Below are 144,179 nucleotides of genomic sequence, written 5' to 3'. Positions count from 1 at the left end.
GTCAGATTAACTGAGGCAAATAGATTATTGAAAAAAATTTTCTGGGCATTTTCTCCCCCATGCTCCTTTTATATGTAGGACTCAAACTGTCAAAATTATGTTAGATATTTCCTTAGGAAGCCCATATGTCTTTTTCTTTCTAGACTTTTTACCAACATCCAAGTAGGTGGTAGGCTGAAATAATGTTACTTTCTTACTGGTAGAACTTGCTAATGTTTCATTTATGCTACTTGACTTAAAACAACTATGATTTTTTTATTTATGGTTTGTCTGAGTGGTTCTCTTCCATGAGTGCTGCCTAGGGTTCCTCATGTGGGTTTGTTCAATTGATAGATGTTCTAGCCTGCAGTGTCCAAGAAGGCTTCTGTCACATGTTTGGGGCCTCTGTGCTAACTATTGGTTGGGTATGACTATATCATCTGCCATATGCTTTTCTGTTCAAGTAGTGTCTGTTGAGTGCTAGGCTTCTAACTGGCACAGCATCATCTCTCTCATGTTCTGTTGGTCAAAGCACATCACTAAGTTTCAAGGTGACAGAAATATACCCTGTCTCTTGATGAGAAGTACAGCAAGTGGAGTTCTTGTATATTTCAGATACAAGTCCTTTGTTAGATCTATGATTTGCATTTTTTGGTCTGGGAAATGGTTTCTTAGATATGACAGCAAAAGCACAAGCATCAAAATAAAATAGATAAATTGGACTTATCAAGTTTAAAAACTTTTGTGCATCAACGGACATTATAAAGAAAGTGTAAAGTGAGAGAAAGTATTTGCAAATTGTGTATCTCATGGGATGTTCTTTATCTAGAATATATAGCAGATTCATCAATTATATGAGTCAACAACAAAAAGACAAAAAACTCAATTAAAAATGGGAAAAGGAATTGGATAGATATTCTCCAAAGAGGCTATACAAGTACCCAATAAGCACATGAGAAGATGTTCAATGTTATTAGTCATTAGGGAACTGCAAGTCAAAAGCACAGTGACATATCACTTCACACAAGTGTTGGCAAGGATATGTAGAAATTGGAACCATCATACATTCCTGGTGCAAATGTTAAATTGTGCAGCTGCATGGAAAACAGTTTGGCAGTCCCTCAAAAAGTTAAAAATAGAATGACTAGGTGATCCAGCAATTCTACTGCTAGATATATACCCAAAAGAATAAAAACAGATATTGAAACAAAAACATGTAAACAGTTTACATCATTCAAAAGGTAGAAACAACCCAATGTCCATCAGTTGATTAATGGATAAAATATGGTATATCAATACAATGGAATAATATTCAGTCGTAAATAATGGTACATGCTACATCATGGATGAATCTTGAAAACACTATGTTAAGTAAAAGAAGCCAGCTATAAAAGACATAGTGCCATTGATATGAAATAACCAGAATAGACAAAATATAGATGTAAAGCAGGTTAGAGATTTCCAGGGACCAGGGAAAAGGGAGAAATGGGGAGTGATTGCTGAATGGCTATGAGGTTTCCTTTTGTATTAATGAAAATATTTTGGAACTAGAAGTGGTATTGATTGTGAAACATTATGATATTACTAATTGTCACTAAGTTGCACACTGTGGAATATAAGTGGAATGGAATTGATTCACCTGTGTTCCCAGACAAAGTGATTTTAAATTACTGGACAATAAGCAAACTCAAACATGTGAAATGCTGTGCCACAATCAGCAGTACCATTTCACTTGCCCCTAGCTGACTCTCTATATGTCAGCAATAAGTGCTAATTATTTGAAGTTTTTAAATTTGTTTTCAGCATTATTGTAACAATTTGATATAATATTAAATACCATATATTAAAATAAGTGAGGAATTCTTGAGGAAACAGGCAAATTTAAAGACAGAGACTAAAAAGTAGGAGAACTGTAGACACATATCAGAAAGGCATCTTTCAAGGAATAATGAAGTCTTAAAAGGACATAAAGTCTTGGAGATAAATAGTGGTGGTGTTTGCACACCAATGTGAATATACTTAATCCCACTTAACCCTACATTTAAAAATGGTTAAAATGGTAAATTTTATGTGTATTGTACCAAAATTAATAAAAAGAACATAGAAGCCAGGGTGAAGGGACTCATACTAATTAAAGTTATATTAATATAAGCATTAAACTTAAGCTTCAAAAAATAATTATTTTAATACATGAAAACACATCAAATATGTTAAATTCTTGAGTTCATGATGATATTGGAAAAAAACAACAACACCAAAGTCAGGGAAACCTCATTTATCACTATCTGAGGTGACTATTTAACAGAAGAACTTAACTTTAAATATAACAGTGCAAGATTCTGCATTAGATCTTTGTTTAGGGAAACCAGCTATACATATATTTTTGAGGGCAATTGGGAAATTTCAGGAAAAAAATATCATGGTAGAGATTGTTATTTGCTTCCCAGTAGTCTCCCTTTGTTCTATTTGAAAATAGAACTACCTGAGTTTTAGTTGCAATTAAACTACTCAGCTAGAATACTTTTTCAAGTCTTCTTGTGGCTTAGAATGACATGATATCAAGTCCTGGCCAATGGGATATAAGCAAAAGTTATGTATGTGCTCTAAGTTAAGGCTCTGATCATTACAAAAGGTATATTTCTATCCTGTTTGAACTGCTTTTTTGGGAGTTTCTGTGAAACCTCAGTTTAACCTATTTCCCAACATAATGTAAACCTTGTTTGACATCCAAGTTATTTAAACATGCCATGCATACATATACCCAGACACAATAAAAATAACTAAGAAATAGTAAGAAGAAAAAGTAACACAGTAGAGGAGAACTAAAGGGAAATAATAATGAATTTTTATTTAAGACATTCAAGACTTTACAAAGGTGATAGAAATATGTATTAAACTGCTTTTTTTTAGGTGTTGAAAGGTATACCAGTTAATAAGAAAAAAATTTTTTTATGATCATGAACTCAGAAAAGAATTTATTATGAGGATCTGTTGGTAGTTGTTGAAATGTCTATATCAAAATTATATCTTTAATACTATAAATTTTATAAAAATAACTTTGCATATAACATTTCTTTTATCACCTCTTGATTTATTTGGAGAGTGGAAAGTTAAAATTTAGTTATGTAAATGTTATTCCACAGAATATATTTCTGGTAGATAGCTTTTTGATAAACTGGCTTAATACAGGATGACCCAAGTTAATGTTACCATGTAACCATGAGGAGAAGGTTATATACTTTAGACCAGTGTTTTAAATTGGGTTCTGTAGATGGCAAGATGGCATGGGGCCTCTACAAATGTTTTATTTGAATATGGTTTAAAGATTAAAAAATATTTAACACTATTAAAAAACAACTCAGAAAATATTTCCTTGCTATCTCTTTTAGTGAAGGGAATTTTGAGGGCACAGACTTAGCTATTACTAAAACTATCATTGAGATAAAATTACTATTTGATTTAGGATTGTCTCAATATTGTGCAACCAAAACAAAATACAAAACAAATTGGATGTTGAGGCTGTTGTAGCTACAATTAACAACTGTAACAATCATATAAAATCTTTGGGGTTCAACAGAACAAATTTACTTTTGTAAATATAAATTTAACTAAATTTATACAAATAAAATACTACTTTATATATTAGGATTGAGTGCAGAATTTTATTTGACAAAGGATTTTATTGCTAAAATAGTTGAAATAAACTTAGATTTTCCTTTTGAATATCAAAAGTCTCAGCTGGGCTTTGGACAGAAACCATTGGACAGATAGTTCTCCATTGAGATAGATAGTTATGACAGGAAGGCATTCTCTATTGTTGACTGACCCAAGATCAAAGTGTTCCAGAAGCCAGGAGCATAGACACTGAAGATGCTAAAAGCCTAATTTGTATCCCAGGGTTAGTTGAGGGCCACCCAACTTTGCCAGCACTTGGGCACTGGAGGCAAGATAAAACTTTTCCTGAACATAAACTTTCAATCTATTCAAATGTTTAAACAGAACCTTGGTTTAAGGCTGAGAGTTTTATGCCTTAAAAGTTGAAGAATAGCTGCCAGGACAAGATGGCGATGGAGTAGGTGGATGTACTAACTTCCACCTCCCAGAACCAAAGTGGATTACAACTTAATTTTAAGAACCATCATCTGGGAAAACCAACTTTGGACTAAACTAAGAGGACTCTTCAACCAAGGAACACCGAAGAAGCCACACTGAGACTGGTAGGAAAAGCGGAAATGCAGAGAGGGCTGCCCAGCTCCCCAGAGCAAACGGCAGTGGGGAGAGACTCGCATGATAGGAAGTGAGTTTAGCTGAGAGGGGAGGGTCTTGAGCCCCAGGAACAAAGACCCAGCCTGCAGCCCCAGAGCCTAGAAGAGACGAATGGGCAGTAATTAGCTGGAAACAAGTCAGGATACTGTTTGTGAGAAAGAGACTGATTTCTCAGACCCAGGATTATTCTTAAAGGGACCATGCAGAAAACCTCTCTCACAACCACTCACCTGGGGCTCCGGGGAACGGGGAGAGAGGAGAGGACTGGAGCAGCAGGAAGAGAGTGTAATTTAGGAGGCACAGGGAGAAACACTTTGAGAGACAGCCACCCTAACCCCTGGGATGAGTCACTCCCCAAATCTGAAGTGAATAAAATTTCCCCTGGAAACAGCAATACCAGCAAAGGGAAGCAGGTCACCAGCCAAACAATCTCTCCTGTGGTACTTAAAGCAGAGTCATTTAGAAAAGGGGAGCTTTTGAGACTACAGTAGTGAGTCTTAGGGTCTGAGCTGCAGCACCCCCACCCACATGGCTAAGGGCTCGCCCGAGGGCGGGTGGTGGTGAGACGTGGAAGCATGGTTCTCTTGGCAAGGGCAGAAGCCAGCTGGCCACAACTGAAGCACAGATGTGAGCTCAGTCTTCCCCGGCTAGGGAGGAGGGGACGTGCAAAAGTGGTCAAGCCCAGCTGTGAGCCACCTGCAATCAAGCCTGCAGGGGAACAGCATGAGCCCTGGAAGGAGTGGACATGCCCTTGTGCAGCCTCGCCCACCTGCATGTGGAACTGAGGCTTGTGTCCTGAGGCAGGAGCCAGCTCCTCCTGTGGGGGTGGAGCGAAAGCCCAGAACAGGCAAAGTCCCACAATTGAGAGTGGGCATGCCGCCCCGCCCAGTCTGTGGAGCCAAGGTTTGCAACTATCCCGGGAGTGGGCTCCTCCTGCAGGGGCAGAGCGAAAGCCCGGAATCAGGGAGAGACCCAGAGCAGAGCAAAGGTGCTCACCCCTGCCCTCAGGACCAAGCTTGTGGACCCACACGGTGCATAACCCTAGCCGCAGGGGCGGGGTGAAGGCTGAGGCCACAGAGACTTGTACACCTGAACATGTGATCACAGCCCCTCCTGTGAAGGTCAGGCAGAAACCACAGCAACCACCCCAGTGAGCTGACACTAGCAATGCCTATACTTGAATGCCCTAGGCAGCAGCAGCAGCAGAGGGGGTGGTGGGCCTGCAGACCACAACCAGGAAACACAGATGCCACACCCAGTGGACTCCAGTGGCCAAAAAATTCTTTTACACAGACAAAATGAGAAGGCAGAGAAATGTAACATGAAAATCAAGAGAAATCCCCAGAAAAAGACCTGAATGAGTCAGATATAACCAAATTACCAGATGCAGAGTTTAAAATAATAATTGTTAGGATGCTCAAAGATCTAAGAACAACAAAAGATGGTCATTACAAACACCTAAATAAAGAGATAGCAAATATAAAAATGGACATTGAAATAAAAAAAAGGCCCTGGCCAGTTGGCTCAGTGGTAGAGCGTCGGCCTGGCATGTGGAAGTCCTGGGTTTGGTTCCTGACCAGGACACACAGGAGAAGTGCCCATCTGCTTCTCCACCCCTCCTCCTCTCCTTCCTCTCTGTCTCTCTCTTCCCCTCCCACAGCCAAGGCTCCATTGGAGCAAAGATGGCCCGGGCACTGGGGATGGCTCCATGGCCTCGGCCTCAGGCGCTACACTGGCTCTGGTCGTGACAGAGTGATGCCCCGGATGGGCAGAGCATCGCCCCCTGGTGGGCATGCCGGGTGGATCCTGGTTGGGCGCATGTGGGAGTCTGTCTGACTGCCTCCTCGTTTCCAGCTTCAGAAGAATACCAAAAGAAAAAAAAGAGAACAAAAAGGAATAAAAAAGAATCATTCAGAAATTACAAATATAATATTAGAAATGAAGAACACAATGGAAGGATTTAAAAGCAGGATGGGTGAAGCTGAGATTCAAATCAGTGACTTAGAGGACAAGATAAATGAAGGCACAGAAGCAGAGTAGAAAAACAGAAAAGAGATTCAAAAAGTCTGAGGAAACTCTAAGAGGGCTCTGTGACAACATGAAGAGAAATAACATCCGCATCATAGGGGTTCCTGAAGAAGAAGAGAAAGAACAAGGGATAGAGAATTTGTTCAAAAATATCAGCTGAAAACTTCCCTAAATTAAGGCAGGAAAACATCTCACAAGTTCAAGAAGCACAGAGAACTCCATTAAAGAGAAGCCCAAAGAAATCTACACCAAGACACATCATAATTAAAATACCAAATCTAAGTGATAAAGAGAAAATATTAAAAGCTGCTAGAGAAAAAAAAGACTATCACCTACAAAGGAGGCCCCATAAGGATGACTTCCAACTTCTCAACAGAAACACTTGAGGCCAGAAGTGAGTGGCAAGAAATAGTCAAAGTAATGCAGAATAAGAGCCTACATCCAAGTCTACTTTATCCAGCAAGGCTATCATTTAAAATTGAAGGAAAAATAAAATGCTTTCCAGACAAAACAAAACAAACAAACAAAAAAACCCTCAAGGAATTCACTACAACCAAACCAATGCTTCAAGAAATGCTAAGGGGCCTGTTGTAAACAGATCAAAGAGGAAAAAGGATATAGCAAAAGAGGAATACAGTTTTAAAGGATGAAATGTCAATAAACAACTACATATAAATAACCTTAAATGTAAATGGTTTAAGTGATCCAATCAAAAGATATAGGCTAGCTGCATGGATGAGAAAACAGGACCCATACATATGCTCTTTACAAGAGACACATTAGAAACAAAAGATGCACATAGACTAAAGGTCTACGACAATCAAAACAGCATGGTATTGGCAGAAAAATAAACACTCAGACCAATGGAACAGAATAGAAAGCCCAGAAATAAAACCACATATATATATAGTCAAATAATTTTTGATAAAGGGGCCAAGAACACACAATGGAGAAAAGAAAGCCTCTTCAACAAATGGTGATGGGAAAACTGGAAAGCCACATGCAAAAGAATAAAACTGGACTACAGTTTGCCCCGTGTACTAAAATTAACTCAAAATGGATCAAAGATCTAAACATAAGACCTGAAATAATAAAGTACATAGAAGAAGACATAGGTACTAAACTCATGGACCTGGGTTCTAAAGAGCATTTTATGAATTTGACTCCAAAGGCAAGAGAAGTGAAGGCAAAAATTAATGAATGGGACTACATCAGACTAAGAAGTTTTTGCTCAGCAAGAGAAACTGATAACAAAATAAACAGACAGCCAACTAAATGGGAAATGATATTTTCAAACAACTGCTCAGATAAGGGCCTAATATCCAAAATATACAAAGAACTCATAAAACTCAACAACAAACAAACAAACAATCCAATAAAAAAATGGGAAGGGGATATGAACAGACACTTCTCCCAGGAAGAAATACAAATGGCCAACAGATATATGAAAAGATGCTCATCTTCTTTAGTTATTAGAGAAATGCAAATCAAAACTGCAATGAGATACCACCTCACACCTGTTAGATTAGCTATTATTAACAAGACAGGTAATAGCAAATGTTGGAGAGGCTGTGGAGAAAAAGGAACCCTCATTCACTGTTGGTGGGAATGTAAAGTAGTGCAATCATTATGGAAGAAAGTATGGTGGTTCCTCAAAAAACTGAAAATAGAACTACTTTATGACCCAGCAATCCCTCTACTGGGTATATACTCCAAAAACTCAGAAACATTGATACGTAAAGACACATGCAGCCCCATGTTTATTGCAGCTTGTTCACAGTGGCCAGGACATTGAAACAACCGAAAAGCCCATCAATAGATTACTGGATAAAGAAGATGTGGCACATATACACTATGGAATACTACTCAGCCATAAGAAATGATGACATCGGATCATTTACAGCAGAATGGTGGGATCTTGATGACATTATACAAAGTGAAATAAGTAAATCAGAAGAAACCAGGAACTGCCTTATTCCATACATAGGTGGGATATAAAAGCAAGACTAAGAGACATTGATAATAGTGTGGTGGTTAAGGGGGGTGGTGGGAGAGGGAGAGGGAAAGGGGGAGGGTGAGGGGCACAAAGAAAACTAGATAGAAGGTGACAGAGGACAATCTGACTTTGGGTGATGGGTATGCAACATAATTGAATGACAAGATAACCTGAACATGTTTTCTTTGAATATATTTACTCTGATTTATTGATGTCACCCCATTAAAAAAATAAAATTATAAAAAAACAGAAAAAAAAGATGCACATAGACTGAAGATAAAGGATGGATAAAAATATTTCACACAAATGGAAATAAAAAAAAGATGGGCTAACAATACTTATATCAGACAAAATTGACTTCAAAACGAAGACTATAGTAAGAGATAATAATAAAAGGAGCAATCCAACTGGAAGATATAACTGTTATAAATATCTACACACCTAATGTAGGAGCACCTAAATATATAAAGCAGACTTTGATGGATTTCAAGGGAGAGCAACAGCAATACTATAATAGTAGGGGATTTCAATACCCCACTAACATCACTAGGTAGATCCTCAAGAAAGAAAGTTAACAAAGAAACAGCATACTTAAAGGACACACTAGATCAACTCGATTTAATAGATATCTTCAGAACCTTTCACCCAAAGCAAAAAATATACATTTTTTTAAGTGCTCATGGTACATTCTCTAGGAAAGACCACATGTTAGGGCACAAAAATGGTCTCAGCAAATTTAAGAAGATTGAATTCATATTGAGCACTTTCTCTGATCACAATAGCATGAAACTAGAAATCATCCACAACAGAAAAACTGAAAAATACTCAAACACTTTGAAACTAAATAGCATGTTATTAAATAAGGAATGGGTTAACAATGAGATCAAAGAAGAAATAAAAAAAATTTTATTTTTTATTTTTATTTTATTTTATTATTATTTTTTATATTTTTCTGAAGCTGGAAACAGGGAGAGACAGTCAGACAGACTCCCGCATGCGCCCGACCGGGATCCACCCGGCACGCCCACCAGGGGCGATGCTCTGCCCACCAGGGGGCAATGCTCTGCCCTTCTGGGGTGTCACTCTGCCGCGACCAGAGCCACTCTAGTGCCTGGGGCAGAGGCCAAGGAGCCATCCCCAGCACCCGGGCCATCTTTGCTCCAATGGAGCCTTGGCTGCGGGAGGGGAAGAGAGAGACAGAGAGGAAGGAGGGGTGGGGGTGGAGAAGCAAATGGGTGCTTCTCCTATGTGCCCTGGCCAGGAATCGAACCCGGGTCCCCCGCACACCAGGCCGATGCTCTACCGCTGAGCCAACCGGCCAGGGCTAAAAAAATTTTTAGAAATGAACAATAATAAGCATACATCACCTCAAAATTTATGGGACACAGCAAAAGCAGTACTGAGAGGGAAGTTCATAGCATTACAGGCATACCTTAAGAACCTAGAAAAAGCTCAAATAAACAACTTGACCCTGCATCTAAAACAATTAGAAAAAGAACAGCAAGTAAAGCCCAGAGGTAGTAGAAGGAAGGAAATAATAAAGATTAGAAAGAAAATAATGACATAGAGGCTAAAGAAACAATACAGTGGATCAATGAAACAAGGAGCTGGTTCTTTGAAAAGGTAAACAAGATCAATGAACCTTTAACCAGATTCACCAAGAAAAAAGAGAAAGGACTCAAATAAATAAAATTAGAAATGAGAGTGGTGAAATAACAACTGACACAACAGAAATACAAAATATTGTAAGAAAGTACTATGAAGAACTGTATGCCAAAAAACTAGACAACCTAGATGAAATGGACAAATTTTTTGAAATTAGTATTATCTTAATTAATATAATCTTCCAAAAATTAATCTGGAAGAATCAGAAAACCTAATGGACTGATTACAACAAATGAGATCGAAACAGTTATCAAAAAAATCCCAGAAAAGTCCTGAGCCTGATGGCTTCACAAGTGAATTCTCCCAAATACTCAAAGAAGAACTAACTCCTATTCTTCTCAAGCTATTTCAAAAAATTCAAGTGGAAGGAAGACTTCCAAGCTTCTTGTATAAGGTGAGCATAATTCTGATTCCAAAACCAGGCAAAAACAACAGAGAAAGAAAATTATAGGTCAATATCCCTGATGAATTTAGATGCTAAAATCCTCAACAAAATATTAGCAAACCGGATCCAGCAATATGTGAAAAAGAAATCATACATCATGATCAAGTGGTATTTAGTTTTGGGAGGCAAGGCTGGTACAATATTCACAAATCAATCAATGTAATTCACCACATAAACAAAAGGAAGGAGAAAAACCACATGATAATTTCAATAGATGCAGAAAAAGCATTTGATAAAATCCAGCACCCATTCATGATCAAAATTCTCAGCAAAGTGGGAATACACGGAATATACCTCAACATGATAAAGGCCATCTATGAAAAACCCACAGCGAACATCATACTTAATGGACAAAAATTAAAAGCAATCCCCTTAAGGTCAGGAACAAGGCAGAGGTGCCTACTTTCACCACTTTTATTCAATATAGTTCTGGAAGTCCTAGCCACAGCAATCAGACAAGAAAAAAAAAAGGCATCCAAATTGGAAAAGAAGAAATAAAACTATCATTATTTGCAGATGATATGATATTGTATATAGAAAACCCTAAAGTCTCAGTCAAAAAACTACTGGACCTAATAAGTGAATTCAGCAAGGTGGCAGGACATAAAATTAATACTCAGAAATCAGAGGCATTTTTATACACTAACAACTGTCAGAAGTGAAATTAAGAAAGCAATTCCCTTCACCATTGCAATCAAAAAGTAAAGTACTTAGGAATAAATTTAACCAGGGAGATTAAAGACGTATTCATAAAATTATAAAACATTGATAAAAGAAATCAGAGAAGATACAAACAAGTGGAAGCATATACCGTGCTCACGGTTAGGAAGAATAAACATCATTTAAATGTCTATTTTACCCAAAGCAATTTATAAATTTATTGCAATACCGATTAAAATACCAATGACTTACTTCAAAGATATAGAACACATATTCCAGAAATTTATATGGAACCAAAAGAGAACATGAATAGCCTCAGCAATCTTGAAAAGGAAGAATAAAGTGGGAGGTATCACACTTTCGGATATCAAGTTATATACTACAGGGCTATTGTACTCAAAACAGCCTGGTACTAGCATAAGAACAGGCACATAGATCAATGGAACAGAACTGAAAACTCAGAAATAAACCCACACCTTTATGGACAACTGATATTTGACAAAGGAGGTAAGAGCATACAATGGAGTAAAGACAGCCTCTTCAACAAATGGTTTTGGGAAAATTGGACAGCTACCTGCAAAAAAATGAATCTAGACCACCATTATACCATTCACAAAAATAAACTCAAAATGGATAAAAGACTTAAATGTAAGCCATAAAACCATAAGCATCTTAGAAGAAAACATAGGCAGTAAGCTCTTTAACATCTCTCACAGCAGTATGTTTGCTGATTTATCTCCATGGGCAAGTGAAATAAAAGACAGGATAAACAAATAGAACTATATCAAACTAAAAAGCTTTTGCACAGCTAAAGACAATAAGAATAGAATAAAAAGGCAAACTATACAATGGGAGAACATACAGTGTGTCCGTAAAGTCATGGTGCACTTTTTTATTTATTTATTTATTTATTTATTTATTTATTTATTTTTATGTTTTTTTACAAATAAATTTTAATTTTAGTGGGGTGACATCAATAAATCAGGGTACATATATTCAAAGAAAACATTTCCAGGTTATCTTGTCATTTAGTTCTGTTGCATACCCATCACCCAAAGAGAGACCTTCGTTCATCACCCTCTATCCAGTTTTCTTTGTACCCCTATCAGAAGTATTGTCAAATACAGTGTGTCCGTAAAGTCCCCTCCCCCTCTTCCTCCTCTTCTCCCCACACCCCCTGTAACCACCCCATGCCTGTCCATGTCTCTTAGTCTCATTTTTATGTCCCACCAGTGTATGGAATCCTGCAGTTCTTGTTTTTTTCTGATTTCACTTATTTGTCACAGGAAAGCAATAAAAGATGATAGAAATGTGAAATCTGCACCAAATAAAAGGAAAACCCTCCCAGTTTCTGTAGGATGATGTGGCAGCATGTGCGCATGTGCAGATGATCACATAACACCGTGTATACAGCGAAGCAGCCCACGACCATGCCAGTTGAGATGTGGACGATACAGAGGAACGTTCAATGTGTTCTGTGGCTTGCTAAATTCGAATCCATGACCAAAGTGCAACGTGAATATTGGTGGGTTTATAACAAAGCACCACCACATAGGAATAACATTACTCGGTGGGATAAACAGTTGAAGGAGACTGGCAGTTTGGTTGAGAAACCCGATTCTGGTAGGCCGTAAGTCAGTGACGAGTCTGTAGAGGCTATAGGATAGCTACCTAAGGAGCCCTAAAAAAATCTGTATGTGAGCCCACATCAAACTGTACTGAGTTGGTGTGAAACTGGGAGAGTTTTCCTTTTATTTGGTGCAGATTTCACATTTCTATCATCTTTTCTTGCTTTCCTGTGACCAATGAAAAGTGCACCATGACTTTACGGACACACTGTATTTGACAATACTTCTGATAGGGGATTAGTAACCAAAATTTATAAAGAACTTGTAAAACTCAATACCGGGAAGACAAACAGTCCAATAAAAAATTGGGCGAAATAAATGAATAGGCACTTCTCCAAAGAGGACATACAGATGGCCAATAGGCATATGAAAAAATGGTCAACATCACTAATCATTAGAGAAATGCAAATTAAAACCACAATGACATATCACCTCATACCATTCAGAGTGGCATTCATCAACAAAACAACACAGAAGAAGTGCTGGTGAGGATGTGGAGAAAAGGGATCCCTCCTGTGCTGCTGGTGGGAATGCAGACTGGTGCAGCCACTGTGGTATGGAGATTCCTCAACAAATTAAAAATTGAACTGCCTTTTGACCCAGCTATCCCACTTTTAGGAATATACCCCAAGAACACTATAGCACTGTTTCAAAAGAAGAAATGCACCCCCATGTTCATGGCTGTATTGTTCACAATAGCAAAGATCTGGAAACAGCGCAACTGTCTGTCAGTGGACGAATGGATTAAAAAGCTTTTACTATGGAATACTACTCAGCCATAGGAAATGATGGCATCGGATCATTTACAACAACATGGATGAACCTTGATTAAATTATACTGAGTGAAATAAGTATCAATAAATCAGAAAAAACTAAGAACTATATGATTCCATACATAGGTAGGACATAACAATGAGACTCAGAGACATGAACAAGAGTGTGATGATTACGGGGTGGGAAGGAGGACAGGGAGGGTGTTGGGGGAGGGGAGAGGCACAAAGAAAACCGGTTAGAAGGTGACGGAAGACAATTGGACTTTGGTTGATGGCAATGCAGTATAATCAAATGTCAAAATAACCTGGATATGTTTTCTCTGAACATATGTTTTCTCTGATTTATCAATGTCACCTAATTAAAATTAGTTAAAAAATGTTATAGAATATTCTTGCTTGGATAAGTTTGAGGGCAGAGATGGCAAAACAACTACATTTATCACTTTAAAATTTAACATTGATGAATTGACAATTTTTTTGTTTGGTGAGATTGTATCTTGATGATTTTTCCCCTAAAAGTATGTGCAGATCACAGTTTTACCATTACATGGGAACTTGTTAGAAATGGAGAATTTCACGTATCAACTTAGACCTCTTGAACCTGAATTTGCATATAAAAAGATCCCCAGTTGTATATTAAACTTTGGGAACCACTGCATTCGAAGTTTTTAGCAAAAAGAGTCCTGAGGCTGTTCGTATGAATTAATCTGTTAAATAAATATTTGAAATATTATTTATCCTGATGACCCATATGTACCTCTACCAGGGGGCTACAGCAGAGAGAGTGACCTCTTGCCCAAGCCAGCAACCTTGGGCTCAAGTCAGCAACCTTGTGCTTCAAGCCAGTGATCTTTGGGCTCAAGCAGCAACATAGGGTCATGTTTATGATCCTACACTCAAGCCAGTGACTGTTGGGGCCTGACAGCCAACATGGTCTTTGCAGTTTAGATTTTTGGAGGACAGAGATGTGGGGAACTGGCAGTAAGCTGACAGTCTGCCCAACCTCCCACCTCACTTGTTCTGTGAAGTTGCTAAAGGCTGTTTAGCTGTGGTGCTGAATTGTTTATACTTATCCTACCCCCCATGTCCCCTGGAAAGACTGGAGGCAAGTTTCTTTTATCCTTTGTTTTGTGAAGTTAAGATTTTATGTATGGTGGGGGTTTTCTGCTCTTGGTAGAATTCTTGGGTTGCCTTGGAAATGTGATCAGAGATCTCTTTGATTTGCTAATGGATCACTTTGTCCTATAAATAAAGCAAGAAGTGGGTGTGGAGCATGCTCTGTTTTTGCCATCAGCATTGCGGAGGCCTCCTGAGCCCATTCTTTTACTTTAAGCCTATTTTCTTAATTCTGCGCTGTTCCCACTCAGAACCTGGAATTATTAACCATGCTGGTTTGCAGCAAGTGACCTCTAAGTTTTGAACCTGGGTCCTCTGCATCCCAGCTTGATGTTTTATCCACTGTACCACAGCCTGGTCAGGCACTGGTTTTACTATTAATGTTTACATATTTTCCTGTCAATAACTGCCTAATGGTATGATCTGGTTTTATAAAAGCACCACTACTACAAAACAAATATCTAACTGTAAAAAGAGACCACCTTTAATTTTCCCTGGATTCCATGAATCTCATTTGATGCTTACACATCACACTGCTCTGATTTTTAATTTGCTGTAAATGTTTTTAAATTTTTATTTTTATTCATGTGCTGACTTACTTACCAATTTGCTTCCACCTTTCTTCAATTTTTTTTCTTATCTAGTTGCTATCTTTTTCAAAAACTTGTGGACATGCACAAAGTCTTAGATGGATCTCCTTGTGATATAAAAAGAAAATAGAGGTATGAAATGGCTATGAAACATGCAGAAAACTCTAAAATTTTGACACCTTCTTTGGACAGTATGCCAGATCTACTTCAAAAGCTTCATTAATTATAGTCCAGGTTGACAAAGCTGAAGGAGGTGACAATTTTCAAAAAGCATACATTAAAAAAAATACCAACACTTTTTTTTGGCCTATAAATTATAATTTAAAGCATGAAGTTTTGTAAATCTTAGCTATTGATTTAGGCTGCTTTTTTTCCCCAGCTGATTTTAGAGGATGGCATTTTCAAATCTTTTTCTATATCCAAGAACATAATCTATTAGATAATTTGGTTATTAAAGATTTCAAAATTTCAGTTTTAGTGCACCATTTTCTGAATTATGTGTTGTATTGGAATGCCAGGCAACATTCTTGCCTGTTGTATTAACTATCATGGCACATCTTTTATTATGTTCAATTTGTCAGTAATTTTGAATGATTAATCACTTACATCTTATGTCATTAAAATGAAAAGTTTTCAAAATTATTTGGATTTTCTTATTTAATTTTCACTGTAACTCTGTGTGGTAGCTTTTATTATCTTCATCACATAAATTAATACTCTGAAGATGATTAATTATACTAATCAAATAGGGTAAAAAGCAGAGGCTTGAAACCAGGTTACTTGACTTCTAATTCAATGCTTTCTCCACATAATTGTTCTTTCCTTCTTGTTGATTTTACTTATTTCAGAACTAGCTGCACCCAGCCACGCATTGCTGTGGCTCAGTCTGGTTAAGTGGAAAAGAAAGAAAAGAGAAAGCACACATTTCTAATATGTTTAATTTCACAGTGCTTGTTGGTATACAATATTTTTTGTTGTTCCAAAGTCTGTGCAGATATAGAGATTGTCTGGTTTGCCGAGTCTAGAACATGCAACATATAGTTGTCCATGTGAGAAGCCATGGTAAATCTAAAGCGCACAATTCTAAAGATTGGCCCTGAGCTTTGTTGATGGTGATTGCAAATACCAATTGAATTGGGAATTGCAATCTCTTAAATTGAAATGGCATATCTGTTGTAATCATAGGAATGCGAGGAATGAGGACATCTTCACCTTTGAAAGTTTCTGTCAAGATTGTTGCTTCTACGATGTTGTTCATTTTTTTTTTTACAGTGCACAGACCCAAACACTTCATGTTTTACCATGAAATCCATCAACAATTTCAGCTTCTGTCTGAAAACCTGCTATAATGTCATGCCTGTCCACTGGCTATTGGCCAGAAAGTAAGAGCTGTTGTATATCGTCCAAAGCTGGATTGCATGTGAATGTAATGAATAGGTCTGGACGTCTGTAGTTACAAACATACACAATTTCATCTTGAGCATACTCATGCATATGATGTGGACTGCCTGTATATGAAGATGGCAAATCGTTAGTCTTCCGATGTTAATTGTATTACTGTCATTTACAACTGTATCTCGCAAATTAACATATTCTTCAGAGCAAAACTTTCTCTGATTCAAACAGATGAATATTAAACCTCTGTTTTGATTTTTGCATACATATCTACCATGTATTGGTGAAACAATTGACAACATTTCAAAATGTGATTGTCTTCATTCTCTCAAATCATTAATTGGTATGAATAATAGTTCATTGTGCTGCATTTCATATTTGTTTCTTCGCTACTGACTGGATTTATCATCTTAACGTTGAAGTGATATCCATCGGCACCATCCCAAAAAATGATTGGATATTGCAAGGCATCGTAGCATTGATGAGTTTCTGTAAGTTTTGTCAATTGATTGTTTCTCTGATGAAGAACAATATCTCTAGGTTGGTCTTGATCTCCGACTATAACAATTGCCACTTCTCTATAGTTGGAGCATTGAATCTTCGCACATGTTCTCCAGCAGCTGTTTTGTCAGCATGAATAACAATCTTGTGTGTACCGGATGGCATCATGTCAATTGCTGTTTTGAACAAATGCACTAAATTGTTTTTTTTAATGAAGAAGCTCTTGCAGCTGGGAAATGATGGACGTTTTTATGCCGGTAGAAATTCAGCTGCATGCACTCAATTCATCATTGCCATCACCGATGAAATACATTTGTAGGAATTTATGTTGACCATCTGGGAATGGAAGCAGGAAGCTGGCTTTATGATAAATTTGTCCTTTCACTTTGAAAGTTGGCATGAATTGAACTGTTACGATTTCTGTGCTGAATGACGTCATTTGGGAGCGTGAGTTCTATTTCCTGATGTTAGATAGGAAATGCTTTGCTTCAGTGGCATATCCGGCAAGCAAAGTTTTTTTTTTTTTTTTTTTGTATTTTTCTGAAGCTGGAAATGGGGAGAGACAGTCAGACAGACTCCCACATGCGCCCTACCGGGATCCACCCGGCATGCCCACCAGGGGGTGACACTCTGCCCACCAGGGAGTGATGCTCTGCCCCTCTGGGGTGTCGCTCTGTTGCGACCAGAGCCACTCTAGCGCCTGGAGCAGTGGCCAAGGAGCCATCCCCAGCGCCCAGGCCATCTTTGCTCCAATGGAGCCTCGGCTGCGGGAGGGGAAGAGAGAGACAGAGAGGAAGGAGAGGGGGAGGGGTGGAGAAGCAGATGGGTGCTTCTCCTGTGTGCCCTGGCTGGGAATCGAACCTGGGACTTCTGCACGCCAGGCCGACACTCTACCACTGAGCCAACCAGCAAGGGCCGCAAGCAAAATTTTAATGGCTCTGTCGGTTCTCCAAGTTGAGGCAGTTTAATTTTTCCTGTGGCGCAACACATTCCTTTCATCCTCCATTAAATTTCAGAGCCTTGCAATAAGGACACACTTTAGTCATGCCGATGAGAATATGCTGGCTCAAACTGGGTAATCATCAGCTGGGTTGTACTGGAATGCAAGGCGATTATAATCGCATGATTGCTGAGCACAGAGTCATGTTTGACACTGATTTGCTGTTTCTCATTGATGTCTTTCAGCCACTCTCTTTCAGCCTGTCACGTTCATTCTGTTGAGAATGAAGCAGATCTGAAGCTGTAGAACGTGATTGCATGCTTGCAACCTTGCATCCTCAATTCTGGCTGCATGTAAATGGATCGTAAATCAGAAGCATTGAATTGGAATTGTAAAATATTTAGTATAGCGTGTGTTGCTTTTACGTCCAACAGATGGCACTGTTTTTCAAAGAAAGCATATTTTTACCTGTCACAGGTGTGATATCTATCTCTATATGACAGTAGTATATAAAAAACACGTATTCGAATGCAATGTTGTATCAAAATTTCAAAGCAATCAGCGAAGAACTTTCAGAGATTTAAGATTTTGAACAAACATTTACATTTTTATTTATATAGATTTCTTTAAATACCATGTTATATAACATATAGGAGCCAATTGCATATAATTTAAAGAAATTGATCTTTTACTTTAAACTTTATCTATATTCTGCCCTAATGCTAACCAAGAAGAAAGCTTTCTGTGTTTAGAGTTTTCTCTTTCAATTATAATTTGTCCTTTAACTTAATAAATCTAAGATCTTAAAACACAGCAGAATATGTAACCCTTTATAATTTTTTTATATATTCCAATTTGAAGAAGAATTAAGTAGCACTCATTTCAGATTTATTACCATTTTAAATGAGAAATTTCTCCCTAGTTACAGGGAAATTCAGGAAAATAGGTAATAAATAATGCTTATTTGTAGCTATTGAAAAGCTCTATTAATAAGTCATGCCAAACCATCTAATACTTTTCCTCAGAGTGATCACTCAACAGCGCTATATGGATTTCTATTTGTTATGTGGCTTCTAAAATGTGGATCTAATTCTTTATTTTTTGATTGAGTTTATGTATCATTTTCATGTTAGCTTTGAAGTCTGTATGTATTATAAAATGTCTCTATGGGTTATAACTGTCTTTTTGTCTTCTTAGTATTCTTTCATTTCTTTTTATTGTAAATTTAATCTTATACTCCTCAGTATCTAGGCTAATTGTTTATAATAACTTGACTTTGGTTCTTCAACTATGATATTATTTATGTAGTTCTAGAAAATATATAGACAGTTTTCTAAAGGTCTAATACATTTTTCTACCTTTGGATGTTAATCAACTTTATAGCATTTATTAGTTTTAAAATAAATGATGTTCACATTTTAAACTAGACTTTTTATTCTCTTTATTTGATTTCAGGATATCTTTAATTAGTCCTAATCTCAACTGAGATTTTGTAGGTTGAAAATAGACTTTCTCTTCCTAAGTAGGTACCCCTTTCTAACTGCCCAGAATCACCATCTTTATAAGGTCTCAGAGTTCTACTTCGGTGAGTTTATGTGCTGCTTCTTTGCATTCATCGTTTAGTTGTCAACTCTTATAGACTGAGTGTTTGTGTTGTCCCAAAATTTATATGTTGAAGCCTCAATCCCCAGTGTGATGGTATTTGGAGGTAGGGACTTTGGGAGGTAAATAGATCATGAGGATAGAGCCCTCATGAATGGGATTAGTGCCTTTATAAGAAGAGATTCAGTATGCTTGAATTTTACTAAAATTTTAGCTTTGAAAGTATATTTTGCCATACTCAAACTGGATCTTAATGACCCATTAGAAGTGCATGGTTTTTGAGTTTATTAGTAGGTAACTGCTTTGTTATTTTAGTGTAAACCCTTTATAGGAAAGTCTCCTGTTTATGGTCTCGGATATATACTGATTTTTTTTGTCAAAATACAGCTTCTTGCAATGTAGGTGACTCTGATATTGATGAGCAGAGCAACTTGAACATATCCTTTTTAAGCAAGCCAGAGCAATGTGAATCCCAGTGAAAAAAGTCAATTCATTTAATTATTTACACATTTAAAATTGTGGTAAAAATTAACATAAAAATAGTCAAACCAAATGACTTTTTGGAAAAATATTTGCAACACATAAACATAGACAAAGGGTTTGCATAACCACTATTATACAGAGAGATCCCATAAACTGATGAGAAATATAGTCAATTAGAAAAATGGGCTGAGGATATGAATAGGCAGTTCAGACACACACACACACACACACACTCACACACACAGAGGGGCAATGAACATATGAAAAGATGCTAACTTTCAGTGCTGACAAGAGAGGTGGAAATGGGCATGCCTACGTACTGTTGGTGAAGTATAGATTGGTACACTCCTTCATGGGTAAAATACAATAGAAAGGTAATGGTACAATTCTTTTGACATATATTTTAAAAGTTTAAAATGTTCATATAGTATTTTAACCCAGCTACCCCAGGTCTTGAAGTCTATCTACTAAAAAGGATGGTGATACTCATTGCAGCACTGTTGCTAAAAGCAACAAATTAAAAGCAATTTAAATGTCTCTCAATAAGAAAAAAATATCCATAAAATAGAATAGTGTACCTATATTAGAAAAATGCAAAAATCATAAAACAATAGCTAAGATTTATTCCATACTTGCTTTGTTACAGATAAAATCAGAAGTGCTCTTTTTAAAGGTAGATTTATAAATATGAACAGGGTAATGTACATATGATATTTTAATGAAAAAATGTTTCAGACCAACCAATATGAAAATAAACATAAGTAAATAAATGCAAGTATAAATGTATTATTGTAAAGAGCCAGATAGTTACATTTCTATCTTACGTGTGTGTGTATGTGTGTGTGTGTGTGTGTGTGTGTATGTATGTGTGTGTGTGTGTGTGTGTGTGTGTGTGTCCACATCAACACAGGAAAAGTTAGGAAGGCTACACTCCAAAGTGTTAACAGTAGTTAACTCTAGAAACCGAATTAGTTGGGGATGCCTTTATTTATTTTATTTTATATTATTTATTTTATCTGTTCCTGTATGTGCCTGGACCAAGATCAAACTGGCAACCTCTGCACTTGGATAGGATGCTCTAGCCACCTGAGGTATCTGGCCAGGGTGATGCCTTATTTTTTAATATAATTATAAAAATATGGGATTGTGGGTAATTTTTACTTTTTTTCTGTTTTTCAAATAAACAGAACAAAAACATGGGGGTGGTGATGTGCAGAAATAGTTATGTTCCGCTTCATTATAGTAAGAATAGCTTGGTCTGTGAATATAGTTTTTGGTGAAAAACTGGGAGAAGAAGGACACTAGTTTTATGGTGGTATGCGTGGAGAACAAGATGTTTTTCTAAGAAAGGAGTCTTCATTCTATCAGTAATTTATAACCAAGAATGTACATAAAAATAGGTAAAAATAATTCCCCTCATTGAGATCAGAAGCCACCAGGGAAAGGACGGTTTTTGTGTTACAGTTAAGGAAGTGAATGAAGTATGGAGAGCTACATTTTGAGAAAATGGGTGTGAATGGGGTGGCTGGCGGTCTTGATTATTGTAGTGTCACTTGGGAGCTCTGAGTGCCCGGGGGTGGCACAAAGCAGGATAAGGTAACGTTTGTTTGATTACCTTTGTGTATTTTCCTTTGGATCTTCTATTTACTCTTTGCCACAAAAATAGCTTCCAAACTCTGGATTCACAGTGTCTGAGTCTGAGTATTTGGTCTGGTTTGGAGAGGGCAAATTTTCATTGTCAGGGGTTCTGCTGCCCTTCATCTAGTATCTCCTTAATGATTCTCAACTTTCCATTCTTTCCATGCCGTGGGAAAGAGAAGACAGATAGTGCATGGGAAAGAAGAACAGGACCAGGACTAATTTTGAAGCATTTACTAGAGAAGTAGTTCAAAAGAACTGGTTTCTCTGAGGCTCCCTGTGCCCACCACACCTCTGCTATAGATTTCAGAATATCTGTCCTGTGATTTTAGTTTTTTGGTGTGTTCACAAAAAAGCATTAATTTGCTGCTTGTCCAGCTTTCCTCTTGTTGCAAATATGACAGTTATAATTTGGAATTGAAACCACAAGTAAGTGATAAGATTTTAAGTAATTAAATTACTAAAGCAGTGCAGGTAAACTGAATAAAGATAAAAATTAAAGAAAACTTGACATATAAGTTTAGAAAGCAATATAATTAACAAAATAAGTATCTTAAAAATTTCCCATCAGCTTTTCAAATATGATTTCTAATTATCTATAAATTTTTGTGGAGCATTTGCTAAATGCAGTGCCTCTTCTTAAGTGCTTTGCCTAGGTTTTAAAATGGAATCTTTTTTAGCAACCCTCTGATGTAGATTCTTTTATTATTCCTATTATGAGTAAACTGAGCCATAAAGAGTTTGAGTGAGTTTCCCAAGGGCACACAATAAATTAATGTTGAATCTGGGATCTCCCAATTCAGGAAGTGTGAATCCAGAGTATGTCTTCATAACATAAATAAGATGAGGCTATCACTTTTTCAGATATTAAAAGAAAACTGGTTGGATAAAGAAAGAACATGCTCTAAGAAAGAGTTCAATAACAGAAGATACTATAATAGTATATGAAAGGAGAAATATTCTCAGATTGCTGAAAGGAAGAAAAGGAAAGCCTGTGGATGACATGTCAGACCCAGGCAGACACTTCTACGAGATACATGGAACTATATTTAAGGTTGACTGGAATAAAACCGACCATCTTATCTTATTATTCTTGTATATACTCTCAGACTTTTCTCTATTCATTGGCAATTCCAGCTCTTGAACACTGAAAATTCTAAAAGTATTAAAAATATATACTTTTTATTTTAAGTGATACCTTCCCACTCCTTGTAGAAATGTACATTATACTACTAAAGAATCATTCTCTTTGCCTGAGGAACAAGACAGTTTAAAAATAACTTGTATTGTGATGAGAAAAGTCTTTGTTAGAAACACCTGAAAGAGAGAGCTACACAGGCACCTGAATCACACATGATGGGCAACAGTTTTCAATTATACTTGGGAGGAAACAATTTGCCTTGTATAAAAACAAGAACAGCCCTGGCCGGTTGGCTCAGCGGTAGAGCGTCGGCCTAGCATGTGGAGGACCCGGGTTCGATTCCCGGCCAGGGCACACAGGAGAAGCGCCCATTTGCTTCTCCACCCCTCCGCCGCGCTTTCCTCTCTGTCTCTCTCTTCCCCTCCTGCAGCCAAGGCTCCATTGGAGCAAGGATGGCCCGGGCGCTGGGGATGGCTCCTTGGCCTCTGCCCCAGGCGCTAGAGTGGCTCTGGTCGCAGCATGGCGACGCCCAGGATGGGCAGAGCATCGCCCCCTGGTGGGCAGAGCATCGCCCCTGGTGGGTGTGCCGGGTGGATCCCGGTCGGGCGCATGCGGGAGTCTGTCTGACTGTCTCTCCCTGTTTCCAGCTTCAGAAAAATGAAAAAAAAAAAAAAACAAAAAAAAAAAAACAAAAAAAAAAACAAGAACAAAAGGATATGTTCATGCTAGATGTAGTTGGCATGTATTTAAGTATAACTGGGTTGTTTTTTTTAATTTTACTACGGAGACATCAATAAATCAGGGTACATATGTTCAAAGAAAACATGTTCAGGTTATCTTGTCAATCAATCATATTGCTTACCCATCACCCAAAGTCAGATTGTCCTCTGTCACCTTCTATCTAGTTTTCTTTGTGTCCCTTCCCCTCTCCCATTCCCTCTCCCTCTCCTCCCACCCCCCATAACCACAACACTCTTATCATTGTCTCTTAGTCTTGCCTTTATATCCCACCTATGTATGGAATAAGGCAGTTCCTGTTTTTTTCTGATTTACTTATTTCACTTCGTATAATGTTATCAAGATCCCACCATTCTGCTGTAAATGATCCGATGTCATCATTTCTTATGGCTGAGTAGTATTCCATAGTGTATATGTGCCACATCTTCTTTATCCAGTCATCTATTGATGGGCTTCTTGGTTGTTTCCATGTCCTGGCCACTGTGAACAATGCTGCAATCAACATGGGGCTGCATGTGTCTTTACGTATCAATGTTTCTGAGTTTTTGGGATATATACCCAGTAGAGGGATTGCTGGGTCATAAGGTAGTTCTATTTTCAGTTCTTTGAGGAACCACCATACTTTCTTCCATAATGGTTGCACTACTTTACATTCCCACCAACAGTGAATGAGGGTTCCTTTTTCTCTACAGCCTCTCCAACGTTTGCTATTACCTGTCTTGTTAATAATAGCTAATCTAACAAGTGTGAGGTGGTATCTCATTGCAGTTTTGATTTGCATTTCTCTAATAACTAATGAATCTGAGCATCTTTTCATATATCTGTTGGCCATTTGTATTTCTTCCTGGGAGAAGTGTCTGTTCATATCCCCTTCCCATTTTTTTATTGGATTGTTTGTTTGTTTGTTGTTGAGTTTTATGAGTTCTTTGTATACTTTGGATATTAGGCCCTTATCTGAGCAGTTGTTTGAAAATATCATTTCCCATTTAGTTGGCTGTCTGTTTATTTTGTTATCAGTTTCTCTTGCTGAGCAAAAACTTCTTAGTCTGATGTAGTCCCATTCATTAATTTTTGCCTTCACTTCTCTTGCCTTTGGAGTCAAATTCATAAAATGCTCTTTAAAACCAAGGTCCATGAGTTTAGAACCTATGTCTTCTTCTATGTACTTTATTGTTTCAGGTCTTATGTTTAGATCTTTGATCATTTTGAATTAATTTTAGTACAAGAAGACAAACTGTAGTCCAGTTTCATTCTTTTGCATGTGGCTTTCCAGTTTTCCCATCACCATTTGTTGAAGAGGCTTTTTTTTCTCCATTGTGTGTTATTGGCCCCTTTATCAAAAATTATTTGACCATATATATGTGGTTTTATTTCTGGGCTTTCTATTCTGTTCCATTGGTCTGAGTGTCTATTTTTCTGCCAATACCATGCTGTTTTGATTGTCATGGCCCTATAATATAGTTTGAAGTCAGGTATTGTAATGCCCCCAGCTTCATTCTTTTTCTTTAGGATTGCTTTGGCTATTCAAGGTTTTTTATAGTTCCATATAAATCTGATGATTTTTTGTTCCATTTCTTTAAAAAATGTCATTGGAATTTTGATGGGAATTGCATTAAATTTGTATATTGCTTTGGGTAATATGGCCATCTTGATTGTATTTATTCTTCCTAACCAAGAATAAGGAATATTCTTCCATCTAATTATATCTTTTTCGATTTCCCTTAACAATGGTTTGTAGTTTTTATTATATAAGTCCTTTACATTCTCTTTTATGTTTATTCCTAGGTATTTTATTTTTTTTTTTGCAATCGTGAAGGGGATTATTATTTTGAGTTCATTTTCAAATGTTTCATTGTTGGCATATAGAAAGGCTATGGACTTTTGTATGTTAATTTTGTATCCTGTGACCTTACTGTATTGGCTTATTGTTTCTAGTAGTCTTTTTGTAGATTCTTTGGGGTTTTCGATGTATAGGATCATATCATCTGCAAAAAGTGATACCTTTACTTCTTCTTTTCCAATATGCTTGCATTTTATTTCTTTGCCTTGTCTGATTGCTCTGGCTAGAACCTCTAGTACCACATTAAATAAGAGTGGAGAGAGCGGACAACCTTGTCTTGTTCCTGATTTAAGGGGGAAAGCCTTCAGTTTTGTGCCATTTAATATGATGTTAGCTGATGGTTTATCATATATGGCCTTTATCATTTTGAGATATTTTTCTTCTATACACATTTTGTTGAGAGTCTTAAACATAAAATTGTGTTGTATTTTATCAAATGCCTTTTCAGCATTTATTGATAAGATCATGTGGTTTTTGTTCTTTGTTTTGTTGATATGCTGTATTGTGTTAACCATTTCACATATGTTGAACCATCCTTGAGATTCTGGGATGAATCCCACTTGATCATGATGTATTATTTTTTTTAATATGTTGTTGTATTCGATTTGCTAGTATTTTGTTTAGTATTTTAGCATCTGTATTCATTGGAGATATTGGTCTGTAGTTTTCTTTTTTTGTGCCATCCTTGCCTGGTTTTGGTATAAGGGTATTTTGGTCTCATAAAATGTGTTTGGAAGTATTGCTTCTTCTTCAATTTTTTGGAAAACTTTCAGTAGAATAGGAACCAACTCTTCTTTGAATGTTTGATAAAATTCGCTGGTATAGCCGTCAGGTCCTGGACTTTTATTTTTGGGTTGGCTTTTAATGGTTTTTTCTATTTCTTCTCTAATAATAAGTCTGTTTAGGCTTTCTGCTTTTTCTTGACTCAGTCTAGGAAGGTTGTGTTGTTCTAGGAATTTATCCGTTTCTTCTAGGTTGTTGAATTAAGTGGCATAAAGTTTTTCATAGTATTCTACAATAATTTTTTGTATATCTACAATGTTCGTGGTGATTTCTCCTTTTTCATTTTGGATTTTGTTAATATGAGTTCTTTTTCTTTTTTCCTTGGTAAGTCTTACCAGTGGTTTGTCAATTTTGTTGATCTTTTCAAAGAACCAGCTCCATGTTCTATTAATTTTTTCTATAGTTTTTTGGTTCTCTATTTCATTTATTTTTGCTCTGATTTTTATTATCTCCTTTCTTCGGCTGGTTTTGGGTTGTCTTTGTTCTTCTTTTTCTAGTTCCTTAAGGTGTGAAGTTAAGTGGTTCACTTGGGCTCTCTCTTGTTTGTTCATATATGCCTGAAGTGATATGAACTTCCCTCTTATCACTGCTTTTGATGTATCCCATAGATTCTGATATGTCGTATTGTCATTTTCATTTGTCTGTATATATCTTTTGATCTCTGCACTTATTTCTTCTTTTACCCATTCATTTTTTAAAACTATGTTATTTAGTTTCCACATTATTGTGGGTTTTTTTTCCTCTTTTTTGCAGTTGAATTCTAGTTTCAAGGCTCTTTGATCAGAAAATATGCTTGGTACAACTTTGATTTTTCTGAATTAGCTGATGTTGTTTTTGTGGCCCAACATATGGTCAGTTCTTGAGAATGATCCATGTACACTGGAGAAAAATGTATATTCTGTCACTTTGGGATGAAATGTCCTGTAGATGTCTATCATATCCAGGTGCTCTAGTGTTTTGTTTAAGGCCAATATATCTTTACTGATTCTCTGTTTGGATGAGCAATCTAGAGCCGTCAGTGGTGTATTGAGATCTCCAAGTATGACTGTATTTTTGTCAGTTTTTGTTTTAAGGTCAATAAGTAGCTGTCTTATATATTTTGGTGCTCCTTGGTTTGGTGCATATATATTAAGAATTGTTATGTCTTCTTGATTCAGTGTCCCCTTAGTCATTATGAAATGGCCATTTTTGTCTCTGAGTATTTTGCTGTCTTGTAGTCAGCATTATCAGATATGAGTATTGCTATGCCTGCTTTTTTTTGGGATGTTATTTGCTTGGAGTATTGTTTTCCAGCCTTTCACTTTGAATTTGTTTTTATCCTTGTTACTTAGATGAGTTTCTTGTAGGCAGCATAGAGTTGGATTTTCTTTTTTAATCCATTCTTCTACTCTGTGCCTTTTTATTGGTGAGTTTAATCCATTTACATTTAGTGTAATTATTGACACTTGTGAGTTCCCTATTCCCATTTTATATATTGCTTTCTGTTAGTTTTGTATCTTGTTTGATCCTTCTCTTTTGTTTTTCTATCTTTTGTTTTTATTTGGTTGTATTCCATACATCTTTCCTCTGTTGCTAACTTTTTTAAATCATGTGCTTCTGTGGTGGTTTTTTCAATGGTGGTTACCTTTATGTAATGAAAAGGGTTCCTACCCTGTTCATTGTAGTGCACTATCTTGTTAGTACTTTTGCACTCCATCATCCTTTGCTACTGTTAATCTCCATCCTCTTTCCCCCTTTCATTTTGTTGTTGTCACAGTTTAAATTTGGTTTTATTGTGTTATTCTTGGAGCTTTTATTTGTGGATTTTTTTTCTTTGTATCTGATTGGAGAACCCCTTTTGTAATTCCTGGAATGTGGTTTTCTGATGATAAATTCCCTCATCTTTTCTGTATCTGTGAATGTTTTTATTTCTCCTTCATATTTGAAAAATAGCTTTGATGGGTATAGTATTTGCGGCTGAAAATTCCTCTCTTTCAGGACTTTAAATATTGGGGTCCACTTTTTTTTAGCTTGTAGAGTTTCTGTTGAGAAATCGGATAATAATCTAATGGGCCTTCCTTTATATGTTGTATTCTTCTTTTCCCTGGCTGCCTTGAGAATTTTTTCTTTGCCATTGGTTTGTGCCAATTTCATTATGATGTGCCTTGGAGTAGGTTTTTTGGGGTTAAGAAAACTCGGAGTTCTGTTTGCTTCTTGAATTTGAGGCTTTAATTCTTTCCACAGGCTTGGGAAGTTCTCATCTATTATTTGTTTGAATATGTTCTCCATTCCATTTTCTCTCTCTTCTCCCTCTAATATACCTATTATTCTTATGTTATTTTTTTGATGGAGTCAGATAATTTTTGTAGGGCTATCTCATTTTTTAACATTTTTGAGTCTCTTTCTTCTTCTTTCTGTTGTGCTTCAAGTTGCTTGCCTTCTATTTCACTAATCCTACCTTCTTTTTTGCCTGTTCTATTAGCTAAACTTGTTACCTCGTTTTTCAGCTCGTGAATTGAGTGTTTCATTTCTGTATGATTTGTTTTTACAGTTTCAATTTCCTTGGTAATATATTCTTTGTGTTCATTGAGTTGTTTTCTGAGCTCCCTAAATTGTCTTTTTGTGTTTTCTTCTATATCTCGGAGTATTTTTAGGATTTCTATTTTAAATTCTTTGTCATTTAGCTCCCAGGTTTCCAATATATTAAATTTTTTCTTCGTATATTTTTCCTCATCTATCTGTGTTACCTCTCTTTCTTTTGTATCCATGATAATCAATTTTCTCTTCCTTAATGGCATCTGTGGGTGGTTTTGTTGATAGTATTAATGAGATTTAATAAATAATAAGAAGTTAAAAAAATAAAAATAAAAAATAGAAAAGAATTAAAATAATTAAAAAAAAAAAAAAAAGAAAATTAGTCCTCCCCCCTCCTTTTTTCTCTCCTCTCCTGTCTTCTCTTTCTTGAGAAAATCTTGTGGTGAAGTGTGAATTATATTGTGCTAAATAGAACAAACAATGCATATAATGGAGGGCCTGAGTTGGGAGAAGTAATAAAGGGGCAAAAGAAGGGGGTATGGACCCACAATGCAAATAAGGAAAAAATTTGGGTCAAGAATAAAATGATTTGATTTTAGGTGTTGGTTGTTTAACAGATATGATGAGAGGAATAAGAGGGGAACAGGAAAATGGGGGGAGATTAAAAAATTACTATTGTATTTAGTGGAACAAGAAGTAGATAAAATGGGGAGCCAGGGTTGGGAGTACTGCTAGTGAGTTAAAAAAGTGAAGTAAAACACCCCCAAAATGCCACAAACATAAGTTTGTGTTTCTGATAATTTGTTTGTTATTGAGGATTGAATGAGAGGAGACATAAAGGAGAAAGGTAGAAACTAATATAGATGGAGAAAATAAAGAGAGAGTGAAAAAAAGGGAACCACTAAAAGAAGGAAAAAGAAAAAAAGAAGAGAGAGAGATAGAGTTAAGGGTTTTGGAGTGCAACCTTCATAGAGAGAAAGAAAGAAGAAAGAAAAGATAATGGGAGATGTAACACTTATGGGTAGTGTAGTTCAAGGAGAGGAGAGAGTAAGACCGGCATAGAATTAAATGACCAGATTGGAAGAGGAAAACAATAATCAAGACATGAAGCTAAGAGAAACAAATGAACAAATATAATAAAACGGGATAGGTTATGAAGTCTGTTTATTATTCTTGATTTTGAGAGGTTATCTTCTTGCTTTTTCTTTTCTCTCCCTCTTCCTGGTCGGTGACTCTGTACCCCGGGTTCTACCCCTGTGGCATGCTCAGGTAGAGGTTTGCAGTTGATAAGTCTCTATGGCGATGTCATATATTGTGCTTCAGTGTTATTGGCAGTCGAGGCTCATTAGCATTTGTAGGCTCCAACAGTGAGAGAGTCTGTATTCCCAGAGCCTCTCTCCTAGTCTTTCCTTCCTGAATTAGTAGCCTGATGATCCAGCTATGGGGTTGCTGCTGCTTCTGCCTGTATTGTAAAAGGCTCAAAGAGCTGGCAAATCCCCACTCTATTCCCACTCAGCGCAGGGCTCTGGGTAAGGCTCAATCAGTCAGAGCTGCTAGCATAATCAAGCGGGGTTTCTGTCCACACAAAGACCTCTGACTCTGCCACTCTGTCCGGTATCACGGGCAGGTGCCCACTCCAGGGGCGCTCGGAGGAATCTTTCACTCACTATCTGCGTGCGCAGACCGGGATATGGAGCAGGCCGTCTCTTACTCCGAATGATACCCCCGCCCGCATGGAAAAGTTTCAGTGTTGGAATTAGCTGTCACTCCCTCCCTGTGTGCAGCTTTTTCAGGGTGCTGGGGTTGCCCAAGATTCCGCTTTCAGCCCACACAAAGGCCCCTGACTCTGCTCCTCTGTCCGAGAACAAGGGTGCCCACTCCCGAGGCGCTTGGAGTAATCTCTTGCCCACTCTCCATGTGCTCCAACCAGGATATCTGGCCAGCCGTCTCTTACTCCGAATGCGACCCCCGCCCGCACGGAAAAGTTTCAGTGTTGGAATTAGCTCTCTCTCCCTCCCCATGCGGGACCTTGTCAGGGTACTGGGGTGGCCCGGAGATTCTTCTTTCAGCCCACACAAAGGCCTCTGACTTTGCCTTTCTGTTGGGTAACACAGGCTCCCACTCCCAGGACTCTAGGAGGACTCTCTTGCCCACTCTCCATGCGCACTGACCAGGATATCAGGCTGGCCATCTCTCACTTTGAGTGAGACCCATGCCCACACGGAGAAGTTCCAGTGTTGGAATTATCTCTCGCTCCCTCCCTGTGCACAGATTTTTCAGGGCACTGGGGCGGTCCCGAGGTTCTGCTTTTGTCCCACACAAAGGCCTCTGACTCTGCCTCTCTATGGGGTAACACGGGCGCCCACTCCCAGGGCTCTAGGAGAAATCTCTCGCCCACTATCTGCGCGCGCCGACCAGGAGATCAGGGTGAATGGCTGCCCCGCTTGTCTTTCTTTGTGTGGGTTTGGTGCAAGTGCTAGCTTGTATTGACTGGGTTGCCACAGGCACAGTTTTTCCTCAGCTTGGATCTCCGTGCCACAGCCTGGTTCAACCATTTGTGCTGTGGCCTGGATCTATTCACCTCCTTTGCATGCCTTAGTTTCTATACTCTCAGTTCCCAGTGAAAGCAGCCCTATTTAGGTTAGTGAGGAGGGCAGAGTATTTCTTACTCCCTATTTCCTTTGGGGTTTGATTATATATTTAGCCAATTTTTTGCTCGACCATACCTTCAGGGGTATTGCAGAACATCTGGAGGCTCCAAGGATAGATTTTTCTGTTTCTGGTTGAAGAACTTGTTGAGTTTTTGGGGAGATTTATCGATATTGCTCCGTACAGCACCATTACTCTGACATCATCCAAGTATATCTGTTTTGAACAAACTGAATAAATCCCCTAAATATAAAATATACAACACTAATACTTTCAGAATGCATGTGACCACAGTGGAGGTAGTGGAAGTAGAGGGAGCCAGAGAGGATTTGAGGAGATAGTATTTGCACTAGAAGAGTTCTGAACCTAATGTGTAAGAAAGTATTCTTGCTGTTAACACTGGTTATGTTTAATACAGACAAAGGGTAAAGTTAAGTACATACTTGTAAGCCTATTCTATGCACTGTATATGGACAGGGTGGGACAACACAACATGTCCAGTGAGGGGAGTTGTATGGAAATCTTACTGTGAGGTCAGCAATTATGGAGACTCCAGAATAGTTTTCAGCACCATTTTTATTTCACAGTTCTAGAATTTATATGAGTACCATTGAATTCTAGTAAAGTGTTTCATTGAAATAAAACAACCTTTCCCCATCCAACCCAAAATAGATCGAGGCAGTGGTAAGTTTAGTCCAAGTTTGGAACAAAATCTGCATCTCTAACCATTTTTTTTAGGAAAGCAGACCATATCATTAGAAAATGAGAGACTGGGAAGTCTAGTTGAAAGTTTTGTTTTTAAAAATGGTCAAAATATGGAGAGGGAATATGCTCTCCAGTGACTCTTTGCCCTGGCAGCATGAGGAGAAATAAGATGCTGGTGTCCCAAGCTGAAGGGGCCAAGGGTTACCCAGTGCTTTTTATTTCAACATTAAAACACTGTAGAGAAAAGACTCTGACTTTTTATCTTTTAATATTCTTCAGTCATTTCTTTTTACATTTTGCTTCAGTGAGCATATTATGTGGTTTTCTGCAGAATTTTTAAAATGAAAATGCTTCCTGTTTTTCAGATAGATTTTGGAGAAATCTGTGGTTAATGCGTGTCTCTCAATTCCTTCACAACTGCTCTAATTCTCTAAATCTTGGTGAGGGCATGCTAAAAAAATTGTTTTTAATTTATAATTTAACAAGTGATTGAATATTTTATATTAGCAAATAAAGGAAATGTTTTATATAATCAGTCACTCAAACCATGGGCATGGCTTTCTATTTTGGCCAGTACACCAAGCAGGTAATCCTAATTAAAGAACAGGGCTGTTGGAAAACCAGGCCAATTGTATTGAAAGTTTATGCAGTCAGTGAGATTATTTGGATTCAGTCTTATATTTATTTTAGAGTGGTTATCTGCTCTTTGTGTTAAATGCCCTCCTTGGTATAATGCTGAGAGAAATAAGTCAGTGAGAGAAAGACAAATACTGTATGATTTCACTTACAAGTGAAATCTAGTGAACAATAGAAACTAACAAAAAAAATAGTAACAGATGCATAGATACCAAGAACTGACTGCTGTCACAGGGGATGGGGTAAGGGGGCTAGGTTTAAGGGTGAAGGGGTTAAGGAAAGAAGATATCTTATAGACAGAGAACAGTGTGGGGATTGTAGGAGGAAAAGGAGGTGGAGGAAGGTGGAGGAGGGTAGAGGAAGGAAAGATGGTGATGAATGGAGACGACTTGGAGTGGTGAACACACAGTGTAATATACAAATAATGTATTGTAAGATTGTGCACCTTAAACCTGTATAATTTTATTAACCAGTGTCACCCCAATAAATTTAATAAAAAATTAAAATATAAATTAAAAATTAAATAACAGCATTAAAAAGAGAGAATGCTCCCCACCTTTTAAAGTCTTGTCCAAAGTTACATAAATACTATTTCATATATATTTATAATCTAGAGTCTATAGTCATTTTAAGGTTTTAACTTCTTGCTTTCCATTGCTTAAAGACCACTCTTAGCATTTTACCAACATCTAACCATAGTGAGTAAAGGATGGCAAGAGAGAAGCCAGAGAAAGTGTTAGAAAAGGGAAAGGTCTAGTGTAGAGACTGTCATCTTATAATATGGTAGAGGCCATACCCCTGGTTTCTGCAGGTGCCATGCACTTGAGTATCTTATATAGACATTGATTTAGGGTATGTGATGTCAACTTTCAGCTGTCTTAAAAATATTCGAACAAACAGAACAAACTCATAGATACAAACAATAGAAGGGTGGTTACCAGAGAGGAAGAGGGTAAGGATAGAATGAAGAGGGCAAAGGGGTGAAATATATGGTACTAAAGGGAGACTAGACTTTGGGGAGCACACCGTGCAATATACATATTATGTATTATAGAATTATACGTTTGACACTTAATATGTTAACCAATGTCATCCCAATAAATCCAATTAAAAAAGATTTATACTAAAAAATTTATACTAAATGTACTTTTGAAAAGTCCTTGAAATAAGTTTGTATTAACCCATGCAATTCTCTAGACTAGACACCTAAAATCCTGTAGGAGGCATGTGTAATATAAATGAATAAAGTTATTCTCATTTGACCTTATGAGCATTATACTAAATAAAATAAGTAAATCAGAAAAAGCTAGCAACTATATAATTTTACACATAGGTAGGATATAAAGCTGAGACATATGGACATAGATAAAAATGAAATGGTTACCGGCAGAAGGGGTGGGAGCAAAGGAGCTGGACCAGTGTTTCCCAACCTTTTTTGTGCCATGCCCCACCTTAACCTTTCTAAAATTTTTATGTCCCCCTCTATGTAACATACATAATTTTTAACATTAAAAAATTGATTTGTTCACTTAATAAACATAAATGATAGGTTCTAGGAAGAAATCACTATGAAATTGTTAACAAAACACAGTAAGTAAAATTTCAAAACATATAATGAAAAACAGAAATTTAAATTCCAAATAATTTTAATACAGATTTTTCTATATTAATTTACTATTTTAATTTAGTGTGATCCTTGCGCTTGATGCTTGCTGCACAGAGATTTTATATTAGGTTCCAATTTGGTTAGCTTTAGTCTCAACTCTCCACGTTGTGTTATATCCAGCCGATTTCTTTTTTTTACCAGTAAATCATTTACAGCACTAAATCCACATTCAGCTAAAAATGAGGATGAAAACGGTAGCAATACTTTTCTTGCACATTTGGTTGAATTTGGGTATTTGATTTCTGTTTCCTCACAAAGCCATGCCATCGCTCCTTTGATATTAAATAAAGCTTTAACTGACTCATCATTTTGCAATTCTGCGAGTTCTTCTTGATACTGCATATTTGATATATCAGACAAATCCACTAACATTGGCTGCATCATCCATGTTGGGAAATCAATTTGTTTTAAATCAGAAAATCTTTCTTTTAAATCAGCCGATAGAATATTCAAATGATTGACAATAACAAGTAAAGCGGTATCAGTTACTTCACATTTTTGGAGCCAATGAAACTGTTTAAAGTTTTTGTTGTTAATATGTTTCTGACATAACTCAATATTGGTAATGAAACCAAGTATCTTTGCTTGTGCATCGACAAGAGTTTTATTTGTTCCTTGAAGTTGCTTATTTAATATATTTAGTTTTTCAAAGATATCGGCTAAATAACTCACAAATGCTTTACCATCTATTGTTAACAGATACTTCATTTCAGGTTTGTCGCTTAAAAAATCACTAAGAGTATCAAACAGTTCCATAAATCTTTTCAAACAGTTTCCTTTAGATAGCCATCTTACTTCAGTATGAAGTAAAAGTCTTCATTTTGTTCTTCACAAAATAGCTTGAAAAGATGCTCACATTTGGCACTAGCTTTAATAGCATTAACACACTTTATTACTGTATGTAATACTTCATTCAGAACAGGCGAGATGTTTTTAGCTACCAAGTTTTCCCTATGAATAACACAATGCACAAGAATCATTTCTGGATTCGCATCTTTCATCGATTTTAGGCAGCCATTTTTCTTGCCTATCATATTGGGAGCACCATCTGCAGCACAAGATGTTATATTTTTCATTGGTATATCATTGACATCTAAGTAGTTTTTTAGCTTATTATATATATCTTTGGAGGTAGTGGTGCTTTCTAATCTTTTATAGAACAACATTTCTTCAGCAAAATGTCCTTTATCAATATATCTTACGTAAGTTATCAATACTGCCTCACTGTCTCTCAAAGTTGATTCATCCATTTGCAAGGAGAATTTTCTTGTTTTCAGCTTTTCAATAAGTTGTTTTTCAATATCCTCACTCATTTTGTTTATTCTGCTAACAGTATTGTCACTGAGTGGCATAGCTTTTACATCTTTGTCATCTTTTTCAAGAACCGTTTTAAGAAATGCTGATATTGACAGTTTTATTAAATTCTCTCCTATAGTGTGATTTTCTCCAGTTTTAGCAATGAATAAAGAAATTTGATAACTAGCCTCAAGAACATGATTATTAATTGAAGTATGAGCAGTAAATAGAGACTTTAATGTTCTTTTTAAAAAATTTTTCTTTAAAGTTTTAAAATAACTCAAATCTGAATTAATATGAGCACTATGTTTCACCTTCAAATGCGCCTCAAGACGACCTTGTTTCATTGATTCATTGGTCAAGCATTGCTGGCATAAAAGACAAAAAGGAATTCACTCATTGTGAACAGCGGGTATGAACCCAAATTTTAAATATTCCTCCGAATATTGACGAGTTTTTTTCTTGCATGCACCACTCATTTTACTATGGGCTATAAGAAATAAAAATAAGATCAATGAAAAACTAATATTAAAATATGTGTTAAAATATATTCAATGTGACATAGAGTAAACATATACTAAAAATTCATATTTATTTAAATGTATATAACACATTTACTACACTACCACCGCAAATCAAAAGGTATCTATATTTTTTCCACTTGACAAAATTTTCTGGAAAGTTATGCTTCTAAAATTAAAATTGTCATGCAAGCACTATTATAGCCCCAATAATATTTATAAAATATTAGTGCTTTCTAGCCCCGATGCAAGAAGTACTTAATAGAGTTTAATATTGATAAAAATAAAATCAAATACTTACCAATTATATCTATACAATATATATATGTATATTTATTAAATCAACGAGCTTTTACAACAGTTTTGACTGACACTATTTCAAATTAACACCAACTGAATGATGTGAAACAGTACAGAAGTTGCGATGGGCCAATTAGGTGAGAATAACTGCGTTGTTTAGCGCGAGTTTTTAAAACGTCCGGGGTTCCCCGCGGCAGACGGCACGCTCTGCGGTGAACCCAGGACGAAGTTTACTTGACGATGCCAATCACCCAGTTGATATTTTGGTCTCGTCAAACGAAATTATACTTAATAATTATTTACCGCAATTATTTAAGAATTGCATTTTTTGTTAAATTTGGCACCGATATCTAGCATTGCATTTAAATGGCCCGGGGCGAAAGAGTTAAAGTCGTGTTGAGTCCATTTTCAAATTGCCCCCCTGTGTGGCGTGGGCCCCACGTTGGGAAACACCGAGCTGGACAAATGTAAGGTGACAAAAAATGATGTGACTTTGGGTGATGGGCATACAGCACAATTAACAGTCCAAATGCTACAGAAATGTTTACCTGAAACCTATGTACTCTTATTGACCAATATCACCCCATTAAATTTAATTTTCTAAGTATAATTTTAAAAATGAGTAAAGTGGATGACATTGAAACTAACTTTTTTTTTTAAATCACTGTGTGAGTGTAAAATATATTTACACAAGTTAGGCCCTCTGGCTGGATGGATGTGACTTGTTATTGTACTCATTTTTTTTTTTTTCAGTAAGAATGCTTAGCTGGGTAACAGAGCTCTCTTTCCCCTGGTCCTTGAAAAACTAACCTCCCAGCTGCTGGCCACATTTTTAGCTAGGACAAATCTCACCTTATTTAAACCATCTTCCTGTAAGTGGCTAAGTTGAGGAAGGGATTGCTTTCTGTGGTCTCAGTTGCCTATTGGAAAGTCATTTTACTTAAATCCTAGAACACCTGTGGGAGAATTCCAATTGGTTACTGTGCCTGTGAACTAAATAAGGTGCTTGCTTGCTTTCTCACAAAGTTGAACCAGTTTTCACATCTTCATTCACACCGCCTTAGTTGAACTTGAAAATTTCAGAAGAAAGGCAATTCAATTCTGCTTTTTCTAGATACTATTAGAAAGAGTCTGGCCCTTGGATACAATTCAATTCCTGAATAGGACTGTTGCTGGGAGATCTCACTGAATATGTTGTATACTGACTTAAGCATATATTGAGAAAACATGATTTATCGGCAAAGAAGTTCTGAAATTTTGTAGTACTTATCAGGTATGGCTTCTTTTGTAAAAATTTAAAACCCACATATTTTTCTTTTTGTCATCTGATCAAGTATGCAATAGGATTGTACAAACACTATCTTTTTAAAAATAAGATTTGATATTTAGCAGCATTTTAGAAAAAATAATTAGTTGGAGTCTTCTGCAGTTCAGGCATGGACAATTGTCTAAGGAACCTGCAACTGCAAAAATTTCAGGTTACTAAATTATTTAAGCACATAATGATTATATCTGTCATTTGGGTAGGGCATTTTATAGATCATTCACTATTAATAGGCATTTAAGGTATTTTTCCCCACCGAGGAAGAAGGAAGGAACGTAGCCACAAAGTGTGGATAAGCAAAAGCTTAATTTAGTACAGCGCATCCCGCCCAACGAGGTTCCCTAGTCCCTGGACTGAGGCTAGGGAAGTCGCACAGGGTGACCCCCGTGGGGATATTTAAAGGGTCTCTAGGGTGGTCGAGCTAATATAATGTGGTGAAATCTCACTGGTTGGCAGAGAGTTGCTCTTTTACAAAGGACTCCTGGGAAGTTTCTTTTGGTGTGCATGGTTGTGGGCGGCTATAGCCAAAGTTCCTGGGTCTGGGTTCTTCACATGACCTTCCTTCATTGCTGACCACCCCACAGGCATTTCTTAAGGCAATTATGAGTGTGCTCTGCTTTTTAAAATTTTATTTATTGTGTTTACATAGTGTCTCCCCAAATGCATCCCCCCTCCTCTGTATTCCCCTCAACATCTCCCTTACCCCTCTCCCAACAGCTCCCTCCCCCCTTCCCTTCAAGTCTGCTTTTAAAGCTATAAGTAAGCTTTCCCATTTCCCATGAAGCTTTCTTATTTCCCAAGAGAGCTTATTTTGCCTAAACTGGTGCATTAGCACAGGGAAGCACTATGCCTTGCGTGTGTAGTCTGTGAAAGGCTGTGGGTGCTTGCCCTCAGGGCAGCAGACCGCAAATTGAGGATTACCTTCCTGCTTGGTAGGGAGGATTGATTGCTATTGTCTGCTGGAGAAGGGTTTTTTCCCCCAGCCTGTTTTGCAGAGGGGAGAGAGAGAGAGAGAGAGAGAGAGAGAGAGAGAGAGAGGATGCTGAGGCTGGTGGGGGCCTGTGAGTCCGAGAGAGTCCTAAGAATGAGTTGGGGCTTTGGGAGCGCTGAGTGAGAGGGAAGCAGTCTTCCCTGCCTATTTGCTTGTTTACCATTAGCAGACTTTAATAAACAAAATGGCCCACCATCCTCTGGCTCCACAGTTCTTTTACTGTCTGCCCAAATCCAGTGAGAACCTGCATCTGTATAACCATGGCAGTGGCTACTGGCCTTACAGTTCCTTTTATATGAAAGAGTTAATGGAGGCAAAGATTGAGCCTTACAAGTACTACATGTGTTGTCTTCCTGGGCTGTTAGTGTATTGTGAAGAGATTAAATCTTTGAGTGGATTATAATTTTGATAAATATGAGTCATGTCCAATAATGTTCAGTTATTTGCCATGTCAGGAAAATTAAGATGACCAACTTTTTTACAATGAAAAGGAGGACAAAAATGAAGAAAATATTGTAAATAAAAGAAATATTTTATTTATTGCAACAATAATACACTATAATATGATACATGTATAATAAAACATTTGTAATATTTTATATTGTAATTATGCTTACATGTCTATTAATTTTTAATAATAATTTTAAGAAAAATGTACTTATTTAGATAATATTTCCATTGAATGAATTTTTTGTCAATGTATCATCATGTAAAAATATATTGGAAATATATGAACAAGAAATATCCTTCATATTGAATTTTATGGCAAGTGCTATGTGATAATGTGCCAAGGAACTGTAAAACTTAGTATTAGCAATGTTAATCCAAATTCGGAGGGACCTGAAATATGGAAGACAGGAGCAAGGTCTGTCATTTACACATTAAAGCTTTATTGTCTAGCTTGGCCAAGCGGAGGAAATTCCGACAGAAATCTGACGGAGAGTGCGCTGGCCCTTTGTTTTACTTAGTTTTTATAGTTTTGTAAGTGGGAAGTACAGAAGCAAAAATTGCAATTAGGAGCCCCTTACTGCTATTGGTTATAGTCATATGTCCTTTAACATGATAGGACCACGTTCAATTTGCAAACCATACATCATTTTGGAGAAAACAAAATTTACAAGTCAACACAATAGTAGAAAGATATCTCTTTACATATTAAAAGGCCTTCCTATATTTTCTAGTGTTCATCCGCCATCTCTCTGTCCAGAGTCAGACGTATTAACCACATGCATTTACATAAGAGAGGTAGTTTCTGTGGGGACAAATGCCCGCAAATGGCTCATAGTTATAAGAAAAGGTTTATTTTGGCTTTTCCCTTCCTGCACCTGGCTAGCCATTCACTCCTTTCCCCACAGGTGTGGTGGAATGTCAGGGAATCTATGCTTTCCTTCCCTTTTCATTTACAATACAATGGCAAGAGCCATCCTGGTTATGCCAATTACACAGTACAGAGACTATTCTCACAATTTCTCTGCACACCTTAACCCAAATTAATAAAATGTTCTCCAAGCCTCCTAAAATATTAATATTAATTCTGTAGCCTTTGGTACTTTACAACACCTGCGGGTGAAATGGCTCAGTGGCTCCTCAAGCAACACCATTTTAAAGAGGAAAAGTCAGGCTTCTTACCCTCTCCTTTCTGTAGAGAAAGGAAAGAGAAGAATACAGGAGCTTCCTGGCTTACAAGGACAACTGGGTCATCTAGTCATAATTTAGCTAATTCCTAGAATTATCTGAAAGGGTGCCTGGGGCCACTTGCCACACAGAGCAAAGAAGATAGAATTTATCTAAAAACCTTAGAAAACAATGTTTCTGTACCGTAATCAAGAATTCCTATAATCAGACTCACCCTAAAGACATGAGAGTAAGTATACCTCTAGACAAAGGGATCACGAGCCCCTCCTTACCCACCCCAACTGGTATGTGATTTGGTCTATAAAATCAGCCACAGAATTGTAGGGACTTTCTACATAATTTGGGATTGTGCCCCATGTACCTAGCCGGATAATTAATAAACTCCTCAAAATTTCTTCTGTATCCTGCCTTGGTGTCTCTATGTAACCCACGGATTAAAGTACCTTAGTTTATAACAGCTGCAGCTAGAGTATCAACATTCAGTGTGTATTTCTCACTTGTCCAAAAATCATTACCAATTGAAAAACTCTTTCAACTGCTGCATTAGTTCCAGGACAGCACAATGTAAATTGAACAAGAATAAATAAGTTTTCACATAGAATATGTTCATTTTTGAAATGGCTGAATATTTCACCCATCTTTTATCAATTTTGACGTGTTCATTTTTCCATTGTATTAATTTTTCAGAATTTAAATATACATTGTCTTCTAATTTCTTCAAAGAGACAATTGTCATTTATTTTGATGTCTGGCATTTCTTTAGATAAAAACTCCAGACAAATTCAATATCTGTTCAATATACTTGTGATGAAGTAAAAAACCCACCATTAATAACTGTTATTTCCCCTGATGTTTGTTTCAGCCCATTCTTTGATATATTGAAAACATGTCTGGTAAAAATTCTGCCCTTCTTTGATAAATTTTTCTGTTGTGCCTGGATTTGATTCCTCTAAGTCTGACAATTTTCTTTTTATAATTAAAGGAAGAAGTTTTTCTTCAAAATGAGATTTATATTGAAGGATAAAGTCATTTAAAATAAGACTAATTTCTGTAGCTGAAATGTGTTCACCTTTAATCTTTTGAATCGTTTTGTGAAAAATAAATGCTTGATTATGCACAAAATACATTAATATCTCAAATATTTTATTATTGAAAAATGATTCCAGAGTTTTAGGACATTTGTTTAAGCTTAAAAAATATAAATGGAGAGGCTCAAATAATTGTAGAATACACTCTATAGCAGGTGATAGAGCAAGCCATCTAACTTTGGAATATCCTAAAAGTTTTTTGTATTCCACATTTGCTGCTTCACAAAATTGTTTTAAAGTAGAAATACAAAGGGTAAAATGACTAAAATTCAAATAAATTGTAGTTATTATTACTTGGCATGACAATTGATGCTCTGTTGATTGCATTTGACAAAATATGTGTATTACAACCTATTCCTCGTATTTTCTTTTGGAGTAACTCTTGTAGTTTTACATACACATTATTCACCTCTTTGTGTCCTTGCCCACCAAAATTTGTATTTGTATTATCAGCCATTAGTGCAACAACTTTGAATTTCAAATTGTTTTCATTTATTACTCTGTATAGGTGGTTTGACAAAATTTCAGAAGTTTCGCCCTCAATGGATTCTAAATTTAAAATTTTTACTTGAATGCTCTTGGTAACATTAAAATGTCTTACTATTATTGAATATCTTTTAAAGTACCCTAACCCAGATGCTGAAAAGTATCTTACCTCACTTCTGAGGGTTTACGTAGAGACACCAAGTCCAGATGAGGTTTGAACGGTTTTATTAAAGGAGGAGATTTATTAAATAAGCCAGCCACATATGACTGACATGGAGCATTTGAAGACCCAAATTGTGTACGTGGAATACATCTCAGGGGCTGGTTATATATCCTTGATCACACACACAGGCTGGGAGAAGCATGACATCATGACACAATTGTTAACAATCCCACAACATGTGTTTAAGAGGTACACAAAAACATTAAGACTTTCAAGGTAATACAATCAAAGACATTTACAATCTTTCAGGGTTTATCTTTCCTCCTTTGCCTAGAGGTATGTTACTCTCAAGATTCCAGGAAGGGAGCTATGTAAATTCTGTCTCTTATTGAAAGGTAAAAGAGTTCCTCAGTTTACCTTTATTCTATAGTTATAACTAAATGACCCATTGTCCTTGCAAGCCAGAAACTTCTACATTCTTACCCCCCTCCCCACTGTAAAGGACAGGACAGGACAGCCTGATCTTTCCTCCTAGAATATCAATATTAATTTTGCAGCTTTTTGGTACCTTACTACATTCCCCACTGGTTTTATATCCTAAGTAAAATCTTTGACTTAATTTAATGATAGAGCATGAGGCTGTTGAACAGGACTATTCACTTATAACATGTAAGAGATATTTAACAGACAGCATTAGTAGCAATATGGTTCATTAAAGAAACAAATGTTACTGATCAATTTTCTATAAACTGTACAAACCTTTTGCAACTTACATAAAATTAACTGGCTTTTGTTTTACCCTAGTTTTCCTTTTCCCCAAAGTCTGATTAAAAGGGAGTCCCTAGTGAGTTTCTTCATGCATTAATGATATATAGACCAACCAGCTTCTGGTTTGTCGTTGGAGTCGGGCATGCCTTCTACCTTGGCAGCAGTGGGAATGGTCAGGATTACAGTGTGTGGACCCATCCACGTGGGAGTCAGTCCTTGGGTGATGTATTTCTTTACCAAAACTGAGTCCTCAGGCCGAAAAGGATGTACTGGCTCTCCTGGCAGTGCTGGAAGTGCCTCTTGGACAGTCTTTGAACAGTTTGCTGAGTAACCTGTAGACTCTGCAAGTCCTATCAGCTGTGAGACTCTGGACACAAATGCAGGCCTATCATTAGAATGGGCAAGCTAAACCTCGAAAGAATTCAACACAGCAACTTCCTAATAACTGTCACTGTGGACCCACTTTTAGAAGGAAGAACTTTTATTTACCTGTCAATTATTTTATTAAAGTCTATTTCTAAATGTTTACCTGGGAAAGCCCTTTCCTCCCTGTTTCTTTTTACAATTTTTTTACTTTGCTTAGTATTGACTTGGACATAAACCAAACATTCAGATATTATGCAATCTGTAATAGATTTTAAGTTTCACTTTCCTAATTATTTTCCTGTTGACAAAATCTTTTTCTAATTTGTTTTGAATAAACCTTTGGAAATAAGGGTCCTAGAAACCCAACTGGTTTTAGGTACATTTTCCTACTCATTTGAATTCCCATATTCTGATTTTGAGGCAGACTGGAAAAATATAAAATAAACAATAAAATTAAAACAGCTAATGTTAACAAATACTATAACAAGTTTCCTAATACAATAAAGTGACCAAAGCCCACTTGATTATCAAACAAAGTTCTAACCAATATAATAGGATTCAAAATAAAATTTCTACAGTCTTAAATGTCCTTAACATGTTAACATAATTTTACTAAGTCCATGTTGACATCATCACTGTTTCATATTATTTGTAAATGTAACCTAATCTCACTTCAGTCTGAGAAATGTCCCAAGGAGCAGGAATCACACATTCAGGAAAAGTCCACAAGGCACTGGAGTTGTGGTCACATTTTCACACTCTGCAGCTAGAGTCCAATTCCCATGACTACTGCTTCTAGCTGGTAATGATTCAGGTAGACTGGAAAAGCTGTCTGCAGCACATATGGAGATGGAGCTTTCATTTTATTTAAACTGGAGAGATGAACCCAGGGTGCCTTTCCCTGGAGCCCTGCATCCGTGATGTGGTGAAGAGAACCTTGGGATACACTATACTTGGGTGTCAGAGGTAAATTTATCTAAATTAGGAGCAGGCTCCAGACTAAAATAGGCATGGGGCACTGAGACAAGAGAAATAAAGGAGACACTATACATTAAACAAAGCAATAGAAAATAAGACTGTCAATACCCACAACAGAGATCTTCGAGGGATAAATAAAACCCGAATATTAGGCAAGGTATAGTAAATGACCCTCGTGTTTATAAGAAATGAGATCAGTTTACCTGCTACTTGGAAGAAATACTCTAGGCTTGTCCATGGTGACATGAGATGGGGCTGATGGGCATGGGCACCTTTAACCTTCAGTAGCAAGTTCCAGCAGGCTGGGCAAGGAAGGTCAGGTCACTGCTGGCTGGAGCAGGGCTGGAAGAGACTGAACCCTCCCTTTGAGGAGCAAGGAGGCAGCTTACCTTCTCACGTCCCTTTTTTCCCACAGCAAAGGCATGTTTCCTGGTGGGGGCTGAAAAGCCTGACAGGCTTTAGCTTAATGACCTTTCTTTCCACTCTTGAAGCAGGGCCCTGTGGAATCCTATGAAGCCCCTTCAGGGCACTGGAGCCTTAAGGGCATGTGCCAAGAGCTGGTATTTTCCTGATCTCTTTTGGATTTTATTTGCCTTTTCTGTTCCTTTCTTGGTCATTACAGACCTTAAAAGCCATGTTCAGAAGGTCTCGCTGAGGGGCTTGAGGGCCCTTTTCTGTCTATATAAACTTTTTTTGTATATCTGGAACTGACTAGAAAAAGACAAAAACAGCATTATTAGCTGGATCAATAGAAGGTAGAAGTTTGCAAGAGAAACAGGTTTGGTGTCTTCTTTAGGATTCCAGAGTCTCTCCACTGCTGAATAACTCACTACATTAGCATTCAAAAGAAATTTTTAAAAATAGTGTTTCAAAATGATAAGCTAAACATTACATAAAAAGACATTATTAACAATTATTACAATTTCCTAATATCTAAACCAAGATTTCAATATTACAGAGCTATGAAACAGTAAATAAAAAGAATTAACAAAAGACTTTTGAAATAACATATACATTCCTCACATGCAAAATACTTTTTACACAACAAGGAAACTTTGGTACAAAAAGGAAGTCTTTGGATTTGGCAGAATATACCATTCTATATGCCTTATTATTAGTACAGTTTTAGTGCAGTTTACAATAAAAGGATTATAAACTACTACCCCCAATGAACTATTGATTTACTGAGAAAAATAAGGAGTCGTCAAAATGTGTTCTCTATTTTGTAACTACCCAGCTGGCAGAGAGATACCAACCCTCTTTTTGACCCACAGTAATTTATGCTATTAAGTCAATATGAGTGTCGGGGTGCCCAAGGGGGAAGCAGACTCCAGGAACTAGAAGAGAAAAAGCCTGCTGCTTTTATTTATTTTCTTTTTTCTTTCCGTTTGTCCAGCAGCCAAGCTCATTAGCAAGATAATGGACTTCTCCTATGCAGGACTTTAATCCAATCTGCCACCTGCAATTAACTACCTGGCTTTGAGAAGCTAATTAAAATACAAATTTTACAAAATTACTTTCCCAATAGTGGGCTGCTTTAGCCCACATGAAGTTTTAATTTTCCCTGCAATTCCCTGAAAATTCTTTTTACTATTTGGTTAAAGCAGTGGATCTCCCCCATGAATCCCATGCCTCCCATGCCATACATCAATCATGCCACATGAAGAAGTTGGAGAAGGGGAGGGGAAACTTGGAGGGAACCTAATACCTGCCTTGGCCTTGTGGGAGAGAGTCAGAATTTTTCTGCAATATTTTTACACCAGTGGGGGCCACAAGCCATCACTCTAACCCCTGGAGGGTCCACACAACTTCTACATCCTAGGGAGGGAAAGGGGAGAGGCAGCTGAAGCCCTGTCTTTGATAATTCTATATTCTATAATCCCATTACTCATGATTCCATCACTCATTTTGGAGTTGTAATTTATTTTAAGAAGCTGATAACTAGCAAGGTCCATACCTGTGGTTTGTTAATTTTTAAACCTTTTACCTGGCCCTGTTCTTTTTCTTTTTCTAAGATTTTTCTAAAGCAAAGTTATAATTTTTTTAAAATTTTTTTATTAATTTTAATGGGGTGACATCAATAAATCAGGGTACATATATTCAAAGAAAACATGTCCAGGTTGTTTTGTCATTCAATTATGTTGCATACCCATCACCCAAAGTCAGATTGTCCTCTGTCACCTTATCTAGTTTTCTTTGTGCTCCTCTCCCTCCCTCTCTTGCTCCTTCCCTCCCCCTGCCCCCCGTAACCACCACACTCTTGTCCATGTCTCTTAGTCTCGTTTTTATGTCCCACCAATGTGTGGAATCCTGCAGTTCTTGTTTTTTTCTGATTCACTTATTTCACTCCGCATAATGTTATCAAGATTCCACCATTCTGCTGTAAGTAATCCGATGTCATCATTTCTTCTAGCTGAATAGTATACCATGGTGTATATGTGCCCCATCTTCTTTATCCAGTCTTCTATTTTTTTTTACAGTGATTAAAAGCCTTTAAGCAAACTCTTGGCCAATACAGCAAGAATCCATAAAAGAGTAGTGTCCTTAACAAGTTCACCAAGTCCAAGTTGGCCCCAACACCATGCCAAGTCCCTGAAAAATGCAACCCAACCCCAGTTCAGTCTGTTAGGAGCTGTCCCAAGGAGCAGGAGTCCAGGAAAAGTCCACATCCAGGAAAAGTCCACATGGCACTGGAATTGTTGTCACAATTCTATACTTTGCAGCTCATGTCCAAGTCCCAATGACCGCTGCTTCTAGCTGGTAATGATTCAGGTAGACTGGAAAAGTCATCTGCAGCATGTGTGGAGATGGAGCTTCTGTTCTCCTCTGCCTGGAGAGATGAGACCAAGTTGCTTTTCCCTGGAGCTCTGCTACTGTGGCTTGGTAAAGAGAACCTTGGGATACACTAAGCAGTCTCGGTGTGGCTCCTTCAATATTCCTTGGTTGAAGAGTCCTCTTAGTTTAGTCCAAAGTTGGTTTTTCAGATGATAGTTCTTAAAATTATTTTGTAATCTACTTTGGTTCTGGGAGGTGGATATTGGTGCATCTGCCTACTCCATTGCCATCTTGTCTTCTCAAAGTTCTAATTTTTAATACTAGTTCTACCTTGTATTTTTCAAATGGGCAAAACCTTTTCAGGTCAGTAGGTGGGTATCTGAAACTAGTTTCTATTCTATACTTTCTCTAGTCACTTCACCCTTAGTTGTCCTTGCCATTTTACTCTAGTGCCCTTCCCCTGCTGCTCCACCCTCAGCATGTCCCTGCCCTGCCTTCCCCAAACCGCTTACTTGCAAGCTCTTCCCCCACAGGCTGAAGAAACATTTCAAACTGTCCAAGAGAAGGCAGGAATTAGCACACTAATAAAAGCAAGAAAGATAAGACAGATAATTAACTAACACTCAGAAAAAAGGATGTTTGACTATAGAGGTATTAATTATTACACAAGACAAGGGGAAGGAGCCAGCAGAAGAGAATAATTTCTTCAGGGAAGAAGTCTAACAGAGCAAAGGTCTTGGATCCAAGAACAAAGAGATTTTCAGTACAAACAATTCACCATTTAAGATTGCTTTTGGCCCTGGCTGGTTGGCTCAGCGGTAGAGCATTGGCCTGGTGTGCGGGGGGCCCGGGTTTGATTCCCAGCCAGGGCACAAAGGAGAAGCACCCATCTGCTTCTCCACCCCCACCCCCTCCTTCCTCTCTGTCTCTCTCTTCCCCTCCCGCAGCCAAGGCTCCATTGGAGCAAAGATGGCCCGGGCGCTGGGGATGGCTCCTTGGCCTCTGCCCCAGGTGCTAGAGTGGCTCTGGTCGCAGCAGAGCGACACCCCGGAGGGGCAGAGCATTGCCCCCTGGTGGGCAGAGCATCGCCCCTGGTGGGCGTGCCAGGTGGATCCCGGTCGGGCGCATGCGGGAGTCTGTCTGACTGTCTCTCCCTGTTTCCAGCTTCAGAAAAATACAAAATAAATAAATAAATAAATAAATAAATAAATAAATAAGATTGCTTTCTAGTTTTAAGCCAGAAACCCCCAATTTTTGGCACAAAAACTCAAGCCAGGCCTTAAAACCAGACACATTTAGAAATTAAACAAAGACTTCACATACACAAATTACAAAATAAGAAATTTAAATAAGCGTGATTTATTTATTTCAATTAAAATTATACCGGATATTTTTCTGACAATCAAAGGCAAAGCTCAATAGACAGGTGAAGGGTTCCCCCTAGTGGCCTCTCAGGTGCTCGCAGGCTGCATCTCTGAAAGGAGTTTAGACTCAAACTCAGGGGCTTCAGACACAAATAATAAAAGCAAAGACTGAGATCTCAACAAACACAAAGGTGTCTGTAAAGCCAGTGACCGTGGCCACTATCACAGCAGCCTGGCCCATGCAGGTTTGCATTGCATTTGGACAGACAGTAATGAAACAATGAAGCCAAGAACTGGTGGGCCATTATCTTTAATCCTAGCTTGCACTTGACGGGCAAGTAAAAACAGAATGGGCTCCAAAACCCACTCATTCAGTGCTCACAAAGCTACTGACTTATCCAAGTTTCTTAGAATCATAGGTTTCTAGCTCAACTAGCCTCATTCTCCTTTGTTCCCCATCCTTCTCTCTACACAAACTCTGCACTAACTGGCTTCTCTTCAGCACTCCGCCATCTTGGCTGCCTCTCCTCTTCTCCACATGGCCTTACTCTGCTCTCCAACCTGCTTTCTGCTCTAATGCTAATCTCAGGAACTGAGAGAGAGCAAGTCCCAGTCTGCACTTTATAGTGCAGAAATCAAAACCTTTAATCCAATATACAAAATAGGAAAGTCTCTAATACAAAGTCATTTATCTAAGGCATGATGGGATTGTACCACCCCACATCAAAAAGGGTGGGAAAGGCTTAGTCCTAAAACCAAGTCCCAGGCTACAAGGATCCTGCCTGCCCAGAGCCCGCCCCCAACACACATTAATATCATCTGGGTGACGGGCTTCCACATGGGCAGCACCATCTTTAACAAAGTGAGCATAATATATTTTATCTGCCCAACAGTGTCCCTGGAAGTCCTGAGACAAAACTGACCAGCTCAGTGTCAACTCAGTCCCTACTCAGGTCTCTTCCCGAGAGCACTTCAAATGTGGGGCCACCAAATGTTCCCACTCAGTTCTTTCTCTGAGAGCACAACTAGCTGCCTCCAGAAGTTTGGAGTCTCAACTCAGTCCCCACTAATTGTCTTTTTAGAGCATGAACAAATGTGCAAACAAAAATAGATGTCTCTGAAAGCCCGAGGCAGAACTGGTCAACCTGGTCAACTCAGTTCCCACTAATTGTCTTTCTAGAGTACAACTAAATGTGCAAACACAAATGGACACATCTGGAAGCCTACTTTCCAGAGTACAACCAGATGCATCCCAGATAATCCTAAGGCAGGACCCAAAACTCTCCACTGATGTCTCGGTTTTGGAGAGTCCACTGTGAGAGTGTGATAGCATCTGGTCCCCTATGCAGCAGATTCAGACAAACTAGTTCCAACTCAGCAAAGCAGAAGATTGGCCCTACCTACACACCTCTGGAGTTTCAACTCAATAAAGCAAAGGATTTGCTTTACCTACAAATTTCCAGAGTTACAACTCAGCAAAGCCACAAATCTTCCTTACTTACATCCTAGTTCCAAACACATTGACCAGTACTAGTCCCAAACAGAATTCAGTAGAGCAAGAATTCAGAGGAAAGCCAGAATTCAGTAAAGCAAAAGAGTTGCTTTAACTACCTCCTTGATTTCTCTGCTGAATTGTCCAAATTGTCGAATTTGGGAACTGGGAGGCATCTGCTGAAGAACTGTATGAACCCACAGGAAAATCGGGAGCCCTGAAAATGTCTCAGGTGGTGCTTCTCCTTGAGATTCAAGCGGGGTCACGCAGTCCCCCAGAGAGACCAGCCAATTCAGGGTGTCTCTACCTGGTGACGTGAAACACTGCAGCCCCGCATTGGGTGCCAGATGTTGTAAAGTACCATACCCCAGATGCTGAAAAGTACCATACCTCACTTCTGAGGGTTTACGTAGAGACACCAAGTTCAGATGAGGTTTGAAGGGTTTTATTATAGGAGGAGATTTATTAAATTTGCCAGCTACATATGCCTGACATGGGGCATTTGCAGACCCAAATTGTGTGCATGAAATACATCTCAGGGGCTGGTTGTATACCCTTGATCACACACACAGGCGGGAGAAGCATGACATCATGACACAATTGCTAACAAGCCCACATTTGTTTAAGGGGTACACAAAAACATTAAGACTTTCAAGGTAACACAATCAAAGACATTTACAATCTTTCAGGTTTCATCTTCCCTTCTTTGCCTAGAGCAGTGGTAGTCAACGTGGTCCTTACCACCCACTAGTGGGTGTTCCAGCCTTCATGGTGGGTGGTAGCAGAGCAACCAAAGTATAAACAAAAAGATAGATTTAACTATAGTAAGTTGTTTTATAAAGATTTATTCTGTTAAACAGCAAAAATCTGACATAAAGTACTTGGTAAGTAATTATTATTATATGCTTTAACTTGCTGTAACTCTGCTTTATAAATTTTATAAAGTTACTTCTAAATCACCATTACTGTGGAACCAGTGAGTGATTAGAAAATTTTACTACTAACAGAGATACAAAAGTGGGCAGTAGGTATAAAAAGGTTGACTACCCATGGCCTAGAGGTATGTTACTCTCAAGATTCCAGGAAAGGAGGTATGTAAATTCTGTCTCTTATTGAAAAGTAAAAGAAGTTCTTCAGTTAACCTTTATTCCAGGGGTCCCCAAACTTTTTACACAGGGGGCCAGTTCACTCTCCCTCAGACCATTGGAGGGCCAGACTATAAAAAAAACTATGATCAAATCCCTATGCACACTGCACATATCTTATTTTAAAGTAAAAAAAAAAAAGGCCCTGGCCGGTTGGCTCAGCGGTAGAGCATCGGCCTGGCGTGCAGAAGTCCCGGGTTCGATTCCCGGCCAGGGCACATAGGAGAAGCGCCCATTTGCTTCTCCACCCCCCCCTCCTTCCTCTCTGTCTCTCTTTTCCCCTCCCGCAGCCAAGGCTCCATTGGAGCAAAGATGGCCCGGGCGCTGGGGATGGCTCCTTGGCCTCTGCCCCAGGTGCTAGAGTGGCTCTTGTTGCGGCAGAGCAACGCCCCGGAGGGGCAGAGCATCGCCCCCTGGTGGGCAGAGCATCGCCCCTGGTGGGCGTGCCAGGTGGATCCCGGTCGGGCGCATGCGGGAGTCTGTCTGACTGTCTCTCCCCATTTCCAGCTTCAGGAAAAAAAAAAAAAAGTAAAAAAAAAAACAAAAACGGGAACAAATACAATATTTAAAATAAAGAACAAGTAAATTTAAATCAACAAACTGACCAGTATTTCAATGGGAACTATGCTCCTCTCACTGACCACCAATGAAAGAGGTGCCCCTTCCAGAAGTGCGGCGGGGGCCAGATAAATGGCCTCAGGGGGCTGCATGCGGCCCGCGGGCTGTAGTTTGGGGACCCCTGCTTTATTCTATAGTTAGAACTAAATGATCCATTGTCCTTGCAAGCCAAAAACTTCTTCATTTTTCTCCCTCCCCTCCCGTAAGGATAGATGGGACAGGAAAGCCTGACCTTTCCTCCTGGAATATCAATATTAATTCTGCAGCTTTTTGGTACCTTACTACAGATAGAGTTTAATTTTATTATAATTTGATGCATCAGATAAAATCATGACAAATGCTGCAGTTTCCAAGTCCTCTGTAAGTATTTGTCACAGTAATTTTTAAATACTGATTTTAAAATAGCCTTGCATTTTGTCCTGGCATATGAAAATTTTGCATTGTGAAACTTTTTCAATAATTTAGTTGTACAATCCGTACTATGAAAACTTTGATTGTGAATTATGGTATGAAATGCAAATGTTCCCTCCATTATAGCCAACTGTTTTTCATCTTCAGAATAATTTGAAGTTTTAAAAAACTTGTTACTTTATAACTGGAAGCTGATGCATCTAACCATAGCTTATGCTTGTTGGTGCTCAAGTATTTTGTTATCGCTGCTCTGCCCCCAACTGCAATACAAAATTCTCCACTGCAAATATTGCAGAAAACAATGGTATCTCTCTTTGATATGAGGAATGAAAATTCCTTTTTCAATTTATTGTTGAAATGGAATTTTCTCTTTTTTGATTTTTCCATCACTTAAATGAAATTGAAAATTGAAAATAAAATATAGAGTTACACGAACAATGCAAACACATTAGGAACTGAAAATGTTATATTATGGTAGGCAAATTTTTTGAAAGCTAAATTAACAAAACTAAATATCAAACAAAACCACTAATTTGGAGTGATATTTGGGTGTATTTATCATTTTCTAATTAAAAAAACTGTTTTATGCAACCATTTAATTAAAATGCATTATTAATGGATATGATTTGAGGTTAGATTTCTTCTTTAAATCTTGAATTTCAGGAAAATACTTGTAAATAAAATTATATGTATTTGGAAATTATTAAATAGATAATGAATTAATAAAACATGAATTGTGCTTACCTGTCTATGATTGAATATTCACTGAGAAAGAAATAATCGTGAGTCTACAATGTTGTATGTGCCACGTTGTGTTTCAATAAGAAGTACACAAAGCCATTTGCGCACTTGGTGCTCTCTGAAGATCTCCCTTGCGGAGCACATGCATCTCATAATCGCATCTTGCCACACTGTACTGATTCTTGACGAATCATCATGTCAAATACAAATACATCGCATCACACACAATGGATTGACTCTGCACGGATTGAATATGAACATTTACAGATTAGTCTTCCAATTACAAAAAGGAAGACACGTAGGAGGACACTTTTTGAGGGAGGACGGAACTTACAAAAGAAGGACTATTCTCCCTAAAGGAGGACGATTGGTCACCTTACAAAATAGATTCATGTTTACAGTTAAAATATAACCTCTTTAATAGCTTTAAAACATGGCCGGCTTGCTGGGTGGATCCAGGTCTAGTGAATGCAGGAATCTGTCTCACTATCTCCCCTCCTCTCACTTAAAAAAAAAAGTCCCAGCTGGTTGGCTTAGTGGATAGAGCATTGGCCTGGCATATGGACATCCTGGATTTGATTCCGGTTAGGGCACACAGAAGAAGAGACCCTCTGCTTTTCTCCCTCTCCCTTTCACCCTTATCTCCCTTTCCCCTGCTATTATTCCCTTTCCCCTCTCCTAGCTAGTGGCTGGATTAGTTCCAGCATTACCCCCTCTGCTGAGGATAGCTGGGTTGGTACAAGTGGGTCAGCCTCACGTGTTAAATATAGCTCCATTGATTTCAGCATGACTCCAGATGGGGTTGTCAGGTGGATTCCAGTGGGGTGCATGCAGGAGTTTGTCTCACTATATTACCTCCTTGCACTTAAAATAATAAATAAATACAAAAGAAAAAAAACATGGCCTGTTGGAGACTGCAAGCTGATGAGGTCCTTGTGGTTTAGATTTTTGGGGGACAGAGGTGTGGGGGACTGGCAGTAAGATGACAGGCTGCCCAACCTCCCACCTCAGTTGCTTGATTAAGTTGCTAAAGGCTAAGTTTTTCCTCACACTTCCATGTTAGCTATGATGCTGGATTGTTTGCACTCTTCCTATTCCCTATGTTCCTGGGAGATACTGGAGGCAGTTTTTTTTTTATCCTTTGTTTTGTGAAGTTAATATGCTACATATGGTGAGGGTTTTCTGCACTTGGGAGAATTCTTGGGTTGCCTTGGAAATGTGACTTTGTATGACAGATCTCTTTGATTTACGAATGACTTCACTCTGCCCTATAAATAAAGTAGCTCCATTTGAAAATTTAAATGTTTATTGCCTTCCAAAGGACTCTTTTCTTCATTATTTGAATGTTCTTTCTTTTGTGGAGAGTATTTCATTTCTAAGATGAGTTGAAAGGGAAGTGCACCAGGTTTGTGCTGATGCTCTTTAATTGAAGACAATTCTGCAATCTAAATTTGAAACCACAATCAAAAAGAGACCTAGAAGCTGAGATGAGAAAGCTCTGATGGGCTTTCTAAGCATCCAGTGCATAGCTCTAGCTGAACTTCCTCATAGGGTTGTTAAAAGAGGTAACACTGTAAAACCTATATGTTAGAACATCACATTTAGTAGACACCAAACAAAGATTGTTCTGTTTTATTTTTTTGAAAGCAATCCAGACTAATCATTTGAATTAAAAAGTTTGATCACAGAATTGCATAAAATGCTTTCCTATTTTTAGTTCTAGTAGTCTTAAATTTCCTACATTAAAATATTGTTATTTAACATATTGTACTTCTCTTGTCCATCTGTTTGATAAATATTGGCTGCTATGTTTCTGATTTTACTAAATTTGCATTTTTTTTGTATAAATAAGAAATTATTCTCTTCAAGAATGCAAGCCAGGAGATATGTGATGAAAAAATTATTCTGAGAAAATGCTTAGAGAGATAAATCATGGCATGACATTTTATAAAATTCATAAGGTGAATTTGCAGTATTCTTTTTTAAATTTTTTTTATTTTTCTGAAGTTGGAAACAGGGAGGCAGTCAGACAGACTCCCGCATGCGCCCGACTGGGATCCACCCAGCATGCCTACCAGGGGGCGATGCTCTGCCCCTCTGGGGTGTTGCTCTGTTGCAACCAGAGCCATTCTAGTGTTTGAGGTAGAGGCCATAGAGCCATCCTCAGCACCCGGGCCAACTTTGCTCCAATGGAGCCTTGGCTGCGGGAGGGGAAGAGAGAGACAGAGAGGAAGGAGAGGGTGAGGGGTGGAGAAGCAGATGGGTGCTTCTCCTGTGTGCGCTGGCCAAGAATCGAACCTGGGACTCCTGCACACCAGGCCAACGCTCTACCATTGAGCCAACCAGCCAGGGCCATGCAATATTTTTATATACATATATAAATTGGACAAATTTTAATTGAGAATATATTGTTATTCCTTAAATGTATTAGTTACCTAGTGCTGTTTAACAAATTATCTCAAAACATCATTTAAAACAATAAATATTTATTATCTCACTCAGTTTCTACAGATTAGAAATTTATAAATGGCTTAGTTGGGTGTTTCTAGATTGGTTGTCTCATCAGATTATAGACAAAATGTCTGCCAGGGCTTCTGTCATGTGAAAGCTTGACTGAGGCTGGGGGGTTTATACCTACTGGTTAATTCAGGCACTGGAAAGTTGGTGCTGGCTATTATTAGGAGACATCAATTCCTTGCCATGCAGGTCTCTCCATTAGACTACTTCAGTGTTCTTCGAATGTAGTATTTGACTCTCTCTAATAGAGAGCAAGGAGGAATCCACAATATTTTTTATGTGCCTTGTGAGTCAAACTGTCACTTTTGTTATATCTTATTAGTCACACAACTAAGTCCTATTAAATTTGGCAGAGGACTATTCAAGGGCTAGATAACTAGGAAATGAGAATTATTGTGGACCATCTTGAATGATAGTTACCATGTTAGGGTTTTGGCTGAAGCTCTTTCCTCTTATGACTCTGCATATTCTCCATAGACAAGCCCATGTATATCCATACATGCTTATACCACTTTCAAACCCATTATTCCAAGATATACAAATTAGCCCAGGTTTCTTTTCTGTTCTTCAGACCTCAAGGCATAATACCTACTGGACATTCATTTTGTCCAACTGTTCTTTATTAAGTAGCCACCAGGAACCAGGCCTTAAAGTAGTCTAGGTAAACTAGATAGGCATCCTGCCCTCATGGAGATGACAGTTCAGTGAAAGAGGAGGAAGACAAACAAGTAAACAAAATATTTATTGCTTGTGAAAAGTATCAGAAACATATACTGCTTGGTAATAATGGGGCTGTGTGGTATGGTAGGACAGGAGAGGGAGAAGAGAGGTAACTACCTTAGAAACAGTGGACAAAGAAGCCCACTCTTTGAAGTAGTGACATTTAGCTGTGACTGGAGGGATAAGATGTAAAAAAAAAAATAGGTGGAAGAAATCATTCCAGGCACTGAGAACAGCAAGTGCAAAGGCCCCTGGCAAGGAGAGGCATAGAATGATCTAGAAAATATTAGAACTATTGTGGCTGGAGCACTGTAACTGTGAAACAGTATTGCAAGAGATAAAGTCAGTGAGGTAGGCAGGGACTAGATCACTTATGCCCTTGTAGCATAAGGCCTTGCAATGTGTGTGATGGGATGTGAGTACAGGAGGAAGAGACAGAGATTTAAGCAGGGTCCAGTCCTGTGGTATATGTATAATGCAAAACATCTGTGTATAAACTCATTATTTTTATCTCCCACTCGGAATTGCTATTTCTCTAATGCTTCCCGCACCACTGAGTATCAGCAGCCTCCAGAAGTTGTAAAGTGTGCAGGATTTGGAGTTAGCCCAGCCTGTTTAAATCCTGGCTCTACAATTTTCTGGCAAGGAGACCTTGGAAGCATTATTTACTTTAATCTCTAACGCTCCCACCTTTAAAGTGAGAATGGTAGTGAGGATTAAATTGTCTGGCACCTGGTTGTGTTTGAAACAAGGTAGCAGTGATAATTATTTTCTTTAAAAACTAAAACTGAGCTTCTGAGGTATTCCCAACTCATGTTTTGTATCTTCTAAATGGACTGTCAACTCCTATTTTTGTGGCTTAACAATGTAAAATACAGAATCTGGTACTCTCACTACACAAAATGATTTGCAGGCTGAGTTACACACTAACACATGGTTTAAAACGTGGAAATTTTTGGGATTAACCTTACTCTTCTTTCTCCTCAAATTGGCTCAGGACTATTGTTTCTAGTCTTTGAAGTAGCTTTACTCTGAGATAAGTCCTTGTTATAAGTCCAAACTTTCATGAACCACCAGTAAGTCCATATACCTAAGTCCAGCATTTCCTTTTTAAAATTTTTTTTTTATTTATTTATTCATTTTAGAGAGGAGAGGGAGAGACAGAGAGAGAGAAGGGGGAGGAGCTGGAAGCATCAACTCCCATATGTGCCTTGACCAGGCAAGCCCAGGGTTTTGAACCGGCGACCTCAGCATTTCCAGGTCGACGCTTTTATCCACTGTGCCACCACAGGTCAGGCTGCATTTCCTTTTTATTGTGAATTCTTTGGAATACTAGTTCCCAAAGATTTCTGTCAAAAAACTGATTTAATAAGGATGTTGTCATTCCTATTCTCTTGGAGACTTGCAATTGTGATGAATAGCTAAGTCTCTATGAAAATCTGTTGAATGGTGTTTATTTCAATATTTCCAAACATATTTGACCATAGGACTCCTCCCTCTTCTCCCCCCATGAAATACATATGAAAGGTTCCCCTCATTTTGGTAAACTCCATTTTGGGCTGATGTCTCATTCTCTTGATTTGCATATCCCTTGTGTTATTCCAAGTGTTTTCAGTCTTGGTCCGGTAGCATCAGTTTCCCCATTTTAGCTTGTCTTGAATTCTACCTGATTATATTATTTCCATATGTTATGTTTACCTGTCCTTCCTTGCCACTGCAAGTCACATCTTTTCTTTGTTCATATCCTTTCTGGCTTCCAGATTAATTGGTAACATTTAATTTTTTTTATTTTTATATTCACTCTCTAAATAACCTCTTATTTTTTTGGTTATTATTTATATTTTGTCATATTTATTTTATTTATTGAGATATAATTCACATATAGCACTACATTAATTTTAGGTGTGCAACATAATGATTTGATATTTCTCTATATTGTGAAATGACCGTCAGTAAATCTAGTTAACATCTGTCATTATACATAGTTATAATTTTTTTCTTGTGATGAGAACTTTTAAAACCACCATCTTAGCAACTTGCAAGTATGTAATATAGTGTTAACTATGATCTTCATGCTATACATTACATCCTCATGACTTACTAACAAAATAAGTTATAAAGTTATAAAATAACTGGAAGTTTGTACCTTCTGACCATCTTTACTCATTTTGCCTACCCCTTTACCTCCTGCTACTGGCAACTATCAATGTATTCTCTGTGTCTATGAGTTTATTTTATGTTTTTTACAGATTATACATATAAGTGAGACCATATGGTATTTGTCTTTCTTTCTCTGACTTATTTCACTTAGCAAGATTTCATTCTTTTGTATGGATAAATAATATTCCATTATCTATCTATCTATCTATCTATCTATCTATCTATCTATCTATCTATCTATCTATCATCTAATCTATCTATCATCTATCTATCTATCTATCTATCTATCTATCTATCTATCTATCTATCTATCTATCATCATCTATCATCTATCTATCTATCATCTATCTATGTATCTATATCATCTATCATTATCTATCTTTCTACTTACCACCTTTTCTTTATCCATTTTTTAGATGGACACTTAGGTTGCTTCCATGTGTTGGCTATTATAGAATGGGGTATTATATTAATGTTTTCCAAATTCTCTTTCCTTAGGACTTCAGAAGAGATATTTTCTATAGAAAATCAGAGAGATTTAGCATTAAATTTAGTTTTAATCAGGCATCCTTTCTATATTACTTTTAATTGAACATATGAGTACAGTTGTACTTCAGAGATATCATGAATTCAGTTCTAGACCACTGCTATAAAGTGAGTTACATGAATTATTTGCTTTCTTAGTGCACATAAAGTTATGTTCACATAATCATGTAGTATTAAATGTGAAGTAGCATTGTGTAAAAAAAAAAGTATATCTCTGAATTTAAAGTGCTTTATTGCTAAAAAATGCTCACCTTCATCTAAGCCTTCAGTGAGTCATAATCTTTTTCACTGATCTTGCCTCAATGTTGAGGACTGCTGAATGATCAGAGTTGTGCTGCTAAAAATTGAGGTGGCTGAGGCAATTTTTAAAAATTAATTAATTTGTGTAGAAATTAAATTTAATGGGGTGATATTGATTAATAAGAGTACACAGGTTTCAGATAAATATTTCCATAATGTTTAAACTATTGATCATGTTGTGTGCTCATTACCCAAAGTCATATCATTTTCTGTTGCCTTATATTTGTCCCTTTCCACTCTCCTCCCCCAAACCCATGCTTGTGGTAACCACTCACTTTTATCTATGTTTAAAGTCTCATTTTTATATTCCATCTATGTGTGAAATCACCATCTAAGTTCTTAGCTTTTTCTGATTTGCTTATTTCACTTAGTATAATGTTCTCAAGATCCATCTGTGTTGTCATAAATGACAATATGTCATCATTTCTTATGGCTGAGTAGTATTCCATTGTGTATATGTACCACATCTTCTTTATCAAATCCTCTATCAAGGGACACTTTGGTTGTTTCCATGTTTTTGCCACTGTGAATAATGCTGCAGTGAACATGGGGGGTGTTTTTGTCTTTGCATACCAAAGTTTTTGAGTTTTTTCTGTAGATACCCAGTAGAGGGATTGCTGAGTCATATGGTAGTTCTTAATATTTTGAGGAACCACAATATTTTCTTCCATAATGGTTATATTAGTTTACATTCCCCAGCTGTAAATGAGGGTTCCCTTTTCTCCAATTCTCTCCAACACTTGTTATTATCTGTCTTGTTGATAATAGCCACTCTAACTGGTGTGAGGTGGTATCTCATTGTAATTTTGATTTGTATTTCTCTGATAGTAAAGATGAGCATCTTTTCATATATCTGTTGGCCGTTTGTATGTCTTCTTGGGTAAAGTGTCTGTTGAGGTCCTCTCCCTATTTTTTAATTGGATTGCTTGCTTGTTATTGCTGAGTTTTGTGAGTTCTTTATATATTTTGGATATTAGCCCCTTATCAGAGCTGTTGTTTGTGAATATCATCTTCCACTTGGTTGACTGTCTTTTTGTTTTGTTGTCATTTTCTTTTGCTGTACAGAAGCTTTTTAGTTTGATATAGTCCCATTTACTTATTTTTGCCTTTACCTCTTTTGCTTTTGGGGTAAAATTCATAAAATGTGTTCTATGACCAAGATTAATAAGTTTAGTACCTATGTTTTCTTCTATGAAATTTGTTTTGGATCTTATATTTAGGTCTTTCATTCATTTTGAATTAAATTATGTGTAAAGGGACAAACAGTAGAGTCATTCTTTTGCATGTGGTTTTTCAATTTTCCCAGCACCATTTATTGGAGAGGATTTCTTTTCTCCATTGTGTGTTTTTGGCCTTGTTGTCAAAGATTATTTACCCATATATATGTGGTTTGCTCTCAATTCTGTTACATTGGTCTGTCTTTTTTGTTTGTTTGTTTTTTATTAATACCATGCTGTTTTGAATGTTCTGGCACTGTAGTATAATTTGAACTCAGGTAGTGTGATACCTTCAGGTTTATCCTTTTTTCTTCAGATTGCTTTGGCTCATCAGGATCTTTTATGATTCCATACAAATCTGGTGATTTTTTTTCTATTTCTTTAAAAAATGGCATTGAAATTTTAATTTGTATATTGTTTTGTGCAGTGTGGCCATTTTAACTATGTTGGTTCTTCTGAATTATGAACATAAAATATTTTTTCATTTTATTGTGTCCTTTTCAATTTTTAAAAATAGTGCTTTGTAGTTTTCAGTATATACCATAGGTCCTTCACATCCTTTGTTAAATATATTCTCAGGTATTTTATTTTATTTTTTTGCAATTATTAAAGGAATGTTTTTTTTTCCTCATTCATTTTCTGAAATTTCACTTGTTGGTATATGGGGAAAGCTGTAGACTTTGGAATATTGATTTTGTATCCTGTGACTTTACTGTATTTGTTCCTTGTTTCTAGTAGGTTTTTTGGTGGAATTTTAGGAGCTTTCTATATACAGGATCATGTCATCTGCAGAAAGTGATACCTTTCCTTTTTCTTTCCTGATATGGATGCCTTTTCTTTCTTTCTTTTGCCTGATTGCTTTGGCTAAGATTTCCAGTACTATGTTGAATAAAAGTAGAGATAATGAACAGCCTTGTTTTCTTGATTTTAGAAAAAAAGCCTTCATGTTTTCACCATTTAGTATGATATTGGCTGTTAGTTTGTCATCTATGGCCTTTATATGTTGAGATATTTTCCTTCTTTATCCATTTCATTGAGTGTTTTAAACATAAATGAATGTTGTGTCTAATAGAATGTCTTTTCTTTTTTTTTATAAATAAATTTTTATTTTAATGGGGTGACATCAATAAATCCGGGTACATATATTCAAAGAAAACATGTCCAGGTTATCTTGTCATTCAATTCTGTTGTATACCCATCACCCAAAGTCAGATTGTCCTCCATCACCTTCTATCTACTTTTTTTTGTGCCTCTCCCCCACCCCTCCCCTCTCCCCCATAACCACCACACTCTTGTCCATGTCTCTTAGTCTCGTTTTTATGTCCCACCAGTGTATGGAATCCTGCAGTTCTTGTTTTTTCTGATTTACTTATTTTACTCCGTATAAGGTTATCAAGATCCCACCATTTTGTTGTAAGTGATCCAATGTCATCATTTCTTATGGCTGAATAGTATACCATGGTGTATATGTGCCCCATCTTCTTTATCCAGTCTTCTATTTTTTTTAACAGTGATTAAAGCCTTTAAGCAAACTCTTGGCCAATACAGCAAGAATCCATAAAAGAGTAGCGTCCTTAACATGTTCACCAAGTCCAAGTTGGCCCCAACACCATGCCAAATCCCTGAAAAATGCAACCCAACTCCAGTTCAGTCTGTTAGGAGCTGTCCCAAGGAGCAGGAGTCCAGGAAAAGTCCACATCCAGGAAAAGTCCGTATGGCACTGGAATTGTTGTCACAATTCTATACTTTGCAGCTCATGTCCAAGTCCCAATGACCGCTGCTTCTAGCTGGTAATGATTCAGGTAGACTGGAAAAGCCATCTGCAGCACTAGAATGTCTTTTCTGCATCTGTTGATAGGATCATATGATTTTTGTCTTTTGTTGATGTTATGAATTACATTGGTCAACTTACATATGTTGAACTATCCCTGTGCTCCTGGAATGAATCTCACTTGATGGTGATACATTCTTATTTTAATGTACTGTATTCAATTTGCTAGTATTTTTGTTTAGAATTTTTGCATCTGTATTCATTAGAGACATTGGTCTGTAGTTTCTTATTTTTTTATTTTTATTTTTACATTGTCCTTGCCAGGTTTTGGTATCAGGGTTAGGTTGGGTTCACACAATGTGTTAGGGAGTATTGTTTCTTTTATTTTATGGAAGACTTTGAAGAAAGATAGGTACCAAATTATCTTTGAATATTTGGTAGGATTTGCTAGTGTAGCTATCTGGTGCAGAACTTTTATTTTTGAGAAAGTTTTTCATAGTTGTTTTTATTTCCTCCCTGCTTGTGAAATAATCCCCTTGAGTGTTTCTTGTAGTGGGGATTTTCTGGATATAAATTTTCTCATTTTTGTATGTCTGGGAAAGTTTTTATTTCTCCTTCATATTTGAAGGATAACTTTGATGGATATATTGTTCTTGGCTGATAATTCCTCTCCTTCAGCACTTTGAATGTTTGGGTTCACTCTCTTTTGGTTTGCAGAGTTTCTGCTGAGAAGTCTGATGATAATCTGATGAGCCTTTCTTTATATGTTATATTCTTCTTTTCCCAAGCTGCCTTGAGTTTTCTTTCATTGTCATTGATTTTTAACTTTTTTATTCCAATGTGCCTCAAAGAAGGTCTGTTTGCATTGAGGTTTCTAGGCATTGTGTTTGCATTTTGTATTTGGTGATCTAATTCTTTTCATAGACTTGGAAAGTTGTCAGCAATTCTCTTCTCTCTCTCTTCTAATATTCCAATTATTCTTATATTTCTCTTTCTAATGGAGTCAGACAATTCTTGTGCCATTCTCATTTTTTAAAATATATAAGTATCTCTCTTCTCCCTGTAGCATCTCTAGTTGCTTGTGTTTGATATCACTGATTCTCTTCTCTATCTGGCCTGTTCTAGTAGCTAAACTTGCTAGCTCATTTTTAATTCATATATTGAGTTTTTCATCTTTGTTTTTAAAGTTCCAATCTCCTTGGTGAAATACTTATTTTGTTAATTATTTAGTTTCTTGAGCTCTTTAATTACTTGCCTATCAGTGTTTTCTTGCATCTTATTGAGTATTTTCAGAACTTCAGTTTTTGAATTCTCTATCATTTAACTCCACAATTTCCTTGTGATTGAGATTGCTTTATGGAGATATTTTATTTTCATTCCATGCTGTGTCTCTTTCTTCAGCAGGCATGGTTAGTTTTCTTCTGCCTTGATGGCATTTGAGAGTGGTATTGTTAAGAAATCAAACAGAAAAACAACTATAAATAAAATAACAAAGAACATAATAAAAAGAAAATAGAACAATTTAAAAATAATACAAAGTAAAAGAGAAAACTACAAATACAGAAAACATACCAAAACAGAATAATCAAAAACAAATAAATCATTCACAAAAAATAAAAAAAATAAAAAAATTCAAAAGAAAATAAAAGGGAAAAAAATTCACTTTAGAGAACTTTTTCTTCCTGTATTTGGCACTGAATTATCAGTTTTAGCTCTGTAAAATTTGTGGGCTGACCTCTACTGAGATATTGCTGTCACAATGATGTAGGTGGAGCTGCAGTCATGCTGATCAGTAGGGCATGTTGTGAGGGCTTTATGGCTTTAGCAATGGTGCTTTCAGGCCGCCAGGTGCTCTTCCCCATGTCTCAGTAGATCTGGGGACCAGACACAGAGCACCTCTGTTTTTCAGGGGAAAGATTGGTTCTGTAGAGCTAGCTATGGGGTATCTCTCTGCCATACTCGGTACACAGTGAGGGGAGGGAAGCAGAATCTGGGAAGCTGGAAGAAGTGTACTTTGTATTTCTCTGTCTTTGTTTTGAGTGCAGGCTGCTGGCAGACTGCAGGAATGCTTGCACTTTCCCCTCCTTCTGCCACATCTTTGGTTTAGTTTCTTCACAAATGCCCTCCAATCTCTCCTCTCTTCCTGGCAGAAGATCCAGTCACTCCAAGTTTTTCCCCTCTATGGAGCCCCAGCAGAGAGAAACCCAGACAGTCTGGGTTTCTCTTTTCTCCAGAGCCCCACTGCAAGTGCATTTTATTTTCAACCCTCCTTCACAACTGTTTTCACCTTTAGTCAATTTCAAGCACAGATCTTTTCAGGCAAGCCTGTGTGCCCAGCTGGGTTTTTTTTTAATTTTTATTTTTGCTAAATTATAGCTGTTTAATTTGTTAAAATTTCAAGGGGAGAGATCAAGGGCATCTCTCACACCTCCATTACTCTTGGCAATATCTTAAAATAAGATAACAATAAATTTTGCCATACCTAATGACTTATTTTTATTAATTTTAATGGGGTGACATTGATAAATCAGGGTACATATGTTCAGAAAAAAAATATCTCCAGGTTATTTTGACATTTGGTTATGTTGCATACCCATCACCCAAAGTCAAATTGTCCTCCGTCACCTTCTATCTTATTTTCTTTGTGCCCCTCCCCTCCCTCCATCCTCCTTCTCTTCTCCCTCCTCTCCCTTCCAGTAACCACCACAGTCTTGTCCACGTCGCTGAGTCTCATTTTGATGTCCCACCTATGTATGGAATCATATAGTTCTTAGTTTTCTCTGATTTACTTATTTCACTCAGTATAGTGTTATCAAGGTTCATCCATGTTGTTGTAAATGATCCAATGTCATAATTTCTTACAGTTGAGGAGTATTCCATAGTATATATGCACCACACTTTCTTTATCCAATACTCTATTGAAGGACTTTTGTTTGTTTCCATGTCTTGGCCACTGTGAACAATGCTGCAATGAACTTGGGGCTGCACGTGTCTTTATGTACCAATGTTTTTGAGTTTTGGGGGTATATACCCAGTATAGGAATTGCTGGGTCATATGGTACCTCTATTTTTAATTTTTTGAGGAGCCACCATACTTTCTTCCATAATGGTTGTACTACTTTACATTCCCACCAACAGTGGAAGTGGGTTCCTTTTTCTTCACAGCCTCTCCAACATTTGTTATTACCTGTCTTGTTGATAATAGCTAATCTAACAGGTGTGAGGTGATATCTCATTGTATTTAGTTTTAATTCGCATTTCTCTAATAGCTAATAAAGATGAGCATCTTTTCATATATCTGTTGGCCATTTGCATTTCTTCCTGGCAGAATTGTCTGTTCATGTCCTCTTCCCATTTTTTTTATTGGATTGTTTGCTTGTTTGTTGTTGAGTTTTATGAGTTCTTTGTAAATTTTGGATATTAGGCCCTTATCTGAGCTGTTGTTTGAAAATATCATCTCCCATTTAGTTGGCTGTTTGTTTGTTTTGTTGTCAGTTTCTCTTGCTGTGCAAAAGCTTCTTAGTCTGTTGTAGTCCTATTCATTTATTTTTGCCTTCACTTCTCTTGCTTTTGGAGTCAAATTCATAAAGTGCTCTTTATAACCAAGGTCCATGAGTGTAGTACCTATGTTTTCTTCTATGTAATTTATTGTTTCAGGTTTTATATTTAGGTCTTTGATTCATTTTGAATTATTTTTAGTACAAGGGGACAAACTGTAGTCGAGTTTCATTCTTTTGTATGTGACTTTCCAGTTTTCCCTGCTAGCACCGTTGTTAAAGAGGCTTTCTTTTCTCCATTGTGTGTTGTTGTTGGCCCCTTTATCAAAAATTATTTGACCATATATATGTGGTTTTATTTCTGGGGTTTCTATTCTGTTCCATTGGTCTGAGTGTCTATTTTTCTGCCAATACCATGCTGTTTTGATTGTCGTGGCTCTATGATATAATTTGAAGTCAGGTATTGTAATGCCCCAGCTTTGTTTTTTTTTTCCTTAGGATTGCTTTCACTATTTGGGGTTTTTTATAGTTCCATATAAATCTGATGATTTTTTGTTCCATTTCTTTTAAAAATGACATTGGAATTTTGATGGGAATTGCATTAAATTTGTATATCGCTTTGGGTAATATAGTCATTTTGACTATATTTATTCTTTCTATCCAAGAACAAGGAGTATTTTTCCATTTCATTGTATCTTTTTTGATTTCCCTTAACAATGCTTTGTAGTTTTCATTATATAGGTCCTTTACATTCTTTGTTATGTTTATTCCTAGGTATTTTTGTTGTTGTTGTTGCAACCATGAAAGGGTATTGTTTTTTTGAGCTCATTTTCTGATGTTTTATTGTTGGCATATAGAAAGGCAATGGACTTTTGTATATTAATTTTGTATCCTGTGACCTTACTGTATTGGTTTATTGTTTCTAGTAGTCTTTTTGTGGAGTCCTTGGGGTTTTTGATGTACAGGATCATATTATCTACAAAAAGTGAAACCTTTACTTCTTCTTTCCCAATATGAATGCTTTTTATTTCTTTCTCTTGTCTGATTGCTCTGGCTTGAACTTCCAGCAGTATGTTGAATAAAAGTGGAGAGAGTAGATAATCTTGTCTTGTTCCTGATTTTAGGGGGAAAGTCCTCAATTTTATGCCATTTAATATGATGTTAGCTGATGGTTTATCATAGATGGCCTTTATTATGTTGAGATATTTTCCTTCTATACCCATTTTGTTGAATATTTTAAACATAAAATTTTGTTGTATTTTATCAAATACCTTTTCTGCATCTATTGATAGGATTATATGGTTTTTGTCCTTTGTTTTGTTGGTATGGTGTATTACGTTAATCGTTTTATGTATGTTGAACCATCCTTGTGATTCTCGGATGAATCTCATTTGATCATGATGTATTATTTTTTTAATGTATTGTTGTATTTGATTTGCTAGTATTTTGTTTAGTATTTTAACATCTGTATTCATTAGAGATATTGGTCTGTAGTTTGTTTTTTTTTTTGTGTGTGATGTCCTTGCCAGGTTTTGGTATGAGGGTTATGTTGGCCTCATAAAATGTGTTTGGAAGTATTGCTTCTTCTTCAATTTTTTGGAAGACTTTGAGTAGAATAGAAACCAAGGTTCTTTGAATGTTTGATAGAATTCACTAGTATAGCTGTCTGGCCCTGGACTTTTATTTTTGGGGAAGATTTTGATAGTTGTTTCTATTTTCTCCCTGCTTATGGGTCTGTTTTGGCTTTCTGCTTCATCATGATTCAGTCTAGGAACATTGTGTTGTTCTAGGAATTTATCCATTTCTTCTAGATCGTTAAATTTGGTGGCATATAGTTTTTCATAGTATTCTATAATAATTCTTTGTATATTTATTATATCTGTGATGATTTCTCCTCTTTCATTTTGGATTTTGTTTATTTGATTCCTTTCTTTTTTTTCCTTAGTGAATCTTGCCAAGGGTTTGTCAGTTTTGTTGATCTTTTCAAAGAACCAGCTCTTTGTTTTATTAATTTTTTCCATAGTTTTTCTGTTCTCTATTTTATTTTATTTCTGCTCTAATTTTGTTATTTCCTTTCTTCTGCTGGTTTTGGGTTGTCTTTGTTCTTCTTTTTCCAGTTCCTTAAGATGTAAAGTTAAGTAGTTTACTTGGGCTTTCTCTTGTTTGTTCATGTAGTCCTGTAGTGATATGAACTTCCCTCTTATTACTGCTTTTGCTGAATCCCAGAGATTCTGATATGTTGTATTGTTATTTTTATTTGTCTGTATGTAACTTTTGATCTCTGCTTTTATTTCTTCTTTGACCCACTCATTTTTTAGAAGTATGTTGTTTAGTTTCCACATTTTTGTGGGTTTGTTTACCTCTTTTTTGCAGCTAAATTCTAGTTTCAAGGCTTTATGATCAGAGAACATACTTGGTATAATTTTCATCTTACTGAATTTGTTGATGTTATTTTTGTGGCCCAGCATATGGTCAATTTTTTTAGAATGTCCCATGTACACTAGAGAAAAATGTATACTCTGGTACTTTGGGATGAAATGTCCTATAGATATCTATTATATCTAATTGTTCTAGTGTTTTGTTTAAGGCCAATATTTCTTTATTGATTTTCTGTTTGGATGAATAATTTAGAGCTGTCAGTGGTGTATTGAGGTCTCCAAGTATGACTGTATTTTTGTGGATTTTGTCGGGTTTTTTTTTAAGTCAGTCAGTAGCTGTCTTATATATTTTGGTGCTCCTTGGCTTGGTGTATATATATTAAGAAGTGTTACATCTTCTTGATTCAATGTCCCCTTTATCATTATGAAATAACTGTATTTGTCTTTGATTACCTTTGCTGTCTTGTAGTCAGCATTGTTAAATATGAGTATGGCTATGCTTTATTTTGGATGTTATTTGCTTGGAGTATTGTTTTCCAGACTTTCACTTTGAATTTGTTTTTATCCTTGTAGCTTAGATGTGTTTCTTGTAGGCAGCATACAGTTGGATATTTTTAATCCACTCTGCTACTCTGTGTCTTTTTATTGGTGAGTTTAATCCATTTACATTTAGTGTAATTATTGACACTTGAGGGTTTTCTATTGCCATTTTATACACTGCTTTTTGATAGTTTTGTATCTTTTTTGATTCTTCTTTTTTGTTTTTTTTACAATTTGTTTTTGTTTGTTTGTGTTCCATACTTCTTTCCTCTGTTACTTCTTTTTTCAAGCCATGCGCTTCTGTGGTGGTTTTTCTAGGGGTGGTTACCATTAAGTAATAGAAAGGGTACCTATCATATTTATTGTAGTACATTATCATATGAGTGCTTCTGAACTCCATCCTCGTTTGCTGCTTTTAAGCTTTGTCCTCTCCCCTTTTATTTTGTTGTTGTTGCTACAGATTAAATTTGATTTTATTGTGTTCTTGATGGAGCTTTTACTTGTGGTTTTATTTTGTTTTGTTCTTTGTATCTGTTCAGAAACCCCCTTTAGTATTTCCTGGAGTGGGGGTTTTCTGGTGATAACTTTCCTCATCTTTTCTGTATCTGTGAATGTTTTTATTTCTCCTTTGTATTTGAAGGATAGCTTTGATGGGTATAGTATTCTTGGATAGAAGTTCCTCTCCTTTAGAACTTTAAATATTAGGGTCCACTCTCTTCTAGCTTTTAGAGTTTCTGCTGAGAAATTTGATGACAATCTAGTAAGCCTTCCTTTATATGTTGTATTCTTGTTTTCCATGGCTACCTTGAGAATTTTTTCTTTGTCGTTGGTTTGGCCAATTTCATTATGATGTGCCTTGGAGTAGGTTTGTTAGGGTTAAAATAACTCAATGTTTTGTTTACTTCTTGAATTCAAGGCTTTAGCTCTTTCCACAGGCTTGGGAAGTTCTTGTATATTATTTGTTTGAATATGTTTTCCATTCCATTTTCTCTCTGCCTTCTATTATACCCATTATTCTTATGTTGCTATTTTTGATGGAATCAGACAATTCCTGTAGGGCTTTCTAATTTTTTTTAAAATTTGTGAGTCTTTCTCCTCTTCTCTCTGTAGTGCCTCTAGTTGTCTGTCTTCTATTTCACTAATTCTTTCCTATATCTGGCTTGTTCTATTAGCTAAGCTTGTTACCTCATTTTTCAATTCATAAATTGTGTTTTTTTATCTCTGTTTGATTCGTTTTCATAGTTTCAATTTCCTTGGTGATGTATTCTTTCTGTTCATTAAATTGTTTTTTGAGCTCCCTAAATTCTGTTTCTGTGCTTTCTTGTAAATCCCTGAGCATTTTTAGGATTTCAATTTTATATTCTCTGTCATTTATTTATTTATTTTTTTTTTATTTTTAAATAATTTATTTATTTATTCATTTTTAGAGAGGAGAGAGACAGAGAGGGAGAGAGAGAGGAGAGATAGACAGAAAGAGAGAAGGGGGAGGAGCTGGAAGCATCAACTCTCATATGTGCCTTGACCAGGCAAGCCCAGGGTTTTGAACCGGCGACCTCAGCATTTCCAGGTCGACACTTTATCCACTGCACCACCACAGGTCAGGCCTATTCTCTGTCATTTAACTCCAAGGTTTCCAAGCTATTGAAATTTTTTTCTATAGATATCTTTTCATTTTTCTAGCTACATCTCTGTCTTTTGTATCCATGATATTCAATTTCTTTTTCCTTAATGGCATTTGAGAGTGGTATTATTAATAACACTATTGAGTTGATAAAGAATATATAAAAATATATATAAAAATAAAAAAGTAAAAAAAAATTAAAAAGATTATTTTGAGAAAATCTAGTGAAAAACTGAAAATTATGTTGTGCTAAATGGAACAAAAACTACACATATTGGAGGTCCCTAGTTGGGGAGAAGTGACAAAGAGGCAAAAAATGAGGTAAGAACCCACAAAATGCTACAAGGAAAAAATTTGGATCAAGAATAAAATAATAATTTGTTTGTAAATGATGGATGAATGGGAGATATAGTGAAAGAGAAAAGAAGAAAAAAATAGAATTTGCAGTGGACAATAGAAATTCTATTGTATAAGTGGAACAAAAACTACATAGAATGGAGAGGCGGAGTCAGGGGGAATACAAGTGAGATAAAAAGCGAAGTAAAAAGCACACAAAATGCCACAAAGAAAAATTTAAATCCATAATAAAATAATTTGTTTGTGAGTGAGGATCTAATGAAAGGAAAAATGAAAGAGAAAAGAAGAAACCAAAAGAGAGGGAGAAAAAAAGAGAATAAAAATGAAAAAGAAAAAAAAAGGAGAGAGTTAGTTTTTGGAATGTAACTCTCATAGAGAGAAAAAAAGGAAAATATAACAACTATCGGTAATGAAGTTCAAAATGAAAAGAAAAGAATAAAACGGAAAGAGGATAAAAGGACCAAGGTGGAAGGAAAAAAGATACAAAAATGAAAGAAAAAAATGGAAAAAGTTATAAAGATTATGTATTTTTCCTGGTTTTGAGAGGTTGTCTGCTTCCTTTTTCTTCTTTCTTTCTCTTTTGCCAGTGGCACTGTACCCCAGGTTCTGACCCTGTGGCACTGTTAGGTAGAGATTTGCAGTTGATGTGTCACTATGGCGATAACATAAACTAGGCCTCAGTCTAGTTGGTAGGCAGGGCTTGTTAGCGTTTGCAGACTTCAACAAGGGGAGAGTCCATTTTCCCAGAGCCTCTCCCCCAAGTCTCTTTTTCCTGAACCAGCAGCCTGGGGACCCAGCTGTGAAGTTGTCACTGCCACTGCCTGGAGAGCACGAGGTTCTAAGAGCTGCCAAATCCCCCCTCTATCCCCACTCAGTGTAGGGTTCTGGGTAAGGCTTTGCCAGCCCAAGCCACCAGCATAATCAGGAAGGGCTGGGAGCCAATTGCTTCTCATGTGTCTTTCTATGAGCCTCTGGGCATGTCTAGTATGCCTCAGTGCTTCATGGGACTACTCTCCCCAGGCTTTTTGCACTTTGTATTCATCTGGCAGGAAGATGCCCCAGTCACTGCCTGCAGAACAGGAGGTCTTAAATGCACTCAAGTTCCTCCTCCAGGTCCTTCTAAAGCACAGCCCTGGGTATGAAAGCTCTGCCAACCAGAGCCAGCAGGTTAAGCAGGCAGGGGGACAAGATGACTTCTGGTCAGCCTCTTTTCTAAGGTTCTCCAGATATGTCTAACTAAATTTGCCATAGTCCTCCACATGGTCTGCTCTTCACAGGCTTCTCCCTTATTGGGAAGCCTACAGCCCAGCCTACCCAACTTCTGCAGTGTTCTCTGAGGTCTGCTCTGTAGGAATGTGCTTTTTAACCTGCATTGGCTGACAAGAAGTTGCCTCAGCCACTACCTGCAGAGTGAGAGGCCCTAAGAACTATCAAGTCCCTCCTCCGGGTTCTCTTAAATCACAGACCTGGGAAAGAAGATCCCATCGGCCAGAGCTGCTGCCAGCGTAAGCCAGCCAGGCAGTGAGCAGACAGTAGGTTAAGTTTCTTTCAGCGATCCATGGGTCTGTTCTCCAGAGGTTATCTGCAAGCTGCCTGCGCACCCTACCCCCCAGCACTTTCATAGTTATCTTCTCCCGGAATGTTAGCCTGTATGGTCGGTGGAGGTGCCCCGCCTGGAGAGGTCCAGGCATAGAGAAGCTGGCTTTTGTGCACTCCCCACACGCTGTTGTTTGGGGAGCAGGGATTATAAAGAGACTCTGGCTACAGCCCATGCAGAAGGCCACTGCTGACAGTCTCTGACTCAGCCCCTCCATCTGGGAACACAGGTGCCCATGCCCAAGGTGCTAGGAGAAACCACTCGTACATTGCCCACACCCACTGATCCAGAGACTGGGAGTAAACAAAGCCCACTCCACAGGCAAGCCACTCTCCCACCTCTGCCAGGGTTTACTGCTGGTGTTAGCTCCACATGGGCTGAGCAGCGGGCACATTCTATTCTCAGCTTGAATCTGCCCTAGCCCTCCCTTTCTGTGATTTCCAAGTGAAAAAAAATTTCCTCAGGACAGTGAGGGAAGCGGAATACTCCATTCTCCGTCCTATTTCCTTCAAATGGTTTATATATTCAGCCACCTTTTTGTCCAATCATACCTTTGTTTGATGTATGTGTATTTCAGGTGCTCCTGGGATTGTTTTTCTGTCTCTACTTGTTAAATTTGTTGAAATTTCAGGGAGAGGTATTGGGAGCCCCCCTCACAATGCCATTTCTCTGATGTCACTTGGCTCTTTCTTGTACTATTGATTTTTTTGTATTTTGTGATGTTGTTTGATAGCATTTTATCTACAGTAGAACTTCTATCAAAATTGTAGTCATTCCTCTCAAAACCTTGTTGCTGCTTTCTCAACTAAGTTTATATAATATTCTAAGTTCTTTGTTGTCATTTTAATGATCTTTACTCCATTTTCACCAAGAGTAGATTCCATTTTAAAAAACAATTTTCTTAGCTCATGCATAATATGGAACTCCTCATCTGTTCAACTTATATCATGACATCTTGTAATTCAATCACATCTTCAGGTTCCACTTCTAATTCAAGTTCTCTTGGTATTTGTACCACATCAGAAATTACATCCTCCTCTGCAGAGCGAGAGGCCCTAAGAACTATCAAGTTCCTCCTTCGAGTTTTTTTAAATTGCAGACCTGGGAAAGAAGATCCCAGAAAGTCATCCATGATGGTTGGAATCAACTTCTTCCAAACTTGTTGATGTTGACATTTTGACCTCTCTTCATGAATCACAAATATACAATGTGTCCATAAAGTCATGGTGCACATTTTACCGGTCACAGGAAAGCAACAAAAGATGATAGAAATGTGAAATCTGCACCAAATAAAAGGAAAATCCTCCTAGTTTCTGTAGGATGATGTGGCAGCATGTGCGCATGTGCAGTTGATGACATAACACCGTGTATACAGTGGAGCAGGCCACGGCCATGCCAGCTGAGATGTGGACGGTACAGAGGAAAGTTCAGTGTGTTCTGTGGCTTGCTAAATTCGAATTCATGACCAAAGTGCAACGTGAATATTGGCATGTTGATAATGAAGCACCACCACATAGAAATAACATTACTCGGTGGGATAAGCAGTTGAAGGAAACTGGCAGTTTAGTGGAGAAACCCCGTTCTGGTAGGCCATCAATCAGTGATGAGTCAGTAGAGGCTATACAGGATAGCTACCTAAGGAGCCCTAAAAAATCTGTGCGTGAGCCCACATTGAACTGCACTGAATAGGTATGAAACTGGGAGAGTTTTCCTTTTATTTGGTGCAGATTTCACATTTCTGTCGTCTTTTGTTGCTTTCCTGTGACTGGTCTAAAGTGCACCATGACTTTATGGACACATTGTATTTTTTTTTTAAATAAATTTTTATTAATGGTAATGGGATGACATTAATAAATCAGGGTACATATATTCAAAGAAAACATGTCTAGGTTATTTTGTCATTAAATTATGTTGCATACCCCTCATCCAAAGTCAGATTGTCCTCCGCCACCCTCTATCTAGTTCTCTGTGCCCCTCCCCCTCCCCCTAACTCTCTCCCTCCCTCCCTCCCATGTCCTCCCTCCCCACACCCCTGGTAACCACCACACTCTTGTCCATGTCTCTTAGTCTCATTTTTATGTTCCACCAATGTATGGAATCATATAGTTCTTGTTTTTTTCTGATTTACTTATTTCACTCCGTATAACGTTATCAAGTTCCCACCATTTTGCTGTAAATGATCTGATGTCATCATTTCTTATGGCTGAGTAGTATTCCATAGTGTATATGTGCCACATCTTTTTTATCCAGTCTTCTATTGAAGGGCTTTTTGGTTGTTTCCATGTCTTGGCCACTGTGAACAGTGCTGCAATGAACATGGGGCTACATGTGTCTTCACGTATCAATGTTTCTGAGGTTTTGGGGTATATACCCAGTAGAGGGATTGCTGGGTCATAAGGTAGTTCTATTTGCAGTTTTTTGAGGAACCACCATACTTTCCTCCATAATGGTTGTACTACTTTACAGTCCCACCAACAGTGAATGAGGGTTCCTTTTTCTCCACAGCCTCTCCAACATTTGCTATTACCCGTCTTGTTGATAATAGCTAATCTAACAGGGGTGAGGTGGTATCTCATTGTAGTTTTGATTTGCATTTCTCTAATAACTAATGAATCTGAGCATCTTTTCATATATCTGTTGGCCATTTGTATCTCTTCCTGGGAGAAGTGTCTGTTCATGTCCTGTTCCCATTTTTTTATTGGATTGTTTGTTTGTTTGTTGTTGAGTTTTATGAGTTCTTTGTAAATTTTGGATATTAGGCCCTTATCTGAGCTGTTGTTTGAAAATATCATTTCCCATTCAGTTGGCTGTCTGTTTATTTTGATATCAGTTTCTCTTGCTGAGCAAAAACTTTTTATTCTGATGTAGTCCCATTCATTTATCTTTGCCTTCACTTCTCTTGCCATTGGAGTCAAGTTCATAAAATGTTCTTTAAAACCCAGGTCCATGATTTTAATACCTATGTCTTCTTCTATGTACTTTATTGTTTCAGGTCTTATATTTAGGTCTTTGATCCATTTTGAATTAATTTTAGTACACGGGGACAGGCTGTAGTCGAGTTTCATTCTTTTGCATGTGGCTTTCCAGTTTTCCCAACACCATTTGTTGAGGAGGCTTTCTTTTCTCCATTGTGTGTTGTTAGCCCCTTTATCAAAGATTATTTGACATATATATGTGGTTTTATTTCTGGGCTTTCTATTCTGTTCCATTGGTCTGAGTGTCTATTTTTCTGCCAATACCATGCTGTTTTGATTATCGTGGCCCTATAATATAGTTTAAAGTCAGGTATTGTAATGCCCCCAGCTTCATTCTTTTTCCTTAGGATTGTTTTGGCTATTCTGGTTTTTTTATAGTTCCATATAAATCTGATGATTTTTTGTTCCATTTCTTTAAAAAATCTCATAGGAATTTTGATGGGAATTGCATTAAATTTGTATATTGCTTTGGGTAATATGGCCATTTTGATTATATTTATTCTTCCTATCCAAGAACAAGGAATATTTTTCCATCTCATTGTATCTTTTTCGATTTCCCTTAACAATGCTTTGTAATTTTCATTATAAAGGTCCTTTACATTCTTTGTTATGTTTATTCCTAGGTATTTTATTTTTTTTGTTGCAATCGTGAAGGGGATTATTTTTTTGAGTTCGTTTTCTAATATTTCATTGTTGGCATATAGAAAGGCTATGGACTTTTGTATGTTAATTTTGTATCCTGCGACCTTACTGTATTGGTTTATTGTTTCTAATAATCTTTTTGCGGAGTCCTTCGGGTTTTCGATGTATAGGATCATATCATCAGCAAAAAGTGATACCTCTACTTCTTCTTTTCCGATATGGATGCCTTTTATTTCTTTGTCTTGTCTGATTGCTCTGGCCAGAACTTCTAGCACCACGTTAAATAAGAGTGGAGAGAGTGGACAACCCTGTCTTGTTCCTGATTTAAGGTAGAAAGTCCTCAGTTTTATGCCGTTTAATATGATGTTGGCTGATGGTTTATCATATATGGCCTTTATCATGTTGAGATATTTTCCTTCTATACCCATTTTGTTGAGAGTCTTAAACATAAAATTGTGTTGTATTTTATCGAAAGCCTTTTCTGCATCTATTGATAAGATCATGTGGTTTTTGTTCTTTGTTTTGTTGATATGGTGTATTACGTTAACTGTTTTGCATATGTTGAACCATCCTTGAGATTCTGGGATGAATCCCACTTGATCATGGTGTATTATTTTTTTAATATGTTGTTGTATTCGGTTTGCCAGTATTTTGTTTAGTATTTTAGCATCTGTATTCATTGGAGATATTGGTCTGTAGTTTTCTTTCTTTGTGCCATCCTTGCCAGGTTTTGGTATGAGGGTTATGTTGGCCTCATAAAATGTGTTTGGAAGTATTGCTTCTTCTTCAATTTTTTGGAAGACTTTGAGTAGAATAGGAACCAAGTCTTCTTTGAATGTTTGATAGAATTCACTAGTATAACTGTCTGGGCCTGGACTTTTATTTTTGGGGAGGTTTTTAATAGTTTTTTCTATTTCCTCCCTGCTGATTGGTCTGTTTAGGCTTTCTGCTTCTTCATGACTCAGTCTAGGTAGGTTGTATTGTTCTAGGAATTTATCCATTTCTTCTAGATTGTTGTATTTGGTGGCATATAATTTTTCATAGTATTCTACAATAATTCTTTGTATATCTATGATTTCTGTGGTGATCTCTCCTCTTTCATTTTGGATTTTATTTATTTGAGTCCTGTGCCTTTTTTCCTTGGTGAGTCTTGCCAAGGGTTTGTCAATTTTGTTGATCTTTTCAAAGAACCAGCTCCTTGTCTTATTGATTTTTTCTATAGTTTTTCTGTTCTCTATTTCATTTATTTCTGCTCTGATTTTTATTATCTCCTTTCTTCAGCTGGTTTTGGGTTGTCTTTGTTCTTCTTTTTCTAGTTCCTTAAGGTGTGAAGTTAAGTGGTTTACTTCGGCTCTCTCTTGTTTGTTCATATAGGTCTGAAGTGATATGAACTTTCCTCTTATTACTGCTTTTGCTGCATCCCAGAGATTCTGATATGTCGTATTTTCATTTTCATTTGTCTGTATATATCTTTTGATCTCTGCGCTTATTTCTTCTTTGACCCATTCATTTTTTAGAAGTATGTTGTTTAGTTTCCACATTTTTGTGGGTTTTCCCCCCTCTTTTTTGCAGTTGAATTCTAGTTTCAAGGCTTTATGATCAGAAAATATGCTTGGTACAATTTCAATTTTTCTAAATTTGCTGATATTGTCTTTGTGGCCAACATATGGTCAATTCTTGAGAATGTTCCATGTACACTAGAGAAAAATGTATACTCTGTTGCTTTGGGATGAAGTGTCCTATAGATGTCTATCATATCCAGGTGTTCTAGTATTTCGTTTAAGGCCACTATATCTTTATTGATTCTCTGTTTGGATGACCGATCTAGAGCCGTCAGCGGTGTATTGAGGTCTCCAAGTATGATTGTATTTTTGTTAGTTTTTGTTTTAAGGTCAATAAGTAGCTGTCTTATATATTTTGGTGCTCCTTGGTTTGGTGCATATATATTAAGGATTGTTATGTCTTCTTGATTCAACTTCCCCTTAATCATTATGAAATGACCATTTTTGTCTCCGAGTACTTTTTCTGTCTTGTAGTCAGCATTATTAGACATGAGTATTGCTACACCTGCTTTTTTTTGGGTGTTGTTTGCTTGGAGTATTGTTTTCCAGCCTTTCACTTTGAATTTGTTTTTATCCTTGTTGCTTAGATGTGTTTCTTGTAGGCAGCATATAGTTGGATTTTCTTTTTTAATCCATTCTGCTACTCTGTGTCTTTTTATTGGTAAGTTTAATCCATTTACATTTAGTGTAGTTATTGACACTTGTGGGTTCCCTACTGCCATTTTATAAATTGCTTTCTGTTAGTTTTGTATCTTGTTTGATTCTTCTCTTTTGTTTTTCTATCATTTGTTTTTGTTTGTTTGTGTTCCATACTTCTTTCCTCTGTTGCTACCTTTTTTAAGTCAAGTGTTTTTGTGGTGGTTTTTTCAAGGGTGGTTACCATTAAGTAATGAAAAGGGTACCTACCATATTCATTGTAGTACCCTATCTTATGAGTATTTCTGCACTTCATCGTCCTTTGCTACTGTTAATCTCCATCCTCTCCCCCCCTTTTTTCCCTTTGTTGTCACAGTTTAAGTTTGGTTTTATTGTGTTCTTGGTGGAGCTGTTACTTGTGGTGTTGTTTTCTTTTGTTCTTTGAATCTGGTTGGAAAACCCCCTTTAGTATTTCCTGGAGTGGGGGCTTTCTGCTGATAAATTCTCTCATCTTTTCTGTATTTGTGAATGTTTTTATATCTCCTTCATACTTGAAGGATAGCTTTGATGGGTATAGTATTCTTGGCTGAAAGTTCCTCTCTTTTAGGGCTTTAAATATTGGGGTCCACTCTCTTCTAGCTTGTAGAGTTTCTGCTGAGAAATCTGATGATAATCTAATGGGCCTTCCTTTATATGTTGTACTCTTCTTTTCCCTGGCTGCCTTGAGAATTTTTTCTTTGTCATTGGTTTGTGTCATCTTTATTATGATGTGCCTTGGAGTGGGTTTGTTGGGGTTAAGAAAACTCAGTGTTCTGTTTGCTTCTTGAATTTGAGGCTTTAGTTCTTTCCACAGGCTTGGGAAGTTCTCGTCTATTATTTGTTTGAGTATATTCTCCATTCCATTTTCTTTCTCTTCTCCCTCTGATATACCTATTATTCTTATGTTATTCTTTCTGATGGAGTCAGACAATTCCTGTAGGGCTTTCTCATTTTTTATTATTTTTAAGTCTCTTTCTTCTTCTCTCTGTTGTGCCTCAAGTTGTTTGTCTTCTATTTCACTAATCCTATCTTCAATCTGGGCTGTTCTGTTAGCTAAGTTTGTTACCTCGTTTTTCAGCTCGTGAATTGAGTTTTTCATTTCTGTTTGATTTGTTTTTATAGTTTCAATTTCCTTGGTAATATATTCTTTGTGTTCATTGAGTTGTTGTTTTCTGATCTCCCTAAATTGCCTTTCTGTGTTTTCTTGTATATCTCTGAGTATTTTTAAGATTTCTATTTTAAATTCTCTGTCATTTAGTTCCAAGTCTTCCAATATGTTAAGTCTTTTCTCCATAGATTTTTCCACATCTATTTGTGTTACCTCTCTTTCTTTTGTGTCCATAATATTCGATTTCCTCTTCCTTATTGGCATCTGAGGGTGGTCTTGTTGATAGCACTTATTAGAATTAATAAAGAGTAAAAAGTAAAAAAAAAAAAAAAAAAAGGTATAACACCCCCCACACACAAAAAAACAGTAATAATTTATTATTTCCCCCTTTTTTCTTTCTTCTCTTTCCCTCCTCTCCCCTCCTCAGGGAAATATCGTGATGACCTGTGAATTATATTATGCTAAATGGTACAAAAACTGCCTATAATGGAGGGCCTGATTTGGGGTGAAGAGTTCAAGGGGCAAAAAAAGGGAGTAGGGACCTACTAAATGCAAAAATAAAAAATAAAAAAAATAAAAAAAGGAAGAAAATCTTAGACAAGCATAAGATGATTTGCTTGTAAGTGATGGTCGACTAAGAGATATAATGAGAGGGATAAGAGGGAACCAGAAAAAAGGAGGAAAAAAAAAGGAACAATAAAGAAGAAAAAAATAAAAATAATAAGTAAAAATCTGTTGTATTAAGTGGAGCGAAGACTAAATACAATGGAGACCTTGGGTTGGGAGGAATGCTAGTGAGTTACAAAGCAACGTAAAAAGTACCCAAAATGCCACAAAAATAAACAAACAAACAAGAAAAAAACAAAAACAAAAGCGAAAAAGAAAAATAAAGCCAAAAAAACCCCTTGAGTCCCAAATTAACTAATTTGTTCGTGATTGAGGATTAAATGGGAGGAAAGTAAAACGAGAAAAGAAAAAACGAATAGAAAGGAAAAAAATAAGAAAAAGAGAAAAACGAAGGAAGAAAAAAAAAGGAAGAGAAAAAAACAAAATAAAGCAAAACAAAAAAAAAACAAAAGAGGAGAGAGTGAGAGTTAAGTGTTTTGGAGTATAACCTTAAAGGAAGGTGAGGATGAAGAAGAGAAATAAAATGTAACACTCATGGGTATTGTAGTTCAAGAAAAGGGAAGCATAAGATGGGCAGAGAATAGAAGGACCGAGGTGGAGGAAATAGAAATAATAATAATAAAGGCAATAAGATAGAAGAAACAAACAACAACAAAAAAATTAGTGGAACAAGTTGTAAAGTCTGTGGATTTTTCTTGATTTTGAGAGGTTAACTTCTTCCTTTTTCTTTTCTCTCCCTCTTCCTGGTCGGTGACTCTGTACCCCAGGCTCTGCCCCTGTGTCACACTTAGGTAGGGATTTGCAGTTGATGGGATTCTATGGCAATGTCATATAATTGGCTTTAGTCTTGCTGGTAGTCAAGGCTTGTTGGTGTTTGCAGGGTCCAACGATGAGAGAGTTTGCTTTCCTGGAGTCTCTCTCCTAGTCCCCCCTTCCTGAATTAGCAGCCTGGTGATCCAGCTATAAGGCTGCAACTGCTTCTGCCTGGGGAGTAAGAGGCTCAAAGAGCTGGGAAATCCCCACTCTATCCCCACTCAGCGCAAGGCTTTGGGAAAGGCTCTGGCAGTCAGAGCCTCCAGTGTAATCAGGCAGGCAGGAGTGGGAGTCAATTCTTGTCAAGGTGACTGTTTAGCACCTAGCATTCAGTTGGACCACTCAACCCAGGCTTTCCACACTTTGTAGCCTGTTTTGGCTGGGAAGAAGAGGCACTAGTCTCTGCTTGCGACTAGTGTAGTATAGATCTTATTATCTGCCAAGTCCCTCTTGTTAACGTTTATCCCTGAATATGGAGGCTCTATCAATCAGAAGTTGCCCCTGCCCCTTTAGCGAGAAGCACTAAAAAATATCACGCCTCTTGTCTTGGATCGCTGAACTGAGAGAGATCTTATCAATTAGAACCCGTGGGTGCGCAGATTTCATGGTTTAAGCTAATTTCAGTGATTGGGTCCGCAGCTGTGCTCCCGAAGGTATTTCAGGCTGCCTGAGCGCCCCTCCCCCAACGCTTGATTGTTAGCTTGAATGGCTGGGTGAGGTGCCCCGCCCATGGAGAGAATCTCCCAAGTAGGGAAGACCGCCTTGGCGCCTCTCCCGCTCCTCCCGCTGCTGGCGGCTGGGGCGCACCAGGTGCAGGATAATGGGGCACCCTGGGTGTGCGGGCCAGTAGGGCGCTCTGGGCGCGTGGATTGCCCAGGGCACGCGCGCGAATGTGGTGCTCCGGGCACCGGTGGCTGGGGTCTCTCACTCGCAGTGCGCGGGCCGCTGGGAACGTTAGCAGTGCTCGCTCTGCAACCAGACCGGGCGCGCGCCGGCGGCTGCTCGCCGCTCCCGAGTGTGGGCGGTGCTCGCTCTGCAACCGGACCCGGCACGCGCTGGCGGCTGCTCGCCGCTCCCAAGTGTGGGCCGACTCACCGTAGGCGCACTCCCTCCTCGGCTCCCGAGTGTGGGCGGTACTCACTCTGCAACCGGACCGGGCGCGCGCCAGCGGCCGCTCGCCGCTCTCGAGTGTGGGCTGACTCACCACAGGCGCACTCCCTCCACGGCTTGAATGAACGTCCCTGCGGTAGCTTCCTCTACACCCTCCTTTCTCAGATTCAAGTGATAACAGTCCTTTCGCTTTCAGTTTGTGTGGAACTCCGGAATGCTCCGAGGATAAATTTTTCTGTTTCTAGGTGATAAATTTGTTGTGATTTTGGGGAGATCTGTCGGACGCGCTGCTCACGGTGCCATTTCCGTGACGTCACCCTGACACATTGTATTTTAATGGCATCTAGAATAGTACATTTTTTTCAGAAGATTTTCAATTTACTTTGTCCACTTCCATCAGAGAAACCCCTATCTATGGCAGCTATAGCCTTAAAAATATGTTTCTTATTCTATCTTTTTTTTGGAGTCATGAATATTTTTATTAAAAATATAAAATTTCAATAATAATACAAAATGTTGGCAAAGATTTGGCGCAACTGGGATTCTCGTACTTTCCTGGTGAAATGGAAAATGATTTAGGCCATTAGCAAGCAGTTGACAGTTTCTTTAAAAATTTTTCATACACTTATCATATGTCTTAGCATTCTTACTCTCAAATTTCTGGAAAAAATAAAAACCTAAGTTTATACAATATCTTTAAGTGAATGTGTCCTAGCAGTTTTATTTGTAATTACACCAAATTAGAAATAATCCAAATGTCCCTTGGTTAGGGCATGAATAAACAAATTATAATACATTTCTATAGTAGAGCACTACTCAGCCAGTAAAAAAAAAAATGAACTATTAACTCATGAAACAACATGGATGGATTACTTTTTTTATATTTTAAATGATTTAAAAAATTTTTCAATTAAAGTTGACATACATCATTTTATTAATTTGTGTTTCAGATGTACACCCTAGTCATTAGACATTTATATAATTTAAAAAGTGATTATCCCAATAAATATCACATTCATCTGCACCATACATAGATTTTTTTTTGTGACAGAGACAGAAAGAGAGACTGATAGGGACAGACAGACAGGAAAGGAGATATGAGAAGCATCAATTACTTGTTGCGGCTCTTTTGTCTCTTTATCTGTTCATTGGTTGCTTTCTCATATGTGCCTTGACTGGGGGGGGGTGTACAGCAGAGCGAGTGACCCCATGCTCAAGGCAATGACCTTGGGCTTCAAGCCAGTGACCATGGGGTCATGTCTATGATCCCATGCTCAGGCCAGTGTCCCTGTGCTCAAGCCAGCAATCTTGGGATTTTGAACCTGGGTCTTCTGCATCCCAGTTCGATGCTCTATCCACTGCACCACCGCCTGGTCAGGCCACCATACATAGTTATTAGAATATTATTGACTATATTCTCTATGCTGTATTTTACATTCCTGTGACTATTCTGTAACAAGCAATCTATACTTCTTAATTCCTTCACCTTTCTCACCCATCCTCCCCACCCCTCAATCCTCCTCCTAACTGGAAACCATCAAAATGTTTTCTGTATCTATTAGTATTTCTGTTCTGCTTATTTATTTATTTTGTTTTTTAGATTCGATTGTTTGTAGATATGTATTTATTGCCATTTTATTGTTCATATTTTTGATATTCCCCCCCCCTCCTTATCTTAAAGGAGAACCTTAAACATTTTATATAATACTGGTTTGGTGATAAAAAACTCCTTTTGCTTTTTCTTGTCTGGGAAGTTCTTTATATCTCCTTCAATTCTAAATGATAGCTTTGCTGGGTTGAGTAATTTTGGTTGTAGGTCTTTACTTTTTATCACTTTAAGTATTTCTTGCCAGTTCCTCTGGACTGCAAAGTTTCCATTGAGAAATCAGCTGATATTATTATGGAAGCTCCCATGCAGGTAACTAATTACTTTTCTTTTGCTATTGTTAGGATTCTTTCTTTCTTTGTCTTTAACCTTTTGAATTTTAATTATGATGTGTCTTGGTGTGCGCCTCTTTGGATTCATCTTGTTTGAGACTGTTTGTGCTTCCTGGACTTTATTTTCTTCACCAGGTTAAGGAAGTTTTCTGTTATTATTTTTTCAAATAGGTTTTCAACCTCTTACTCTTGCTTTTCTCCCTCTCACACCCCAACGATTCAAATATTGGTATGTTTGAAGTTGTCCAAGAAACTCATTGCACTATCTTCAATTTTTTTGGATTCTGTTTTTGTTGTTCTGATTGAGTGCTTATTGCTTCCTTATATTCCAAATCACTGATTCAATTACTAGCTTCATCTACTCAACTGTTGATTCCTTATAAATTATACTTCATTTCAGTAAATGTATCCTTTACTTTTGACTGGCCTATTTTTATGCTGTTGAAGTTCTTGCTAAGTTCATTGAACGTCCTTATAACCAGTGTTTTGATCTCTTTATCTAGTAGATTGCTTGTCCTCATTTTGTTTGGATGCTTTTCTGGAGTTTTTTTCTTTTTTTTTTTTTTTCATTTGAGACAAGTTTGTATCTTCATTTTGGCTACATTTCTGTGTTTGTTTCTATGTAGTGGGTAGAGTTGTTACATCACCTAGCCTTCAAAGAGTGGCCTAATATAGTAGATGTTTTGTAGGGTCCAGTGGCACAGTCTCACTGATCACTGAAGCTGGGCATTTGAGCTGCATTTCTAGTGTGGGCTGCGTGCATCCTTCTCTTGTAGTTGAGCCTTGATTGCTTTTGGCACATCAGTGGGAGAGATTTACCTCTAAGCTAATCAGCTGCAAGGACTAGCTGTGACTACCAAACACCAACTTTGGACCACTGTAGAGGATCAGTACCACCATGGAGGATCAGCACCACTGTAGAGGATCAGCTGTGTATGTGCTCACCCCATAGAGCAGGATTTACTACAGCAGGGCTTTGGTACCTGCTGAGGTTGGTGATGGTGCTTTGACATTGTCTGAAGTTGTTTGTTGTGCTGGGTCTGGGGCCTCCAAGGAGGTGCAGGCCAAGGTCAACCACCACCTGTGTTCTGCCTAGAGACACCAAAGTGAGAATCATTACAATCAATAGATTGCTGCTACTTGTGCTGAGTTGAGAGGTACCCACATGAAACCAAGCTGTGAACCAAGCCCACCTGCCTCTCGTGCTGAGCCTGGGGCTACTTATAGAAAGGTACAGGGCTTGCTGAAGCCAGATGCTGCTTGGTTGAGAGATTTTTAGAAAAAGCTAAAATGTGAGTCAGCCAAGTCATTTGTATGGAAAAGGCACTGGAAATGCTTGGGTGGGCATGAAAATTGAGTGGGGCATGGCCTCAGACAATTGCCAGGGTGGGTTGAACAGTGATAGCCAGGTTGGTGGAGACTCAGATATGGTACCTGCCTGCTGGCTCTTTTGGAGGAGGGCTCATAGAAAGAATGATGGCCTCTGTCAGTACTTGTGTCTGAGAGAATGTTGCCTCCCAGATCTCTTCTGATGCTGGACAATTCAGTTCCTCCCTGGATGTCTCTGTGGTTTTTGAGCTGCTGTGCCAGTGCTGGAATGCAGAGGAGTGAGTCTGTGTATGGGTCCCTGAAGAGGAAATGACTGGGGTTCCAGCAGCCCTTCATATCTCTTAGCCTCAATCCTGACTGTTTTTCACAGCTAGAAGTTATTGGAACTTTTCTTTCTGGCAGTGGAACCCTGGGCTGTAAGGTTTAGTGTGGGGCTGGAATCTCTTGCTTTTCAGGGGAGACATCTGCAGCTGTGATATCTTTCCCAATTTTTATCCACCACATGTGGATGTGGAACCAGCCAATTCCATATCTTCACCCCTCCTTTCAGTCTCATTGTGACTTCATTTTTCTTTTTATTTATTTATTTTTTTTTACAGAGACAGAGAGAGAGTCAGAGAGGACAGACAGGGACAGACAAACCAGAACGGAGAGATGAGAAGCATCAATCAGCAGTTTTTCATTGTGCATTGTGACACCTTAGTTGTTCATTGATTGCTTTCTCATATGTGCCTTGACCGTGGGCCTTCAGCAGACTGAGTAACCCCTTGCTTGAGCCAGAGACCTTGGGTCCAAGCTGGTGAGCTTTGCTCAAACCAGATGAGCCCGTGCTCAAGCTGGCGACCTCAGGGTCTCGAACCTGGGTCCTCAGCATCCCAGTCTGATGCTCTATCCACTGCGCCACTGCCTGGTCAGGCATGACTTTTTTTTAATTCCCTAGTTGTAGGATGTCCATTCAGACAGATTTCAGGTGGTTCTAAATGATGGTTGTAGTGTAATTAGAATGCAATAAAATATATTTTTCAGAAAATAAGGCTTGAAAGTAAAAATTACTCCTGATCCATGGACTGCAGAAGAGATGTTGTGTTAGTAGGCATGAAAACAACATTTATCTTGTATGTTTCCATTAGAGCTCATGGGTGACCAGATGAATTTTCAGTGAACAGTAATATTTTAAAAGCAATTTTTTTTCTAAGCCATAGACCTCAAGGCCTTACAATATTAGTGAACAATGATATAAACAGATGTGCCATCATCTAGGCTTTGTTGTCCCACTTGTAGAGCACAGGCAGAGTAGATTTAGTCTATGTATATGCACAATTACTTGTGTATTTGTTGAAAATGATAATAATATGCTATCATTCTCAAATCTGTGCTTCCTGAACTTGTATGTCTATTTCCTTCTTTGGGTTGTGGAAGTTTTCTGTCATTATTTTTTTCAAATAGGCTTTCAATTTCTTGTGCTTGCTCTTCTCCTTCCAAACCCCCCACAATGCAAATGTTGGTATGCTTGAAGTTGTCCCAGAGGCTCCTTACATTATCTGACTTTTTTTAAAAAAATATTCTGTTTCCTTTTTGCTTTTCTGATTGGGTGTTTTCTGCTTTTTTATCTTTCAAATCACTGATTTGATCCTCTGCTTCATCTACATACTATTGATTCCCTGTAATATATTCTTTATTTTAGTTATTGTATTTTAAAAATTTCTGACTTTTTTTTTTATGTTTTTCTAGTTCTATTTTTATGTTTCCTATTTTGTTGACATTCTTACTAAGTTCTACTTTTTCCCAAAGTTCATTGAACATCTTTATGCCAGTGTTTTGAACTTCACATCTGGTAGATTGCTTGTCTCCATTTTGTTTATTTCTTTTTTTCTGAAGGTTTGTTCTGTTCTTTTATTGGGAATATTTCTTTGTTTCCTCATTTTGGCTACCTAACTGTGTTTGTTTATAGGTATTAGGTAGAGAAGTTATGTTTCCCAGTCTTGCAAGAGTGGTCTAATATAGTAGGTATACTGTGGTGTCCAGTGGCACAGCCTCCTGGGCCAACTGACCTCTGTACTCCAGGTGTGTTCTTCCCCTCCCTTGTGGACTGTGTGCATCCTCCAATTCTAATTGAGAATTGATTGCTGTTGTCATATCAATGGGAGGGATTTACCCCAGGACAACCAGCTGTGAGAATTGGCTATGACAACCATGAAAGATCTACTGGGTAGGGGTTGACCCCATGGAGTAGGACTCACACCAGCAGGGTTCTGGTGCTCCCTGAGTCTTCCCCTTGAGTATGTCATTTGTGGAGGTGGTTTGGTGGTGCTCTGGTATGAACAAGATAGGACATTTGTATGGAAAATTCACTGGAGAGGTCTTTGGTAGGCCCTAAAGTTGGGTGGGGTAGGAGTCTTGGGAAGTCACCAGGGATAGGTAAACTGTGTTAACCAGGTTGATGGAGACTCAGATATAGTACCTGCTGCTGGCTTTGTGGGAGAAGGACCCAGAAAAGGAACAATGACTTCTGCCAGAACTTCTGGGAGAAGCTATACCTCTTGCCTTCACCCCAAAGTCAGATAATTCAGTTTCTCCCTGTAAGTCCTTGGAAACTTTTGAGCTGCTGAACCACATTGAAGCTCAGGGGAGTGAGCCTGAGCGAGTCTGTGTGTGGACCCTTTAAGACGAATGATCAGAGACTCTAGCAGCCCTCCTCATTCAGCCACAATCCCTGCTAGTTTTCAGAGCCAGAAATTATTGAAATTTCTATTCTTGACACTGGAATCTTTGGCTGGGAGGGGGTTGTTGAGGTGCTAAGACCACTAATTTCTTACTTGGGACCTCCACAGCTGAAATATACCTTCCAACCATGTGAGTGTGGGACCAGCTTGCTCCTCATGTCTGCCACTCATATTAATCTCAATGTGGCTTCTTTATATCACTTTTTTTTTATAAATAAATTTTTATTTTAATGGGGTGACATCAATAAATCAGGGTACATACATTCAAAGAAAACATTTCCAGGTTATCTTGTCATTTAGTTCTGTTGCATACCCATCACCCGAAGAGAGATCGTCCTCTGCCACCCTCCATCCAGTTCTCTCTGTACCCCTCCCCCTCCCCCTCTCCCTCCTTCCCTCCCACCACCCCCTGTAACCACCACACTCTTGTCCATGCCTCTTAGTCTCACTTTTATGTCCCACCAATGTATGGAATCCTGCAGTTCCTGTTTTTTTCTGATTCGCTTATTTCACCCCGCACAATGCTACCAAGACTCCACCATTCCGCTGTAAGTGATCCGATGTCATCATTTCTCCTAGCTGAATCGTATACCATGGTGTATATGTGCCCCATTTTCTTCATCCAGTCCTCTATATATTTTTTTACAGTGATTAAAAGCCTTTAAGCAAACTCTTGGCCAATACAGCAAGAATCCATAAAAGAGTAGTGTCCTTAACATGTTCCCCAAGTCCAAGTTGGCCCCATCACCATGCCAAATCCCTGAAAAATGCAACCCAAGCACAGTTCAGTCTGTTAGGAGCTGTCACAGGGAGCAGGAGTCCAGGAAAGTTCCCCACAGGAAAAGTCCGCATGGCACTGGAATTGTTGTCACCATTCTATACTTTGCAGCTCATGTCCAAGTCCCAATGACTGCTGCTTCTAGCTCGTAATGATTCTGGTAGACTGGAAAAAGCCATTTGCAGCATGCGTGGATATGGAGCTTCTGTTCTCCTCTGCCTGGACAGCTGAGACCAGGTTGCTTTTCCCTGGAGCTCTGTGAATGAGGCATGGTAAAGAGAACCTTGGGATACACTCAGCTAGGTGGCAAAGGTAAATTCATAATACAAGTTGGCAGAAGGAGGAAAGAGAGCTCTAAATTAGGAGTAGGTCCCAGCCTGAAATATGAGTGGGGCATTGAGGTAGGAGGGATAAAGGAAACACTATACTGTGTGCCCCTCCCCTCCCCCAACCCCCTCCCTCTCCCCCCCCACCCTGTAACCCCAACACTGTTGTTCATGTCTCTGAGTCTCATCTTTATGTCCCACCTATGTATGGAATCATATAGTTCCTAGTTTTTTCTGATTTACTTCTTTCACTCAGTATAATGTTATCAAGGCCCATCCATGTTGTTGTAAAAGATCCTATGTCATCATTTCTTATGGCTGAGTAGTATTCCATAGTATATATATACCAAAGTTTTTTAATCCACTCGTCCTCTGATGGACACTTGGGCTGTTTCCAAATTTTGCTATTGTGAACAATGCTGTGTTTCCTTTATCCCTCCTACCTCAATGCCCCACTCATATATATTAAGCAAAGCAGCAGAAAATAGGACTATCAACACCCACAACAGAGATCTTTGAGGGAAGAATAAAAAACCTGACTATTCAGGCAAATCATAGTTAAGTGGCCCTTGTGCAAATGAGATCAGTTTACCTGCTTCTTGGAAGAAATACCCTAGGCTCGTTCACAGTGTCATAGATGGGGCCAACGGCCCTGGGTACCTTCAGCCTTCAGTGGCAAACCCCAGCTTTCTTGGCAAGGTTAGGTCATAGGTGGCTGGAGCAGGGCTGGAAGAGACTGAACCCTCCCTTAGAGGAGCGAGGGGGAAGCCCACCTTCCAGTGTCCCTGTTTCCTCACAGCAGAGGCGTGTAAGCCTGGCAGGCTTTAGCTCAATGACCTTCCTTTCCACTATGGAAGCAGGACCCAGATGGCATCCTATGAGACCCCTTTGGGGTGTTGAGCCTTTAAGGGTGTATCCTAAAAGCTGGTAGTTTCACTGATCTCTATTGGGCTTTTTCTGTGTCTAGGTATCTTAAAAGCCATTCTCAGAAGATCTCGCAGAGGGGTTTGAGGATCCCCATCCGCCTATATAAATCTTTTCCATATATCTGGGGCTATTTGGAAAAAGACAAAACAGTGTTATTAGCTAGATCTAATAAAGAAGGTAGTAGTTTGCAGGCGAAAAAGATATGGTGTCTCCTGTTCATAAGCATTCAAAAGAAATGTAAATTTTTTTTTTTTTAAGTAAAAAGCATGATATGGTAGACCCGTCGGAGTCATTGGCCTGGTGTGCAGGATTCCCGGGTTCGATTCCTGGCCAGAGCATACAGGAGAAGCGCCCATCTACCTCTCCACCCCTCCCCCTCTCCTTCCTCTTCGTCTCTCTCCTCCCGCCCGCAGCCAATGCTCCACCGGAGCAAATCCACCCTGGGCACTAAGGATGGCCCCATGACCTCCGCCCCAGTCGCTAGAATGGCTCCGGTTGTAACAGAGCAACACCCCTGATGGGCAGAGCATTCCCCCCTGGTAGGCATGCCTGATGGATCCCAGTCAGGTGCATGCAGGAGTCTGTCTGACTGCCTCCCCATCTCCATCCTCAGAAAAATACAAAAAATAAATAAATAAAAGAAAAAATACTACTACTACTACTACTACACACACACACACAAGAAAGGGGGGGCATTCCCTTGTGCTAAAACTCCAGGGAGCATGGAGTGAGCTTGAGTATGTCCTATGAAACATGGAGCTCTATGTTGACATATAAGTCTTTGAAGAAGGAGGAACTGCTGAAATAATTTATCAGCATTTGTCCCTAAGACAGCAGTCTTTATAGTGGGAACACCATATGTAAATATTTGCTGTCTGTCTATAGATTAAGGGGGGAATATGGCAAATGCTGAAAAGCCATGATTATTGTGCCACTCCCCTCCCCCAACCCCCTCCCTCTCCTCCCCCCACCCTGTAACCCCAACACTGTTGTTCATGTCTCTGAGTTTCATCTTTATGTCCCACCTATGTATGGAATCATATAGTTCCTAATTTTTTCTGATTTACTTCTTTCACTCAGTATAATGTTATCAAGGCCCATTCATGTTGTTGTAAAAGATCCTATGTCATCATTTCTTATGGCTGAGTAGTATTCCATAGTATATATATACCAAAGTTTTTTAATCCACTCGTCCTCTGATGGACACTTGGGCTGTTTCCAAATCTTTGCTCTTGTGAACAATGCTGCCATAAACATGGGGGTGCATTTCTTCTTTTCAAACAGTGCTATGGTGTTCTTGGGGTATATTCCTAACAGTGGTATAGCTGGGTCAAAAGGCAGTTCGATTTTTAATTTTTTGAGGAATCTCCATACTGTTTTCCACAGTGGCTGCACCAGTCTGCATTCCCACCAGCAGTGCAGGAGGGTTCCCTTTTCTCCACATCCTCGCCAGCACTTATTCTGTGTTGTTTTATTGATGAGCGCCATTCTGACTGGTTGAGGTGATATCTCATTGTGGTTTTAATTTGCATTTCTCTAATCATTAGTGATGTTGAACATTTTTTCATATGCCTGTTGGCCATCTGTGTGTCCTCTTTGGAGAAGTGTCTATTCATTTCTTTTGCCCATTTTTGGATTGGATTGTTTGTCTTCCTGGTATTAAGTTTTACAAGTTCTTTATAAATTTTGGTTATTAACCCATTATCAGACGCTATGTCAAATATATTCTCCCATTGTTTAGGTTGTCTTTTTATTCTGTTCTTATTGTCTTTAGCTGTGCAGAAGCTTTTTAGTTTGATAAAGTCCCATTTGTTTATCCTGTCTTTTATTTCACTTGCCTATGGAGACAAATCAGCGAATACATTGCTGCGAGAGATGTCAGAGAGCTTACTGCCTATGTTTTCTTCTAAGATGCTTATGGTTTCACGGCTTACATTTAAGTCTTTTATCCATTTTGAGTTTATTTTTGTGAGTGGTGTAAGTTGGTGGTCTAGTTTCATTTTTTTGCAGGTAGCTGTCCAGTTTTCCCAACACCATTTGTTGAAGAGGCTGTCTTTACTCCATCGTATTGTCTTACCTCCTTTGTCAAATATCAGTTGACTATAGAGCTGTGGGTTTATTTCTGGGTTCTCTGTTCTGTTCCATTGATCTATGTGCCTGTTCTTATGCCAGTACCATGCTGTTTTGAGTACAATGGCCTTATAATATAACTTGATATCTGGAAGTGTGATAACTCCCGCTTTTTTTTCCTTTTCAAGATTGCTGAGGCTATTCGTGTTCTTTTTTGGTTCCATATAAATTTTTGGAATATTCTATGTCTTTGAAGTAAGTCATTGGTATTTTAATTGGTATTGCATTGAATTTATAAATTGCTTTGGGTAATATAGACATTTTAATGATGTTTATTCTTCCTAACCATGAGCACGGTATATGCCTCGACTTATTCGTATATTCCCTGATTTCTTTTATCAATGTTTTATAATTTTCCGAGTACAAGTCTTTAATCTCCTCGGTCAGAGTTACTCCTAGGTACTTTATTTTTTTGGTTGCAATGGTAAAGGGGATTGATTCCTTGATTTCTCTTTCTGACAGTTCATTATTAGTGTATAAAAATGCCTCTGATTTCTGAGTATTGATTTTTATATCCTGCCACCTTGACAAATTCATTTATCAGGTCTAGTAGTTTTTTGACTGAGACTTTAGGGTTTTCTATATACAATATCATGTCATCTGCAAATAATGATAGTTTTACTTCTTCTTTTCCAATTTGGATACCTTTTATTTCTTTTTCTTGTCTGATTGCTGTGGCTAGGACTTTCAGAACTATGTTGAATAAGAGTGGTGAAAGGGGGCACCCCTGCCTTGTTCCTGATCTTAAGGGTATTGCTTTTAATTTTTTCTCATTGAGTATGATGTTGGCTGTGGGTTTGTCATAGATGGCCTTTATCATGTTGAGGTATGTTCCCTGTATTCCCATTTTGCTGAGAGTTTTGATCATGAATGGGTGCTGGACTTTATCAAATGCTTTTTCTGCATCTATTGAAATTATCATGTGGTTTTTCTCCTTTCTTTTGTTTATGTGATGAATCACATTGATTGATTTGCGAATATTGTACCAGCCTTGCCTCCCAAGAATAAATCCTACTTGATCATGGTGTATGATTTTTCCATATATTGCTGGATCCGGTTTGCTAATATTTTATTGAGAATTTTTGCATCTAAGTTCATCAGGGATATTGGCCTATAATTTTCTTTTTTTGTGTTTTCTTTGCCTGGTTTTGGAATCAGAATTATGCTTGCCTCATAAAAGGAGTTTGGAAGTCTTCCTTCCTCTTGAAGTTTTTGAAATAGCTTGAGAAGGATAAGAGTTAGTTCTTCTTTGAATATTTGGTAGAATTCACTTGTGAAGCCATCAGGCCCAGGACTTTTCTTTTTTGGGAGTTTTTTGATAGCTGTTTCAATCTCATCTGTTATAATTGGTCTGCTTAGGTTTTCTGATTCTTCCAGATTGATTTTTGGAAGATTATATGATTCAAGGAATTTGTCCATTTCATCTAGGTTGTCTAGTTTTTTGGCATACAGTTCTTCATAGTATTTTCTTACAATATTTTATATTTCTGTTGTGTCAGTTGTTATTTCTCCACTCTCGTTTCTCATTTTATTTATTTGAGTCCTCTCTCTTTTTTTCTTGGTGAGTCTCATTAAAGGTTCATCGATCTTGTTTACCTTTTCAAAGAACCAGCTCCTGGTTTCATTGATCCTCTGTATTGTTTTCTTTAGCCTCTATGTCATTTATTTCTGCTCTGATCTTTATTATTTCCTTCTTTCTACTAGCTCTGGGCTTTACTTGCTGTTCTTTTTCTAGTTCTTTTAGATGCAGGGTTAAGTTGTTTATTTGAGCTTTATCTAGCTTCTTGAGGTATGCCTGTAATGCTATAAACTTCCCTCTCAGGACTGCTTTTGCTGTGTCCCATAAATTTTGAGTTGATGTATGCTCATTATCGTTTGTTTCTAGGAATTTTTAAATTTCTTCTTTGATCTCAATGTTAACCCATTCATTGTTTAATAACGTGCTATTAAGTTTCCAAGTGTTTGAATGTTTTTCAATTTTTCTATTGTGGTTGATTTCTAGTTTAATGCCATTGTGATCAGAGAAAGTGCTTGATATGATTTCAATCTTCTTAAATTTGTTGAGCCCGCTTTTGTGCCCTAACATGTGGTCTATTCTAGAGAATGTACCATGAGCGCTTGAAAAGAATGAATATTCTGCTGTTTTAGGGTGAAAGGTTCTGAAGATATCTATTAAATCGAGTTGATCTAATATGTCCTTTAAGTCTGCTGTTTCTTTGTTAATTTTCTTTCTTGAGGATCTATCTAATGATGTTAATGGGGTACTGAGATCCCCTACTATTATAGTATTGCTGTTGATCTCGCCCTTTAAGTCCATCAAAGTCTGCTTTATATATTTAGGTCCTCCTATATTAGGTGCGTAGATATTTATAATGGTTATATCTTCCTTTTGGATTGTTGCCTTTATCATTATGTAGTGATCTTTTTTTATCTCTAACTATGGTCTTTGTTTTAAAGTCCATTTTGTCTGATATGAGTATTGCTACCCCAGCTTTTTTTTCATTTCCATTTGCGTGAAATATTTTTTTCCATCCTTTTATCTTCAGTCTGTGTGCATCTTTTGATTTAAGGTGTGTCTCTTGTAGACAGCATATGTATGGGTCCTGTTTTCTTATCCATGCAGCTACCCTATGTCTCTTGATCGGATCATTTAATCCATTAACATTTAAGGTTATTACTGATATGTAATTGTTTATTGCCATTTTTTTTCTTTAAAACTGTATTTCTCTTTTGCTGCATTCTTTTTTTTTTTTTTTGATCTGTTTACAACAGGTTCCTTAGCATTTTTTGCAGTCTTGGTTTGGTTGCAGTGAAATCCTTGAGTTTTTTTTTGTCTGTAAAGCTTTTTATTTCTTCTTCAATTTTAAATGATAGCCTTGCTGGATAAAGTATTCTTGATTGTAGGTTCTTGTTCTGCATTACTTTGAATATTTCTTGCCATTCCCTTCTGGCCTCAAGTGTTTCTGTTGAGAAGTCAGAAGTCATCCTTATGGGGGCTCCTTTGTAGGTGATAGTCTTTTTTTCTCTAGCAGCTTTTAATATTTTCTCTTTATCATTTAGCTTTGGTAATTTAATTATGATGTGTCTTGGTGTTGGTTTCTTTGGGTTTCTCCTTAATGGAGTTCTCTGTGCTTCCTGAACATGTGAAATGTTTTCCTGCCTTAATTGGGGGAAGTTTTCCGCTATAATATGTTTGAACAAAGTCTCTATCTCTTGTTCTTTCTCTTCTTCTTCAGGAACCCCTATGATGCGGATGTTATTTCTCTTCATGTTGTCACAGAGCTCTCTTAGAGTTTCCTCAGACTTTTTGAGTCTCTTTTCTTTTTTCTGCTCTGCTTCCATGCCTTTATTTATTGTGTCCTCTAACTCACTGATTTGATTCTCTGCTTTATCCATCCTGCTTTTAATTCCTTCCATTTTATTCTTTATTTCAGATATTGTATTTTTCATTTCTGACTGATTCTTTTTTATTATTTCAATGTCCTTTTTTATATTTGATCTCTTTATTTAGGTTTTTGTAATGGCCATCTATGGTTGTTCTAATATCTTTGAGCATCCTAACAATCATTATTTTAAACTCTGCATCTGGTAATTTGGTTATATCTGATTCACTTAGGTCCTTTTCTGGGGATTTCTCTTGGTTTATTTGTGTTGTATTTCTCTGCCTCCACATTTTCTCTTCATGGGAGTGGCTGTGATCACGTGCTTGGGTGCACAAGGGTTGGTAGCCTTGGCCTTTGCCCTGCCCCTGTGTGTGATGTTATGCTCAGTCTTGAGGGCACTGGAGAGCACCTTTGCTCAGCTGCGGGTCTCCGCCTGTTTCCGAGCTTTTGCCCTGCCCTTGCAGGAGGATACCACTCAAGGAACAGCTGCTAGCCTTGGCTCTACTGCCAGGCAGGGCTGCGTGCCAAAGCTCAGCTCCGTAGGGAAACTCCACCTCTTCTGGGCTTTTGGCTCCACCCCCGCGGGAGGAGCTGGCTATCAAGTCAGACTGCAAGCCTAGGTTGCACGGGCAGGGCAGGGCTGTGCTCCTCTGCCCTTGCTCCGGTGCTGGTCTCCATCCTTTCCAGGGTTCCTGCCCTTCTCCCGGAGGCTGGATTACAGGCTGCCTGCAGCTGAGCTTGACCGCTTTTGCACGCCCCCTTCTCCCCAGCTGGGCAAGATTGAGTTCACACCTGAGCCCAGTGGTGGCCAGCCAGCTTCCGCCCCTGCCAGCAGAACTGCCCTTTTGTCTCCCGCTGCCACCTGCTCTCCGGTGCGCCCTCAGTCGCGTGGGTGGGGGCATTGCAGCTCGGATCCTAAGACTCACTACTGTAGACCTGAAAGCTCCCTCCTTCTATGAGACTCTGCTCTGAATGCTGCGGGAGAGCTTGTTTGGCTGCTCTCCTGCTTCCCTTTGCTGGTATTGCTGTTTCCGGGGGAAATATTCACTTCAGCTTTGGGGAGTGACTCGTCCCAGGGGTTAGGGTGGCTAACTCCCAAAATGTTTCTCCCTATTCCTCCTAGATTACACTCTTTTCCTGTTACTGTGGTCCTTTCCTCTCTCCCCCCATCCCCAGGAGCCCCAGGTGATTGTTTTTGAGAGAGATGTTCTGCGCGGTCCTTTTAAGAAGGATCCTGGGTCTGAGAAATCAGACTCTCTCACTAACAGTATCCTGACTTGTTTCCAGCTAAATACTGTCCTTACGCCTCTTCTGGGCTCTGGGGCTGCAGGCTGGGGCTTTGTTCCTGGGGCTCAGGACCCTTCTCCCTCTGCTAAACTCACTTCCCGCCACGCGAGTCTCTCCCTGCTGCCGTTCGCTCCACATTTCCACTTTTCCTACCGGTCTCGGTGTGGCTTCTTCAGTGTTCCTTGGTTGAAGAGTCCTCTTAGTTTAGTCCAAAGTTGGTTTTTCCAGATGATAGTGCATAAAATTAGTTTGTAATCCACTTTGGTTCTGGGAGGTAGATGCTGGTACGTCCACCTACTCCAGCACCATCTTGTCTCTCCTATATCTTTGTTATAGAACTTTTGCTCAGCTAGATTTCAGGAGGTTATCAATGATGTATGTTCTGTAGTTTAGTTGTAATTCTGATGTGATTGTGGGAGGATGCTAGTACTGCATCTACCTACTCTGCCTTCTTGAGTGCAAGGTTAACATAAAACTTTAAAAATATACAACTTAAAATCCACATGATTAAGATATGTGACTCAAGCCTGAAAAAGTTGCTTATATTTATTTTCAGATTAAAACCTATGTTATTGTTTTCACTACTTGTGTGATGATAATTATTAGCCAAACATTTTATGAATCAACAATTAATTAGTGAACACCTATTACCTGCAAACCAAGAAATCCTGGCTTAGTGAAGTAATAAAGGATAAAGTCAACATTTTGGAACCACTGATTGTATTGATATTTTATGTGCTCTGGTGATTGGTTTAATGTTTCCAACTATTTACTTCTGCTTCATTGGTGACATAGTCTTCCTCTGTTGACTTTGGTCTTGGCTACATGACTTGCTTTAATGAAATAAAAGCATTCAGTGAGGTGGGCTTTAGAAGGGTTTGTGGGTGTGCTGTCACCCTGTTAGCCCTATCCTTGAACTAAGCACTGGTTGTTACTTCAGTCTGGGTTCCAGAACAATAATGTACAGCTGAGTGAGGAAAGAAAGGAAGAAATATTTGTTCTTAGAAGCCATTGAGATATTGAAGTTGTTTGATACAAAATAACCTTAGGATAATTTTATATGTACAGTTTATGCACCACTTAACAATAAGGATATATTCTGAGAAATGTGTCATTGTTCTGAGTTTGTCATTGTATGAATATCATAGAGTTCACTTACATAAACCCAGAGGAGGCATCCTACTATGCATCTAGGCTATATGGTACAGCTTATTGCTTCTAGTCTACAAACATATAGGCAATTGTAACACAGTGGTATCTGTGTATCTGAACTTAGAAAATGCACAATAAAAACAATATAAAGATTAAAAAATGGTATGCTTGTATGGATCCCTGACCATAAATGGAGCTCACAGGATTGGACATTGCTTTGGGTGAGTTGGTGAGTGAGTGAGTGAATTGAAGGCCTAGGGCATTACTGTATACTACTGCAGCCTTTATAAACACTGTACACTGAATTTATAGAACAACACAAAGTTAAGTCAAGCACAAGAAAAAAATAATGCAGCCAAAGATGTATGAAGCTACTGCTGGTGTAACATGGCAGTCTGTTATAGAACACATTTATTTTTTTAATAAGTATCATAGAAAGAGTGCACTTTTAAATAATAGTAAAAGTATAGAATATTAAATATATAAGTTGGTAACATAGTAATTTATTATCATAAGTATTATGTACGTACATGATTATATGTACTATACTTTTATATGAGTGGCAGCACAGTAAGTTTGTTTATACCAGCATCACCCTAAACACATGAGAAATGCACTGGTTATGACATTATAATGGTTATGATGTTACTAGACAATAGAAAAATTTCAGCTCCATCATAATATTTTGGCACCACTTCTGTATATGTGGTTTGTTGTTAACTAAAAAGTTGTTATGTAGTGCATGACTGTATACATTGAAATTTCACAGCCATAATAGGAATTAGATATAATACTTCATTTCACAGATAAGGAAATTAAAGTGTCAAAGGGCTTCAGCATTTTTTCCCACAATTGCATTGCTGAGAAGTGGCAAATAGATCTCAAAGGCCAAAATATTTACACTGCATCCTGCTTTCTAGGGTAGAAGGGTAGAACAATGGCAAGAGCCCCTACTGAAAGTCAGGGAACCCAGATTCTATTCTTAGGGAAATCACTGGGTCTTTTACGCTAGGAGGGACATTTGGACTGAAATCTCTGTTGAGGTCATAATTCCCTTTCAGTGCTCCTATTGTCTTTCATTAGTAGACTATGCATACAATTGGCATTTACTGAGGATTAGTCTGCATAAAATGTGGGCTTCTAATTTTTTTTGAGGTAATGCTATTACTTTCTAATATAATGGGAATGAAATGAAAACATTGGATCTCAATTCTTGAGAAGATTTATATAATTTGCGAGTCCTAGACTAGGGGAGTAATCGGATGTTCAGAAACACTTTAATAGCTCCAGGGATAATATCAGCTTCAATATAGTGGTAGTTAATGCACTTCCCTGCAGAATGAGCTAAGCAGTCAATATCTTATTTGAGTTATTGAGTCCAAAATTGTGGGATTTTAAAATATCCATGAATCATGGATAATTACGCTGATTCCCATTTCACAGGATGCTTACAGAATGACTCTATTGTAATTGATTATGACTAATTTAAACTTTTAGAATGACTGCATTCATATATATGACCATATGGTGTGAATGAAGCTTTTTTGGGGTTATGATTGACCTTTTCTATCTTCCCCTTTTTACAAGTATCATTTTATTTTATGAATTATCACACACTCACAGCAAGGAAGGTATTACAAAATCACCACTGCCCTGAAGTCTTACTCTTGAGACCCTCTAATCAGACTATTTTGTGGGTCTCAGTTTTATTTATCATTTTCCATGAAGACAAGTCACAGGTTTTCTATTACATTTTGTAGAAGATGTATACTACTTGTACTTTAAGAATATATAAGAATAGAAAGAACTTCTATATAAGAATAGGAAAACCTTCCTGAATTATCAAGAAATTCTTGGTGCCTTAAAATTTCCTCTGAAACAACTTTCTTTGGCTTTCTTTAGTTTTGTTCTGTCAAGCTAGAAACCTTCACCTACTACATGAAAGCTTTTCTTTTTGGTCTCATGGGCAGAGCAAAATTGGTCTCTTAAACTCTAGCAAGAGAGTTGCCATGTAGTTTTCCAGGAAACATCTACCTGTTCAACAAGACAACTAGATATTCAACTTTTTTATTTACCTGCCATCCCACTGAAAATTCTATTCTCTTTATTTTCTGCTTGAAGTATGGTGTGTCTGAACACTTTCCTTCACTATGTGATTAAGGAAGTGGTAGCACATTAAATTGCCACTAGCTATTAATATCCATTAGGAATTAGCTTATTAGGTGATTTTCAATTATGGTACTACCACATGTTTATATTAAATAAACTATTTTCATCTTTATTTTTAAATGAATATTTAAAAATTCTAACTAGAAATACAATGCTATATCTACTCAAATAAAAGGAATTGTATCAAATAACAGTAGCTAAACTGAAAAAGATCATATAAATGAAAGGGAAAATAATGCAATTGTTCTGCCTGGTTGTGGGTGCTCAGGGTGTGGAAACTGAGTTAAACTGGCAGGTGACTCTGGATTCTTGAGCTCTTACTGTCTGACCCTCCTGCTTCCTGGGGACCCTGATGGCCCAGGTGATGCTTTGACATTTTTTAGTCTCTGTGGGCTGTGGGAATCAGCAGGAGCAAAAGGGCCGCTTGGGAAAGGCTGGGGCTTGGACTTGACTTAACCTAGGCCAGTGTTTGCCTGTTGTGATAATTTTCTTTCCTGAGCTCCTTAAGCTTTCTCTCAGTCACACAGCTGCCATCAGGTTTCTTGCATCCTTTTCCAATAGAAGGTGGTCTCCTTTTGATGATGGGGAGTGCTTCCCTCCAATTTCTCGCCCATGTCTTCCACCATCGTCTTGTAGAGGTTGTGAAGCTGAGGTGTGGAGCTCATGTTTCCATACACGTTGAGAAGTTCCTTCTCCATCTGTAAGCAGCTTGTTTCCCTTCCAAACAGTGTTTTTCCCCTGAAGTTTAGTTATATGAGATTTACGGTTCTGGCAGAATTTGTAGCTTCAGCTTCAGCTGCTGAATCTCATTTTCCTGGTTTGAAATTTTATGGGGCTGTGAAGCTTCCTTCACTGCTCAGAAGCAGGAGGTTGGCAAGGTGGGAGGACTGGCCTCCACCCCACGTGCCTGTGGGATACTTCAGCTTGTGTCATTGGTCCAACATTCTCACGACATCTTCCACAGACGCTGTGGCAGGCAGAACACCTCTAGCGCCTTCACACATTTTAGAGTGTGCGTCTCTTCACTGTCAAAGACAGTGCCAGCACAGAATATACCAGGATCACCCAGGGAGACACACAGAGACGTGGGACCTGTCTCAAATTCTCAGAAATCAGGAGCACAGCAGCACAGAGATGCTACTGGAGCTGCTGGAAGGTGGGTGTGGCAGCAGAGAGCAGGCCCTCCGTGGCTGGTCAGACTCACAACTCTGCCTCCCAGAGTCAATGTCCTGTGGGCCACAACTGAACCCAGAAGCCTGCAAAGTGTTCCATTTCTAAGGTAAACAGGTACCTAGCCACCAGGGCAGATGAAGTTGGGCTTAGGAAGGAAAGTCCAGCAGGTTCTATAGAACAGTTTTTCCTAACTTTGCTGTGAAATACGAAATGATTGCATGTGTACAGACACTGAGGCAGGTGGACAGGGCTGACTGCAGTCTGGAGTAGAAGAGTTCATTCACATACATGCCTTCACCTCCCCCCATAAAGTGTCCCTTACTATGAACACCTTGCATTAGTGTGGCACATTTGGTACAATTGATAACCAATATCATTACATTGTTATAAGTTAAAGTCCATAGTTTTCATAGGGTTCACTCTTTGCCTTGCATAGTGCTGTGAGCTTTGACAAAGGTGTGATGTCATGTACCCACGTTACAGTATCAGACAGAGTAGTGCCGCAGCCCCACATCTCTGTGCGCCACCTGTTCATTCCTCCTCTCTCTCCTCCTGAACTTCCGGAAACAATGATCACTTCCTTTGTTCTGAGGTGGCTTTGTCTGATATTAATAAAGCTGATACAGTTATGTTTATTTATTATTATATTTTAAATTTTATTTAGAAAATCAAATTTAGCTGGGTGATATTGATCAATAAGAGTACATAGGTTTCAGGTAAATGTTTCTATAGCACTTGAACTGTTGACTATGTTGTGTTCCCATCATTCAAAGTCAAATCATTTTCTGTCACTGTATTTGTCCCTCTTTATTTCCCTTTCATGCATCTTGAGTTTATTCTTCTACATGGTGTGAGAAGGTTGTCTAGTTTTTATTTCGTGTTTCTGTTCCGTTTTTACAACACTATTTATTAAATCCACTGTTCTTACCCTGTTCTATATTCTTGCCTCCTTTGTCATAGATTAATTGACCATATAGGCATGTGTTTATTTCTGGGCTCTCTATTCTGTTCTATTAATCTATGTGTCTGTTTTTATGCCAGCAGTATGTTGTTTTGATCACTATAGCTTTGTAGTAGAGTTTGATAACAGATAGTGTGATATATCCAATTTTGTTCTTTTTTTAAGATTTCAAGATTTCTGTGGCTATCTGGGGTCTTTTGTACTTCTGTATAAATTTTAGAGTTATTTGTTCTAGTTCTTTTTTTAATTGATTTTAATTTGTTGTGTTTACATAATTAAAAGTGTACCCCCAAATATATATTCCTCCCTCCCCCTTTGTTCTCCTTGATACCCCCATATGCCCCCTCCTCCCACCGCCTTCCCACCTTTCTTCCATGATTTACTCTCCTGCCCTCTATTCTCTGTGTTATGTGTATATACTTTCACTAATGTCTTTTCTTTCTTTGATCCCCTCCTCTCATCCTCTTTTCATCTTCTCACCTTCCTTCTGGACTCTTTGACCCCTTCTCTGCCTCTTTTCCGTTCCTCAGTTCACATTGTTCATTGGATTTCTCATATGAGTGAGGACATATGATATTTTTCTTTTTTTGCCTTGCTTATTTTGCTTAGCATAATAGTCTCCAGGTCCATCCATGTTGTTGCAAAGGTAAGATTTTCTTCTTTTTCATGGCCATGTAATATTCCATTCTGTATATGTACCACTGCTTTTTAATCCACTTGTCTACTGATGGATATTTGGGCTGTTTCCAGATCTTGGCTATTGTAAACAATGCTGAAATAAACAAGGGGGGTGCATTTCTTCTTTTTAATCAGTGATTTGTTATTCTTAAGATATATTCCTAGAAGTGAAATAGCTGGGTCAAAATGCAGTTCCATTTTTAATTTTTTGAGGAATCTCCATATTGTTTTTCACAGTGGCTGCACTAGTCTGCATTTCCATCAGCAGTTCAGGAGGGTTCCCTGTTCTCCACACCCTTGCCAGCACTTGTTATGTGTTGTTTTGTTAATGAGCGCCATTCTGATAGGTATGAGGTGGTATCTTATTGTGGTTTTAATTTGCATTTCTCCAATGATTAATGATGTTGAACATCTTTTCATATGCCCATTGACCATCTGTATTTCCTCTTTGGAGAAATGTCTATTCAGTTCTTTTGTCCAATTTTTGATTGCATTGTTTACTTTCCTAGTGTTGAGTTTTACAATTTTTTTAATAGATTTTGGTTATTAGCCCCTTATTGGACATGTTGGCAAATATGTTCTCCCATTGTGTGGGTTGTTTTTTTATTTTGTTCATGTTGTATTTTGTTCTGCAAAAGCCTTTTAGTTTGATATAATTCCATTTGTTTATCTTGTCCTTTATTTCACTTGTCAGTGGAGTTAAATCAGCAAATATGTTGCTGTGAGAGATATCAGAGAGCTTACTATCTATGTTTTCTTCCATGATGATCATGGTTTCATGATTTATATTCAAGTCTTTTATACATTTTGAGTTTATTTTTGTAAATGGTGTAAGTTGGTGGTCTAGATTTATTTTTTTGCATGTAGTTGTCCAATTTTTCTAGCACCATTGTCTTTACTGCTTTGTATGCTCTTACCTCCTTTGTCAAATATCAGTTGGCCATAAAGGTGTGGGTTTATTTCTGCATTCTCTGTTTTGTTCCTTTGATCTGTATGCCTGTTCTTATGCCAATACCAAGTTGTTTTGAATAAAATGGCCTTGTAGTATAACTTGATATCAAGAAGTGTGATGCCCCCTGCTTTACTTTTGTTTTTCAATGTTGCTGAAGCTATTTATATTCTTTTTTGGTTTCATATAAATTTTTGGAATATTTGTTCTATATCTTTGAAGTATGACATTGATAATTTAGTAGGAATTGCATTAAATTTCTATATTGCTTTGGGTAGTATAGACATTTTAATGATGTTTATTCTTCCTATACATGAACATAGTATGTGCTTCCACTTGTTTGTATCTTCCTTGATTTCTTTTATTAATGTTTTATAGTTTTCCAAAAACAGGTCTTTAAACTCCTTGGTTAAATTTACTCTTAGGTACTTTACTTTTTTGGTTGTAATAGTGAAGGGGATTGTTTCCTTAATTTCACTTTCTGACAGTTCATTGTTGGTGTATATAAATGCCACTGATATCTGAATATTGATTTTATATTCTGCCACCTTGTTGAATTCATTTATCAGTTTCAGTAGTTTTTTGACTGAATCTGTAGGGTTTATATGTACAGTATCAAGTCATTAGCAAATAATGATAGTTTTACTTCTTCTTTTCCAATTTGGATGCCTTTTATTTCTTCTTCATGTCTGATTGTTGTCACTAGGACTTCCAGGACTATGTTGAATAAGAGTGGTGAAAGGGGACACCCCTGCCTTGTTCCTGTTCTTAAGGAGATTGCTTTTAATTTTTGTCCATTGAGTATGATGTTGGCTGTGGGTTTGTCATAGATGGCCTTTATCATGTTGAAGTATGTTCCCTGTATCCACTTTGTTGAGAGTTTTGATTATAAATGGGTGCCGGATTTTATCAAATGCTTTTTCTGCATCTATTGATATTATGTGATTTTTATCCTTCCTTTTGTTTATGTGATGAGTCACAGTCATTGATTTGCAAATATTGTACCAACCTTGCCTCCCTGGAATAAATGCCACTTGATCATGATATATGATTTTTTCATGTATTGCTGGATCTATTTGCTAATGTTTTGTTAAGAATTTTAGCATCTAAGTTCATCAGAAATATTGGCCTATAGTTTTCTTTCTTTGTAGTGTCTTTACCTGGTTTTGGAATGAAGATTATGCTTGCCTCATAAAAGGAGCTTGGAAGTTTTCCCTCCTCTTGAATTTTTTGAATTTACTTGAGGATAGGAGTTAGTTCTTCTTTGAATAGTTCGTAAAATTTGCCTGTAAAACCATCTGGCCCAGGACTTTTGTTTTTTTGGGAGTTTTTTTTGATAACTGTTTCAATCTTTTTTAGTGTAATTGGTCTGTTTAGGTTTTCTGATTCTTCCATATTGATTTTTGAAAGATTATATTTTTCAAGGAATTTATCCATTTCATTGAGATTGTCCCATTTTTGGTCATACAGTTGTTTATAGTATTTTCTTACAATTCTTTGAATTTCTGCTGTGTCAGTTTTTGTCCTCTCTCATTTCTAATTTTATTTATTTGAGCTTTCTCTCTTTTTTTCCTGGTGAATCTTTTAAAGGTTCATCAATTTTATTTAACTTTTCAAAGAACCAGCTCTTGGTTTCATTGATCTTCTGTATTTTTTTTGCCTCTACATCATTTATTTCCACTCTGATCTTTATTATTTCCTTCCTTCTACTTTCTCTGGGATTTACTAACTTTTCTTTTCCTAGTTCTTTTAGGTGTAGGGTTAAGTTGTTAATTTGAGCTTTTTCTTGCTTCTTCAGGTATGCCTGTAATGCTATGAACTTCCCTCTCAGAACTGCTTTTGCCATGTCCCATAAATTTTGTGTTGTTGTATGTTCATTTTCTTTTGTTTCAAGGAAGTTTTTTATTTCTTCCTTGATTTCATTGTTAACCCATTCATTATTTAATAGCATGCTGTTTAGTCTCCAAGTGTTTGAATGTTTTCCATTTTTTTTTATTGTAGTTGATTTCTAGCTTCATGCCGGTGTGGTTAGAAAAGGTGTTTGATATAATTTCAGTCTCTTAAATTCATTAAGACTTGTTTTGTGCCCTAACATGTGGTCTATCCTGGAGAATGTACCATGGGCACTTGAAAAGAATGTATATTCTGCTGCTATGGAGTGAAAGGTTCTAAAGATATTTATTAATCCAGTTGATCTAGTGTGACATTTAAGACTGCCATTTCTTTGTTAATTTTCTGTCTGGAGGTTCTATCCATTGATGGTAGTGGGGTATTAAAATCCCCTACTATTATAGTATTGCTGTTGATCTCACCCTTTTTGTCCATCAAAATCTGTGTTAGATATTTTGGTGCTTCTATGTTAAGCACATGTATATTTATAATAGTTATATCTTCCTGTTGTAATGCTCCTTTTATCATTATATAGTGACCTTCTTTATCTCTTACTATAGCTTTTGTTTTAAAGTTTATTTTGTGAGATACTAATATTGCTGCCCTAGCTTTTTTTTTTTTCCATTTGCATGAAATAGTTTTTTCCATCCATTCACTTTCATTCTATGTGTATCTTTTGTTCTGAGGTGGGTCTCTTGTAGATAGCATATGTACAGGTCCTGTTTTCTTATCCATGCAATTAACCTATGTCTTTTGATTGGAGCATTTAATCCATTTTCATTTAAGGTTATTATTGAAATGTAGTTGTTTATTGCCATTTTATTCTTTAGATCTATAATCCTCTTTTTCTCGATTTCATTTTTTCTTTGCTCTTTTTATAGCAAGCCCCTTAATATTTCCTGCAGTGCTGATTTGGTTGTAATAAATTTCTTGAGTTTTTTTTTTTTGTCTGGGAAGTGTTTTATTTTTCCTTCTATTTTAAATGATAATCTTGCTGAATAAATAAGTCTTGGTTGTAGGCTCTTGCTTTGCATTACTTTGAATATTTCTTGCCATTCCCTTCTGGCTTCAAGTGTTTCTGTTGAAAAGTCAGATGTCATTCTTATGGGGGCTCCTCTGTATGTAATTAACTGCTTTTCTCTTGCAGCTTTTATTATTCTTTCTTTGTCTCTTAACTTTGGCATTTAAATTATGATGTATCTTGCTGTAGGCCTCCTTGGGTTCCTCTTTAGTGAAACTCTCTGTGCTTCTTGAACTTGTGTCTTTTTCCTTCATCAATTTAGGAAAGTTTTCAGCTATGATTTCTTCAAACAGGTTCTCTAACCCTTGTTCTTTCTCTTCTTAAGGAACCCCTATGATGCAGATGTGATTTCTCTTCATATTGTCACAGAGTTCTTTTATAGTTTCCTCAGACTTTTTGAGCCTCTTTTCTTTTTGCTACTCTGTTTCTTTGTTTTTATTTATCTTGTCCTCTAATTTGCTGATTCAATTCTTTGCTTCATCCAGCCTGCTGTGGATTCCTTCTAGTGTATTCCTTATTTCTGATATTGTAATTGCCATTTCTGATTGATTATTTTTTATGATTTCAGTGTCCTTTTTGATGCTTGCAATTTTTTTATTTAGATTCTCATTAAGCCCATTCATTGTAGCTCTGAGATCCTTAAGCATCCTTACAATCATTATTTTAAACTCTCCATTTTGTAATTTGATTACTTCCATCTTATTCAGTTCTTTTTCTGGGGATTTTTTCTTGTTGATTCACATGGTTTACATTCCTCTGTCTTCCCTTTGTTTCTGTGTGTGGATTTGCAAGCTTGTTAGAATTGTGGGTCTGAGGTTGATTTATGGAATGTGGCTTCTCCTCTAGGCCTTTATTCCTCAGCCTCTGCTGGTTGCTTGGGTTTTAATTCTCCTTAACTAGTAGAGCCGCTTAAAAGTTTTAATTTCCCAGCTGTTTGTTTGCTGAGTTCAGCAGGGAGCTTTTTATGTTTGCTGATCCCGAGCAAAGAGCTTTTGTGTTTAGGAGGGAGGAAGTGGGCATATCTTATTTTTTTGGGGGGGTTACAGTTTAAACTCTATCCAGGAATGTGGTAGGTGTGACCTCTGAGAACCTTAAGGTGTAGTCTGCCCCATGCCTCCCTGGGGGCGGGGCACATTCTCCTTATGAAGGGGGAGGTGTAGCTTTGGTCACCCCGGAATCCTGAGTCACTGCCCCTCCCCTTACTTTCTCCTTTCTTATCAACCTTTTGTGCCAATTGGAACAACCTTTTTGGAGGTGAGTCAACTGGTTCCACACTAGGCTTGTACTGGATGGAAGGAGCGACTCCTTCCCCAGTTATGGCTGCCTTGGCACTGGGGAATGACTCAGCTCAGATATTCTTCTCCCCATCACTGTTTGTGTCCCCGTGTCTTGATCTCCCCACTCTCCTCATGAAAGACTAGTCTTCTCAGCCCTCCTTGCCCCCAGAACCCCAGACAAGTGGCTGTGAGCCATATTTTCTGTGCTGGCCTTTTAAATCTGCAACTCCTTTTGCCAGTCACTTCCCACAGACAGGCAATGCTGTCAGGCTGTCTCCTCCAGTCCCTGGGTTTCTAGGCTGGGGCTCCAGTCCTAGGATCTCAGGATCTCTCTCTTCACAATGAGAGACCTTCTGGGCCCTCAGCCTTCATCTCAGCCTCTTTTCACTCCTGGCAGCATGGGAGCCCCCACTGAATCCCTGCATCTCTACCAAGCTTGGTGTGGATTCTTCTGTGCTCTTTGGTTTTTGAGTCATGTTCTTTTAGTCCAAAGTTGGTTTTTCATGATAATTGTTCTTAAATTAATTTGTAATCCAGTTTGGTCATGGGAGGTGACAGTCTGTGCATCTGCCTATTTCACTGCTATCTTGGAATCTCTATCTGTTTTAGTTCTGTGAAAAATACCATTGGTATTTTGACAGGGATTACATTAAATCTATGGGTTGCTTTGGGTAATATGGACATTTTAACAATGTTAATTATTACTGTCCATGAGTATGGTATATGCTTCTATTTATTTTAATCTTCAATTTCTTTCTTCAATATCTTATAATTTGAGTTCAGGTCTTTTATCTCCATGGTTAAATTTATTCTTAGTTATTTTTTGATGTAATTATAAATGGAATTGTTTTCTTAATTTTCTTTTTGATACTTTGTTATTGATGTATAAAAATAAACGTTTCTGAATACTAGTTTTGTATCTGCTACTTTAGTGAATTCACCTATCAGTTCTAATAGGTTTTTTGTGGACTTTTAATGTATCTCTGTATATATTATTATGTCATCTGCAAAAAATGATGGTTTTACTTTTAAAACTTTGGGTTTCTTTTGTTTCTTTTTTTTTGTTTATTTTCAATTATGTTTTTATTGTACCAATGGACAGTCACATTCTACTTCAAAATCCAAGAAGCACTTTTTAAATATACATCCAAAATGAAGGCAGGAGGCACAGATGATGGTAGACTACCAAAACTCTCTGAGATTGCTTAATCTTTCTACTGAAAATGCTCTTAAACAATATAAGCTGATATACATGGCCATGCATCCAAGGAAGCTACAAAAATGCAGAGTGAGATTTATAGAATTTCCTGTGCTAGTGGTTTGAATTTCTTTTATACCCTTATCTGCCATGTCCTTTATCTTTTAAATGCTCCAAGTTTATTTTTTTTATCTTGTCTAATTGCTGTGACTAGGACTTCTGGTACTATGTTGAATAAAAGTGATAGAAGTGGACATACATTTATCTTATTCCTTATATTAAGGAAAATGCTTCTGGCTTTTCCACATTGAGTATGATGTTAATGCTGCTATCACAGTGAGGGAATTCTTATTCTGGAAAACAAGCAGAAAAGCAGTCACTTACCTTGCATCCACCAAAATCCAGGAATTGTGGTAGGTGTATTAACTATATTATTACCTCTAAGTTTAAATAGCAGTTTTAGATGTCAAGGCTTGGCAAATATTTAATTGTCTCATGTCATAGGGTGCTAAGATTCACACTTATCATGTCCATCTTCAAAGCCCATGCTTGTCCTACTGCAACGAGCTTTTAGGTAGTGTTCTATAGGAAAATGCAGTATTTACAGGTTAAGTCCATAGCTGGGAGGGCATGTACAATGCCCTTAGTAATTTGGGACTAAGAACTAGGGAGTGATAGAGGAGAATCAAGAGAATGATAAGAAGTGGAAAGAAGGATAACTGTGGCAGGGGGAAGATGAGAATGCCATGAGGCTTTTCCCCTGTACCATAATTTTGCTCAAAATAAGCCCTAATTGTAAAAATATTTTTATCAGCAACTTTTAGCTTTATAATATTTTTGTCCATATCTTGAAATTTCTCATATATAATTACACATTTCACTTTTTGAAGAGATATTCTTATAAAACTTTCATTATCATTGAGAGAATCTCCTGGGACAAATTAATTCAACACAATGAGCAGTTTATTTATTTATTTATTTATTTATTTATTTATTTATTTATTTATTTATATTTTACAGAGACAGAGAGTGAGTCAGAGAGAGGGATAGACAGGGACAGACAGACAGGAACGGAGAGAGATGAGAAGCATCAATCATTAGTTTTTCATTGCACGTTGCAACACCTTAGTTGTTCATTGATTGCTTTCTCATATGTGCCTTGACCTCAGGCCTTCAGCAGACCGAGTAACCCCTTGCTGGAGCCAGCAACCTTGGGTCCAAGCTGGTGAGCTTTTCTTCAAACCAGATGAGCCTGCACTCAAGCTGGCGATCTTGGGGTCTTGAACCCAGGTCCTCTGTATCCCAGTCCGACGCTCTATCCACTGCGTCACCGCCTGGTCAGGCGAATGAGCAGTTTTTAATGTTGTACAGATTTCCCTTTTGGAGTTAACTCTCATTCTTGCACTGCTATTCTCCATTCCTACTTTCCGAGAAAGTTTACCATACTGGCGAACATCTAGCATGAAGAAAATATTCTCAATTTCACCAAGGTCTGTTGCTCTCCTCTCTCTAGGTAGGTCTCTGTGGTCCTGGCCTTTCTGTTTCTTGATTTGTCACCAAATGTGCCAGTCAGATGATTCATTTCCTTCGGAACCTAAGGATATCCATACTAATTTTCTGTTTGTGTAAGTTAAATGCTTATTCTGTGTAGATAAAATAGATGTACTTGGCCAAGAGTTTTCTATATAAAATATCTTTCAGTTTGATAATCTTTACCTGTTGGAGACATAGCATTTATTTATTTATTTATTTATTTATTTATTTATTTATACAATTAAATTTAACAGGGTGACATTGAGAATGAGACTACATCAGACTAAGAAGCTTCTGCAGAGCAAAAGAAACTGTCAACAAAACAAATAGGCAACCAATTAAATGGGAGATGATATTTTCAAACAACAGCTTAGATAAGGGACTAATATCCAAAATATATAAAGAACTCACAAAACTCAGTGAGAAACAAACAAACAATCCAATAAAAAAGGGGAAGAGGACATAAACAGACACTTCTCCCAAGAAAAAATACAAATGGCCAACAGATATATAAAAAAATGCTCATTATCACTACCTATTCAAGAAATGCAAATCAAAAGTACAATGAGATACCACCTCACACCTGTTAGATTAGCTATTATGAACAAAACAGATAATTACAAGTGTGGAGAGGCTGTGGAGAAAAAATAACTGTCATTCACTATTGGTGGGAATGTAAATTAATGCAACCATTATGGAAGAAAGTATGGTGTTCCTCAAAAAATTAAGAATAGAACTACCATATGACCCAGCAATCCCTCTACTGGTATGTACCCACAAAACTTGAAAACATGGGTACGTAAAGACATAGCATTTCAAGCTAAAAACAAACTTAGAAGAGTGACTGATACAATTCCATTATTTTTCAAATTGCAAAATGAGGCCAAGAGAAATCCCTAGAATTTACTTATTAAATTGTTTTCAGGATAGTAAGATTGCAATTATTGCTTCAGAAATAAAACAAAGAGATACTGAAAGAAATGGTTTAATGGAAGCTGCACAGAGGATCCGAAACCCAACTGAAATGGGTTTTATTTTACCTATTTTCCTTCTGATTTTAAAAATAGTGTTTGTAATATCCTCAAGATACTTTTACATGAAAATAATTTTCAGTGGCAGGCCTCCTTTGTTTGGTTTATAAATCTTGTCTCTGTCTTTTCAAATCCTGTTAAATTGATATTTCATGAATATCTGAACCCTGGAAGCCATAGCAGCTTGCCTGGAGGGTGAATACAGTTAAGAGAAGCTCATCCTTAGTTTTTGGTTGCTTTTATTTTGGAAATTGTTTGCTCTTCTCTTTTTTAAAGTAATATACTGGCAATATTGTGACTTGACTGATATGAAGAGAAAATTAAGGACCAACCACTAGTCACTGTCACATTAGTCACTTTTGTAAATAAAAAAAAAATCTTTTTAATCTGGGACTTAGTAGGCTTTCTGGATTTTATTGTTTTCTTAAGCAAATACAAATACTAAATACTGTAAACCAATCATTTTTAAATAGGGTAAATAATCATTTTAAATAGTACTAAAATATGCTACTCATAACATTTACTTTTCATTTTCTAACAGGATGAATGAGATTATTAAACATATTTGCTGTCTTTATTGTTTCTCTATTGAATAAGTATTTTGATATATTATAGTCTTGATGATCAGTTAATTCATAACTGACAAGAGAAGGGATTTATGTGAGTAGTGATGTGGTAAAATTTAGACTAGAAATTCACCATTTATTCTTAAGCAGAAGAATATGTTCTTCTTATTATAAAAGCAAATTGGTGATGTCAAATGACTTCACTTGCCTGACTCTATTTTCCTCTAGTCCAGTCCCTAATGATCTCTTTGATTGTTGTAGAATGAGATTTTATATTTTGTGCTTAATGTGGTATTCAATATCTACTTAAAAAATTTCAGACTAGAGATATGATTATATTTTTTGATGTATGATATAAAAGTTGTAGTTCTGTCCTTTGAGTTTCTTATATTTGTGGGTCTCAAAGTTAAAGATTCTCTACTTTAATGTTTATTTTATAAAAGAAAAACAACAAATATGGAACATTTACTATTTTCCAGGTGTGTCACCAAAGTTCTGCATGTATTGTCTATTTAATTTTCATGCAAACTATTAAGGTAACTACAATCATCATTCCTACTGTAAAGAGGAAGGAACGGATTTGGCAGGATAAGGTAACTTGCCTGCAGTGCATAGTTATCAAGGAGGAGCTGAAACACAAATCCAGGTTTGCCTGACTTCAAAGCCTGTGCTTTCATTCACTGTGCTACACTAGCTAATGAATAAGAAAAATGATAAAACAAAAACAATTAGATGAGGACTAATAACTAAAGCAGGCAGGGTGAAAAGCTGAAGTAGCATCTAATTCTTATATCAACCAATCAAAACAGCACTTTTTGCTCTTGTAGGTATTCTTACTTGATGAGTTGGAAGTAAAATGGAAGATTTCTTCTCATCACTGACATTCAGCCATTGACAAGTTCTATTGATTCTTTTTTCTAAAATTTCCTGAAATCCTTATTTATCTTTAATTCTCACTCCCACTGAGTTTAAAGTATTTTTTTTTAGAAGTCTCATCTAGTATTCCCTTATTAATCTCTCTGCCTTGTTACTTTCCTTATCCAGTCTACAATATTTCTTCAGTATTGAGTTAGACACAACTCGTCACCAATGAGCTTATGGACTTGTGTAAGACAGCATATAAATAAGCAATTACAAAACAATATGGCAAATCCTTGATCCATTAGGTTCTGTAAGGACATAGAAAGGCCAGAATTTCAGGGAAAGAGCGAAGGTAAGGGGGACATTTATTTAGTATTTATTTATTGATTGATTGGCTGGGAGACAGGGAGACAGAGAGACGGACTTCCGCATGCACCCTGACCAGGATCCACCCGACAAGCGCTGTCTGGGGCTGATGCTCTGTTCATTTGGGGCTACTGCTTCATTACCTGGCAAATGAGTTATTTCGGCACCTGAGGTGAGGTCAAACAGCCATCCTCAATACCTGGGGCCAACATCCTCAAACCATTCAAGTGATGGCTTTGGGAGAGGAAAAGAGAGAGAAGATAGAAGGAGGAGGGGTGAGGAAGCAGATGGTTGCTTCTCCTGTGTCCTGACCGAGAATTGAACCTGGCACTTGCAGAAGCCAGGCTGATGCTCTATTGCTGAGCCAACTGACCAGGGTTAAAAGGTAACATTTAATGAAAGTGCTTTGTAGTAATATTGAAAATGAAAGTAAAATATTCTATTGATAATTTTACTACCTCTAAGAATGACAGCTATAACTTTGTGTCAGGCACTGTTTTAAGTTGTTTTTTTACATACACTGTCTCATTTAGTCCTTGTAATCGCACTCTGTAGCAGGCTTGATTATTATCTCCACTTTTACATGAGGAAATAAAATATTAGAGCACTTAAGTAACCTTTCCAAAGTTACATAGCTAGTAAAGGTATATATAGTTAGGAAACTATGATGATCTGAATTTCCCTAATTTTACTTAGGGAAAAGATGGCATTGAGTTTGTATAAGTATTTGTATTTTAGGAGTAGTTTTATTCCAAAGGCAGTGGATATTATAGATCTCAAGTTTAAGAGATGTAGTGTTGGGAGTCATCAGCCTATGGAAGTTATAGTACTTGAAGGTAAGAATATTTATAAAAATGCCCTACAACAGTGTGAGTTAGAAAAGGAGAGGTCCAAGGAGAGGACCTGGGGGAATTAGAGGTAGAAGAGTCACTAAAAATATGTCAAGGGACTACTAGAGAGGCTCATTATTTGAAGGTAGCTATGGGTTGGCTGGTTTGGCACGTAGGAATTAAAAAGACATTATTGATTGTCTTGAAGACCCTTGTTTACCTCTCTGCCCAAAGAAGCTTACTTCTCCATTTGAGTCTACATCACAGCCACTGGCCTGGTGTCCTCTATGACTTGGCTTTTGTAACATCTATAGCAGAGATCAGAAAACCTTTTCTGTGAAGGGGCAGATAGTAAATACTTTTGACCTTTTAGATCATATAAATTCTCTTTCATTAACTACTCAGTTTTACCATGTGTGGTAGCACAAAAGAAGCCATAGACAATATCTAGCAAATGGCTATAGCTGTCTTCCAATAAAATCTTATTTATAGAAAAAATAATATGGGTTGGATTTGGCTCATGAGCTGTAGTTTGTTGAACCTTGATACAGAATCACCACTCTTGGCTTGGTGCCTTTTCAAATTGCTTTCTTGGCTCTGGCCCTTTCTTCATTAAACATTTAGCTATATACAGTTGAATGCTCTTGTACTTGTACCTGTTCCTTATTATTTTTAAAATTAATTAAATGTTTTTTATTGTGGTTTTTTTTTTTTTTGAGAAAGAGCCCAGAAGGGAGAGAGAGGAGGAAAAGAGAAATGAGAAGCATCAACTCATAATTGCTTCACTATAGTTGTTCATTCATTGCTTCTCATATATGCATTGACCAGGGGGCTCAAGCAGAGCCAGTGACACTTTGCTCATGCCAATAACTTTGGGCTCAAGCCAGAAACATTGCACTTCTTGCCAGCAACATTTGAGTTTTAGCCAGACCTTGGGATCATGTTGATGATCCCACTCTCAGGCCAGCGACCCCTCACTCAAGCTGGATGAGCCCAAGCTCAAGTCAATGACCTCTGGGTTTTGAACTGGGCTTTCAGCATCCCGGGATGATGATCAATCTACTCTGCCACCACTGGTCAGGCAGTCTTCTACCTTATTCTTATTCTCTTCCTTATGATACATTCTCTTAGACATTTCCTAGTAAAATTCTCTGGGTAAGAAAACTTTTTAATAGTTATTGTAAGAATAACTCTGTAAGAAGACTAAGATGAAAGCTGAACTATGTCTATGTGAAATCCATAATGTCTTGGTGATCGACACTGTTACTAGTTTCTTAAATGCCCTATTTCTCCCCTAGAAACATTAAAATGATTTATTTCAAAGTGAGCTTGGTTTGGTGGTGTGGTGGAGCTGCACTTAATAGTATATAAACTAAGTTTTATTTGATTTTAATGTGACAACATCCTTTTGTTGTATTTTGCTTTGAGAATTTGATAATTTTGTGAAATAAAGAAGGGTGCCTAATATTTCTTGGATGGAATCCCCTTGAAAGGATACACACAGCAATTGTAAGATTACCCTGAGAATTAGGGGAATTCAGCTCACCACTAAACATTTTAAGTAGAAAATGAAAACATCCATGCATCTTGGTGGAACTAAAAATTGAAAAATAAGTACTAAAACAGTTTGCTTTTTGGTAAAGCAAGATTTAGAAAATATTGGAAATCTGCTAAATCATCATTTTCCTTCATAGTCTTTTATCTTTAGGGTTCTTCCTGTTGATTATGAATTACATTCAAATATTTTCTTTTAAAGAGAGAGAAAAGAGAATGAGAGAGAAGGAAAGAGAGAGAGAAAGGGGTGGGGGAAAAGGGTGAGAAGCATCCACTCATATGTGCCTTGACCAGGCAAGCCTGGAGTTTTGAACCGGTGATCTCAGCATTCCAGGCCGACACTTTATCTACTGGGCCACTACAGGTCAGGCCATTCATTTTTTTAAAATTGAAAAATCCTCATTGATCTTTTCACCAAGAAGGTTGATAGAGGAAGCCTGACTTTCCAATCTTTCTAATCTTAATTAAGTTCTTTATATAGCATTTCAAGGCTGCTATTAGTTAAGCATACACTCTGTGATGTGTGAGTTAAGGAGTGAAATGCAGTGATTTTTTTGTCAGCTCCATTTGTGATAAGAAATCAATGTATGGACAGGAAAACATTGAAATCTTTTAATGGTTCACATTATTTTCTATGGCAGATGGGGTAGACTTGTGCTGCTCCATCTCTCCTTCAAGGAAATTCTTGCTGCCCACCTATGGAGCATGCAGTCAGAAAACAGCCTGAGTCAGCAGCTCCTTTAGTGTCCATCTTAGCTAAGGTTGTGCCCTACCAGAATAGCTCACCGCTAATGACTGTGGGAGGTATATGTGCGACGGAGTGTGGTACCATATCATTGCAGCCTGAAGAGGATGTTATGAGACAATACTTGCTCCAGAACTCTCTGCCAGCTTTGTGGAGCCAACAGTACAATTTACCTACTCCTGCCCAATCTTGCTTTTGCCTATTCCCTTCACAGGGTTTATCACTCACAAACATCATGTAGACAAAACTCCATCTCAGTGTCTGCCTCTAGAGAACCTGGCTTGTAGCAGCAGATCAGTGGATCAGCATTTCTCTGGCTTATGTACAAAAGGGATGGAACTACCAGGAAGATTTGTACTTGGTAGTGTTTTGTCCTGAGTTGTGATGGGTTATCCCAAATCATTCACAGTCTCTCAATGGATCTTCTGAGAGCTATGACTCAAGGAATAAAACAAAGGTCAGTAATCTAGAAGCATTTTCTTCTGAACAGATGTAGAAACTAATAAAAATATGAATGGTTCGCTGTCTTTGCCAAAAAAATGTTTATTTTGAGTCCTTCTGGCACATGGCATCTTTATGGAAAATGGATTTCTTTCATTGTTTTTCTGAGGGCTCCTTTATATCCACCCTCTTTTCCAGTTTCTCTGTTTCCCCCTGTACAGTCAATCTTCCAGTTGTCATAGCCTCTGTGGACCTAGTCATCAGCCTGCCTTAGCTTCTGTGACAGAGAAAGTGTATGCATTATTAGTATAGGAAGAAGAAGCCAACATTGGTCCAAATGCCAGGAGAACTCACCAGTGTGGTCCCAATTACAGGCTCCAAGGAATTTCCTGAATTGAGTTCAGTTTGGCTCCTATTCATATGCTGGTGTTTTCTCAGGATCTATATGCCCTATGTTCTTTGAACATGTAATCTCATTTAAGTTAAAACAAATGTGTAATGTCGATATTTTAGAATTGAGGAAACTGAAGTCCAGGGGCATATAAGGTTGTATTTATGATATTTGTGACTGGCAGACATGGTGGTAAAGAGTGAGTGCTGTAGCAGGTATCACTACTTTTCCATTAAACACCTATTCTCCCTTCCTCCTTAGTTAGAGATCCCTAAGTTTTTGTTTGCCTTGTTGTGGCCTCAAATATTACTATTTACCTATTTTTCCAGTGCAACTAGGCATATCCATATGACCAAGTTTTTACCAGGGAGATGCAAATAAAAGTGTCATGTGGGACTGCCTGCAAATCTCCTTGAAAAGGAGGCAATGAGCCTGACCAGGCAGTGGCACAGTGGATAGAATGTCAGACTGGGATGCAGAGGACCCAGGCTCAAAACCACAAGGTTGCTGGCTTGAGCGCAGGCTCATCTGGTTTGAGCACAGCTTACCAGCTTGAACCCAAGGTTGCTGGTCACTCAGTCTGCTGTAGCCTCTCAGTTAAGGCACATATGGGAAAACAGTCAATGGACAACTAAGGTGCCTCAACAAAGAATTGATGCTTCTCATCTCTCTCCCTTTCTTCTGCCTGTCCTTATCTGTCCCTCTGTTCCTCTTTCTGTCTCTATCACACACACACACACACACACACACACACACACACACACACACGAGGCAATGAGGCTTTCTTCCTTTTGTTCTTTCTGTTCTACTGTCTGGAATGCAGATGTGATGGCTGGAGCACTAACAGCTACCTAGACAATAGGTGATTTTGGGATTGAAAATCATGCACCAGAATGAGGAGAAAGATAAGAGCTTGAATATGAAATACTGTGGCCCATCATTTCAACCCTGAATTGCCTAACTCCAGACTTCTTAAGTGTAAAGAGATATAAAGTATTTCTCTCTTCTAAGAATTTAAGCCATTTTCTTGTATTTTTTCTGTTTTATGTAGCTAAACCTAATCTTAACTGGCATGAGAGCTAACCTCTTTGGCCAGGAAAAGTTGTTTCCTACTTGGAACAGGAGCTTGAAATGGATCTCTATCCACATAAATATGAATATAATGTACTTATTTCTTGCATAACACCATTAAACACTACATATCCTTCCTAGCAGCAAATCTTAGAAAGTAGCTCAGGGCCTTTCTGTTTAGCCACATTATTTCCAATATTATTGTGTGACATACAGAGCAGCTCTCACTGACATTCCCTTGACTGAGAGGTATTAAGCTGGTATGCAGAGCTGCTGTCAGGGATGCAGATCTTTAGTCTCTAGTTCTTGATACTCTATTTCCCTGCATCTTCAGAAAACACAACAGCTTCCACTTGGTTGTATTTTAAAAGAAAACTTACTGTTATTCTGCACACCTCTAGGAAGACTGAGACACTTATTCTTTGAGAGAAATATTTTAACTCACCTGGGGTGAATGACTTAATCTCCAACCTGTGACATTTTTGTTCTGAGGGAACCTCAGAACCAACATGAACACTGAAATAGAGCAAACAGAGTGAAGGAATTTTGGAATGAGTGCTTGGATCTGACTCTGATTACAATAAGTAGTGTACCCTATTGGGGAAGGCTGCATTTTCATAATTGACAGACCAAGGAGCCTGCAGTAATCAGTGAAGCGTGGCTTATTCTGCACAAAAGCATCCATTAGGCTGTGATGAGGAAAGCAAAGCTGTAATCAGTGGCAGGTTCTTTGAAGAGCTGTTGATGAAAAATGGATTTTATATATGTATCAAGTGGAGGAGAAACTGCTGTTCATTTGTTTAAGCCCCATTTGCATGCATGGACAACAACACTAGGAATATTTTTGAATGTTAAAAAGGGTAATACAATAGTACTATCATGATTGGGATTTTTTTGTCCTCATCATAAAATGGGACAACCAGCGCTAACATTATTTTCACTGGTATTGTGATGGAAGATTTCTATTGATGTAATCAACAGAATGGAAATTTTGATAAGTTTCCTCTGTGGTAACTCTATTGCATGTGACAAAAAAATTGGAACTCTTTAGCTACATGAATCCTTCCATTGAATGATATATTGTGAGAGCATTATGGGTTCCAAGTTTGAGATTGATTTGGGGGGAAAAGTGTTCAAGTAAGACTCTTCAGTGTTCTTTTTTTTTTTTTGTATTTTTCTGAAGTGAAAAGCAGGGAGGTAGAGAGACTCCTGCATGCGCCTGACTGGGATCCACCTGGCATGCCCACTAGGGGGCGATGCTCTGCCCATCTGGGCCATTGCTCTGTTACAACTGAAGCCATTCTAGCGCCTGAGGTGGAGGCCACAGAGCCATCCGCAGTGCCCGGGGCCAACTTTGCTCCAATGGAGCCTTGACTGCAGGAAGGGAAGCAAGAGATAGAGAGAAAGGAGAGGGTGGAGGGGGGAGAAGCAGATGGGTGCTTCTCCTATGTGCCCTGGTCGGGACTGGAACCCGTGACTTCGACATGCTAGGCCAACGCTCTACTGCTGAGCCAACCGGCCAAGGCCTCGTCAGTGTTCTTTAGGTAGTATTTCTTGCTGTGGTTATGACAACTTTGATTTTGATACGTGCTGAAATACTTGGATGTTTTTATTAGTCTGGCAGAAAGAGGTGTTAAAGATACAAATGATCTTCATTTTTAAGCATTGAATTTCTCTTTTCTTAAGGTCCATTGACTATGTGAGGAAATATTTAAAACTTGAATCTGATCATGGACCATATAGGCTATTCTGTTTGGTTTAGTCATGGAAAGCAAACAAGATAATATATCGGTTTGGGTTTGTAGCATTCAATGTCTTTATTCAAAAGCATGAGCTTTCTCTCTTATTTTTCATATCCCATATGGTAGTTACTGGATTAGACCTTGGCTTTTATTTAAGTTCATGAGGATAGATTGTTTTTCTTTATGTATTTGCTGAAAAGTAAAATAAGCAATTTCAACTTCCTAACTCTTTAAACATGAGGAAATTAATCCTTTGATCTAAAAGAACACTGATTACAAAAAGAATAACAAGCATATCAAACAATATAAGATCTCTGTTGCCTCAGATATAATAGAATGTCAGTTTCTCCTTTTCTGCCATGTACAATTGTTGAGGATATAACATGTGGACTCTGGACCTCAAGGAAAAAGATCTGCAGAGGTTTCTCTTCTAATGATTTACTTTTTCTGTTTTTGATTATTCTCCCTAGGTTTTATTTAATCTTATATAGAATCAGAAAGATAGCATGAAAAATGCCCTTGGCTACTTATTGGCTAATACAGACATTTTATCCAAGTAGTCCTCTAATTTGTGGCAGCTAAGGAAGAAGTGCTGTGGTCAGCTATTGGCTAAATTGTAAACAGTTTCGGAGAAGGTTTCAGAGGAAGTCTGGGAATAGTTGCTAATATATCATTCAAAGAGCAATAATTCCCTAATATTTCTGGAAGCTGAGCACCAGTACTGTTGCCCTGTTTACAAAAACCAACTTGAAGGATCAAGAGATATGGTAGACATGCCAAACTGATCAATTAAGGTGGTAAATGCCAGACTCTCTAATGTATGGATGGAGGTTTGTGCTAAGTGTTTAAAATATGTCTTGCCACAGGGAGATAATAGCAATCTGAGTCTTCTCTTCACAGCTCTTAGAGTTCCTTGTGGGGGTAGAATGGGAAGTTGCAGAGTATTTCCCCATTAGTGACAGGGACTCTGTATCTTTTTATCTTTTTGGGGTGGTAGTTAGCAAGCCTATATGACTTCTGGTCCCTCATGGCCTCTTTTAGTTCTTTAGATAGCATACTACATAATAGCATGATAAAATCCTCTAATTCAAGCAGAAAGAATTCTAGAAGAGTCACTTCACACTCTCTTCTCATATGTTCAGTGAATGACAATAGCAGTGAAACCTCAAACTGTTCATTTGGATAAGGCAGCTCTTGTGTGCTAGGATATGACTATTCTTTTTTATCAAATCTCCTCTTATTTGCATTTATATGGTACCTTTCTTCTAAAGTTCTTAAAGCAATTTCAAGACTACAATACTTGTGAGAATTGTATAAGAAGAAACACACTTCATTCTGAGGTTGAGATAAAAGATGCATATTGTCAATGGCTCTCTTCAACAGAACTGAGCAGAGCATGTGCATGCACAAAAAGTCTTCCCCATACTGATTTCCCTGGAAGTCTGAAGAGAAGATTATTAAGGAAGGGGTTCTCATCCTGGGGATCCAGACAAACTGGGAAAGGGTCCACTGATAGGCTCAGGACTTCTATGAATTCTCTGAGAGAATATACAAAATGTATTCCTCCTGGGCATTTTCCCAGCCCAAAGCTTTCCAAAACTTATCAGATTTCTTGCAGGGTTTAAGAGCCATTGCCTGGTGTAGTGCTCCTCAAACCTTTGGTACATTTGAATTATTTGGAACATTTGTCAAAAATTCCTGGCCACACATCCAGAAGTTCAAAGTTAATCAGTTTGACATGGGGCCTTGGGACTTGATTTTAATACCGAGTGATTCTGGTGAACCAAAAAACACACTTAGACAAACATTGCCTTAGCTCCTTGAGGACAGCTAAAGAAATCGGAATCTTGGAAATTGTTTCTGATTGTGGTAAGTGCAGAGGCTGTAATAGTACATAGAATGCAAGTAACTTTGTCATGTGTTTTAAAACCAGAATCGCCTGTCAAGAGAAGTTCCTATAGGTCTTTAAGAGTGAATGATTTAAAATGGAAAAGAGAACACCTTGTACAAGAATGATTTAATAGAAACAGGACAGTAGTGTCAGTAGGCACAACAGTATTTTAAAATTTTTCTTATTTATTTGCTATGTCCGTTAAGTCAGAAAAATGGGAGTTGCTAGCAGGAAACAGATGCTCAGTGAAGTCATTAAATATTAGGTAGCTGAAATCTGAAGTCTTTTCATTAATTAGAATGTACAAAATAATATAAGGTAAAGAAGACCATTTCAGGCTCTGGCTGGATAACTCACTTGGTTAGAGCATCATCTATCTCAACATGCTGAGATTGTGGGATTGATTCCTGGTCAGGGAACATACAAAGATAAACCAATGATGTCATGAATAAGTGGAACAACAATGTTTCTCTCTTTCTCTCTCTCTGTTTCTCTCTCTAAAAATAATAGATCATTTCATTGCGTTGCTGGGTGATGTGAGATAGCCGAACAATAGTCTGTTCTAAAGCAACAAAGTATTTTGAGAGTTCCTCTGTTTACAAACCCTTGAAAGTGTTACTGGAGAAAGCCATGATTTATGTTGTCTGTTGCCCTTTTTGCCAATTTTATGAGAGGCAGCGACTGAGGAGGTATAAAAGCATCTTTAATCAGAGAATCCAGCAACCTGAGAAGGCAGAGGACATCCATCCACAAAGCTTCCTTAACATTCTCCTGGTGGTGGTGGTTTTTTTTTTATTGGGTTCAGAGGCTGTTAGTAATGGTGTAAGGGGCAAAAAAATCTGTATAGTTTGTCATGTAACAATATGCAGGAGGTGGGGGTTATGTCTCCTCTGCAAGTTCTTCTGATGTAACACAGGTCCAATTAGCATGATCCTATCTGGCGTCCTACATAAATCTTCAGGATAACTGGAGTCAGGTGTCTCCCAGGAACACTGGGACCTGGCACATCAGGGACCATTTGCCTCTGGGAATTGCTTGTGAAAAAACTCCCTGTTTTCTTAAGATACAAAGACCTAAGATTGGTGAACTAAGTTTTCAATAAATTTATAGGCTTTAACCTTTCACAGTAAATCCTGTGGCTAGGCTTTTACAAACAGCTATTGCAGTTTAAACTTCCCTAATTTTCAGGTCTCTCCCCAATGTAAACTTTCCCTACTCCTCCACATTCCTACAAAGATAAACTTTCACTGCATTTCAAAGTAAAGGCCAAGGAGCCATTAAAAGACAATAGCAAGCAGATTAAGTATTCCCTAACCCTTACTTATCTCTTATTCATTACAACCAAAAAATTACTATTACCAAAGCCAAATTTCTCACTTTGGGGCTCCCTATAAAAAGTATAGCATAAATTGTGGGATTTCACTCTGTTGAAGAGAGCAATCTGTTTCCTTCCTCCAAAGATAATGGATGTGATAGAATATTCTATGAAACTATTATTCTAAACACAGTCAAACCTGAATAGGAAAACCATTCAGATTCAGTATGAAATGATGGGTCGACTAGCTGGTGGAAAACAGTTTACGCAACCCTCCCCCACCCCCGCCCTCCATGTGAACTCATACTTTCAGGCATCATTGCTCATGTCAGGCCTGACAAAGTCCTTTTGCCTTTGATATGTGTGGCACTGCACTTAAGGAAAATTGCTCCATGAACTTTTACTTAAAGCTACAATAATGTTAGTTCTATGCCTTCTTTGCTTGTTACTTTGTCATTTAGTTTAGTTAGAAGAATATGATGTGGTGGTGAGTCAATTGCTCTGAAACCTCACTGCAATCTGTAAAGTACTATATTTATAAAGTACTTTTTGGGAAGTACATAGTGTGTTTTTGAAGGGATTCTTTTTAAATTTAACAGAGCATTTTTCTGTAAATGTATTGACAACACTTAGAGCACAGAGTGCTGGAAACTGGCAGGATCCTTTGAGAATACATGTGCGTGGATGATGAAACACTACAATTTGTTAGGAACAAGCTTTTAGGAAATTAACTTGCACGAAAAGAGAAGTGAACTTATTCAGGTATAATGTACTCTGTTGTAAAGTTTTACCAATTATTGTGAAGAGAAACATTGAGGAAAGCAAAGGGTGCTGGCTGAAGGGACCTCTGTCCTTTAGGTTGGACTGAGCCACCGAAAAGCAATCTTCTTGTCATCTTTTCCTGATCAAGTTTTAGTGTGTGTGTGTGTGTGTGTGTGTGTGTGTGTGTGTGTGTGTGTGTGAGAGAGAGAGAGAGAGAGAGAGAGAGAGAGAGAGAGAGAGAGAGAGTATGACTCTGGTCCTCTCGTTCCATTTGTTCAACCCCCCTCTACAACACACAAAGTCATAGTCATTGTTGCATGCCTAGCTTTATGAAACTGTCACACAATTAAGCTGAATAGGTAATTGTTAAATGAATTGATAACTTTTAAATGCATAGCAGTTTCCAATAACTTTTATTAGCTCTAGATGAAAGTGTTATGCATTTAACAGTTATCAATTCATTTACAATGACCTACAAAGCCCAGGTGATCTAGTCCTTGGTATTGCTGTGATTTCATCTTTGATGTTCTCCCTCTTACTTATTCTGCTCCAGCTACTGACATTACAGTTCTTCAAATAAGCCAGGTCTACTCCAATCTCAAGCCCTTTGCACTTGCTTTTCTCTCTGCCAGGAGTGCTTTATCCCCCCCACCCCCAGTTTTTACCTGCCTTCTTTCTCACTTTTAAGTATCCTCAGTGAAATCTTCTTATTCCTTATTAAGTTTATTTATTGTTATATAATAAACTGCACTCAAAATTTGTTGCTTAAACAGCACTGATTTGTTACTTAAGACAATGCTGAAGGTGGAGTGGATAATTCTGCCACAACTGGGAGTGACTATATAGAACTGGAAGCTCTGATGTCTCATCTTGGTTCTCTTCTACATAGCCTTTCTCTCTGCATGATAACTTTAAGGGCCTTTCTATGTGACTCTCTCTCCAGAGATTCAAGCTTTGCTTAAATTATGGAAGCTGGGAGATTCCAAAATGGCAAAGGAATAGGATGACATTTGAATAGCCACCTCCCAGGACAAAATTGGATTACAACTTAAGAACTATCATCTTGAAAAACAAATTTTGGACTAAACAAAGAGGAGTCTATAAATAAGAATCACAGAAGAAGCCACACCAAGACTGGTAGTAAAGGTGGAGACATGGAAAGGGCTGCTCTGCTCCCAGGAGGCTGAGGGTCCAGAGGGACTCCTACTGTGGGGAGGGTCTCTCTGAGAGGTGTGGTTCCTCAGTACCAAGACGAGTCCCAGCCTAGAGCCCCAGAGCCCAGAAGAGGTGCCCACACAGCATCTGGCAGTGAAAAGAGCGAGATTTCTGTCTGAAAGAAAGAGATGCAGCTCTCAGAGATGCAGGTTTTGTCTTAAAGAGCCAGCACAGATAATTTCATTCACAGCCACTTACCCAGGCTCCTGCTGAGGGAGGACTGAGAGGACTAGAGTTGAGAGAGGAGAGTGTGAAGTTAGAGGCACAGGGAGAGACACCACTGGTGGGGAATGGCCACCAGAACCCCTATGCTGAGTCATTCTCCAATACCACAGTCGCCATCTTTCTTGGGTGGAGCAGTCCTCTCTGAGCGGCATCAGCCAGAGGAAAAGCAACTTCCCACCCGCCTGAGTCTGTCCTTCCCCACACATGGAGACCAGGCTATTATGAGAAGTCAGCCAGATAGCAAGGGTCCTGTCAGTGATTCAGTTTTCTAGCAGTAAGGCCTGAGCTTTCCCCCAACACATGCCTGAGTCTATGACAGGTGTTTCTGCCTCATAAGAGATTCAATAGAAACTGTCCAGCCTGAGGGCAGACAACATCTCTGGGTCTCAGAGGCCACACCCTGCAGGCTTCTGGGGCCACACCCTACTGAGGTCTGTGAAAAAAGTCTGGACAGACTAACACCTGGGGCCAGGGGGCATAGCCATACCCACCACCCTTCCTAATCCCTGAATTCCCACAGACTCTAGACTCTACCAGAGGTGGCCAAGCCCAACAAGCAGCCAGCAGACAGAGGCTGCAGGAGGCAGGACTCAGGGAAACTTGGCCTTTTAAGTGGACTTTTCCCCAGGCCTAGTGTGAATAAAAGGCCATCCTAGATGTGCAGCTTGGTATTTCTATGAGCACCTGGGCCCAGCAGAGGCAGCCACAAACTCTGCATTGCTTGTGGCTCCAAGAAGGTTGCTGAGAGCCAGTCACGGGCAGTGTCTTCCACAGGTTCATACTGGATTCCTGCCAGTGAAGCTCAGGGCTGGCACATCCAGTGGCCAGATGCAGAAAACATCAGTTCAGGACTTGAAAACTTTTCCTAGAGTGGTATCCTAAAGATGGGCTCCTCACACCTGGCCCAGCTGAGGCGAACTTCGCTCTCTGTAATCAGCACCAGCATAGCGGGTCATGTGCATTGGATAGGGTGGAGCTTCACAGTCAATGGGCCTGGGTGCTGGATAGCTGTAGGGCAAGATTCCACAGGGAGAATAGAGAGCGGTTTGGAGCATAAACATTTTAAAGTGTGGGTTTCTGTGAGCCTATTGTTGGGTCTGGTCAAGGGGCCACTTTCTGGGGGGGGGGCACAGTCCACCCCAGGAAAAACTCTCTCAGTTTTTCTTCCTGAGACCATGGTCTCACCAGCTATAAGAACTTCTGCAGAGGAGACTATCAGCTCCACTAGATCTGAACCTCCTACTCAACTTGCTGGGGGGAAATAAAATTTGAGTATCCAGCAATGGCTGAGGGATGACACTCTAGAGTAGGGGCCAATTCTCCCTACTGAACTCAAGACTAAGAGACCCCTGAAGTAGGGATTCCCACAAAAATTGTATTCCCAACCTCAGCTGCCCTAACCCACTGACCTTGCAATCTGTAGAGGGGTTGGTAGGGTGAGGCCAGTCTGAGTCCACACTACAGTCTTTCTACAGAAGACTCTGTGGAAAGACCAGGCAGCCGCAAGAGGAGGTGGAGCAGCTGAAGATTGGAAGCAAGTCTTATGGAGCTTGGGGCTTTTATGGAGCTACTGTCATCTTTAAGTAGGAGGAAGCTGATCCTTATACAAAGTTTGGCCCTTCCCACACTTCCCAATCACAGAAAACACAGACACTAACAGAAAACAGAGCAATAGTTGCCAAAAGATAACTCACAGCAGATTACAAAAATTGGCTGACACCAAGCCAGGAAGATCTAAAACTAACACAACTACTAGTGGGTGGCGAACAGCACCAACTTTAGTCTTAGCTAGATACACAAGCAGCACATCCAAACAAGGAGTCTAGCAGGCACGAGACAATGTGGAGAATAACTACACCCAACAGGACAGATACTGCACAATAACTAATACACATGATCAAGGTTGACCCATACAGCCAGCCAGCCTGAAGGGATAACCATATGCACAAAAGGACCAACTGAATTCAATAATCAAATACAACAAGAGGTAAAATACTACCCTCAAGAAACATTCCTAGAGCAAGGATAACAGGTGGCTTGGAGGTCAATACCAACAAGCCCATCCTCCTCATAACGACACCACAACAAATTTTAAAGTCAGACAACATTACCTAATACACAGACAAAATGGGCAGACAAAGAAATACAACCCAAATGCATCAACAAGAGAAGTCCACAGAAAAAGAATTAAATGAAATGGAAGTAACCTAACTACCATATGCAGAGTTTAAAATAACAATTTTTTGGATGCTCAAGGATCTTAGGGTAACAATGGATGGTCATAATGAGTAGTACCTAAATAAAGAGATAGCAAGCATCAAAAAGGACATTGAAACCATAAAAAAGAACCAGCCAGAAATGACAAGTACAATATGAGAAATGAAGACTGCACTAGAAGGGGTCAACAGCAGGCTGGATGAAACAGAGGATCAAATTAGTGATTTTTAGAGGACAAGATGAACAAAAGCATAGAAGCAGAGCAACAAAATGAAAAGAGGCACAAAAAGACAGAAGAAGCTTTAAGAGAGCTCTATGACAACATGAAGAGAAACAACATCTGCATCATAGGGGTACCTGAAGGAGAAGAGAATGAAAAAAGGATAGAGAACATGTTTGAAGAAATTGTAGGTTTTCTCTGAATTGAGGAAGGAAAGAGACACAAAAGTTAAAGAAGCACAAAGAGTTTCATTAAAGAGGAACCCAAGGAGGCCTATAGCAAGACACATCTTAATTAAAATGCCAAAGTTAAGAGACAAAGAAAGAATACTAAAAGCTGCAAGAGAAAAGCAGTTAATTACCTACAGAGTAGCCCCCATAAGGATGACATCCAATATCACAACAGAAACACTTGAAGCCAGATGGGATTGGTAAGAAATATTCTAAGTGATGCAAAACAATAATCTACAACCAAAACTACTTTACCCAGCAATGCTATTGTTTAAAATTGAAGGAGAAATAAAAAGCTTCCCAGGCAAAAAACGACTCAAGGAATTCATTACAATTAAACAAGTACTGCAAGAAATGTTAAGGAGCCTTCTGTAAAAAGAGCACAGAAAAAAAGAAATAGAGAGAAAGAGTATTATAGATTTAAAGAATCAAATGGCAATGAATAAGTATTTATCAGTATTAACCTTAAATGTAAATGGATCAAATGCTCCAATCAGAAGACATAGTATAACTGCATGGATAAGAAAACAGGACCCATACATATGCTGTCTACAAGAGACCCAACTCAGAACAAAAGATACACATAGACTGAAATTGAAGGGATAGAAAAAAGTATTTCACACCAATGAAAAGGAATAAAAAAGCTGGGGTAGACAGGGGAATACTATGTGGCCATGAAAAAGAAGGAAATCTGCCCTGGTTGGTTGGCTCAGTGGTAGAGCGTCAGCCTGGCGTGCAGGAGTCCTGGGTTCGATTCCCGGCCAGGGCACACGGGAGAAGCACCCATCTGCTTCTCCACCCCTCCCCCTCTCCTTCCTTTCTGTCTCTCTCTTCCCCTCCCACAGCCGAGGCTCCACTGGAGCAAAGTTTGCCCAGGCGCTGAGGATGGCTCTGTGGCCTCTGCCTCGGGTGCTGGAATGGCTCTGATTGCGGCAGAGTGATGCCCCAAGATGGCAGAGCATTGTCCCTTGGTGGGCATACTGGGTGGATCCCGGTCAGGCGCATGCAGGAGTCTGTCTGACTGCCTCCCCGTTCCAACTTTGGAAAAATAAGAAAAAAAAAAAAAAAAGAAGGAAATCTTACCTTTTGCGATAGCATGGATGGACCTGGAAATTATTATGCTAAGTGAAATAAGCCAGGCAGAGAAAGAAAAATAATTATAATTTCACTTATATGTGGAAGCTAATGAACAAAGTGAACTGAGGAATGGAATAGAGGCAGAGGTAGGGTCACAGAAAGCAGAGGGACAGGTGTTAGAGAGAAGGGGGAAGAGGGGATGGGATCAGAGAAGGTGAAGGGATTAGTGAAATTATATATACAGAACACATACAACTAATAGGACAGCAAATCATGGAGGGAAGAAGTGCAAGGTGTTAGGGGGAGGGGGCAAAAGGGGTATAATGAGAGATACAATGATGGTGGATGATGGTGTTATATTGAGTGGGACACTTGAATCCATGTTAACACAATAAATTAAAATTAATGAAAAAAAATTATGGAAGATGGCTTCCAAGTACGAGTGTTCCAAGAACACAAGCCCCAAGGCAATGGGCTTAACGAGCCTTGCCTTGTATCGCACTTGCTAATGTCCCATTGGCTAAAGACAGTTATGTGGACAAGGCCATCATCAGGTGAGAGGAGTGATTTACAGGGTGTGAATACCTAGACATGTGGTTCATTGGAAGATACCAAACTAACAGTCAACCTCCTTCTTCCTTCTTGCTCCAGGTGATTTGTATCCCTCTGAGCTGCAAAACAGTCATCACCCTGAAGACTCTCCAAAGTCTCATCCCATTAAGGCCTCCAGCATATGCTTGTGGTCCAGGACCATGCCATTTAGATCACATCCAGTGTGGCTGATGCATGTGGGTACAGTTCTTCAGGTGCAACTCCTTGAGTATGGCTCCTCATATATAGCCATCTAGAAATGAATTAGCAAGATCATCTTTTGCCTCTCAGCCTCTAATTTAGAAATGCAGCATCATTCTTCCTAGGGGTTACAGGATGTGGTATGCTTGCTTTAACTCTTTTTCTTCTTATGTAGTTTAAATATTTTCTTCTTGCTCTATTTTCAGAAAAGACATAGAGAATCTCATTGTTCCACTGTTGTTCTTCCCTTTGATAATTACCAGTTTTCTTTTTACTTCTGCACTCTGTTTCAATTATCTCAGTATAATTGTGTATACAGTATAAGTATCCCAAAATTTAATGATTTAAATCAGGGGTCTCAAACTGGCGGCCCGCCCACCAATTTTGTGCGGCCCGCAGACTAATCAAACTTCGTGGATTAGTCTGCGGGCCAGTCTGCGGCTGCACAAAATTGGTGCGAGTTTGAGACCCCTGATTTAAATCAACTGGTTCATTATTTCTATTTTCTAGATTTGCTGGGCTTTTTATTCACATAGTATCAACAGGGGTCTCAATGTGTCTGAATGCAGGTGAAAGATCAGTCTCTTTTCCTTCTTGTCACCCTCTTCACCATGGTGTCATCATCCAGGGCCTCTCCACGTGGGCTCTTTCTCTTGAAGCTTAGTCCAGACTTCCAGCATGGGAGCTGAGTTTCAAGATTGCCTAAACAGAAGCTTCCAGGTTTATTTTCTTTTTTTTCCCTTTTTTTTTTTAAGTGAGAGGAGGGGAGATAAACTCCCACATGCACCCTGACCAGGATCCACCTGCCAACCTCCATTTAAGGCCAATGCTTCTTGAATCAACTGAGCTATCCTTAGTTCCTAGAGCTGATGCTCAACTTAACTGAGCCGCTGGCTGTGAGATGGGAAGGGAAAGAGAAGGGGGAGATGGAGGAGAAGAGAAACAGCTGGTAGTGTGTTCCCTGACTAGGATCAAACCCAGGAAGTCCACATGCCAGGCTGACTGATGCTCTATCCACTGAGTCAACCAGCCATGACCTACTTCCAGGTTTTTTAAGGGCTAGGCCTGGAGCTGGTGCTGCCACCTATTCTGGTAGTCAGAGCTAGTTACGAGGTTTGCTTAGATTCAGGGAGAGGAAATTAGACCCCATCTCTTAAGGAGAGAAATAGGATATGAAAATACAGCAGAAAGTCGTGGTGGCCATCTTTGGGGACTATCTCCAACATGCTTTCTTCCTAATTTTATTCTTTTTTAAGTTCTTATTATTTTGTTTTAATCTTGTTTATTATCTCCCTCTTACATTGATGTACACTTTAAAAAGTAAGAGACTTTTGTTCATTTTATTTGCTGCTGTATACCCCCAAAATACTGCCTGCCATGTAGTAGGTACTCATTTATATTTTTGAAATTAATGTTTATTTCTCTAGCTGCTGGGATACTTTTCCTGCTTTCTCTACCTGACCATTGAGTATCTACATAGTTCTTCATGGCTGACTTGAATACAGGGTATTAATATGTGTTTATATATTTGACTGCTTGTCTGAACCCTCTTACTCTGACTTACTTTGGGAGCTAACTCTGGCACAGTTGGATTTTTTAGCTGCTGAGTCTTTTGATATTGGATCACTATGAAAATTTGATGCCAATTTGACTGGCTGGCCTTGTGCCCACTTCAGACTGCTTTTGGTCTGCCTTGTCTTTATATGTTCCTGGATGCCCACAATAAAGACTAGTCTTCTGTTTGACCTGTGGTGGTGTAATGGATAAAGTGTTGACCCAGAATGCTGAGGCCACTGATTTGAAATGCTGGGCTTGCTGGGTCAAGGCATATACTAGAAGCAACTACTATGAGTTGATGCTTCCTGCCCCTCCACAGCCCCCTTTCTCTCCTTCTCTCTCTAAAATCAATAAATAAAATCTTAAGAAAAAAACAACAACCAGTGATTTATTAAAAAAAAAAAGATGCCTGACCAGGCGGTGGCGCAGTGGATAGAGCATTGACTGGGATGCAGAGGACCCAGGTTCGAGACCCCGAGATCACCAGCTTGAGCGCAGGCTCATCTGGTTTGAGCAAAAGCCCACCAGCTTGAACCCAAGGTCGCTGGCTTCAACAAGGGGTTCCTCGGTCTGCTGAAGGCCCACGGTCAAGGCACATATGAGAAAGCAATCAATGAAAAACTAAGGTGTTGCAAGGCACAATGAAAAACTAATGATTGATGTTTCTCATCTCTCTCTGTTCCTGTCTGTCTGTCCCTGTCTATCCCTCTCTCTGACTCACTCTTTGTCTCTGTAAAAAAAAAAAAAAAAAAAAAAGATGAGTTTTCCCATAAAACTAACACACTGGGAAAGTGAAGTTTCCTCCTATGTGTTGGAGATATAGAAGATAATGTCATATATATATCATGGAAAGAAAAATAGGAGTAAAGACATATATATTAGATTTAACATCCTGATAAAGTGCTGGACTATCCCACACTCTCAGGTTCTTTTCTTTTTTTTTTTTTTTTTTTTTGTATTTTTCCGAAGCTGGAAACGGGGAGAGACAGTCAGACAGACTCCCGCATGCGCCCCACCGGGATCCACCCTGCATGCCCACCAGGGGCGACGCTCCGCCCCTCCGGGGGGTCGCTCTGTCGTGACCAGAGCCACTCTAGTGCCTGGAGCAGAGGCCAAGGAGCCATCCCCAGCGCCCAGGCCATCTTTGCTCCAATGGAGCCTCACGGCGGGAGGGGAAGAGAGAGACAGAGAGGAAGGAGGGGGGGGGGTGGAGAAGCAGATGAGCGCTAAAAAAAAAAAAAAAAAAAGTATTTTTAGAATATTAGAAAACCAAAGGCTTATGTAAAACTGTATTTATTGACTTGTGCCTTTTCATTCTTTATTCCATTTTGGTAGAATTTCTTCTCATTTTTTTATTTTGGTTGATCATGCCTTTCTTTCAGTTACAAAAATTTCTTGTTAAAATGTACAGGTACTTTTTATCTCAATTTCTACCTCTAAGTGTCGGCTTTCCAAGGATACTTGCTTTGTGAATAGATGATTATTTTAACTCTGATTTTATTTGGCCTAAAGCTTCCTGGTGAAATCTTTGCTGCAGAGAAATCTCCGGTTAATTTTCTACAATATTGTGTTAGAGGTAGAATTAACCTTATGATATGATATGCCTGTATCATAATGCCATTGAGTTCAGAAACTACATACACAAATAAGTCTAAATTATTTTTAACAGTCGCACTCCATGCACTAATAAAAGACATTAGGGTGATATATAAAAATCATATTAATGGATGGTTTCATTAACTATTTGTAGTCGGAAATTGCAAATGAATTCAGTGCTTGCTGCATAATTGGTTATGTACAATGAAAAGAGCTATTATTTCTTTATTTGGTTTCTGTTTAAACAAGTACAATATCACAGCATGGGATAATTGCTGGCAGGATTTGCTGGGTGAACTTTAAAATAAAAGGGAGAAGGAAGAAGGTAAAACATATAAAGAGAAATATTTACCTTGTGTACTCAGGAAATGCTGAGAAAGAAGATGGAAGTGTCCTGAAGCATATCATGAGACCTTTATTAATAATTAAAAATAAAACCATAATGTTATCATCCTTTTATGTCAAGTATAATAAAACTATAGTATAATTTGAAAGCTTCTATAAATTCAGAAGGATAGTGGAGGCAGAGTATGATTATTGTAAAGCCAGTATCCACGGCCACTATCACAGCCGCCTGGCCCATGCAGGTTCGCATTGGATTCAGACAGTCGGTAAAGAAACAATGGAGCCAAAAACTGGTGGGACATCATCTTTAATCCTAGCTTGTACCTGGCGGGCAAGTAAAAAACACACACTGGGCTCTAAAACCCACTCACATTCAGTGCTCACAAAGCTACTGACTTATCCGAGTTTCCTAGAATCAAAGGTTTCCAGCTCACCAGACTTATTCACCTCTGTTCCCCATCTCCTTCCCTCTCCCTGCACAAACTCTGCACAAACTGGCCTCTCACTCAACACTCTGCCATCTTGGCTGCTTCTCCTGGCCTCCTCCATGTGACCTTTCTCTGCTCTCTGCTCTGCTCTCTCCTCTAATGATAATCTCAGGAACCAAGAGAGCAAGCTCCCTTTCTGCCCCTTTATAGTGTAGAAATCAAAACCTTTAATCTAATATACAAAATAGGGAAGTCTCTAATATAAAGTCACTTACTGGGGCATGATTGGATTGTACCACCCCACATCAAAAAGGGTGGGAAAGGCTTAGTTCTAAAACCAAGCCCCAGGCTACAAGGATCCTATCTGCTCACAGCCCGCCCCCAACATACATTAATATCACCTGGGCGACGGGGTTTCATGTGGGCAGCGCCATCTTTAACAAAGTGAGCATAATATATTTTATCTGCCCAACAATTATAAAGTTGATTGGTTTTCTGAAATAAATTAGTAGATACAGGCTATTCAATAGATAATAGTATTTAATCACATTATTTTTGCTAAATATGTTCAAATCTCTACCAATTAATTTTTAGAAAGATAGCAGAAAATTTTGCTTACTAGTCAGAGTAGGAGGCAAGTAACCTTTATCAGGGCAATTTCAAACAATGTTCTTTCTCACCTACCAATTTTGAATTAAGGAATCCAACCATGGGACAAGAAGGCTAGAGTTTTCACTATAATTTTAACTCTTAAATTTTGTGTGTTGAAAACTAGCATCCCGATGATAATTTTGGTCAAAATAGTGGTTATAAAACAAAGCAGATACTCAATTCTCTTTCTTTGAGGACGTATACACAATGTTAAAAGGACCTCCACTCATTTTTCTGTTGGCAATAATGTTCCTGTGGTATACTGACCATTATTTTGGCTTAAAACAGGCCTTATGTCTGGTGTCAAAGACCCACTGAAGTACAGATTTAATTATGTGTCCTTTCTGGGGCACAGTTACATTTTGAGAATTATTTGGTTTTGATAGAGTGATCTCAGATTTGAAAAAGTGAAGAAAAAGGGGGGGGGGAGCATTGGTACAAGAGTGTGTGCTGTGGGAAATGGTCTCACTCATCAGGGAGAATTCAGGTAGAATATAGAGTTGTCATTCACAATAATATTTGATATCTAACTGTATACATATGGCACTCTTGAGACACTAAGTGAGAAAAAAAAATGCCTGCCCCCTTTCAAAAAACCTGTGAAGTAACCAGAGATGGGTTATACCACTTCTGAATAAAAATGGACTTAAAGAGATTTTGTAGAAATACATTTTTTTTGGTTGGCAACAATATATAATGCTTTTATACTTCTACAATGGATTCATTTTTGCCATAGAAATATTAATTTAACATAAAGACATTTTATTTTCTAATTATAAATTAAATTCTTATCATTTTCTGTTTACAAGATTTGGAACACATAAAGAAAATAACCATGATCTTTAAACACTAAATCTAGAGAAAACAGCTCTTAATATTTTAGTATACTTTCTTCAGATATTGTTGAGCACATGCGTGCACACGCACACACACATACTTTGCATATTTGAGATTACACTGTTTACATATTTTTAGCTTTTGCATTGTTAATATTAAATTTATATTTTTGATATTTAAAAATATTAAATGTATTGGGGTGACATTGGTGAAATTATATAGGTTTCAAGTGTACAATTATATATCAACTGTTTTGCATTGTGTGTTCTATCACCCAAAGTTGTCTTTCTGTCACCATATGTTTGACCTCCTTTATCTTTTTCTACCCTGTTCCTTCGTTTTCTTCTGATAATCAGCATACTGTTGTCTGTGTCTATGAATTTTTGTTTGTGTGTTCATCTATTGTTTTCAGTTTTGTATCCCACATATGAGTAAAATAATATGGTCTTGACTTTTCTCATCTATTTTCCTTAGGATGATATTCTTAAGATTCATCTATGGCCCTGGCCGGTTGGCTCAGCGGTAGAGCGTCGGCCTGGCGTGCAGGGGACCCGGGTTTGATTCCCGGCCAGGGCACATAGGAGAAGCGCCCATTTGCTTCTCCACCCCCCCCCTCCTTCCTCTCTGTCTCTCTCTTCCCCTCCCGCAGCCAAGGCTCCATTGGAGCAAAGATGGCCCGGGCGCTGGGGATGGCTCCTTGGCCTCTGCCCCAGGCGCTAGAGTGGCTCTGGTCCCGGCAGAGTGATGCCCCGGAGGGGCAGAGCATCGCCCCCTGGTGGGCAGAGCGTCGCCCCTGGTGGGTGCGCCGGGTGGATCCTGGTCAGGCGCATGCAGGAGTCTGACTGTCTCTCCCGGTTTCCAGCTTCAGAAAAATACAAAAAAAAAAAAAAAAAGATTTATCTATGTTGTCACAAATGGCAATATTTTATCTTTTCTTTTTCATTAAAGTTGTTTAAAATTTTTATAGCTTTTATTTATTCATTTTAGGGAGAGGGGACGAGAGAGAGAAAGAGAGAGAGAGAGAACAGGAGGAGCAGAAAACATCAATTCTTATATGCGCCTTGCCTAGGCAAGCCTGGGGTTTTGAACCAGCAACCTCAGCGTTCCAGGTCGATGCTTTACCCACTGCACCACCACAGGTCAGCTATTTCATCTTTTCTTATGGCTGAGTAGTATTCTATAGTATCTATATATTTATACCACATCTTTACTCAATCATCTATCGAGGAACACTTTGGTTGTTTCCATGTCTTGGCTTCTGTGAATAATGCTACAATGAGCATCAAAGTACATATAGCTTAGTATCTATCTGAAAATTCTGAAAATATTGACACTTTCTACATGTTTAAAGACTCTCTTTTAATACCCTTTAAAAGGCTGAGTGACATTTCATCAAAATATTTATAATAACTTACTTAGCACTATCTTATTATTGAATATTACATTAAATTTATATGTGTAATGTTATATTTTACACATTATATTAAAGTTATAAATATTTATGTGCATTTTGAGAATTTTCTTAGAGTGGAAATACTGGTTAAAAAGTGTAAATATTTTTAAAATTGTTCTTTAAATCTATTGTTAAATTGCTTTCTGTGAAGATTATAACAATGTAAATTAATCAGTACTTTTGAGATTCATCTCATCTCATCACTAACAATGGTGAATACTATCCTTAATATTTGAACAATCATGTGTTTTAATTCTTTTTATTTAATATTTTTTCTGTTTATCAGTCAGTTACATTTATGCTTTTTGAATTATTACTATTTTTTGTACATTTGCTTATGGAGATTTTAATTTTTTTTAGTAGTAAGGGATTAGCTTATGTACTAAGTTTAATTTTAGAGAAAAACTTCTAGGATTGCATCTAGTCTGTCCATCAGTTAAGCAGTTCAAATGACCTTTATTATCTTTACCTATGTGATGAAAAGTGCAGGTTGCAATGATCATGTAGTCTTTCTTGTCACAAATTTTTTATAGTTCTCTAGTACACAGTAAAATTCAGGGCTTTTAAAAATATAAATGCAGTGTGTTTTTATCTTTTCCTTAATGCACTAGTCCCCTTTTTGGTTAGTATCCTTTACCTCTATCTGTATTAAATTGAATCCCTGTTATATTAGTAAGATTATTTTCTATTCTTCAATTTGAACTGTGCAGACTCTCTCTATGTTTGTTAACAAGATAAGCTTGCATATCTAAATTCTTTAAGGTCACTTATGTTCTACCTCTTTACCTAAGTCTTCCTAGATGTTCTCTGACCAGAAGTAATCTCTTTTCTCCATTATGTCATTATACTTTGTAAATCTGTTACAAGAGTTTGCATTGGGGGTGGAAATGGTATCCCTGAATGGTGGAGAACTGGTGACAGGTACCATCAGATTCATGTGAAACCCTTGACTTCTGTTTCCTCTTCCTCCCAGCCCCTCTTCTTCTCTGGCCCTATCCTTCTTGGATTCAATGGACAGTGAGTCTGTTCTCAAGACTGCACCAATTCCTTTTTTCCGTTGTGTTTCTGTTTACTTGGTAAAATCCCAATCCTGGATGAATCCAATTATTATCCTTACCCATGTACTAGGACTACTGGCCATGTCTGGGAAAATTTTGCTACTAGCTGGTGTGGTATGATTAACCCTTCTGAACTTAATGAACCCTCAAAATTTCTTTCTTCTGTGCTTATTTCAAGATGTTTTCCTCCATTTTTCTCAAATCTCTTCACCTATCACTATTCACTTTCTCTTTTAAAATCAAATTTTCTGCTCTGCAAAGAAAATAAAAGCCTTGGCCAAAACCAAATCTCAAACTTACCTTCATTTATCAACCACATTCCTTTCCTTCTTTTCTGTTTTTTAGAGGAAAAAGTACTTCCGCCAGTAAAAGGCAAGCCCTCCATATAGTCTCTTAATTCCTTCTGCCTACAGAGAAGCCTTGCCCTAGAGCATAGGGTCTCAAGATTAAGTCTTCATTACAGTCACTTGCAGGTGGTTTGTTAAACCCAGATTGCCGGGCCCTACTCCCAGAGCTTTTGATTCAGTTAGTCTTGGTGAGACCTGAGAATCTGCATTTTAAAGAGATTTCCAGGTGATGCTACTTTCTAGTGACTACACCTTGAGAATTTCTGACTGTGTTAGAGTTCTGCTAAGAAACAGAACCAATAGAATGTATACACACACACACACACACACACACACACACACACAAGGAATTGGCTCACATGATTATGGAAGCTGAGAATTCCAGGATCTGCAGTCAGCAAGCTGGAGACTCAGGAAACCTATGGTGTTTCCCAGGAAAAGCCATTTGTAGCTCAAGTGTGAAGGCAGGAAAAAGCTGATGTCCAAGTACAGAGGCAATCAGGCAGGGAAAATTGTCCCTTATTTGAAGGAGGGTTAGGCTTTTTGTTCTGCCGAGGCCTATTTATATTATGAGGGGGGAGGCAATGTGCTTTACACAGTCTACTGATTTAAGTGTAAATACTATTCAAAAACATCCTTGCAAAACATTAGAATAATGTTTGACTAACTATATGGGTATCCCATTGCCCAACAAATTGACACAGAAAATTAATTGTCGCAATACTTTGTAGATTATCCCCTTTTTCTATTATATTTTTTTGTCCTTGACTATCTATCATCTCTTTTCACTCATCAAAGATGTCCAAAATATTCTACTTACATAAAGTATTACCAACCAACTCCCAAAACTCTTTACTTTAAACCCATATTATCTTTTGACTGTTCGGCTGCACATTTCTCCTTCCAGTCATTGAAAAGAGGTTATCCATAATTATTGTTTCTGTGGTGGTCACCTGGTCCTCACTGCTGAATCCATAATATTGCACTCCAGCCTCTAGATCCCCAATTACAAACTGGATTGAACAAAGATTTCTATGTTATTCAATGTACTGTGGAAACATCAACCATAATTTTGTTAATCTAGGATATCATTTCACTCAAATCCTTCTTTCTGAAACACATTTTTCCTTTGGCTTCTGGCACAACAATACATGGATTTTTCTCCTCACTCATCAATGTCATTATTAGAACTTTCTCTTCTTCATGATCCTTAAGTTTCAGTGTTTTTTTAGCACCATCTCCTTGACTCTTCATTATTTATTACATAGGATTTCAGGAAATCTCATTTCCTTTCATTGCTTCAATAACAATTTATATGCTGATTTACCTTTAAGTGTATTTCTAACCTAAATTTACTACTAAATATTCAAATTCCCCCTTGATATGTTCACTTGAACACTTTTGTCGGAAATCTCAACATCAACATATTCATAAATGTACTCATCATCCTTACCCATTTTCTCCTTTCACCTATGGATTTGTCTCTATTGCATTCCTTATTGAGTTATTAAGAACATCTAGTTTTCAAGTCAGAGTCTTGGAGGTAATTAATCACCCTTCTCTCTCATTGATTTTCTGTATCCAATCTGTAACAAAATCTCATAGTGATCATTTTTAAATATCCCTCAAGTGCATTCATTTCTTTTTATTGCTACTGCCACCATCCTGACTTGGGCCAGCATCATCTTTTACTGGCTAAGAGTAATCACTTCCTAAAGTTGCCTCTCTGGTGTGAGTCTTACTATTTTTCAGTTATCATTCTGTGTCCAAACCAAAATCATCTTGTAGACACCACATTTGATCATTCTCCTCATATGCTTAAAATTTCAGTGGCTTCCATTTGCTTTTATGTTAATGGCCCAAACCTTACAATCTTAAGAGAACCTTTAAGCCCTTCAAAATCTGCTTTGTATTCTGTACCAGCAATAAAGTCTTCTTTCATGTCCCCATCTTTAAAATTCTCTTTTATTATTCAAAGCCCTTGAACCTGCTGTTCTCTGCTGGCGAACACTCTCTCTCACATCCAAGACTCTTATACTTCTCTTGCCCCAGACCCACCCACATTTCTGCTAGGATTTTGAGTAGTTACTAAATGTTTATAAAACTCACTTGCCAAATACGGGCATCTCATTTAATCCTGATAGGGGGACATCTTTGAGTCTTAAGTGAATACAAAACATATATAACATATTCGGTGTAGTGTTTAGCACATAAGATGATTACTAGATAAAAGTTAGTCTCTCCAACTGGAGAAACCAAGAAATTGGGAGTGACATCACGGAAATGGCGCCGTGAGCAGCGCATTCGACAGATCTCCCCAAAATCACAACAAATTTATCAACTAGAAACAGGAAAATTTATCTTCGGAGCATTACGGAGTTCCACACAAACTGAAAGCAAAAGGACTATTATCACTTGAATCTGAGAGACGAGGGTGTGGAGGAAGCTACCGCAGGGACGTTCATTCAAGCCGCGAGGAAGTGCGCCTGTGGTAAGTCATCCCGCACTCGGGAGCCGCGAGCAGCAGCCTCGAGCCGCCGGCGCCAGCCGCCGCCGCGAGCCGCCGGCACGAGCCGCCGCGAGCAGCGCCCGGGTCGGTTGCAAAGCGAGCACCGCCCACACTCCGGAGCGGCGAGCAGCCGCTGGCGAGCGCCCGGTCTGGTTGCAGACCGAGCATTGCAGACCGAGCACCGCTAACGTTCCCAGCGACCCGCGCACGGGGAGCGGGAGAGGCCCCAGGGTGGTATTCCCTACTTGGGAGATTCTCTCCGCGGGCGGGGCACCTCACCCAGCCATTCAAGCTAACAATCAAGCGTTGGGGGAGGGGCGCACGCAGGCAGCCTGAAATACCTTCGGGAGCACAGCTGCGACCCAATTACTAAAATTAACTTAACCCGTGAAATCTGCGCACCCTCGGTTCTAATTGATAAGATCTCTCTCAGTTCACCGACCCAAGACAAGAGGTGTGATATTTTTTAGTGCCTCTCGCTAAAGGGGCGGGGGCAACTTCTGATTGATAGAGCCTCCATATTCAGGGATAAACGCTAACAAGAAGGACTTGGCAGATAATAAGATCTATACCAAACTAGTCGCAAGCAGAGACTAGTGCCTCTTCTTACCAGCCAAAACAGGCTACAAAGTGGGGAAAGCCTGGGTTGAGAGGTCCAACTGAATGCTAGGCACTGAACAGTCACCTTGACAACAATTGACTCCCACCCCCGCCTGATTACACTGGAGACCCTGACTGCCAGAGCCCTTCCCAAAGCCTTGCATTGAGTGGGGATAGAGTGGGGATTTCCCAGCTCTTTGAGCCTCTTACTCCCCAGACAGAAGCAGTGGCAGCCTTATAGCTGGATCACCAGGCTGCTAATTCAGGAAGGGGGGACTAGGAGAGAGAATCCACGAAAGCAAACTCTCTCCTCTTTTTTTTTTTTGTTTGTTTTTTTGTTTTTTGCTTTATTTTGTTTTTTTCTCTTCCTTTTTTATTTCTTCCTTCGTTTTTCTCTTTTTCTTATTCTTTCCTTTCTATTCGTTTTTTCTTTTCTCGTTTTACTTTCCTCCCATTTAATCCTCAATCACGAACAAATTAGTTAATTTGGGACTCAAGGTTTTTTTTGGCTTTATTTTTCTTTTTCGCTTTTGTTTTTGTTTTTTTCTTGTTAGTTTATTTTTGTGGCATTTTGGGTCCTCCCAACCCAAGGTCTCCATTGTATTTGGTCTTCGCTCCACTTAATACAACAGATTTTTACTTATTATTTTTATTTTTTTCTTCTTTATTATTCCTTTTTTCTGGTTCCCTCTTATCCCTCTCATTATATCTCTTAGTTGACCATCACCTGCAGGCAGATCAACTTATGCTTGTCTAAGATTTTCTTCCTTTTTTTTTTTTTTTGCATTTAGTAGGTCCCTACTCCCCTTTTTTTTTTGCCCCTTGAACTCTTCACCGCAAACCAGGCCCTCCATTATAGGCACGATATTTCCCTGAGGAGGGGAGAGGAGGGAAGGAGAAGAAAGAAAAAAAAAGGGGGAAATAATAAATTATTACTGCTTTTTTTTGTGGGGTGTTTTACCCTTTGGTTTTTTTTTTTTTTGGTTTTTTTTTTTTTTTTTTTTTTTACTTTTTACTCTTTATTAATTGTAATTAGTGCTATCAACAAGACCACCCTCAGATGCCAATAAGAAAGAGGAAATCGAATATTATGGATACAAAAGAAAGAGAGGTAACACAAATAGATGTGGAAAAATCTATAAAGAAAAGACTTAACATATTGGAAGCCTTGGAGCTAAATGACAGAGAATTTAAAATAGAAATCTTAAAAATACTCAGAGATATACAAGAAAACACAGAAAGGCAATATAGGGAGATCAGAAAACAACTCAATGAACACAAAGAATATATTACCAAGGAAATTGAAACTATAAAAACAAATCAAACAGAAATGAAAAACTCAATTCACGAGCTGAAAAACGAGGTAACAAGCTTAGCTAGCAGAACAACCCAGATTGAAGATAGGATTAGTGAAATAGAAGACAAACAACTTGAGGCACAACAGAGAGAAGAAGAAAGAGACTCAAAAATAATAAAAAACGAGAAAGCCCTACAGGAATTATCTGACTCCATCAGAAAGAATAACATAAGAATAATAGGTATATCAGAGGGAGAAGAGAAAGAAAATGGAATGGAGAATATACTCAAACAAATAATAGACGAGAACTTCCCAAGCCTGTGGAAAGAACTAAAGCCTCAAATTCAAGAAGCAAACAGAACACCAAGTTTTCTTAACCCCAACAAACCCACTCCAAGGCACATCATAATAAAGATGACACAAACCAATGACAAAGAAAAAATTCTCAAGGCAGCCAGGGAAAAGAAGAGTACAACATATAAAGGAAGGCCTATTAGATTATCATCAGATTTCTCAGCAGAAACTCTACAAGCTAGAAGAGAGTGGACCCCAATATTTAAAGCCCTGAAAGAGAGGAACTTTCAGCCACGAATACTATACCCATCAAAGCTATCCTTCAAGTATGAAGGAGATATAAAAACATTCACAAACACAGAAAAGATGAGAGAATTTATCACGAGAAAGCCCCCACTCCAGGAAATACTAAAGGGGGTTTTCCAACCAGATTCAAAGAACAAAAGAAAACAACACCACAAGTAACAGCTCCACCAAGAACACAATAAAACCAAACTTAAACTGTGACAACAAAGGAAAAAAAAGGGGGGAGAGAATGGAGATTAACAGTAGCAAAGGACGATGAAGTGCAGAAATACTTATAAGATAGGGTACTACAATGAATATGGTAGGTACCCTTTTCATTACTTAATGGTAACCACCCTAGAAAAAACCACCACAAAAACACATGACTTAAAAAAGGTAGCAACAGAGGAAAGAAGTATGGAACACAAACAAACAGAAACAAATGATAGAAAAACAAAAGAGAAGAATCAAACTAGATACAAAACTAACAGAAAGCAATTTATAAAATGGCAGTAGGGAACCCACAAGTGTTAATAATTACACTAAATGTAAATGGATTAAACTTACCAATAAAAAGACACAGAGTAGCAGAATGGATTAAAAAAGAAAATCCAACTATATGCTGCCTACAAGAAACACATCTAAGCAACAAGGATAAAAACAAATTCAAAGTGAAAGGCTGGAAAACAATACTCCAAGCAAACAACACCCAAAAAAAGCAGGTGTAGCAATACTCATATCTGATAATGCTGACTACAAGACAGAAAAAGTACTCAGAGACAAAAATGACCATTTCATAATGGCTTAGGGGACACTGAATCAAGAAGACATAACAATCCTTAATATATATGCACCAAACCAAGGAGCACCAAAATATATAAGACAGCTACTTATTGACCTTAAAACAAAAACTAACAAAAATACAGTCATACTTGGAGACCTCAATACTCCGCTGACGGCTCTAGATCGGTCATCCAAACAGAGAA

This window comes from Saccopteryx leptura, chromosome 6 (genome assembly GCF_036850995.1).
Source record: "Saccopteryx leptura isolate mSacLep1 chromosome 6, mSacLep1_pri_phased_curated, whole genome shotgun sequence".
Lineage (NCBI taxonomy): Eukaryota > Metazoa > Chordata > Mammalia > Chiroptera > Emballonuridae > Saccopteryx > Saccopteryx leptura.
Note: the sequence above shows the minus strand (reverse complement) of the source record.